At 43.2% G+C, this 134,498-nt stretch overlaps 2 protein-coding genes, 1 long non-coding RNA gene and 1 pseudogene across 4 annotated transcripts in view; all 4 read left to right on the forward strand.

Moving 5' to 3' along the window:
- LOC122706324 overlaps nucleotides 1-3,921 on the forward strand; it is an 11,725-nt gene extending 7,804 nt beyond the window's left edge. The window contains exon 2 of the long non-coding RNA XR_006344373.1: nucleotides 2,977-3,921. This is a non-coding gene — a long non-coding RNA (uncharacterized LOC122706324). The remainder of the gene's footprint in view (nucleotides 1-2,976) is intronic.
- A 10,839-nt stretch (nucleotides 3,922-14,760) lies between these two features.
- On the forward strand, nucleotides 14,761-15,785 carry LOC122706323 (40S ribosomal protein S2-like). Its single transcript, XM_043921467.1, has one exon. It carries the CDS (start codon nucleotides 14,885-14,887, stop codon nucleotides 15,368-15,370), a length of 486 nt encoding a protein of 161 aa, XP_043777402.1. The 5' UTR covers nucleotides 14,761-14,884; the 3' UTR covers nucleotides 15,371-15,785.
- Nucleotides 15,786-16,447: 662 nt separating this feature from the next.
- Nucleotides 16,448-108,716, forward strand: LOC122706321. Its single transcript, XM_043921466.1, has 9 exons — nucleotides 16,448-16,501; nucleotides 20,378-20,992; nucleotides 26,955-27,065; nucleotides 49,958-50,027; nucleotides 50,356-50,450; nucleotides 51,228-51,307; nucleotides 51,444-51,561; nucleotides 103,485-103,644; nucleotides 106,852-108,716. Exons 2-9 carry the CDS (start codon nucleotides 20,405-20,407, stop codon nucleotides 107,037-107,039), a joined length of 1,410 nt encoding a protein of 469 aa, XP_043777401.1. The 5' UTR covers nucleotides 16,448-16,501; nucleotides 20,378-20,404; the 3' UTR covers nucleotides 107,040-108,716.
- On the forward strand, nucleotides 105,077-105,835 carry LOC122706322 (annotated as a pseudogene). The gene has a single exon (XR_006344372.1). The product of XR_006344372.1 is annotated as a translationally-controlled tumor protein-like (transcript).
- Nucleotides 108,717-134,498: the final 25,782 nt, after the last annotated feature.

Below are 134,498 nucleotides of genomic sequence, written 5' to 3' on the forward strand. Positions count from 1 at the left end.
GTATGGGGGTAGGGGCCAAATGTGTGGCAGTGGGATAATGTGGTTTGGGCAGGTCAGAGCCAGAGATGGTGGGTCCTGACTGTCAGGGGCTTGAGCAGCCTTGGAGATGTGGGGGTGTCTTGGTGTGTTTGGGGTAGAACAGGTGGGGTGACACACTGCCCAGTGACATCTAGGAAGTGTTTCTCAACACCACTTACTAAAGGAGACTTGTCTTTTCCTCATTGTGTATTCTTGCCTCCTTTGTTGAAGATTCAGTCAGTCAGTTCAGTCGCTCAGTTGAGTCCGACTCTTTGCGACCCCATGAACCGCAGCACGCCAGGCCTCCCTGTCCATCACAAACTCCCGGAGTCTACCCAAACCCATGTCCATCGAGTTGGTGATGCCATCTAACCATCTCATCCTCTGTCGTCCCCTCCCCTTCTGCCCTCACTCTTTCCCAGCATCAGGGTCTTTTCCAATGAAACAGCTCTTCGCATCAGGTGGCCAAGGTATTGGAGTTTCAGCTTCAGCATCAGTCCTTCCAATGAACACCCAGGACTGATCTCCTTTAGGATGGACTGGTTGGATCTCCTTGCAGTCCAAGGGACTCTCAAGAGTCTTCTCCAACACCACAGTTCAAAAGCATCAATTCTTCGGCACTCAGCTTTCTTTATAGTCCAATTCTCATATCCATACATGACCACTGAAAAAACCATAGCCTTAGCTAGACGGACCTTTGTTGACAAAGTAATGTCTCTGCTTTTTAATATGCTGTCTAGGTTGGTCATAACTTTCCTTCCAAGGAGTAAGCGTCTTTTAATTTCATGGCTGCAGTCACCATCTGCAGTGATTTTGGAGCCCAGAAAAATAAAGTCAGCCATTGTTTCCACTGTTTCGTGATCTATTTCCCATGAGGTGATGGGACCAGATGCCATTATCTTAGTTTTCTGAATGTTGAGCTTTAAGCCAACTTTTTCACTCTCCTCTTTCACTTTCATCAAGAGGCTCTTTAGTTCTTCACTTTCTGCCATAAGGGTGGTGTCACCTGCATATCTGAGGTTATTGATATTTCTCCAGGCAATCTTGATTCCAGCTTGTGCTTCCTCCAGCCCAGCGTTTCTCATGATGTATTCTGCATATAAGTTAAATAAGCAGGGTGATGATATACAGCCTTGATGTACTCCTTTTCCTATTTGGAACCAGTCTGTTGTTCCATGTCCACTTATAACTGTTGCTTCAGGTTTCTCAAGAGGCAGGTCAGGTGGTCTGGTATTCCCATCTTAAAAGAGAAGAATTGTAGTCATTTTCTGGCCACTGTTGATATCATGAGATGAGATCCTCTCACCTTATAAATGAATAATGCCTGCTCTGAACTTGACCATAAATATAAGATCTCCTCTATTACTCAAGTTCAGTTAGAGCAACAAACAAAATTTCAACCAAGGAATAAAACCTCCCATGGTTATGGGAAGGATTTATATAGTTAACATCAGGCTATGGTAATTTACATTTTAAAGCCTCCTCTATACTGGGAACAATTAAATCATACTAAGGATAATCAGTCTGGTAATACTAGAAAACAGGCTAGGTGCCTTATGGACAATGCCAATATATATAGTTTCCCTAAGAAATAGGGATTGGTATAGAACAAATTAAGTCAGATGACTTTGATATATACTGGGCTACACCTAATGGAAGTTCTTAAGTTCTTATTTATGGCCTTACTATTAACTGCTAGCTATTTTGTTTAACATTGTTTTGTATATTGCCTGTTTCATAACATGTTGTCCCTTACATTACCAAGTATGTGACTGAGTCGCTGATAAAATGATAGTATACAGCCCCATATAAGGTCAGTAATTGCAACAGTGTAAATCTAGATATGGGAAAAAAGAACAAAAGGGAATGTTTTCCTGGACCATAAGAGATTCAGAGGCACAGGTAGTCCAGAGAATTTTGGATACTGTTTTATAGCCTAGTCCAGTGACAGCACATTTAGTGGCTATCAACAAAATCTTCATAAGACTTGGGAATGAGTATTCCTATCACCATGGGACAAAATGGTCATGTAATGCCCTCAAACCATGGTCAGCTTCATGATCCTGAAGGGGCTCAGCCAGTTGGCACTTGCCATCTATCTCTACAGAAATTAAATCATGGCCACTGAAGCTGCTGACCTTCAACACCCCCTGAAAGGAATTCAGGGTGGAAATTAGAAATGACACACTCTGTGCTCTGGAAAAATTGGCAGAAGAGGCCTTCAGATAGTTAAACACTTTCAGGAGGAGATTTTTGTAAGCCCTGAGTTTTGCATCTTCTTGTACCTAGAGAAACATTAACATCATTGGCAGTGACAGTAGCTTTGGCTATTTAAGGAAAAATTATAGGTAAAGTCAACATAGAGTAGCTGTGAAACTGACTAGGTGACACTATGGTGTGATTTCAGATGAGTCCTTGTATTGTTAACAACTCGAATTTTCTGAGCTGTGTTGGACTTAGGATACTGTCAGCTATTCGAAAAATAAAAGCAGCAGATAACTACAGCCTTACTTTTTAAAGGTCTCTTAACTCTTACATGTTTAGACCAAGAAATTGCTCTGGACCGTATGTTGCATAGAAAAAAAATGCATGTGTAATGATCAATAGCCACTTTAAAGGTTAAGACCTACTTAAATAAACCTAGACAACCGGCTACCTGGCTACAAGTCTCCTTGAAGTGTTAAATCTAAATTAGGATTCAGGCTTAATTTTTTCTATTTTGTCTGTTAACTTGAGGTTGTCATTCCTCCAACTACTTCTGAGTCCAAATGGCTCCATTCCTTTGGACATGATGACCCAAGCACTGACTGTGCCTGGACCACAATCAAAATTGTCATCAAACAAGACTTGGTTCTTACTCCTGCTTTAATCCCTAGCTGCAGTAACACTTCCCCTGGGGTTTTTTTTTTTTTGTTTTCTTTTCCTTTTCTAAATACCTGTTTTGTTTTGTCTCTCCAGATGACACAGATTCACATCAAGATACAGATGATGTGCAAAGAAAACCCATGCCCCCAAAGAGATTACAGTCACTTCTCCAAACAGATCCAGCGGGAATAACCACAAAAGTCACTAAAACCACATTAAGGGGTCACCTGGGACCCCTTAATAGAACAGGACGATAGCTCCATGACTCCAACTAGGTAGGGTCTATGAGTCCCGTGTCAGCATTAAAGAAGTTACAGAAGACTGACCATCTGTCCCTCATCACCCCGATAAAGATTTCTTGGGGTTCACATCTCAAGGAAAATTTGAAGTAGGAGATAGACGGTCCCTGGGCTGAATAGCTGGTGATTTTCAAACGGAGCAAAACTGAAGTTTGTCCTCAGCCAGACAAAAATGACGTATTTCCCTTCCTCCATTGTTAGGAGGGAATAAACTGACGGGGGAGTTGTTGCAGTGAAAAGGAAAAAAGAGGAATGGGTTTTTCTTTTTCACTTCTCTGAGACCAAAGAAGATAAAGAAGAACAGTGAGCAGGCCTGAACATTCCTAGTTTATTTTACTTTAACTGCTCCTGATTCCGAATGTCTGTAACTAAGTTTGCTTTTCTGCCTCCGAACTCTGCAGGAGCTACACTTGACTTGACTCCATGCTAAGTACATCCTCTGTCTGTATCTGATGTTTACAACAGCCTTCCCCTTGTAGTTACATGTCAGAAAGAAGGCCTCAGAGCCACCAAACTGCCAGATGCAGTTACTGGGTTACTGATGTCAGTTTATGACTGTCTTTGAAATGATGCAAGAGGAAGAAATCAAAATCCTATCACCTTTGTTTCCTTATCACTGACTCCTGACTGCTTCTGACTGTGAGCACCTGCTTTAGGGACACAGTTCTTGAGCCAGGAGCATACTGTGTTCCCCTCTCCACTACCTGAGAATAAAAGCCACTGTTCTATTTCTTTCAAATTCTGCCTTTCTAGTTTTCATTCGGCTTCGGTGGGCAGAGAAGGCCAAAGTGTTGGCCAGCAACAGAAAGAAGTAAGTCAAGAGAAAGACAAATACTGTATTACTTACAGGTGGAAGCTGTATATTCATACAGATGAACTAACTTACAAAACAGGCTCAAATGTAGGAAACCAGTTTATGATTATAAGAAAATGTTAGTGGGGAGGCATCAATTTAGAGTTTGAAATTGACATACATACACACTAATTCATATCAAATAGATGATCAAAAACAGCCTAAAGAATAGCCCTGGGAACTCTACTGAACACACTGTAATCACCTATATGGGGGAAAAAAACCCGAACAAGAATAGATGTATTACTGAATCAAGTTTCTGTACACCTAAAACTGACACAACATCAGAAATCAACTCTACTCCAATATAAAGTAACAAATTACAAGAAGAAAAAAGGGGCATGAAGAAATGCTGCCACCTTGTGGGCACTTTCCAAAACAACTTAAGCCTGTGCTGATGGCCCACTTAATACAGGGCCTTCCGGGCTGTGGTAAAAAACACCTGTGCCAGAAATATCCTAAGCAGGGTCAGCGGAAAAGAATTCGAAGGCAGGTGGTCAAGGAGTCAATGTCAAGAGGTACATTTAGCTCACACCATTTTAAAAACATCACATGAAAAGATGTCGAGGTTGTTAAATATTAGAGAAATGCAACTCACGATTGCAACAAGGTATCACTTCACATGGGTCAGAATGGCCACTGGAAAACTACAAACAATAAATGTTGGAGAGGGGAAGAAGAAAAGGGAACCCTCCTACACTGATGCTGGAAATGGAAATTGGGAACAGCTACTGTGGAGGACTTCCCTGCTAACTCAGTTGGTAAAGAATCTACCTGCAATGTGAGAGACTTGGGTTCGATCCCTGGTTTGGGACGATTCCCTGGAGAAGGGAAAGGCTAACCCAGTCTAGTATTCTGCCTGGAGAATTTCCATGGACTGTTTAGTCCATAGGGTCACAAAGAGTTGGACACGATTGAGTGACTTTCAACTCACTGTGGAGGATAGTGTGCAGGTTCTTTCTAGGAGGAAAACGAGAATGAAATTAGAATACTTCATAACACCATAACACAAAAATATACTCCAAATAGATTAAAGATCTAAATGGAAAAATGGATACCATGAAGCTTGAAAACAAGCAGAACATGCTTTGACAAAAATAGCAAATTCTGAATTCAATAAACTTGGGACCCAATTAACCTTAAAACCGTTTGCACAGAAAGGTAATGAAAGACAAAGACAACCCTAATGGGAAAAAACACTTGCAAACAAAGATACCCACAGGGAATTCATCTCCAAAACACATGAACAGCTAGTGCAGGTCGATATTTTTTTTCTTTAACCCAATTTAAAAAATGAGTCAAAGATTTTTCTGAAGAAGGCATAAGAGGCCATGAAACATGAAAAGATACCCTGCAACACTAATTCTTAGAGGAAGGTAAGTCAAAAGTACAATGAAGTGTCATCTCACACCGGTCAGAATGGCCATCTCAAAAAATCTACAACAATAAATGCTGGAAATGGTGTGAAGAGAAGTGGATCCTACACTATTGGTGGAAGTTTACATCCACTAGGGAGAACAATACCAAGGTTTTTTGAAAAACTAAACACGAAGTACCATGTGACCCAGCAATCTCACACCTGGGCATAGATTCAGAGAAAACCAAAATTTTAAGACACCCGCACCCCAACAATCATGGCAGCACCATGTACACTAGCTAAGACACGGAAGCAACCTAACAGTAGAAGGACTGATGAGTGGATAAAGAAAATGGGGTACATATACACAATATAGTATTACTCAGCCATGAATAAAATGAAAGTATGCCGTTTCCAGCCACAGAAAAGTATTAAAGAGATGATACTAAGTGAAGTAAGAGAGGGAGAGGCAAGTATCATGATGTCACTGCTAGATGGAATCTAAAAATAGATCATATAAATGAACTTTACTAAACAGAAACAGGCTCACAGACTTAGGAAAAATGATGGGGGAGCAGGGAGAAATTAGCTGGTTCTGATTAACATACACACTACCATTTATAAAAATATAATGAAAAGGACCCACTGTATAGCACAGGGCATCCTGTGCAGCCCTCTGTAATAAACTAAATGGCAAAAGAACCTGAAAAGACCACCTAAACGTTCATATTTAAGTAAACACTTTCTAGATGACTAGTTAGGTAAAGAATCGCCTGCCAATGCAGAAGATGCAGGAGACTCAGGCTTGATCTTGGGTCAGGAAGATCCCCTGGAGGAGGGAATGGCAACCCACTTCAGTATTCTTGCCTGAAGAAACCTGCAGACAGATGGACCTGGTAGGCTACAGTCCATGGGGTCACAAAGAGTTGTATATGATTGAAGTGTCTTAGCATGCACACATGCATAGGAGCAGAGCACCCCAGCCGGTCCTGGGACTGTGTGGACGCAGTGGATGGCCAGGTCAGCACCACAGGACACCTCATCCCTTGGTGTCCAGGCAGCTCCTGGCACAAGGTAATCATGCCCATGACCCAGCACACCAGGTGCCCGTGAGTTCCTCTTCAAGGCTCAGCCCCCAGGGATTAGAGTCAGGACGCAATGAGAGGGCAGGAGTGGCCAGTGTTCACAGCCCTTGGGCAGGTGGGCTGGTGGACGCCGAGGGGAGTGAAAGGGAAGCAGGGAGGGACCTAGGAAGGGGCAGGTTGGGGATCTGGTGATGATGAGCAAGGGCAGGTAGCAGCAGGGGTCGAGGGCTGGTGACAGAGCGGGGACAAGGGGGGCCCAAAACAGAGACAGATCCTGACTTGTCTTCCCACTCACTCCGGCGCCCCCTGGGAGCCCCCACCTCTCTGAACCTCAGTCTCCCCTCCTTCCTGTCTGTGAAATGGGCATGACGGCAGTGTGCATCCAACAGGGATGTTTATGCAGAAAGAGGAAGCAGTTGATCAACAGCCAAGTGCTGTTCAGCTCCTCCTGGCTGAGCCTGTAGGAGAGCAAGCTCCGGTGCGCACAGGTCACACCTGCGTGTGCCAGGTGCTGGCCTCGAGGCCGTCTGAGCCTGTGCCCCGTGTGCCCGGCCAAGGGGACAGCTGGGTCCTGCCTGCAGGGGTGTCAGGAGCGGTGTGGTCAACACGGGGGACCTGGGCTGGGATCTGTCTGTCTGGTACATTCTGTCTCCTTCCCCAGCTGCATGGGCTGGGGTCTGAGGCTGTGTCCAGATGGTCAAGCTCAGGTGCACTGCCTTCCGCAGAATGGCAGCCCCTCCAGGCAACTCTGCCATGGCTGGACTCACATGTCACACAGTGGCTTTGTTGCCTGGCTCTGCCCACTGCTGGCTAGATGGATGGAGTGTTGTGGCCCCGGGAGGGCTGCTCCCCAGAGGGCATTGCGCTAGCTCCTGGAGCTACACCGTCCTGGATCCCACACATAAATCTCAGTAAAACTTAGCTGCTCTTCTGAAGCCACATAGGATGTGGAGTTGTGTTTTTTTCTTTTTTCCATTTTATTGATGTGCAGTTGACTTAAATGCCGTGTTAATTTCTGCTGTATAGCAGAGTACCTCAGTTATACACATGTATACATTCTCTTCATGCTTTTTCCATTATGGTTTATCACAGGATGTTGAATGTAGTTCCCTGTGCTATGCAGGTCTTGGTTATTGAGAATAGTGCTGTTATGACCAGGTATATGTCCAGGAGTGGGGCTGCTGGATCGTACGGCAATGGAGTTAGTTAAGATGAAACCAGAACCTTCCTTAGGATCCTAAACTTTCTCAGATCACAGCACCCTTCATGTTGCCTTAATTTCACATAGTCTCCAGGACAAAAGAAATACCTAACAGCTCTGCTTATTAAATAGTTAGGCTGAGTGATTTAGTATTTGTCCTAAAAACTTTGAAGCTGATTGCAAAGTAACATTGAAACAAATTTTAGTTCATCCTCACTCACAGTTGCTCACTAGTGAAGGAGAGTCTTGTTAGAAGTGTTTGGGTACCACCCTCATTTCCTGGTCAGTGTTGACTTTTGTGTGGGACTCACTTATTGGAAAAAATTTTCAGTGCTTTGTATTTATTTATTTCTCTTTTATTTTTAAAATTTTGAAAGTATGATAACACATTTACAGAAGACTTGGAAAATACAGAACAAAGTTATATATAGTTCCACTGTATATTACAATTTTTAAGTAGCTAAATTAAGATTTTTAGCTGGAGTTTCAATATCAAACTCTCAATAATTAATAGAGTAAACATACAGAGCAGAAGGATATAATAGACCTGAAAAGCACTATGAACCAAGTCAACATAATTTTTTTTTGCACTTTGTTTTATGTCCCTGGATATGTTCCAGTGTTCCTAGTTTATAGCCTGTGGGAACTGGAATAAAATTTGTATCCCACTGATGTGTGAAAATTGTATAAATCAGGTCTATTTAGTGCTTTTTTTAAGAAACTGTGGTAAAATACAACATGAAATTGACTCTTTTCACCGTTTTTAAGTGTTCAGTTCTGTGGCATTAAGTACATTCATGTTGTTTGCAGCCATCACCACCATCCATGTTCAGAATTCTTTAATCTTGTGAAACTGAGACTTTCTCCCCATTAAATATTAACTCCCCTAATCAGCTCTGTTGCCCAGATAGGCCTGGAAATGGTGGCCTCGCCATCAGCAGAAAGATACCCAGCCTCCTGACGGTGGGTTTGAAGTTCAATTTTCTGCTAAAGGAAACTAGGACTCCTCAGACAAATGGTAGATTCTGGGTCAAGAATAGGACCTGTACAAGCTGTACCTGGAACATTTTGTCAGAGCAGAGGAACCTTCAGACCCACTGGAATGGTATTAAAAGGACCTGGGACTTGAAGAGACCAAAGATGGGACACTTTAAACATCAACAAGAGGAAAAACTGCAGCAGATTGAAATGCATCTAAGAAGTTTAAATCTGGAGTTCATTTTTTAAAAAAGTTGAAGTATAGATCATTTACAATGTTGTGTTAGTTTCAGGTGTATAGCACTGTGATTCAGTAATACAAGTATCTATTTTGTTTCAGATTCTTTTCCATTATAGGTTAACAGAATATTGAGTAGAGTTCCCTGTGCTATACAGGAGGGCCTTGCTGATTATCCATTTTGTATATAGTAGTGTGTATATGGTAATTCCAGACTCCTAATTTATCCCTCTTCCCTCTCCCCTTTAGTAAGCATAAGCTTGTTTTCTAGTTTTCTATGTATGTGAGTCTATTTCTGTTTTGTAAATAAGTTTGTAACCTTTTTTAGATTCCACATATAAGTCATGTGTTCGTGCATGCTATGTTGCTTCAGTTCTGTCTCACTCTCTGTAACCCTACGGACAATGGCCCACCAGGCTCCTGTGTTCATGGGATTCTCCAGGCAAGAATATTAGAAAAATGTGAAAAGTGAAAGTTGCTCAGTTGTGTTCCGCTCTTTGCAACCCCATGGACTGTAGCCTGCCAAGCTCCTCTGTCCATGGTATTCTCCAGGCCAGAATAGTGGAGTGGGTTGCCATTCCCTTCTCCAGGGGATCTTCCCAACCCAGGGATTGAACCCAGGTTTCCTGCATTGCAGGTGGATTGGAGTGGGCTGCTATTTCCTTGTCCAGAGAATCTTCCTGACTCAGGGATCAAACCCTTGTCTCTTATGTCTCCTACATTGGCAGGCAGGTTATTTACCACTAGCGCTACCTGGGAAGTCGTGTATAAGTGATATCATATGGTACTTGTCTTTCTCTGACTGTCTGACTTAACTTCACTTAGTACGATCATCTCTAGGTCCATCCATGTGGCTGCAAGTGGCATTAGTTCATTCTTTTTATGGCTGAGTAATACTCCGTTGTGTATATGTACCACATCTTTTTCACCTATTTCTCTGTTGATGGACATTTACGTTGCTTCTTTGTTCTGGCTTTTGTAACTAGTGCTACAGTGAACACTGGGGTGTATGTATCTTTTCGAATTAGAGTTCTCTGTAACTTCTGAATGATACTGAGGAAAAAAAACAACCTAATTGGTCACCTTTGGAGAATGATTTTTTTGAACTTTGGTAAATAACAGAAAAGACTGAATTGTTTGTCTTGCTTCCCTGTACGAGCTGCAGCACTGGGCAGCCTGGTGGCAGGTGAAGGGGTTTCTGTGTTCAGAAGGGGTCCAGCATGTGGATGCATGAATGGACACCCTGGGTGGCAGTGCTGATGCCAGGGGATGTAGCAGAGAGTGGTGTCTGGAGCTCCTGCTTCTTGAGGGAGGAAGAGCACCACGTTGCCAGGAAAGTCGTTTGCCTCCAGATTCTAATCTGAACCCGACTCAGCCTCCATTTCCCACCACCAGTCTGTTGGAGTGCAGAGGTCAGGGGGTGGTGTTCCCAGCTGTAGGGACAGTCATCAAAGTCTCAATCAAGGGAAATGCCCTCCCAACAAATGATTCGGTGTCTGCAGTGAATTAATTGCAAGGGTAAATAGAGAAGTAGAAGCCGATGGATTGAAATTGATGTGATCAGTGTTGAGGGCTGGATGATCAGTGGGAAATGGTTAAGGAGAGGTGAGGCGGTGATGACTGCACAGTCAAGGTGGTCAGGGTGCACACGGTGGGGTCTTGGTATCTGAGCAGCACTGGGGAGGCCTCAGGTGGCTGGCAAGGTCTATCTCTTTACCTGGCTGGGGTTGCCAGGGTGTTTAATAGTCATGTATCAGGACTCCTAGGTGGTGCTAGTGGTAAAGAACCTGTCTGCCAGGGCAGGAGACATAATGAGACTTGAGTTCAGTCCTTGGGTTGGGAAGATACTTTAGAGAAGGGCATGGCAACCCACTCCATCCCCTGGACAGAGGAGCCTGGTGGGCTATGTTCTATGGGGTCGCAAAGGAGTCGGACACAACTGAAGTGACATAGCATAGTAGGCTAAACTATTTGCCTTATGCTGTTGGTTTTTTTTGTTTTTTTTTTTTTTTGCTTGAGGGTTATTTTGACAAAAAAAAAAAGGTTCAGAAAGTCTTGAGGGTGAGCAGTCAGCTGATCCTAGGGGTGTAAGCTTCTCCCCTTCCTGTGACAGTAGTCGCTGCCTCTCTTATTTTCTCAGAACTTTTATTGTAAATTTACCCATAAATATACTTGTGTCTTTGGTTCTGTGCTTTCTAAAGGGTATTGGAGTTTGTTTTTTTGTGTATGTGACTTTTATTCTGTTTTCTTTCCTGTAAGGAACTGTGTTAGGTAAGGTCCTCTGAGAAGCATACCCAAGGCAGGATTAAATATGTGTGGATGTTTTTGAGGGAGCAACCTGCAAGGAAACTGGGGAGGGGGAGTGTCAGAAGTGAGGGACTGGATGGGAGGAGGTGCCGGGAGCCATTATGGGAGATCCCACCCATGACGAGGTCATGAAGAAAATACCTGACACCCAAGGCCGTTCAGGATCCCATCCATGACGAGGTCATGAAGAAAAAACCTGACATGCACGGCCGTTCAGGATACAAGGGACCCTCCAGGTTGGCCTCGGCCTCTACCCCACCCTGTATCCTCCCACCTTTTCTGCTGTTGTTCTTATTTGCCCTGCTGCAGATTCTTGTGTTGCCTGCCGAGAGCTCTCCTGCTCCTCTTTCATTGAATAAAGACCAACTTAAAACCCTAATTAATAAATCTCCTAGACGCTGGTACCCTATGAAGGGGCCAGGGATGAAAGAAATGCTTCAATTTAAACCCTTTTGCTGGCATTCTGGCTTGTTTGATAAATGTGTGCTCCCATTGCAAGAAATTAGCTGGTGACTTATAGGTAGGTAACTTTTAGACTAAGAGCCTGTTTTGTGCTATATCTGCTGTTTTTGCAATCCTTTGCATTTCTGTTCCGTAATAATGTAATCCTATCTAGTTCCCATAGAGATGATGCATAATAGAAAGAAAATAGATTAACGACAAAAAAGACAGGGTCGGTTACTGAAGTTGCTTAAAGTTATACCAGGTGCAAGCCATAAATTGTCAACAGGCCTGAAGGCCAAAAGATATTATACATACAGATTAACCATAAAAAAGGCCTTAATAGGCACAGAGCCCTTCGGGGGGGGTGAGGAAGCCCTGTTAGAAAACACAAAAAATATTATTTTGAAAGTGGTTATTGGATCAACGTTTGATTGCTGTTAATGTGCTGAGGTTATGCAGTGGAAACTATTGTTTATATAGTTAAAGATGTAGAAAAATAAGAGTTTAGCCCTAGAGTAAAAACAATAAGATAATTGTTAATTTTAACCAGGAGTGCTAAACAGGGGCTGCCTCACCAGAGCCGCAGAGTCTTTGTGTGCTAAACTTTTTAGATAAATTTAGCTGAGAACTTCTGCAAAAAGACTGACTTTTGTGTTAACAGGATTGTATTTCTATTATGTTGCAACCTGCTGTATCATGAGATTGCCACTTTTCTGTTTTCTGCTAAGCTCAAGGCCAAAGGATAATGTACAAAAAATCTATGGAAAAAGACTCTCATAAACAAAAAAATATACAGAAAACACCTGGTTTCATGAAAGACAAGCTGATGTAATGCTAAACTAAGTCTGTGTGCTTATCTCCCCCTTAGAAATGTATCAACTTAGGGTATAAAGGCAATGGTGAAAAATAAAACGCTGCCAGACTCTGCTGCACATCCCGGTCTGGTCTCTCTCTTTCTCTCTCTCTCTCTGTCTCTCACTCGCCGATGCCATTCATCCTGAGGATACCCCTGGATCCTGCTGGGGCAAGGACCCCGGCATGGAGGTGTCAGTTGCAGCCCAAGGAAGGCAGAGGCTGAGATGGTTAGATGGCATCACCAACTCAATGGACACGAGTCTGAGCAAACTCTGGGACATAGTGAAGGATAGGGAAGTCTGGCATGCTGCAGTCCATGGAGTTGCAAAGAGTTGGACACGGCTGAGCGACTGAACAATAACAATAAGGAAGGCAGAGCTGCCTGAATGTGCCCACGCAGGGCCCATGGGCATACAGCAATATGGATGGACCTAGAGATTATCATACTAAGTAAGTCAGACAGAAAGACATATACCGTATGATATCACTTATATGTGAAATCTTAAATGTGATACAAATGAACTTACCTATAATACAGAAGTGGACTTACATCCAGAGAACTGAGTTGTGGTGGCCAAGGAAGGTGGAGGGAGAAGGGTTGGGAGTTTGGGGTTAGCAGATGTAAACTATAATATCTAGGATGGATAAACAACAAGGTCCTACAGTATAGCCCAGGGAACTCTATTCAATATCCTGTGATAAAGTATGATGGAAAAGAATATGGAAAAATATATAGAGACCTTAAATCACTTTACTGTGCAGCAGAAACTAATACAACATTGTAAATCAAGTATATTTCAATTATATATATAAGCAGAGACCCTCAACATGTTTGCCTACAGCCCCCACCACAGAGATGGTGAACACTCTCCTGGCCCCATACCTCCTGGGCCTTTTCTGAGGACTGGACCTCACATTGAAAAAAAAAAAAAGTTTTATAAGGGTCCTGGTTAAAGTCCTGGAGGGCAGTGAAAAGTGTGGAGCATATCCTTACATTAACACCAAGACACTATTTATTACACAAAAATAAGACACAGTTCGTATGTTTAATAGGGGAAGAGTCAGATGACATTTATTCGGACAGGAAACATTATATAGCCATTAAATAATACTTAATAGAGGGTTTCTACTGCATTCTCTTTCTTCATTTTTCACTTTAAATGTTTCTCAAGACATCCCTGGCAATCCAGTGGTTAAGACAGTGCTGCCAATGCAAGGGGCCTGAGTTCAATCCTTGGTCAAGGAACTAAGATCCCATCGTGGTGTGGCTGAAAGATTAAAAAAAAAATTACCAGTTATATTTGCTGTTTATAATCTATTTGTAGATTAGGATTAAAATGGATTTAATCCATTTTTAAAGCTGTGTGAATTTTTCTAAACAGGAACAACTATTTGCAATATGGGTTTTCATTAAACCAATTATAACTTTTATTATTAGCAGTTGAGAAGCACATGTTCATATAGCAATGTAAAAATATATTAATGAGTATTTGGTAAATTCCAACAGGCTTTTCCCATGAGCATAATTTTGTGTTGTACAATTTACATTACATCTATAATTTTGGATAACATGCATTGATTAACAATAAAGTGACAAAAGCTCAAAAAAAAAAAAAAAAGTTTCTCCACTCCTTGTATATAGTAGGGAAAAAAAGCGTTCATGGGATTTAAGCCGGTGTGGGTTGCTCTCCTGTTCACTCTTGTTCAAGCCCAGCAGTCAGGACCATCATTTCCAGTTTCCCAGGACGGAAAGGCCATCCATCTGTTCATTAATTATAATGCTCAGGGCCTGACAGTAAATGGAAGTCTGAATTGAAACAAGGACCTCCTGTCTTCATCTTTAATAGGAGACTTTCTCTTAGACCACAAGTGTGCCATAGGTTAATTCTGCAGACCTTCAACAACGGGACCTCCACCCCGGGCAGCCAGCCTGGGTCCTTCCATTTGTATCCACCGAGGAAAGAATGCAACATCAAGCACTGGAAAAGCCGACAACAGCACTGTATTTAATGGGGGAAAACTTTCCTTTTAATTTTGGCTGTGACAGCTCTTTGTTGCAGCTTGTGGGCTTTCTCTAGTTGTGGGGCACGGTCTTAGTTGCCCCTTGGCATGTGGGATCTTATTAATAGTTCCCCAACCAGGAATTGAACCCTAGTCCCCTGCATTAGAAAGTGGGTTCTTTTTTGTATATAATTTTATTTAGTTATTTATTTATTTATGGTTGCATTGCATCTTCATTGCTGCACGGACTTTTCTCTAGTTGTAGTGAGCAGGGGCTACTCTCCAGTACAGTGTGAGGGCTTCTTATTGCAAGTGCTTCTCTTGTTGCGGAGCACTGGCTCTAAGACATGCAAGCTTCAGCTTCTTCTTCGTGAAAACAGCAAATGGCGGATGACGCCGGTGCTGCGAGAGGGCCCGGAAGCCCCGGAGGCCCCAGGGTCCCCGGAATAGGAAGCCGCGGAGGCTTCCGCGTAGGCTTTGGCAGTGGCGTCCACCGCCGGGGTCGGGGCTGGGGCAGAGGCCGCGGAGCTCGTGGAGGCAAGGCCGAGGACAAGGAGTGGCTCCCGGTTGCCAAGCTGGGCCGCCTGGTCAAGGACATAAAGATCAAGTCCCTGGAGGAGATCTACCTTTTCTCTCTGCCCATCAAGGAGTCTGAGATTATTGACTTTTTCCTGGGAGCATCCCTCAAGGATGAGGTTATGCCCGTGCAAAAGCAGATCCGTGCTGGCCAGCGGACCAGGTTCAAGGCATTTGTTGCCATCGGGGATTACAATGGACATGTCGGTCTGGGTGTCAGGTGCTCCAAGGAAGTAGCCAATGCCATCCGTGGGGCCATCATCCTGGCCAAGCTGTCCGTCGTCCCCTTGTGAAGAGGCTACTGGGGGAACAAGATCGGCAAGCCCCACACGGTTCCTTGCAAGGTGACTGGCTGCTGCGGCTTCGTGTTGGGGCGCCTCATCCCTGCCCCCAGTGGCACTGGCATCGTCTCCGCCCCTGTGCCCAAGAAGCTGCTGCTGATGGCCGGCATCGAAGACTGCTACACTTCTGCTAGGGGCTGCACCGCCACCCTGGGCAACTTTGCCAAGGCCACTTTTGATGCCATTTCCAAGACCTACAGTTACCTCATCTCTGACCTCTGGAAAGAGACGGTGTTCACCAAGTCTCCATATCAGGAATTCACTGACCATCTTGTGAAGACCCACACCAGAGTCTCTGTGCAGAGGACGCAGGCCCCAGCTGTAGCCACCACATAATTTTATAAAGAGAATAATAAAGTGAATGAAATAAAGTGAATTTTATAAAGAGAATAATAAAGTGAAAGAAAAAAAAAGACATGCAAGCTTCAGTAGTTGCAGTTCCTGGACTTCGTTGTTCCGAAGCAGGTGGGATCTTCCCAGATCAGTAGTCAAACCTATGTCTCCTGCATTGTGCAGTTGGATTCTTTACCACTGAACCACCAGGGAAGTCTGTAATGGGGAAAACTTGAAAAAAAAAAAAAAAAAGGTTCATTCACAGAGGCCAGCCAAGCCCTATTGGATCCTGAGGCCCAAAGAAACAAATTAGTAATAATCAAGCTTGTCTTTAACATTTTAATATCTTGTTCACCATGGATGTTTTTGCATTAATTTTTAGTTTTTTTGTAAAGTCTTGTGTTAAAATTGTATCTGTTTTGATTCCTGAGTTTTTTGACACCCTCTTAAATCTTGTGCCTGAGGTGAGGGTCATGCCTACCTTACCATGGACCAGCCCTGGTTAAAAAATAAAGGCATTTTCCTTAATAGATATTTGTTTTTTTCTTTCTGACTCACTTCACTCTATGTGGGGTGCTCAGTCGTTTCAGTAATGTCTGACTCTGTGTCTCTGTAGACTGCAGCCAGCCAGGCTCTTCTGTCCATGGGATTATCCAGGCAAGAATACTGGAGTGGGTTACTATGCGTTCCTCCAGGGATCTTCCTGACCCAGGAATCGAACACCCATCTGTATGTCTCCTGCATTGGGAGGTGAGTTCTTTACCACTAGCACCACCTGGGAAGCCTGTATGACAGTCCCGTGCTCTGTGGTGACCTAAATGGAAAGGAAATTAAAAAAAGGGGGGTATATGTATACGTGTAGCTGATTCACTTTGCTGTACAGCAGATACTAACAACAATGGGAAGCAACTACAATGAAATTTTTAAAAGTAAAGGTATTTTCATTACAACTGGGAAAAAGTCAGGGATCCCCCAGTAACTCCATCATGTAACTGAAAGGTCAGGGCAGCCACATGGAATGCTGGAAAAGAGAAATGGTCAACTATAAGTATTAGAATTTCAAAATGGGCTTTTAGGGCTTCCCTGGTGATCCAGTGGTAAAGAATCTGCCTGCTATTGCAGGAGATAGGGGTTTGTTCCCTGACCCAGGAATATCCCACATGCTGTGGAGCAACTAAGCCCATGTTCTTCAATTATTGAGCCTGTGCTCTAGAGCCTGAAAGTCAAAACTAATGAGCCCACATGCCTCAACTAGTGAAGCCCGTGCACCCTAGAGTCCGTGCTCCCCAACAAGTAAAGCCACTGCAGTGCAGTGAGAAGCCCATGCACTACAACTAGAGAATAGCCCCTACGCGTCATAACTAGAGAAAAGCCCTTGCAGTAAGACACAGCACAGTCAAAAATAAACAAATAAAAAGACTGATACAAGATCAGAGTTTTTTTTTTTTTAATGTACCAGCAAGAGGTATATAAGAGAAAAATCTGTTCCCCATAGCTACAAAAACATATGTCTTAGAATAAGCTTCCTGTGTCTACAGCTATGTAGAAACCCACAGTGTGGTTGACATTTAAGGCTTGAATAAACAGGGAGACTTATCTTGAGTGAAAAGACCTGATGTCGTGTATATAAAATGCCGTCACTGTTGGGCAGTATGAAGTAGGGCGTGAGATGATTTTTCAGCAGACTGGCTGTAGTGACTTGGCCACTTGGATTTCTTAGTTGAGACAGGAGAAGGAAGGAGCCTCTGTTTTTTAAATGTGGACAGAGGTGGGCTGTTCTCAGCCAGATCTCTTTGTTTCAGGGGACAACGTGCACGCCACCGGGGTGGGGGGGGGCAGGAAGTATTCACTCAGAAGTTCCCTGGCCTGTGAGCTGTGCCACCGCCCCAGTTGCCAGGAATGCAAACTCCCCACGAGAGGGAGTGGACATGTCCCCTTGGAGTGGGCAGGTCTGGCCACCATCTGTAACTTTGATTCGTTTTGTATATTACACAAATACATTTGTTTAATATAGATATGTATTTTCATAAATGAGTATAGTATTTTATAACCTGTGTATTTTACTTATTGTATTTTTCATGAAATGGTTGTAATATTTTTAATGACTGTAATATTCATCAAGCTATTTTGTTGTAATGTACAAGTTGCCTGTTATTGGACATTAAATAATTTTGCTTCTCCTTATTTTAAACAATGTAATGGTGAGATGGACATCCTTTTTAGGCTACATCTTTGTGCATATACATGATTGTTTATCTAGTGTACATTCCTAGATTTGGAATTGCCAGACCAGAGGGCATACATCTTTTGAAAGGTTTTTAATCCCCATTTGCAAATTACTTTCCAGAAAGGTTATGCTTTTTAAAAATTATGGCCATTTTCATTTTTGTCCTCTGTCATCTCTTTATTGAACTGTAATTGCTTTATGGTGTGTTAGTTTCTGCTGTGTGGCAAAGTGAACATGGGAAGTCTGCTGTAAAGTGATGCTCCGTACTCTTGGCGCATCCTCATGGTCACCTGTGTTCTAGGAAACACTGGACACCTTGCCTCTCCCTGGGAGCAGGTCTCTGAAATATTCCCATCAGTTTCAGGTTTGGGGATGGGGTGACTGAGGAGGATGCCCAGACCCTGCACGGTCCATTCTCAGTGACAGTTTTCCTACTGTGGGACCATGTCTGGTGTGTGAGCTGCTCTGGAGAAGCACTGTGGATCTGCCAGCTTCTAGCGACGCTGTAGAGACAAGACCACACCTGAGCTGCTCACATTCCCTAGAGGACGGGAAGGGGGTTTTCACTGACCTCCCTTCCCCCAGCCCCCCATCCCCCACTGTCTCCCCAAGGGGCTGAAAGAGAAATCCTGTGAGTCTCATGCCTGCTCAGAATTGTCCCGGGACTCTATGGTTTGTGGGATGAAATGTAGGGTTCTGGATGGTGGGGTTCAGGACCTCCCTGGTTGGGCCCATGGGATCTTTGCAGTGCCCTGCAGTACCATGACCCCTGAAGTGGCAGCCACATCCTTTGCACCCTCCTGGGTCCCCTATTCTGGTGGCCCACAGTGCTGTCCTCCCTCTGGTGCCCCCCCATCCTGGGCCCCCGCCACATCGAGCCTGTGAGGCTGGGGCTCACATCCAGTGTCTGTGTGGCACTCAGCCTGGACGGTTCCTGGCAAATCCCATCAGTGGTGTTGTTTGGAGCGAAGAGGAAGCAGAGGTTTGTGTGTGCTGGGAGTCTGAGGGGAGCGGTAGGGAGACTGGAGATGGGCTTCAGGGGCAGCAGATTAGACTTGGAAGGGCAGGACACCTCCTCCCTGGCTTCATCATGTTTTTGGAATGAAGCCTTCTCTTTCTTTTTGAGAGCAAATAACCTGATCTTATGACCATTGCCTCTGTCACCTGGGCTCCTCCACCTAGGAACCATCTTCATGAAGTCATTAGTGAGATGGGCAGCAAGCACATGAAAAGATGCTTAGCATCACTGATCATGAGGGAAATGAAAATCTTAACTATAGTAGGGTACCATCTCACACTGGCCAGAGAGCCCATTGTTAGACAGTCTACAAATAATAAATGCTGGAGAGAGTGTGGTGAAAAGGGAACCCTCCTACACTGGTGCTGGGAATGTCAATTGGTGCAGCCACTATGGAGAACAGTATGGAGATTCCTTAAAATACTAAAAATAGATCTATTATCTCCAAGTATTAAATATTTGAAAGAAAAATTTCCAAAAAATTAAAAATAAAATAAAAATAAAAATAGAGCTATTATATGATCCAGCAACCCCACTCCTGGGCTTATGTTCAAAAAAGACACATGCACCCTATTCAGTACAACACTATTTACAGTAGCCAAAATGTAAAAGCAACCTCAGTGTCTCTCCACAGATGAATGGATAAAGATGATGTGGTACACATATGCTATGGAATATTACTCAGCCATAAAAAATGAAAGAATGCCATTTGCACCAATATGGATGGACCTAGAGATGATCATATTAAGTGAAGTAAATAAAGACAAATGTCATCTAATATCATCATATCTAAAAATGACATAAATGAACTTATTTACAAAACAGAAACAGGTTCACAGACATAGAAAATGAACTATGGTTACCAAAGGGGAAAGGGTGGGGAGAGGAATAAATAGGGAGTTTGGAATTAACAGATACAGATACACACTACTTTATGTAAACTAGACAATCAACGAAGACCTATGGTACAGGATGGGGAAATATATTCAATACCTTGTAATAATAAGATGGAAAAGGGTCTGAAAATGAATATAGATATATATACATACACACACACGGATGTATATAACTGAAACACTCTGCTGTATACCAGAAACTAACACAGCATGGTTAGTTAACTGTATGTCAAACAAATAAGAGAGAATTCCTGAATGAGCAGGGAGTTGGGGGGAAGCAGCAGGTGTCCTGGGGAGTCGCCAGGGTCCACTTTTCCTCCTCCAGCCCTGGTGCCCTCCTGTCTCTTTGGCAGGGCTTGCAATGATCCTGACACCGGAGTCAGCTGAGGTGGGGTGTCCTTTCATCTGAACGAACACAAGTTACATCTCCTGGGCGTGCTCCTTGGGCCAGGTTCTGACTCTCCTGTCATCCTTCCTCCCTGCAGTGGCTGCCTCCTGGTGACGATGGCCATATGAGCCTCACCATGGCCCACTGGAAGCATCAGAGTGCAAGGAGCAGCCTGTTGGACCACAGGGTGAGGCCAGGCCCGGAGCCCGAGAGCAACTGGCCCTGGAGCAGTACGTGCCCACTGGACTGGAGCTGGCGGCCCTGCAGCCCGAGAGCCCATTGCCTGCCCAGAAGGGCGCCCCCGATGGGTACTTCAGCTCAAACTAGAGTAAACAACACCTCGGAGGAGGAGGAATATGATGAGGGGATGCCCAAAGAGGAGGAGGGCATCACCTATTACATCCGCTACTGCCCTGAGGACAACAGCTACCAGCAGGGCACGGACTGCAGCAGGCTACCTGGCCCACCTGGAGATGCCACCTGGAGATGGATGAGTGCCAGGAAGCAGTGGAGGAGTGGACGGAGCCAGGGCCCGGCAACTCCCTGGAGGTCTGCCTGCTTGTCAAGGCTGATCTGTGGCCCCAGCAGACACAAGAGCAGGCCCAAATTGCTGAACCTTCCTCCTGAGGCCAAGCACTTCGCCGATGCCCAGAGGAGCTTCAAGACCAAGACCAGGACCCCGGAGGAGAGGCCCATGTGGCCCCAAGAGGAGGTAAGATTCTGGCTGACCCTGGGGAAGTGGAGGGAGGGGCTGAGAGCAAAGGTATCTGTGTAGCCTGCAGGTCAAAACTTGAGCCAGCTCTCCACGTATTCAGTTATGCATGGACTTCCTGGCCACTCCTGTTCACCCGTTGGATGCTTGTAGTAAATGCTGAGGCAATCTTGTTGAGGCTGATTGGCAGCCAGGGCTCCCGGCAGACACCCAGCCCCCAGCAGAGCTTGGTTCCTTCCCCTGCTTGCTCTGGATCTGCTCGGGTAGGGGTGGTTCCTGAGACTTGTCCCTCCCCAGGTGGTCTCAGTCAGTCACAGGGATCGGTACTGCTGGCACGTGCAGACGGCTGCAGCCAGTGGCTGGGGCCGCCCAGCAGCAAGGGGCGGCGACTGAGTGCATTTCACAGGGGCGGTTGAATCTGATGACACCTCTGAAAGCTTGAGGGCCTTGGTGTGATTGGCAGTTCGCTGTAAATAACCATTTTGCAAATAATTATTTGGAAATTTGACAGTCTTGGAGAAGAAATGCATGCTAATGAGGCCAGTAGATTTAAGCGTAAGTGTACTTTCTCTTAATTATAGCAAAGTGTGTATTGTAATAAAACACTTTTGAAAAGCTGCTTTTCAAAAAAAAACTTACATGTGTATAAAAAGAAGATATGATTATTATATGCATGTGAAGGAACTTCTATTTGACTAATTCTATGGACAAATGAGAATGAACTGTTTTCATATTTTTTTTTTTTACTGGGGTATAGTTGCTTTACTATGTTGTCTCTGCTGAACAACAAAGTGAATCTGCTGTACGTATACATATATCCCCCTCAATCTTGGACCTCCCATCCCGCCATCCCACCCCTCTAGGTCATCACAGAGCACGGAGCTGAGTTCTCTGTGCTATAATACAGCGCCTTCCCACTAGCTATCTGTTTTACACAGGGCAGCATATGTACCTCAGTGCTACTCTCTAGGGTATCATATGTACCTCAATGCTACTCTCTCAATTTGTCCCACCTTCCCCTTCCCACTGTGTCCACATGGCTGTTCTCTACGTCTGTGTCTCTATTCCTGCCCTGCAAATAGGTTCATCTCTACCATTTTTCTAGATGCCATACATATGCGTTAATACACAATATTTATTTTTCTCTTTCTGACTTCACTCTGTATGACAGACTGTAAGTCCATCCACATCTCTATAAATGACACAATTTCATCACTTTTTATGGCTGAGTAATATTCCATTTCATATATGTGCTTTCATGTTTTTTAAAGCCTTCATGAATATTATTTTTTCCCCAGAAGAGTTCATAAATTTGAGCAGTTTAGATCGTGAAAGCTTGTGTTTGGGCAGCAAGTCCTATTGACTTACTGTTAGATTTCTGGAAGTTCCCTTTGATGCCTTTTGGTTTTTTTAAAGTTTGTTAAGCATAAATTGACTTCATTTTTGGGGTGTTCCTGTGATTCAAGGTAGTTCTGTGTGCACTGGGGGCTTTGGGCTGTAAAGAAACTGCTGTTGTATTAGCGGGTGTGGGATCCCCCTCCCCCGCCCCCCACCATGAGGGTGGTGGCTCCGGAGTTTCTGAACGTAACTTGCATTCCTTCAGAGCTCACTCTCCCACCAACACCACTCCTGATCTCCTGGCCTGGCTGCATCTGCAAGCCCTCCATGTGGCCCAAGAAAGTTGCCCTTGTCACATGCTAGGCCCTGGGGTGCAGAGATGAAAGCGACTTGAGCTTACATGGAGAACCTTGTTCTAGAGGAGAGACTCCCTGTCCATCTGGGTGGGGCTGGGCGCTTAGTGGAGGCCCCACCCAGCCCACAAGTCCCAGGCAGGCTTCCTGGGGACAGGTTACCTTGTGGGTGATAAGCGGGGAGGCCTGGGACTTTGAGGGGGTCTTTGGGGAATCCACCAATCAGGCGGGCTGAACACAGAGGTCGTGGGTGTCCTCAGTGTGCAGCGGGGTCTAGGGTTGTGACAGGGCCAGGAGAACAGGTGGAAGTGAAGGACCTGGCTTGAAGATAGTGACGAGAGAGGGACAGAGCTGGGCCATAGGGGATTGGGAGCCTCGAGGGGGCTGAGGGGCAGGACATCAGGAAGGCCCTGAGCATCTCAGGTGGATGGTCAGGGCAGAGGCTCCTGAAGGGGAGCACCAGGGGGTGAGTGGGCAGCATCTATAAGAACAGGTGCCAGGGAAGAGGGCGCCTGCCGTGTGTGGAGCTGGAATTGCACTGCTTTGACTTGGACAGCACGGATGTGTCAGCGGTGTGTGTCCAGGGCAGATTTCAGGGAACAGAGAGGTAGGTGGGGGACTGGGGCAGGGTGCCGGCCCTCATGCATCTTCCATCCCTGAACACCGTCAGCATCCCCTACATGTTCCAGGAACTTGAGACACATCCCAGGGGATCGGTTATTCACATGACATTCCCCAGGAGGTGCAGGGCTCCATAGGAGAATATATAGCAACAGCTTCTGTTCAGGGAGGAAGACCACATTGCCGAGCATGAGATTCAGAGATGGAACAGCATGGCGGAGGCAGTCATGGGGTTTGCACCCCAAAGCACTCAGATCACGGTCAGTGCTAATCAGTTACTAAGAAAGACATGGGCATGTGGTGATAGGAAGCTAACCAAGAATAGCTTCCAGCCCTGCGTTACAGCATGCCACGGACAGTTTAGAAAGGCTGAGAAGGGGATATGGCACGGGAGGGCGCCCCAGGAGATGAGGGTGGACTCCAGACCCTGCCAGGACCACTGTCAGCCTTCACAGGAGAAAAGCTGGTCTCTCCACCGGAGACCAAGCCCAGGCCCAGACTGCTGGAGTGAACAGATGCTTGGATTTGGGCTTGCCAGGTTCCTCTGGTTGGTTCCAGCAGCAAACAGATGGTCCTCTTCAGGATTGGTGACTGAGCTGGCCGTGCGCTGTCCTTGGTGCTGACGCACCACAGAGTCTACCCCTCTGCTGGCCACTTGCTCTGTGCTGGGTGCAGCCGGGCTGGATTGATCAGAGAGCCTGAGCTAGACTTTGGATGAGGGGCTATGGCTCAGGACAGTGCTGGGGCACCAGGTCAGCTTGGCGGGATGTTGCTGTTGGGGGCATTGCCTATTTACCCTCCTCTCCATCAGCCACTTGCAGACGGCCTCAGATTCTGCCTCCATTGCCCATTTTGACCTCTGGTGCAGCCCTGCCCTTCCTCTGACCCCTCCCACTTAGACTTTGGGTCTCATGCTTCCCTTCAAAGCAGCCCTTGGTGCCAGCTGGGAGGCCCGTGTCCCCAACCTTGACTCCTGGAGCCTCTGGGTCTCTGACTGTGAATGGTTATGCTCTCTTGAAGACTCACCCACCCCAGTGTCTTCCTCAGAAGGGCTCAGACCCAGACCACCCCCACCAGAGCCAGGTCTCTGGTGCTTCTGGGGTTCTCTGGCCACTTCAGCTGCTTCTTCCTCCTGTGTGTGTCTGTCAGCTCAGTTGTGTCCAACTTTAAGACACCATGGGCCCCATGGACTGTAGTCCAGGCTCCTTTGTCCATGGGATTCTCTAAGCAAGAATACTGGAGTGGGTTGCCATGCCCTCCTCCAGGGGATCTTCCCCACCTAAGGATTGAACGCTCGTCTCTTATGTCTCTTGCTTTGGCAGGTGGGTTCTTTATCTTTAGCACCATCTGAGAAGGCCACTTATTTGAACAAATTTATTCAAATGAGTGTATTTTTCTCACAGGTAAGTTGTCTTTGCCCTCAACAGTGGTCCCTGCTCCTGGTGTTTTGTGTCCAGCCTGTGCTACCAGATAGTGTTCTACTCTCAGGGCTCCATGAAGGACAGGTTTGGGGGGTCCCTGCCGCATTAGCATGTTTCAGTTCACACATTTCACTCGCCTCTCCCCACCCAGTGATGGCTGGTAGGAGTTCCAGTGGGTGGTGCCGAAAACTCCCACTGGAGTTACTTAATGAGAGGTGTGTCCCGGCTATCTGTGTTGGCTGTGAAAGTCAAAGGTAACCCTGGCCGGCCTTTTATTTTGAGGTGTGCGTGGCTGCTGTGCCGTGGGGAGGGCACAAAGGGTTGAATAGCATCTTCCTCTAAGATGCCAGGACCCCACATCCACGTGGGCCTCTGACCATGCTCATTTTGGACACTGTGTCGCCTGCTGTTAAGACCCCACCCCGGCCGTGAGATGAAGACGCAAGCACCAGATGGGTTCTCCCAAGGAGAATCAGCAGAAGCCGCACACTGCCTCTCTGGAAACAACCCTGGATGTTTATCATGAAATGCGGTTGCATGGTGATGAGAGGTCCAAGGGATTAGAGGAAATGTTGCTCCAGAGGGAAGGGTCCAGGCTGTGGAAGCTTTGGGAGAAGCTGCCCTTCGACGTGGCCCTGAGACCTTGTGTTGCCCGTGGTCACTGTGTGCTGTGGCCCCATGCTTAGGTGTTGGGGTGGGGGTAGGATGGTATGAGGCACTGATGTCCAGCCAACCTGGGTTCCCCTGACCAAGCCCAAACTGCGTCCCCCAGAAGGGGGATCTCTTCCATTTCTCAGAGGCACCCAACACAAGGCAGGCGGCAGCCCTGGAGGTACTGTTTCTCCACTGTGTATCTGGCACCTTGATGACAGTCTGTTACCCTACTTGATGGTCCTCTTCCTGCCAGAAAAATTAGGTTCTAGTCCAAGCGGTAACATTCGTGGAAGGAGTTCTTAGTTCTTAGCTCTTTCAGACTGCTAAACCAAAGTATCATAAACCAGGGGACTTAAAACAGCATGCATTTATTTCTGTCAGGTCTGGAGGCTGTTAAGTCCAAGGTCAAGGTGCAAGCAGATTAGGTGTCTGGTGAGAACCACTTTCCTTAACAGCCATCTTCCTTTTAAAAAAATAATATCTTAAAAATAATGTTATTTATTTATAAGTAAGTATAAGTATAATGTATATGTATGTAACAAACACCCTCTTCCAACAACACAAGAGATGACTCTACACATTGACATCACTAGATGGTCAGTCTCAAAGTCAGATTGATTATATTCTTTGTAGTCAAAGATGGAGAAACTCAAAACAGACAGCAAAAATAAGACTGGGAGCTGACTGTGGCTCAGATCATGAACTTCTTATTGCAAAATTCAGGCTTAAATTGAAGAATGTAGGGAAAACCACTGGGCCATTCAGATATAACCAAAATCAAATCCCCTATGATCATACAATGGAAGTGACAAATAGATTCAAGGGATTAGATTGGATAGCAGGTGAGGTTGCTGCTGTGATCTCCTTCCAGTCGACTCTCTCCTCCAAAGAGAACAGAGCTGCCCCTCGTCTTTCAGCCCAGCTCTCCTGTTTCCTCAGCACCTCAGCGGGACAAGAAAGACAGAGTCTACCAGAACCAAGGTAGTGTGTTCACCTCTAGCATGAACTTCCAAACTAGCAAAAAATCACACAGAACCAGAGTGAAAACAGGAGGGGGCCTGACTTCTCAGGGACAACTGGGAGAAAAGATGGACCCTACTCTCCTTTCTAGGGTCCCAGCAGGTCCCAGGGACCTGGCTTGTTTACACATTGGGGGCCTGCTGACCACAGCCATGGTGTCCTGACCAAGGGGACGTGTGACCCCAGGTGGGTGGTCTGGGAACTGTGTGAGGCTCACTCCATTTTCGTGGGCCAGGATCATGGGAGACCACACACACACACAACTAAGAAAAAGGGATGAATACATGAGAACTTCACTTGTGTTTAGTTATTAATGCTTTACTGTATTCATTTTCTACAGGCCTGTGCCTGCTTGCCTCTTTATCCCTGTAAGTTTCACCTTCCCTGGGGCTCCTGGAGACTCCTCGGGTGGCTACCTGGTAATTATTCCAATTTTCCAGGACAAGCATTGTGGGAAGGGAGGCAGGTTCACCTGGTGAATTGATTGCAGGGCACATGGATCAGACAAACGGCCAATGGGCAGCAGGTGAGGTTGCTGCTGTGATCTCCTTCCAGTCGACCGTCCCTCCTCAGCAGAGACCAGACCTGCCCACGTCTCCCAGCCCTCTTGCATGTTTTTGCAACACCTCAGTGGAACAAGAAAGGACCGAGCCTGCCAGAACTAAGGTAGTGTGTTCAACATTATCATGACAGCCATAAAAACAGTTAATATCACACAGAACCAAAGGGAGAAGAGGACTTCTATGGGACAGTGTTGGGGGAAGAGAATGACCCTACAGTTCTTTCTATCATCCCAGGGGGTTACAGGAAAGCATCCGTTTCCACCTTAGGGGCCCAACCAACAGAGACCTGGTTTCCTAACCAAGGGTCATGGGACCCCAGGTGCAGAGTCTGGGGATTGTGTGGGTCTCACCCCATCTGCCTAAGTCAGGATCCTGTGTACACAGAGACAATGTATCTATTTGCCTGCCGTGTGTCCTGTCCCCGTGGAGATTCCCAACATCTGAACTGAAGGTGTTGCCCTGTTTAAACCGTGGTCCTTTTTGTTCTCTTCACCTTGTCACATTCACATGAGGTCAGGCACCTTTGGGTGGGTTGCTGCTCTGTGTTCTGCTGAGTGAAAATCTTTGGTGGTGTCATATTAATATCATAGCATATCACATGCTAATTCATAGGGTCACGGCTGTCTGGTTTCCCTTAGACTGAGCTCAGGTAACTTAATTTGTAATTGAATTATTGTTTTATCTTGGAATAGAGTTGATTTCTGATATTTTGTTTTAGGTATACCTGAACTTGATTCAGTTATACATAGACATCTATTCTTTTTCTGTTTTTTTTTCCCTCATACAGGTTATTACAGTTTGCTCAGGAGAGTTCCCTGTTCTATTCAGTAGGTCCTTTTTCATTATCAACTTGATATATATTAGTGTGTATATTTTCATCCCAAACTCTTAATTTATCCCTCCCTTCTAACTTTCTTACAATAATCAGAATTTGGTTTTCTCAGGCTGTTTCTGCTTTGTATATTAGTTCAGTGGTATGAATTTATAGATTCCACCTGTACGTGGTACCTTACGATATTTGTCTTTTTCTCTCTGACTTACCTCACTTGGTATGAAAATTTCTCAGTCCATCCATGGGGCTGCCAATATCATTATTTCGTTCTCTTTAATGACTGAGTAGTATTCCAGTGTATAGATATGCCACATGCTGCTGCTGCTGCTAAGTCACTTCAGTCGTGTCTGACCCTGTGCGACCCCATAGACGGCAGCCCACCAGGCTCCGCCGTCCTTGGAATTCTCCAGGCAAGAACACTGGAGTGGGTTGCCATTTCCTTCTCCAATGCATTAAAGTGAAAAGTGAAAGTGAAGTCTCAGTCATGTCCGACTCTTAGCGACCCCATGGACTTCAGCCCACCAGGCTCCTCCATCCATGGGATTTTCCAGGCAAGAGTACTGGAGTGGATTGCCATTGCCTTCTCCGAGATATGCCACATAGTCTTCATTTTTCTGTCAGTGGACATTTTGGTGGGTTCTATGTCTTGGCTGTTGTAAATAGTGCTAGCCTGAAAATTGGGGTGCACATGTCATTTTGAATGATCAGTTTCTCTAAATCTAAACCTGGGAGTGGATTGCAGGATCATATGATACCTGTATGCTTAGTGTTCAAAGAAACTCCATGCTGTTTTCAGTAGTGGCTTCACCAGTTACATTCCCACCAGGATTGTGGGAGGATTCCCTTTTCTGTACATTCTCTGCGGTATTTATTCTTTGTAGAGCTTTTCAATGATGGCAATTGTGACCAGTGTGAGGTGATACCTCATTGTAGTTTTGATTCACATGGATTTAATAATTACTGATGTGGAGTATCTTCCCATGTGCTTTTGTTATTTTACACCTGTGAGTACAATTTATCACTTGAATCTACTTTCTTGAAAGTTGGCCCAGTTAGGAATTCTTTTCCGATGATTTACCCTGTGACATTTCTTGAGGGCAGATGTCATTTACAGCCCTGTCAGACTTTGGGCTATTTAGCATGTTTTTTATGGTATTATTTTAATCTGAACCAGCTAATTGCTCTCTGCCCCCTTCAACTTTCTTCTTTGGTAATCATAAGTTTCTTTTTTAAGTCTCTGAGGCTGATTCTCTTGTAAAAAGTTCATTTGTATCCTTTTTTAGAATTCACCAGAAATGATATACTATGATACCTGTCTTTCCCTGTCTCACTTCACTTAGTATGATCATCTCTAGTTTCTTCCCTGTAACTGGAAATGGCATTATCTCATCCCTATTTATGAGTAATATTGCATTGTGTGTGTATATATATATCACATCTTCTGTATCCATTCATCTGTTCTTGTACACTTAAGTTGCTTCCCTGTCTTTGCAGTTGTACCTAGTGCTGCTGTGATTGTTGGGATGCAGGTTTATTTTACAATTTTGGTTTTCTGTGGATCTGTGCCTAGGTATGGAATTGCTGGGTCACTTGGTACTTCTGTGTTTAGTTTTTTAAAGAAGCTCCATAATGTTCTTCCTAGTGGATGTACCCATTTACATTCCCACCCATGGTGGGAGGGTTTTCTTCTCTCAACACTTTCTTCAGAATTTATTGTTGTAGATTTTTTTGAGATGCTCATTCTGATTGATGTGATATCTCATTGGACAATTGACTTCCCTTTCTCTAAGAACGAGTGATTTTAGAATCTTTTCCTCTACTTTATGGCCATCTCTGTGCCTTCTGTGGAGTAAAGTGCATTTAGATCTTTGGCCAATTTTTTTATTGGATTGCTTTTTGATACTGAGTTTTACAAGTTGTTTGTATGTGTGGAGATAAATTCCCTGTGGCTATCTTTGTTTGCATGATTTTTTTCCATTCTTGGTTGTCTTTTTTTCCCCACTGATGGTGTCCTTTGTTGTGCAAATGCTTTTAATGTCTATTAGGTCCCATTTGTTTATTTTTGTTTTCTCTGTCCTGATTCTTAGAGGTGGATCAAAAAAGATCTCACTGCATTTTGTGTCAAAGTGTGTTCTGCTTTTTTCCCTCAAGAGTTCCATTGTATCTGTTCTTTTTATTTAGACATTTAATCTATTTGCAGTTTATTTTTGTGTATGGTGTTACTGAGTAGTCTAATTTCATTCTCATATTCATTGCTAAGGAATCTGTCTGTGTCCTCCACAGTGGCTGCTCCCAGTTTCCATCCCCAACATCATTGTAGGAGGGTTCCCTTTGCTCTATACCCTCTCCAGTATTTATTGTTTGTAGAGTTTCTGCCTATGGCCATTGTGACTGGTGTAAGGGGATACCTTGTTGAAGTTTTGATTTGCATTTCTCTCATATTTTGTGATGTTGACATCTTTGCATATGAATTTTTTTTTAAAAACAGTGTGAGTTAAACTTACTAACTGGCTTCTTGAATGACTTCCCTGTTTCAATATTTTTCCGATGACCTCCCCTAGGAAATTTCTTAAGGGCAGGTGTTTTTTTCCTTAAGCCCCTCAGGGCTTGTGAATGTTAAGTGCCCGGGAGCATTGGTTTCAAAGTTGTTGTTATGGGAAATGGCCACAAGGTGGCAGCATATCTTTATGCCCAACTCTGGTTACTGAGGGAACCAGCTGCTGCTGCTGCTAAGTTCTTTCAGTCGTGTCCAACTCTGCGACCCTATAGACGGCAGCCCACCAGGCTCCCCCGTCCCTGGGATTCTCCAGGCAAGAACACTGGAGTGGGTTGCCATTTCTTTCTCCAGTGTATGAAAGTGAAGAGTGAAAGCGAAGTGTGAAAGTGAAGTCGCTCAGTCTTGTCCGACTCAGCGACCCCATGGACTGCAGCCCACCAGGCTCCTCCATCCATGGGATTTTCCAGGCAAGAGGACTGGAGTGGGTTGCCATCGCCTTCTCCCGAAGAAACCAGAGCCTCGGGTAAAGTCCTGTTCCTGGATTGTCAGAGTGGAAAGTGCCAGAAGAAGCACTTAAGGCTTGTGTCCCATTCCTTCTTCACCCCTGTCCCCTGGACAAATCCCAATTCCTGCAACACCACTCTAGGAAGGGTGCTTTCAGCCATAGGTGGGGCAACCCTAAGGAAGGAGGCTGAAGGTGGGAACCCCAACACCAGGAGACATGGAGCCCATGGGGCTTTTCAAAGCTCTTCCAGCCCAGAGGCTGCACATCCTCTGGGTGCAGTAGGCGTAGGTTCACTGCAGGAAGATCCACCTGGATCTGGAGGTGTGGGTTGCAGCAGAGGGGAGCAGGCTCACAGGTCCACGGGGCAGGGCTCATTGGCTGGCACACCCTCCCCAGCTCCGTCAGCCCCATGACAGTCCATCCTTGGGAACCAAGCCTGCCCAGGCTCCAGGGATGTGACATCAGCACAGGTCACCAAGACCTGAGGGGAATAGAGTTGACATTCACTCTTTGTAATTTGTATTTTGTATTGGTATATAGGTGACTTACAGTGTTGTAGGGTGTGTTTGTTTTTGTTTTAGGTGGACAGCAACATGATTCACTTATGCATAGACGTGTACATGTGCTTTTTTGGTTTCTTTTCCCATTTAGTTTATTATGCAGTATTGATTAGGGGTCCTCGTTGTTCATTTATAAAGAGTAGTGTGTATATGTTCATCTCCACCTGCTCATTTCTCATCGCCCACCACCTTTCCCTTTTGGTAACCATATGGTGCTTTGCTATGCATGGGGCTATTTCTGTTTGGTAAAGAAGTTCATTTGTATCCCTTGTTAGACTTCACCACTAAGTGATATCATATGATACTTGTCTTTCTTTGTCTCACTCCACTTACTGTGATGTCTCCACTTCCTTATTGCTGGATGTGGTATGATGTCATCCTTTTACGACTGAGTAGTAATGCACTGTGTGCATGTACCCCATATTGTTTACCCATTCATCTGTCCTCATCCACTTCGGTTGCTTCCATGTCTTGGATATTGTACATAGTGCTGCCATGAACGTTGGGGAGCACCTGTCTTTAAAATTATGGTTTTCTCTGCATCTATGCCCAGTAATGGGATTGCTGGTCCTATGGTGCTTCTCTGTTTAGTTTTTAATGAACCTTTGTCCTGTTCTCCTTTGTGATTTACTGACTTTCATTCCCACCAACAGGGAGGAGGGTTATTTTTTTCTCCATACCCTCTCCAGCATTTATTGTAGATTTTTTGATGCTGACCATTCTGACCTGTGTGAGGCGATACCACATTGTACAATGTGGTATCTAATACTTACAGATGCTGAGCATCTTTTCAGGTCCTTCATGGCCACCTCTATGTCTTCTTTGGAGAAATGTCCATTTAAATCTTGTGCCCCTATTTGATTGGGTTGTTTCTTTGTTATTGATCTTTTCTGAGCTTTCCCTGTTGGTGGTAGCTTATTAGTTCCATGTTTTTTACCAGGACCTCCTGTCATAAAACACCTCATGCAATAGTTACTATGGTGCCTGGCCAGGGTGGGTGGTTTCAGTCAGTGTGCTTCCCCTAACAAAAGTATTGGAACTTCAGCTTCAATATCAGTCCTTCCAATGAAATTTCAGGGTTGATTTCCTTTAGGATTGAGTGGTTTGATCTCCTTGCTGTCTGGGGACTTTCAAGAGTCTTTTTCCAGCACCACAGTTTGAAGGCCTCAATTCTTTGGCACTCAGCCTTCTTCATGGTCCAACTCTCACATCCATACCTGACTACTAGGAAAACAATAGCTTTGACTATATGGACCTTTGTTGACAAAGTAATGTCTCTGCTTTTTAATACGCTATGTAGGTTCGTCACTGATTTTCTTCCAAGGAGCAAGAAATTTTATGGCTGCAGTCACTGTCCGCAGTGATTTTGGAGCCCAAGAAAATAAAGTCTATCACTGTTTCCATTGTTTCCCCATCTATTTGCCATGAAGTGATGGGACCGGATGCCATGATCTTAGTTTTTTCAGTGCTGAGTTTTAAGCCAGCTTTTGTGTTCTCTTCTTTCCCCTTCATCAAGAGGCTCTTTAGTTCCTCTTCACTTTCTGCCATTAGGGTGGTGTCATCGGCATATCTGAGGTTGTTGATTTTCTCCTGGCAGCCTTTTTTTTTTTTTTTTTTAACTGAAGGATAATTGCTTTACAGAATTTTGTGGTTTTCTGTCAAACATCAACAAGAATCAGCCATAGGTACACCCATGTTCCCTCCCTCCTCAACCTCCCTTCCATCTCCCTCTCCATCCCACCCCTCTAGATTGTCACAGAGCCCCTGTTTGAGTTCCCTGAGTCAGTGGGAATACAGCAATTCCCATTGGCTATCTATTTTACATATGGTATTGTCAGTTTCCATGTTACTCTCTCCATATGTCTCACCCTCTTCCTCCTCCCCTACCCCATGTCCATAGATCTGTTCTCTATGTCTGTTTCTCCATTGCTTCCCTGAAAATAAATTCATCAGTACCATCTTTTTAGATTCCATATATATGCATCAGTATACGATATTTATGTTTCTCTTTGTGACTTACTTCACTCTACATAATAGGCTCTACGTTCATCTACCTCATTAGAACTGACTCAAATTCGTTCCTTTTTATGGCTGAGTAGTAGTCCATTATATATATATATATATATATATATACCACAGCTTCTTTATCCATTCATTTGTCAATGGACATGTAGGTTGCTTCCATGTTCTAACTATTGTAAATAGTGCTGCAGTGAACACTAGGGTACATGTGTCTTTTTCAATTTTGGTTTCCTCAGGGTATATGCCTAGGAGTGGAATTGCTGAGTCATATGGTGATTATATTCCTAGCTTTTTAAGGAATCGCCATACTGTCTTCCATAGTGGCTATATCAATTTACATTCCCACCAGTAGTGCAAGAGTGTTCCCTTTCCTCCACACCCTCTCCAGCATTTATTGTTTGTAGACTTTTTGATGATGGTCTTTCTGACTGGTATGAGGTGATATCTCATTGAAGTTTTGATTTGCATTTCTCAAATAATGAGTGATGTTGAGCATCGTTTCATGTGTTTGTTAGCCATCAGTATGTCTTCTTCGGAGAAATGTCTCTTTAGGTCTTTTCCCTGCTTTTTGATTGGGTTATTTGTTTTTCTGGTATTGAATTGTATGAGCTGCTTATGTAATTTGGAATTTAATTCTTTATCAGTTGTTTCATTTGCTATTATTTTCTCCCATTCTGAGAGTTGTCTTTTCCTTTGTTTGTAGTTTCCTTTGCTGTGCAAAAGCTTTTAAGTTTAATTAGGTCCCACTTGTTTATTCTTGTTTTTATTTCCATTACTCTAGGAGGTGGGTCATAGAAGATCTTGCTTTGATTTATGTCATTGAGTGTTCTGCCTATGTTTTCCTCTAAGAGTTTTATAGTTTCTGGTCTTACATTTAGGTCTTTAATCCATTTTGAGTTTATCTTTGTGTATGGCGTTAAGAAGTGTTCTAATTTCATTCTTTTGCACGTAGCTGTCCGGTTTTCCCAGCCCCACTATTGAAGAGGCTGTCTTTGCCCCATTGTGTATTCTTGCCTCCTTTGTCAAAAATAAGGTACTCATAAGTGAATGGGTTTATCTGTAGATTCTCTGTCTTGTTCCATTGGTCTATATTTCTGTTTTTGTCCCAGCAATCTTGATTTCAGCTTGTGCTTTATCCAGTCTGGCATTTCACATGATGTACTCTGCATATAAGTTAAATAAGCAGGGTGACAATATACAGCTGACATAATCCTTTCCCAATTTCGAACCAGTCTGTTGTTTCATGTCTGGTTCTAACTGTTGGAGGCAGGTAAGGTGGTCTGGTATTCCCATCACTTTAAGAATTTTCCACAGTTTGTTGTGATCTACACAGTCAAAAGCTTTACCATAGTCAATAAAGCAGAAGTAGATGGTTTTATGGGATTCTCTTGCCTATCCTGTGATCCACTGGATGTTGTCAATTTGATCTGTGGTTCCTCTGCCTTTTCTAAATCCAGCTTGTACATCGGGAAGTTCTTGGTTCAGGTATCATTAAAGCCTAGCTTGAAGGATTTTGAGCATTACCTTGCTAGCATGTGAAGCGAGTGCAATTGTGTGGTAGTTTGAATATTCTTTGGCATTGCCATTCTTTGGGACTGGAATGAAAACTGACCTTTTCCAGTCCTGTGGCCACTGCTGAGTTTTCCAAATTTGCTGGCATATTGAGTGAAGCACTTTCACAACATTTTTTTAGGATTTGAAATAGCTTATCTGGAATTCCGTCACCTCCACTAGCTTTGTTCATATTGATGCTTCCTAAGGCGCCACTTGACTTTCCACTCCACAATATCTGGCTCTAGGTGAGTGATCACACCATCATGGTTATCTGGGTCATTGAGACCATCTTTGTATAGTTCTTCTGTGTATTCTTGCCACTTCTCCTTAATATTGTCTGCCTCTGTTAGGTCCATAACATTTCTGTCCTTTATTGTGTCCATCATTGCATGAAATATTCCCTTGGTATCTCTGATTTTCTTGCAGAGATCTCGTCTTTCCTATTGTTTTCCTCTATTTCTTAAACATTGTTTACTTAAGAAGGCTTAGTCCTTGAGGGTTATTTATTACACTGACAGATTTCTATGTATATGTTAGAGATAAGTATTTCTGTGTACTTGTGTTGAAAGAAAGGAAGGGAGGCAAGAGATAATCCTTGTGGATTACCTAATATAGATGCAGATTTCTGTGAGCATGTTAGAAGTACAGATTTCAGAGCATATCCGGAAGGGAGGAAGGAGGTAATGATCTTGGATTATCTATTACAGATAGAGATTTCTCTGTACATGTTAGAGATACAAATTTCTGTGTATATTTGAAGGAAGGAAGGAAAGAAAGATAATTCTTCTGAATTATCTATTACAGATCCAGATTTCTGTGTCTATGTTAGCTCTGATATCATAATTCATCCTTGTTCTTTCACTTTTTCTTGGAAACTTCTGTTTGTGTTTGAATTCTCAGAGTCACTTTTTGTGTTGTAAATTTATTCCTTCGTACCTTTTTTTTTGTTTTTTAATTTTGTCTACAAGGGACAGCATATGCTATTTTCTTTCTCTGCCTGGATGACTTCACTTAGTCTGTAATACTCCAAGGTCCATCCTTGTGACTTTTAGTGGCATAATTCATAATTTCAGTAGCTTTTTTTCATGGCTGAATGAAAGTCCATTGTATATATGTACCACATCTTCTTTAACCTTCAGTGTGACAAAAGACATCTTGCTGGTTCTGTGTCTTAGCTCTTGTAACTAGTGCTGCAGTGAACGCTGAGGTGCACGTGTCTTTTTGAATCATGGTTTTCTTGGATGTAGGCCCAGATGGGGGTATGTCATATTCTAGGCTTAGTTTTTTGAAGATTTTTTTCTGGCATGTGAAGGCTGTACTTTCTAGGGCTTTGGCAATCTCCATTCCCACTGGCTATATCAGTAAGTTCCATCACTATCTGGCTCTCTCCCACATTTATTGTTTGCAGACTTGTGACGACGGCCATTCTGATAGGTTGGATTTGATTTCTTGTTGTCATTTTGATTGACATTTCTCCTGTAATAATTAGGGATGCTGAGTATCTTGTCCTGTGGTCTTCTGGGTTGTTTTTTCTTTCCTAAGAGGGTGTGAGGCAAATTGACCTTTGAAATTGGCTTTTTGAAAGTTGATTGTGTTTGGAATTTATTTCTGCAATACCTGCTGCAGGACCTTTCCTGAGGGCAGCTGTCATTTACAGCCCCACAGGCCTTTTGAATCGGAGGTGCCCATAAGCACTGGTGGGCAAGTTGTAGTTCCAGGAAATGTCCACAAGGTGGCAGCACTTCCTCATGCCCAACTCTGGTTCCACCTGCAACTAGAGCCTCGGGAAAGATGGCTTCCTGGGCTGTGAATTAGAGTGAAATGTGAGCAAATACCCAAGGACTTGTGCCTCACTACTTATTACCCCTAAAATTCCACCCCTGCCCTCCAGACTCCTACCCTGGGGCCCTGCTCCCTGTTGAGCTGTCTAAGAGGCTGCACTCTCAAGAAGGAGGCTTGAACTGTGATACCAGTACCACAATACCTGAAGGCCGGGTTACTTTTCCAAGGTTCGAGGCTAGAGGGTCTACCCACCATCCTTTGGGTGCATTTGGGACTCTGGTCCCAGCCAGAGCAAAGTAGACAGTACAGGTTTAAGAGGGAGCTCAATGAAAGACACCCTGCCTAGCTCTCTCAACTGGACTCCAGGTCAGTCACTGAGGCTCCAGGAATGGGAGAGCGGCCTAAGTCACGGACGTCAGGGGGAATAAACCAGTCATTGAATTCTTTTTCCTTTTCTTTTCTTTAATCTCATGCCAGTGTTATGTTGGAGTATAGTTGATTTACAGTTTTTTGCTTGTCTCAGTATATTGCTTCCTGATTTAGTATGACATATACATACAGCATATCTCTGTTTTTTGGATTCTTTTACCACACAGTAATTGCAGAAGGTCTAGTAGAGTTCACTGTGCTGAACATCAGGGCTTTGTGAAGTATCTATTAGAGATACAGATTTCTGTGTATATGTTAAAGATACAGATTTTGGTATATATGTTAGACATACAGATTTTTGTTTACATGAGTAGGAAGGAAGCAAGGAAGAAGATAATCCTTGCAGATTATCTATTACAGATGTAGATTTCTGTGTACATGTTAGTGATATATATTTCTGTGTATTTTTCAGAGATTCCGAGATTTCTGTATTTGTGGGAGGAAAGTTAAAAAAAAGGTGAGAGTATTAGTCACTCAGTCATGTCTGACTCTCTGCCACTCCGTGGACTGTAGCTCACCAAGGCTCCTCTGTCCATGGAATTCTCCAGGCAAGAATACTGGAGTAGGTAGACATTTCCTTCTCTGGGTATCTTCCTGACCCAGGGATTGAACCCAGGTCCCCTGCATTGCAGGCAGATTCTTCACTGTTTGAGCCACCAGGGAAACCCATTTGTGGGAGGAAGGGGCAAAGAAAGAAGAAAGGAGGGAATCCTTTTGGATTATCTACTTTAGATACTGATTGCTGTGTATATGTTAGTCCCGTCCTCCTAATTCATCCTTGCTCTTTCAACTTTTTTGGAACCCTCTGTGTTTGAATTCTCAGAGTCTTTTTATGTTCCTCTATTTCTCCTTTTAATTTTGCCTGGAATTCACAGCATATGCTATTTTCTTACTCTGTCTGCCTGACTCTAATTAGTTATGATCCTCCAAGGTCCATCCTTGTGGTGACCAATGGAATAATTTCATAATTTCAGTGGCAGTTTTTCAAGGCTGAGTAATGGTCCATTGTCTATGTGTACCACCTCTTCTTTAAGCTTTAATGTGTCAGTAGACATTTTCCTGGATCTGTGTTTTGGCTACTGTAAGTAGTGCTGCAGTGAACATTGGGGTATATGTGTGTTTTGGAATGAAGGTTTTTCTCAGGATACAGGCCCACATGTGGGAATGTCAGATCCGAGGCTTAGCTGTCTAGAAAGGTTTTTTTTCCCTGTCTTGAGGAGGCTGTCCTTTCTAGTGGCTGTTGTCGATGTCCATTCCCTTTTACTGTGTAGGGGGGTTCTCTCTCCTCCTGACTCCAGCATTATTTTTTGTGACATGAGAATGGCCATTCTGAGTGGTGGGATTTGAATTTTCATTGTCATTTTGATCTGCATCCTCCTGTAATGATTAGGAGTCTTGAGCATCTTATCCTGTTGCAGGGTGGGAGTTTTTTGCTTGTCTGTTTCCCTTTCTTTTCTTTAAAGATATCAGGAAAATTTACCTTTTGCAATTGGCTTCTTGAAAACTGTTTGTGTTTGGAATTTATTTCTGCAGTACCAGCCCCAGATCCTTTCCTGAGGGTAGCTTTCATTAACAGCCCCACAGACCTTGTGAATTGGAGGTATGAGTAAGCACTGCTGGTTAACTTGTAGCTTCATGCTCAACTCTGGTTTCTTGAGAAACCAGAGCCTTAGTGAATGCCTGCTTCCTGGGCTGTGAATTGGAGTGGAATGTGCCTGAGTCAACACCCAAGGGCTTGTGTCCCACTACTTCTTCCTCCAAAAGCTTCACTCTTCACTTCTCCACTCATCCCTGCCTTGCCCACAGAACCCTGCTGAGGTGCCTAGGAGGCGGCACTGTCTGGAAAGAGGATTGATTTGGGGACTAGGTTACTTTTCAAGCTCAAGGCCAGAGGGTCGGGCAACCATCCTTTGGTTGAGCTAGGATGTCTGGGCGCAGCCAGAGCAAACCAGACAGTATGGGTTAAAGAGGGAACTCAATGAAGGACACCATGCCCAGCTGTTCAGTCCCACTCCAGGCCAGTCACAGGATCCAAGGCTGCTCAGACTCCAGGGGTGGGATAGCAGCCCGTCAGGGAGGTGGGAGGAGATTAACTAGGCTTTGATTTTCTTTAATCTAACGGCGATGCTATACGGGAATATGGTTGATCTGCCATTTGGTGCTTGTCATCAGTATTACAGTATACAGCCGCCTGATTCAAAATGACATATATTAACATCCTCTAGGAAGATCCGCTGGAGAAGGTTGGCAATCCACTCCAGTATTCTTGCTTGGAAAATCCCATGGACAGAGGAGCCTGGTGGGCTACAGTCCATGGGGTTGCAAAGAGTCAGACATGACTGAAGCGACTTAGCATGTATAAACATACTGTTCTTTTCTGGGTTGTTTTGCCCTAGAGGTTATTGCAGACTTTCAAATAAAGTTCCCTGTGCTGAACCGTAAAGGATGCCATAAAAAAGGCTGAACGCCGAAGAGTTGATGCTTTTGAACTGTGGTGCTGGAGAAGACTCTTGAGTGTCCCTTGGGCTGCAGGGAGATCAAACTAGTCAATCAATCCTAGTGGAAATCTGCCTGGAGCCGTTATGGGGGGTCCTGCCCGTGACGAGGTCATGAAGAAAATACTGGGCAGGCAAGGCCGTCGGGGACCCCATCCATGACGAGCTCACGAGGGAAAAACCTGACAGGCAAGGCCATCTAGGATAAGGGACCCTCCAGGTTGGCCTCGGCCTCTACCCCACCGTGTATCCTCCCCCCTTTTTCTGCTGTTGTTCTTGTTTGCCCTGTTACAGATTCTTGTGTTGCCCACCGAGAGCTCTCCTGCTCCTCTTTCACTGAATGAGGACCAACTTAAAACCCTAATTAATAAATCTTCTGGACGCTGGTACCCTATGAAGGGGCCAGAGATGAAGGAAATGCTTCAATTCAAACCCTTTTGCTGGCATTCTGGCTTGTTTGATAAATATGTGCTCTTATTGCAAGAAATGCTCATGATTGTTCGAAACATCCTAAGCACAGTATGCTAACAAAAACTATTAAGCATAGGTCCCTCCGCGGGGTGAGAAAAGCTCCACAAATATGATACCCACAAATGTGCCTAACAGAAAATACTTTAGATAGAGATTAGCTGGCGACTTCTTGCAGGTGGTTAACTTTTAGACTAAGAGCCTGTTTTGTGCCATATCTGCTGTTTTTGTAGTCCTTCACATTTCTGTTCTGTAAAAAATGTAATCCTATCTAGTTCCCATAGAGATGACGCTTATTAGAAAGAAAATAGATTAATTATAAGAAAAACAGGGTCGGCTACTGAAGTTGCTTAAGTCATACCAGGTGCAAGCCATAAAATGTTAGCAGGCCTGAAGGCCAAATGATAAGAAAGACTCTTGTGAATGAAAAAGTATGTGGGTGACATCCAGTTTCTGTTGAAGGTCAAGTTGCTGTGATGTTTTGAGATGCCCTGTGTGTAAGCAATATGCACTTCCCCCAAAAGATGTTGCTAAGGGTATAAAGGAGCTGTGCAAAAATAAACTTCAGACTTAGCCCCGAGCTTTGTCTCACTCTCTCTCTCATTCACTGACGCCGTTCATCCTGAGGGTTCCCCTGGATCCTGCTGGGGCTGGACCCCGGCAGAAATCAGTCCTGAATATTCATTTGAAGGACTGATGCTGAAGCTGAAACTCCAATACATTGGCCACCTGATGCAAAGAACTGACTCATTTGAAAAGACCCTGATGCTGGGAGAGATTGAAGGCAGGAGGAGAAGGGAACAACAGAGAACAAGATGGTTGGATGGCATCACTGACTCAGTGGACATGACTTTGAACAAGCTCCAGGAGTTAGTGATGGACAGGGAGGTCTGGGGTGCTGCAGTCCACGGGGTCACAGAGTCAAACATGACTGAGTGACTGAATTGAATTCCCTGTGCTGAACATTGGGTGTCTGTGCAGTATCTCTTAGATATACAGACTTCTGTGTAAATGTGGAAGAATGAAGAAAGGAGATAATCCTTGTGGACTATATATTACAGATACAGCTTTTTGGGTATATGTTAGTGTTAAGTGTTAGTCGCTCAGTTGTGTCTGATTCTTTGTGAACCCGTGGACTGTAGCCCACCAGGCTTTTCTGCCCATGGAATTCTCCTAACAGGAATACTGGAGTAAGTTGCCATTATCTTCTTGAGCTCCTAATTCATCCCTGGGTTTTCTTTTTTTCTTTTTCCCCTTTGGAATTCTTTGTGTTTCAATTCTCAGACTCTCTTTTTGTGTTGTAAATTACTTCCCTTTATTTCTTTTTTAAATTTTGCCTAAAGGGACATCTTCTGCTAGTTTCTTCCTCTGTTGCTGACTTCACTTAGTGTATGATCCTCCAAAGTCCATCCTTCTGGGGAATATTGGCAGAATTTCATAATTTAAGTGGCGGTTTTTCATGTCAGAGTAAAGCCCATTGTATATGTGTATATATATGTACCACATTCCTTTAAGATTTAATCTGTTGAGGGACATGTTCTTGGATCTGTGTCTTGGTTATTGTAAATAGCACTGCAGTGAACGCTGGGGTGCATGGGTCATTTTGAATGATGGTTTTTCATAATACAGGCCCAGGCATGGGTATTGAAATTTTAGGCTTAGCTCTATTGAAATTTTCTTTCTGGCCTGTGGAGGCTGTCATTTCTAGGGGCTGTTGTCAATGTCCATTCCCATGGAATATGAAGGAGGGTTCGCTCATCTCCAGGGTCTCTCTCATATTTATTGTTTGCTGATAGTCAGGATGGCCATTCTATCCGATGGGAATTGACTTCTTGTTTTGATTGGCATCTTCCTGTAATAAGTAGGGATGCAGAGTATCATGTCCTTGGGCTGATTGGGTCTTTTTTTCTGAGGAAAATTTACCTGTTACAATTGGCTTCTTGAAGTCAGTTGTGTTAGGAATTGATTTCTGCAATACCCACTGCATGACCTTTCCTGAGGGCAGCTGTCACCAGCAAACACTGGTGGGCAAGTATAGTTCCAAGAAATGTCCACAAGGGGGCAGCACTTCTTCATGCCCAACTCTGGTTCCGCTTACACCCAGAGTCTTAGGGAAAGTCGACTTCCTGGCTGTGAATTAGAGTGGATGGTGCCTGAGAAAACATCCAAATGCTTGAGTCTCACTACTTCTTCCCCCTGAAGCTTTGCCCCTCCCCTCCAGACTCATGCCTACCTGGGGCACCGCTCCCTGCTGAGGTGCCTAGGAGGCTGCACCCTCAGAAGGAGGCTTCAGTTGGGGACCCAGTGCCAGGGCCCTGAATACTTGGTGACTTTACCCTGGTCCTTGAGCCCAGAGGGTCAAGCCACCATCGTTGGGGTGCCAGGGAAAACCAGACAGTACAGGTTTATGAGGAGTCGCTATGAAGGGCACCCTGCTGGGCTGTCTTGACCCCACCCCAGTGCAGTCCTGGAACTCTAGTCTACTCAGAGTCCAGGGATGGGATAGCAGTGCAAGTCAGCGAGGTCAGAGGGGATATAATAGGCATTACTTTTCTTTCTTTTTATTTTCTTTAATCTCACACCAATGCTATATTGTAGTCAATTTGCAGTTTTGTGATTCTCAGTGTACAGTCAGCTGATTCAGTTATGACATATATATATATACACACAGCATATCTGTTCTTTTGATCAATTCTTTTGCCATAGAAGCTATTGAACAGAGTAGAATTCTCTGTGCTGAAAACCAGGTCCTTGTGGAATATCTATTAGAGATACAGATTTTTTGTATATGTGGAAGAATATAATCCTTCTGGATTACCTATTACAGATACAGATTTCTGTGTATAAGGTAGTAGCAACCTCCTAATATGTACCTGGCAGTTTCCTTTGAAATTGTTTGTGTTTGATCTTAGAGTCTCTTTTTATGTTGTAAATTACTTCCTCTGTATCTCTTTTTTTTCAATTTTGCCCTCAAAGGACATCATCTGCTATTTTCTTCCTCTGTTGCTGACTTCACTTAGTGTATTTTCCTCCAAGGTCCATCCTTGTGGGAACCATTGGCATCATTTCATAATTTCAGTGGCGATATTTGAAATCTGAGTAATAGCTCCTTGTATATAGGTACCACATTTCTTTAAGATTTTATCTGCCAAGTAGACCTTTTCTTGGGTTTGTCTTGGCAATTGGAAGTTCAACTCCAGCGAAGTTTGGGGTGGTTGTGTCATTTTGAATGATGGTGTTTTGTAATGTAGGCCCAGGTGTGGGTATTAGAATCCTAGCTTTACCTCTCTTGACTGTTTTGTTCTGCCATGTGCCGGCTATCCCTTCAAGGGGCTGTTGCCAATGTCTGTTCACAGGGAACTTAAAGGGGGACTCCATTATCTCCTGGCTCTCTCCTCCATGTAATGTTTGCAGATTGTTAGGATGGCCATTCTGTCAAATGGGATTTGATTTCTTGTTATTGTTTTGATCGGCATCATTCCTATGATAATTCAGGATGCTGAGCATCTTGTCCTGTGGCCGTTTGGGTTATTTCTCTCTTTTTTTTTATTTCCTTAAAGGGTATGAGGAAAATTGACCTTTGAAATTGGTTTCATGAAAGCCGGCTGTGTTTGGAATTTATCTCTAATACCTGCCACAGGACTTTCCCGAGGGCAGCTGTCATTAACTGCCCCACAGGCCTTTTGAATTGAAGGTGCCAGTCAGCACTGGTGGGCAAGTTGTTCTTACAGGAAATGTCCACAAGGTGGCGGCACTTCTTCACCAACTGGTTCCACCTGTAACTAGAGCCTTAAGGAAAGTCGGCTTCCTGGGCTCTGAATTAGAGTGGAATGTGCCTGAGCAAACACTCAAAGGCTTGTATCTCACCACTTCTTTCCCACTGAAGCTTCTCCTCCTCTCTACCTTCATGCCTATCTGGGGCACCGCTCCCTGCTGAGGTGCCTAGGGGGCTGCACTCTCAGGAAGAAGGCTTTAGCTGGGGACTCCAGCGCCAAGGCCCTGGATTCTCGGTGACTTTACCCTTGCCCTCGAGCCCACAGTCAGGCCACCATCGTTTGGGTGCACTAGGGATTCTGGTCCCAGCCAGAAAAAAACAGAGAGTACAGGATTGAGACAGATCTCAATGAAGGGGACCCTGCCTGGCTGTCTCGACCCCACCCCAGTCCAGCCCTGGGATTCAAGCCTAATCACGTTCCCATGTCAAATAGCATCCCAAGTCCAGCAGGTCAGAGGGAATACACTAGACATTAGTTTCTTTTCTTTAATCTCATGCCGACGCTGCGCTGAAGTCTAGTCCATCTGCAGTTTTGTGCTTGTCCTCAGTGTGTTGCTGGCCAAAAGCTTTGGCCTCTCTGCCCACTGAAGCCGAATGAAAAATACGGAGTTTGCAGGAAATAGAAAGGTGGCTTTAATTCTCATCTGGCAAAGAGCGGAACACAGTAGTCTTAAGCCTCAAGAACTGTGCCCCTGCTCCACGAGGAGTCTAGGGGCGTATATAAGGTGAGGAACAAAGGTGGCAGGATCTTGATTTCTTCCTCGTGCATTGTTTTGTCAACTATGAAATATAGTCACAACCTGAGAATAGAGAGTTATTTTATTTGGTGGGAATGTTTAGGACTTCAAACCTGGGGGAGAGCATCTCAGTAGCTCTGAGAAAACTGCTCCAAGGAGGCAGAGGGTAAGTCAGGCTATATACAAAGTTTGCAACACAGGGAGCAGGCAGTCTGCACATCAAAGATCAGGTATCAAGTTAAGGAATTTAACATTCTGTGTATGGGAAGATGCAAGCCTCTGGGCTCACTGAATTCATTCGTTTCATATGCACCTCAGCTATCTGAGGCCAGCCCTATTTCCTTGTTCACCTTGCTTCTTGGATTCCCCCAGCTCTTCAGTAATCACCATGGGGAGGTGGCAGCATCCCCTGGATCACAATTTGGGGAGTCCTCATTCACATTTGGAGGCCAGAAATCACTGATGGTGGTGACATTTCTTGTTCATTAATATGGCAGGAGATATTTTCATTTAACAATTTTGAAGACAGTCACAGGCTGGAGTCAGTAACTCAGTCATTGAGTCTGGCCGTTCAGTGGCTCTGTGGCCTTCTTTCTGACGTGTAACAAAAGGGCAAGGGTGTTGTAAACAGATAGGGGGTGTATTTAGCATAGAGTCTAAAGAAAAATGTGAATTGTAGCTCCTGCAGAGTTAGGCTGCAGAAAAGCAAACTTAGCTACTGAGATGCAGAGTTAGGAGCAGTTAAAAGTAAAAAAAAGTAGGAATGTTCAGGCCTGCTCACTGTTATCTTTATCTTCTTTGTTCTCAGGAAAGGGAAAGAGAAAAACTCATTCCTCCTTTCACTGCAACAAGTATACAACAGACTGATTCAGTTATGACTTTATCATACAGCATATTTGTACTTTTTATTTATTCTTTTGCCATAGAGATTATTGAACAAGGTAAAATTCTTTGTGGTGAACATCAGGTCCCTGTGGAGGAACTATTAGAGATACAAATGTTTTTATATGTGCAAGGAATGAAGGAAGGAGATATTCCTTGTGGATTATCTATTATAGTGACAGGTATTTATTTATATGTTAGATATAAGTATTTCTGTGTATATGTAAATGGAAGGAAGGCAAGAGATAATCCTCATGGATTAGCTAATACAGATACAGATTTCTGCGGGTATGTAAGAGATACAGATTTCAGTGCATAGGTGGAAAGAAGGAAGGAGATAATCCTAGTGGATTATCTATTACAGATACAGATTTCTGGGTTTACATTAGTTCAGTTCAGTCGCTCAGTCGTGTCTGACTCTTTGCGACCCCATGAACCGCAGCATGCCAGGCCTCCCTGTCCATCACCAACTCCTGAAGTCCACCCAAACCCATGTTGATCGGTGATGCCATCCAACCATCTCATCCTCTGTCATCCCCTTCTCCTCCTGCCCTCAATCTTTCCCAGCATCAGGGTCTTTTCCAATGAGTCAGCTCTTCGCATCAGGTGGCCAAAGTATTGGAGTTTCAGCTTCAACATCAGTACTTCCAATGAACCCCCAGGACTGATCTCCTTTTGGATGGACTGGTTGGATCTCCTTTTAAGAGTCTTCTCCAACACCACAGTTCAAAAGCATCAATTCTGTGCTCAGCTTTCTTTATAGTCCAACTGTCACATCCATACATGACCACTGGAAAAACCATAGCCTTGACTAGACGGAACTTTGTTGGCAAAGTAATGTCTCTGCTTTTTAATATGCTGTCTAGGTTGGTTATAACTTTCCTTCCAAGGAGTAAGCGTCTTTTAATTTCATGGCTGCAATAACCATCTGCAGTGATTTTGGAGCCCAGAAAAATAAAGTCTGATACTGTTTCCACTGTTTCCCCATCTATTTGCCATGAAGTGATGGGACCGGATGCCATGATCTTAGTTTTCTGAATGTTGAGCTTTAAGCCAACATTTTCACTCTCCTCTTTCACTTTCATCAAGAGGCTGTTTAGTTCTTCTTCACTGTCTGCCATAAGTGAAAGGTTGTTGCTGAATCACACAAAGACGCCGGCATTCTCGGCCTCCGGAGAAGAATTCAATCCGGGGCCAGAGACGAGGCTGGATCGCTCAGAGCTTTTGTGTAACAAAGTTTTATTAAAGTATAAAGGAGATAGAGAAAGCTTCTGACATAGACATCAGAAGGGGGTAGAAAGAGTACCCCCTTGCTAGTCTTAGCACTGGAATTATATACTCTCAAATTAGTTATTACAGTGAATCAAAAGAATGTCTAGAGGTTGTAAAGACCTCACCAGACCTACTCCCATGATTTATATTTTGAGATAACAGAATTAGCCAGAAGGTTTTCTCAGAGACTGTCCTCAAGCAGGATACAGTGTTGTTATATAATCCTAAGGAATGTAGAGGGGGGGGGAAACGTTTGTCCTTTCTTCCTCCTTGAGAATTCCAAACCCCTCTCTCCATGGGGACCCCTAGACTTCTTATCAACCTGCCTAGGAACTGACTCTCTCATTCCCCCCTTTTCTTTTAGGAGAATTATGTTGCCAAGGGAAAGGGGCGTCATTTTCATTCCATAACTACTTCCTGCTGTTTAGGGGCATGGTCCCTAAATTGTTATGGCAACATATTCTCCTAACCCTCATATTGATGTCTCTGATCCAGGGGCCCCATGTAATAATAGTTGGAGGAGGCTGTGGCACTCATAGGAGCTTGGACAACCATTTGTAACTTAAAAGACTTCATGCGACTAGGAACAAATCCAATTACACAGTTACAGGGAGCAAACAGCAAAAATAGAACAATCAGAATTATTGTAATTAAGATAGTCTTCCACCCTGGGGAACTAGTTAACGTCTGCCAGGGTGAGGCAATTGAGGCTTCAGGAGTATCCATAGCCCCAATCATCTTGGTCATGTGTTTAGTAAAATGAGTAACTTTAGTGCTCATATCAGGTATATAAGTACAGCATTGGGTATGAATAATGGCACAAGTTCCTCCTTGCGCGGCTGTCAGAATATCTAAAGCTAATCTATTTTGTAAAACCACCTTTCTAATTTGTGCTTGTTCATCATTAAGATCTGAAATAGCTTTTTGAGAATCTTGTAATGCCTGTTGAGTAAAATTAGTCAAAGCATCCACTCGTAGCATAACATCTGTAGTTCCCAAAGAGGGAACAAACACTGCAGCCAAATAATCATACCAGTGAAATACAGACCTTGCCCACCGAGTTTTAAGGTGGGGTAAATTAGCAGGCTTCTCTGGAAGCTCTGAAAATATAAAGCCGTGAGTAAAGGCTAGACCTGGGGTGCATCTCCCTATCCAACCAGGGGGAAGCCAAGCCCATAGGTAAGAGCCACATATCCAGTAAGTCCCGTTTGGAGCAAGCCAGCGTGACTGAGATATCCAGTCCCAATCAGTGCCTGGCCAGACAAAGGGAGGACCTGAATTGGGGTTGGAAAACACAGGAATGATTGATTACATTGCATATTTCCTGAGGCAAAAGTCCCAAGTGTTTCCAATCACTATAATTAAGTTGTTGGTTTACTTTTGGGGATGGCTTGGTTTGTTCCCAGCACATAGGGGCAGTAGATATTAGATGTCCTTTTTCAGGAGTTAGCCATATAACCTCATCCCATATTTGATAAGCATCAGATAAAAAACTATCAGATCTAGACCTATTTGTCTTATGTGTAGCAAAATAGTCATTAAACCAAGACAATGTATAATCAAAATTAAAAGTCATGTTATGTCCATAAAGTACAAAGTGTTCACCAGTCCATTTTAGGGTTGTTAGATGTCATCAGTTTAAGAAGAGGCATCACATGCAATTGTTGAAGGTATTTGCAGACTTGGAGAAAGTCCTTTCCTTGAAGTGGAGCTGTCTCCCATGGGAAGCTTTCCACTGATGAAGAAGGGAGTGCTCCACAGACCCAGCAGTTAGACCGATTGTGGAATGCAGCGTAGGAGTGAGCCCAGGACAGGAAGGCATTGTCTTGAGGATCAAATGGCAGACTCAGGATCTTTGGAGTAAGCAGAAGTAGACTCACATAGATTATCAGGCCCATCTGAAGTGTACAAAGTCAGAGCATAGAAAGTAAAGACATAAAATGACGTCACTTAGTTCTGGTCAGGGTGCAACCTCTTAACTCGAGTGTGATGTACCCACGAATCAATTCCTGGTACTTTGACAGCTGTGGGAGAAGAAAGAATAACCTGGTAAGGGCCTTCCCAGAGGGGCTTGAGGGATGGGCCCCCAGACCCCAGTGTTTTTATGAGGACCTTGGTTCCTGGCTCAAATAGAGGCTTGCTTGACTCAGAGGCTGGGTCAAGAGTCATCTCCCGGAGTTCTATTAATGCCTGTTGAAAATCTGAGAGCTGAGTTACATAATTAGTTAATTCCAAGGCTTCAGGGTCTATAACAATGTCGGTGTGTGAGAAAGGCCTTCCATAAATACATTCAAAGGGGGACAGTCCCTCCTTTTTTGTGGCAGTTCGAGCCCTCATTAAAGCTATGGGTAGGACTTTAATCCAATTGTCCTGCATCTCTTGAGTTAACTTGCACAGATGTCTTTTGATAATGTCATTAGCTTTTTCAACCTTTCCTGAGGATTGGGGTCTCCAGGAACAGTGTAAGTGATACTCTATTCCTCGAGCTTTAGACACCCCCTGAGTTACAGCAGCTTTAAAGGCGGAGCCATTGTCACTCTGAAGGCTCCGTGGCAGCCCAAACCTGGGGATATTAAAATCTTTATTCACTACGACAGGGGAAAGCCTCAATCCATCCAGTAAAAGTATCTACCCAAACTTGTAAGCAAGAATAGTTTGAAATGATGGCTTGCTTCTACCTAGAAAATCTGAACCAAAAGGAACAATAGAAACCTCAAAGATCAGGGTGCACAAAGATCAAGATTTTAAGAATATTTTAGGTTTGCAAATAATAGTCAATATGCTTGCAATTTCAACAATATGTTTTTATACTGATAAAGAATGTATTTTTCCAAGATATTTCCAGTGTGATCACCTCCTTCTCAGAGAAGGAAATGGCAACCCACTCCAGTATTCTTGCCTAGAGAATCCCGTGGATGGAGGAACCTGACGGGTTGCTGTCCGCGGGGTTGTACAGAGTCGGACATGACTGAAGCGACTTAGCATGCGTGCATGCATTGGAGAAGGAAATGGCAACCCACTCCAGTATTGTTGCCTGGAGAATCCCAGGGACGGAGGAGGCTGGTGGGCTGCCATCTGTGGGGTCACACAGAGTCAGACACGACTGAAGCTACTTAGCAGCAGCAGCACCTCCTGCTGAAAGCCTGGGGTGCTGGATTCAGGCCACTTCCTGTCTGTATTCACAGGACACTGGGCTGCACTCTGAGAAGTTCTGGATCTCCCCTGGACCTGACCATCATGTGGCCACAGAAATTGGTAACGTTTTGCCTGTTGAAATGTTTAATGACACAGATTCTTTCAGTTTCCTGATGTGTGTGAAGTGTGGAGCCCAGTGATGATTTCTTTTTCAAGAAATCTACATTCTTGCTCCCATAGGAAGGTGAGCCCCCATCCAACGATGAGAGACCCTGCATGTGTGTGACCTGAGCCTCCTGGGAGGCCAGCCCTAAGTTTGAACCTGACCAAGTTCTGTCTACATGGTAGATTTAGACCTCTCCAAGTCTTGTCCACACTGATGTTTAGACAAGACCGTGTGCTTTCTGCAATGAGAACATTTAAACTGATCTTGTACTCTGTGCACTAGGACATGGAGACCTGGGTAGAGACCCGGCATGGCCTCTGTCCTGGAAAACTCCATGCCTGCATCTGAATGTCAGGGCTCAGGAGTCTGGAGCTGAGGTGGGCTTCTCTGGGTAATCGTGCTGTTCTCTGAGTGGGGTTTCATGTTCTTCCCAGGGGTCAGTGTTGTGGTAGGGTTCGTAGTCTTTCTCCCTGCCAGGTTCACCTTCCCTGGGGCTCCTTGAGACTCCTCATGTGGGCTAACTAGTAATTATTCCAATGTTCCAGCACATTTAGGTTTAATAGGGAGGCAGGTTCACCTGGTGAATTGATTCCAGGGCACAGGGATTGGGCAAAAAGTCAATGGGCAGCAGGTGAGGTTGCTGCTGTGGTCTCCTTCCAGTTGACTCTCTCCTCCAAAGAGAACAGAGCTGCCCCTCGTCTTTTAGCCCAGCTCTACTATTTTCTCAACACCTCGGCGTGACAAGAAAGACAGAGCCTGCCAGAACCGAGGTAGTGTGTTCAACTCTAGCAATAGCTTTCAAACCAGCAAAAATTACACAGAACCAAAGTGAAAACAGGAAGGGCCTGACTTCTCAGGGACAATTGTGGGGAGAGGAGAAGGTCCCTACACTTCTTTCTAGGGTCTCGGAGGCCCCAGGGACCAGGCTTGTTTACACATAGGGGGCCCACTGACCACAGCCATGGTGTCCTGACTGCGGGGACATGTGACCCCAGGTGGGTAGTTTGGGGACTGCGTGAGTTTCACCCCATCTCCATGGGTCAGGATCACATGTGTGGGGAGACCATACGTACAAAGCTAAGAAAAAGGGAAGAATACGTGAGAGCTTCACTTGTGTTTGGGAATTAATGCTTTATGGTATTCACTTTATATAGGCATGTTGCCTGTTTTCTTCTTTACCCCCGCGAGGTTCACCCTCCCTGGGGCTCCTGGAGGTTCCTCAGGTGTCTACCTGGTAATTACTCCAATTCACCAGCACGAACATGGCGGGAAGGGAGGCAGGTTCACCTGGTGAATTGATTGCAGGGCACACGGACCAGGTGAAAAGCCAATGGGCAACAAGTGAAGTTGCTACTGTGATCTCCTTCCAGTCGACCGCCCCTCCTCAGCAGAGACCAGACCTGCGCCTCATCTCCTAGGCCTGCGCCTGGTGTGTGTTTTGTCAACACCTCAGTGGAACAAGAAAGGACCGAGCCTGCAAGAACCAAGGTAGTGTGTTCAACATTATCATGACAGCTCTAAAAACAGTTACAACCACACAGAACCAAAGGGAGAAGAGGAGGACTTCTCTGGGAAAATTGTGGGGAGAGAAGACTGACCCTACACTGCTGTCTACCATCACAGAAGTTTACAGAAACTCACTCGTTTCACTTTAAGGGCCCAACCAGCAGAGACATGGTGCCCTAACCAAGGGTCATGCGACCCCAGGTACAGGGTCTGGGGATTGTGTGGGTCTCACCCCATCCACATGGGTCAGGATCCTGTACCTGGAGACCCCATGTCTGCTCTTTACCTGAAGCGTGTTTTGTCCCCTCGGAGATTCCCAACATCTGAATTGAGGGATTGTTGCCCTGATTAACCTGTGGTCCTTTTTCTTCTCTTCACCTTGTCTCATTCACATGAGGTCAGGCACCTTTGGGTGGGTTGCTGCTCTATGTTTTGCTGAGTGAAAACCTTTGGTGGTGTCATATTAATATCATAGCAGATCCCTTGTCTAATCGTAGGGGTCACGACTGCCTGGTGTCCCCTACACTGAGTTCAGATAATTTAATTTGTCATTTAACTGTCATTTTTTATTGAAGCATAGTTGATTTCTGTTGTTTTGTTTGTTTAGGTGTATATGAACTTGATTCAGTTATACCTAGATGTGTATCTATTCTTTTTCTGCTTTTTTCCTCATATTACAATTTTTCCAGTGCAGTTTCCTGTTCTATTCAGAAAACTTGATATATTATCAACTTGATATATATTAGTGCATGTATTTTCATCCCAAACTATTAATTTATCCCTCTCTTCTTTTGATAATTGGATTCGGTTTTCTCAGGCTGTGAGTCTGTTTGGTACATTAGTTCACTGGTATGAATTTATAGATTCCACCTGTACATATCACATATTTTCTCTCTACTTACCTCACATAGAATTATAATTTCTTGGCTCATCCATGCTGCTGCCAATATCATTATTTCATTTTGTTTTATGACTGAGTAGTATTCCAGTGTATAGATGTACCTTGTAGCCTTCACATTTCTGTCACTGGACATTTTGGTGGATTCTATGTCTTGGCTATTGTAAATAGTGTTGCCCTGAAAAGCAAGGTGCATGTGTCATTTTGAATGATGATTTTTTTTTTCTGGACCTGAGTCCAGGAATGGGATTTCAGGATCATATGATACCTCTCTGTTTAGTGTTTCAAGGAACGTCCATGCTGTTTTCCATAGTGGCTTCACCATTTAATTTACATTCCTACCAAGATTGTAGGATTCCTTTTTCTGTACATTCTCTACAGTATTTATTCTTTGTAGATCTTTTCAATGATGGCCATTGTGACTAATGTAAGGCAATACCTTATTGAAGTTTTGATTGGCATTGATTTAATAATTATTGATGTGGAGTAACTTTCCATGTGCTTTTATTATTTTACACCTTGTGAGTACAGTTTACCTCTTGAAACTGGCTTCTAGAAACTTGACCCTGTTTGGAATTCTTTTGTGATGATTTACCTCAGGACATTTCTTGAGTGCAGGTGTCATTTAAAGTCCTGTTGGACCTTTGACTATTAAGAGCCCTTCAGCACGTGTTTTATGGCTTCCCTGTTGGATCAGCGGTAAGGAATCCACCTGCAATGCAAGAGACTTGAGGAGACACAGTTTCGATCCCTGGGTTGGGAAGATCCCCTAGAGAAGGAAACGGCAACCCACTCCAGTCTTCTTCCCTGGGAAATCCCATGGACAGAGGAGCCTGGCAGGCTACAGTCCATGGGGTGCAAAGAGTTGGACACAGTTGAGTGACTAAACAAAACAGCAGCTGTTTTAATGTGTATATATCGATCTGAACCCTCTAATTACTCCCTGCCCCCTGACATTTCTTTTTGGTAAACATCAAGTTTCTTTTCTAAGTCTGTGAACATGTTTCTCTTTTGAAATGAAGTTCATTTGTGTCCATTTTAGATTCCACCAGAAGTGATGCTTGTCTCCCTGTCTCACTTTCTTCACTTAGTGTAATCACCTCTGCTTTCTTCCCTGTAAGTGGAAATGTCATTGTTTCATCCTTTTTTATTTCTGAGCAATATTGCATTGTGTACATGTACCCCATCTTCTGTATCCATTCATCTGTCTTTGTACACTTAAGTTGCTTCTGTGTCTTTGCTATTGGACCTAGGGCTGCCATGACCTTTGGGGTGCAGGTGTCTTTTCATATTTTGGTTTTCTCTGGATCTACACCTAGGTATGGTATTGCTGGATCACTTGGTACTTCTATTTTTAGTTTTCTAAGAACCTCCATAATGTTCTCCCTTGTGGGTGAAAGGTAATGCCAAGAATGCTCAAACTACTGCACAATTGCGCTCATCTCACACACTAGTAAAGTAATGCCCAAAATTCTGCAAGCCAGGCTTTAGCAATATGTGAACCGTGAACTTCAGATGTTCAAGCTGGTTTTAGAAAAGGCAGAGGAACCAGAGATCAAAATGCCAACATCTGCTGGATCATCGAAAAAGCAAAAGAGTTCCAGAAAAAATCTATTTCTGTTTTATTGACTATGCCAAAACCTTTGACTGTGTGGATCACAATAAACTGTGGAAAATTCTGAAAGAGATGGGAATACCAGACCACCTGACCTGCCTTTTGAGAAACCTGTATGCAGGTCAGGAACCAATAGTTAGAACTGGACATGGAACAACAGACTGGTTCCAAATAGGAAAAGGAGTACGTCAAGGCTGTATATTGTCACCCTGCTTATTTAACTTATATGCAGAGAACATCATGAGAAATGCTGGGCTGGAGGAAGCACAAGCTGGAATCAAGATTGCTGAGAGAAAGATCAATAACCTCAGATATATAGATGACACTACCCTTATGGCAGACAATGAAGAACTAAAGAGCTTCTTGATGAAAGTGAAAGAGGGGGGTGAAAAATTTGGCTTAAAACTCAACATTCAGAAAACTAAGATCATGGCATCTGGTCCCATCACTTCATGGCAAATAGATGGGGAAACAGTGTCAGACTTTATTTTTTGGGGCTCCAAAATCACTACAGATGGTGACTGCAGCCGTGAAATTAAAAGACACTTCCTCCTTGGAAGGAAAGTTATGACCAACCTAGACAGCATACTATAAAGCAGAGACATTACTTTGCCAACAAAGGTTTGTCTAGTTAAAGCTATGGTTTTTCCAGTAGTCATGCATGGATGTGAGAGTTGGACTATAAAGAAAGGTGAGCACAGAAGAATTGATGCTTTTGAGCTGTGGTCTTGGAGAAGACTCTTGAGAGTCCCTTGAACTGCAAGGAGATCCAACCAGTCCATCCTAAAGGAGATCAGTCCTGGGTGTTCATTTGAAGGACTGATGCTGAAGCTGAAACTCCTATACTTTGGCCACCTGATGCAAAGAGCTGACTCCTTGGAAAAGACCCTGATGCTGGGAGAGATTGAGGGCAGGAGGAGAAGGGGATGACAGAGGATGAGATGGTTGGATGGCATCACTGACTCAATGGAGATGAGTTTGAGTAGACTCTGGGAGTTGGTGATGGACAGGGAGGCCTGGCGTGCTGTGGTACATCAGGTTGTGAAGAGTTGGACACGACTTGAGCGACTGAACTGAATTTATATTGATGTGAGGTGATACCTCATTGTATATTTGATTTGCATTTCTCTAAGAACTCGTGGTACTAGAGAAGACTCTTGAGAGTCCCTTCGACTGGAAGGAGATCCAACCAGTCAATTCTCAAGGAAATCAGTCCTGAATATTCATTGAAAGGACTGACGCTGAAGCTGAAACTCCAATACTTTGGCCACCTGATGCAAAGAACTGACTCCTTGGAAAAGACCCTGATGCTGGGAAAGATTGAAGGCGGGAGGAAAAGGGGATGACAGAGGATGAGATGGTTGGATGGCATTACCAACTCAATGGACATGAGTCTGAGTAAGCTCTGGGAGTTTGTGATAGACAGGGAAGCTGGCATGCTTCAGTCCATGGGGTTGCAAAGAGTCAGACACGACTGAACTGAAGAACTCATGAGATTGAGCACATTTTTATGTGCTTTATAGCCATATCTATGCCTTCTTTGGAGAAATGTGCATGTAGATCTTTGTCTGATTTTTTTATTGAATTGTTTGTTTTCTGATATTGTGCTGTACAAATTGTTTGTATGTGTTGGAGATAAATTCCCTGTGAGTATCTTCATTTGCAAGAATTTTTTTCATTCTGAGGGTTGTCTTTTTTTTTTTCACTTGTGATTTCCCTTTCTGTGCAATTGCTTTTAATGTTTGTTAGGTACCATTTGTTTATTTTTGTTTTATTTTTCGTGATTCTAAGAGGTGGATCACAAATGCTGCATTTTATGTCAAAGTATGTTCTGTTTTTTTCTTCAGTAGTTTCATAAAATCTGTCCTTTTATTTAGATCTTTAATCTATTTGCAGTTAAGTTTGTGTATGGTTTCAGGGACTAGTCTAATTTCATTCTCATTTTCATGCTAAGGAACCTGCCCCGTGTCCTCCACAGTGGCTGCTCCCAATTTCCATTCCCAGCATCAGTGTAGGAGGGTTCCCTGTGCTCTATACTCGCTCCAGCATTTATTGTTTGTAGAATTTCTGCCTGTGGCCATTATCATCAATGTGAGGTGATACCTTATTGAAGTTTTGATTTGCATTTCTCTCATATTTAATGATGTTGACATATTTTCATGTGTGTTTTTTTTTAAACAGTGTGAGTTAAACTTACTTATTCAAGTTAGCTTCTTGAATGAATATTCAAAATGTTTTCCCTGGTTTGAATATTTTTCCGATGATCTCCCTTAGGACATTTCTTGAGGGCAGGTGTTCTTTACTTACAGCTCTGCCGGCCTTGGGGATATTAAGTCCCCATGAGCAATGGTTTCAAAGTTGTTGTTATGGGAAATGGCCACAAGGTGGCAGCATGTCTTTATGCCCAACTCTGGTTACTGAGGGAACGAGAGCCTTGGGGAAAGGCCTGTTCCTGGATTGTCAGGGTGGAAAGTGCCAGAAGAAGCACTTAAAGCTTGTGTCCCATTCCTTCTTCCTTCCTTACCCCTGTCCTGTGGACACATCCCCTTTCCTGCAACACCACTCTGGGGAGAGTGCTTTCATCCGTAGATGGGAGGACCCTAAGGAAGGAGGCTGAAGGTGGGGACCCCACCACCAGGAGACATGGCACCCACGGGGTTTTTCAAAGCTCTTTCAGCCCAGAGGCTCCACATCCTTTGGGTGCAGTAGCCGTAGTTTTACTGCAGGAGGACCTCCTGGATCTGGAGGTTGTGGGCCCGGGCAGAGGGGAGCAGGCTCACAGGTCCATGGGGCAGGGCTCAATGGCTGGCACACCCTCCCCAGCTCTGTCAGCCCCATGGCAGTCCATCCTTGGGAAACAAGCCTGCCCAGGCTTCAGGGACGTGACAGCAGCCCGGGTCACTATGGCCTTAATGGAATCGAGTCAGCAGCTTTTGTTGTTTATTCTGTTTTCATCCTGTCATTTGAACTCTCTGTTTTCATTCAAAGTTCGTCTCATTTTTTCTCATGGTGTATGTATTTTTGATATTGAGTGGCAGGGGCTGTGTGTATATTTTGGAGATGAATTCCTTGTGGGTATATCCATTTGCAAATATTTTTTCCTATGCTGAGTGTTTCATTTTTTATTTCCTTTGGTATTCAAATGCTTTTAAATTTAATCCCTTTTTCTGGTTTGTAGTTTATTTTTCATTATTCTAAGATATGGATGCACAAGGAATTTGTTGTAATATATGTCAAATCATATCCTGTTTATATTTTCCTCAAGAATTTTATAGTGTCTGTCCTTACTTTTCGGAGAAGGCAGTGGCACCCCATTCCAGTACTCTTGCCTGGAAAATCCCATGGATGGAGGAGCCTGGTAGGCTGCAGTCCATGGGGTTGCTAAGAGTTGGACACAACTGAGCGACTTCCCTTTCACTTTTCACTTTCATGCATTGGAGAAGGAAATGGCAACCCACTCCAGTATTCTTGCCTGGAGAATCCCAGGGACGGAGGAGCCTGGTGGGCTGCCGTCTATGGGGTTGCACAGAGTCGGACATGACTGAAGCGACTTAGCAGCAGCAGCAGTCCTTACTTTTAGATATACTATTTGGCGTTTATTTTTGAGTATAGTGTCAGGGAGTATTCTAAGTTCATTCTCATTTTCATGGCTGAAGAAACCTTCAGAGTGTCCTTCACAGTGGCTATTACCAAATTACATCCCAAGCATCAATGGAGAAGGATTCCCTTTGTCTCTACACCCCCTTCAGCACTTGTTGATTGGAGAGTGTTAGACAAGGGCCATTCCTCCTGGTGTGATGTGATACCTCACCACAGTTTACATTTGCATTTCTCTATTATTTAGTGATGTTTCCATCTTTTCAGGTGGTTTTTTTTTTAATTTTTTTCATTTATTTTTATTAGTTGGAGGCTAATTACTTTATAATATTGTAGTGATTTTTGCCATACATTAACATGAATCAGCCATGGATTTATATGTGTTCCCCATCCCGATCCCCCCTCCCACCTCCCTCCCCATCCCATCCCTCTGGGTCTTCCCAGTGCACCAGCCCTGAGCACTTGTCTCATGCATCCAACCTGGGCTGGTGATCTGTTTCACCCTTGATTGTATACTTGTTTCAATGCTATTCTCTCAGAACATCCCACCCTCGCCTTCTCCCACAGAGTCCAAAAGTCTGTTCTGTACATCTGTGTCTCTTTTTCTGTTTTGCATATAGGGTTATTGTTACCATCTTTTTAAGTTCCATATATATGCGTTAGTATACTGTATTGGTGTTTATCTTTCTGGCTTACTTCACTCTGGATAGTGGGCTCCAGTTTCATCCATCTCATTAGAACTGATTCAAATGAATTCTTTTTAATGGCTGAGTAATATTCCATGGTGTATATGTACCATAGCTTCCTTATCCATTCATCTGCTGGTGGGCATCTAGGTTGCTTCCATGTCCTGGCTATTATAAGCAGTGCTGCGATGAACATTGGGGTGCACGTGTCTCTTTCAGATCTAGTTTCCTCGGTATGTATGCCCAGGAGTGGGATTGCTGGGTCATATGGCAGTTCTATTTCCAGTTTTTTAAGGAATCTCCACACTGTTCTCCATAGCGGCTGTACTAGTTTGCATTCCCACCAACAGTGTAAGAGGGTTCCCTTTTCTCCACACCCTCTTCAGCATTTATTGCTTGTAGACTTTTGGATAGCAGCCATCCTGACTGGCATGTAATGGTACCTCGTTGTGGTTTTGATTTGCATTTCTCTGATAATGAGTGATATTGAGCATCTTTTCATGTGTTTGTTAGCCATCTGTATGTCTTCTTTGGAGAAATGTCTGTTTAGTTCTTTAGCCCATTTTTTGATTGGGTCATTTATTTTTCTGGAATTGAGCTGCAGGAGTTGCTTGTATATTTTTGAGATTAATCCTTTGTCTGTTGCTTTGTTTGCTATTATTTTCTCCCATTCTGAGAGCTGTCTTTTCACCTTGCTTATAGTTTCCTTTGTTGTGCAAAAGCTTTTAAGTTTAATTAGGTTCCATTTGTTTATTTTTGCTTTTATTTCCAATATTCTGGGAGGTGGGTCATAGAGGATCCTTCTGTGATTTATGTCAGAGAGTGTTTTGCCAATGTTTTCCTCTAGGAGTTTTATAGTTTCTGGTCTTACATTTAGATCTTTAATCCATTTTGAGTTTATTTTTGTGTATGGTGTTAGAGAGTGTTCTAGTTTCATTCTTTTACAAGTGGTTGACCAGTTTTCCCAGCATCACTTGTTAAAGAGGTTGTCTTTTTTCCATTGTATATCCTTGCCTCCTTTGTCGAAGATAAGGTGTCCGTAGGTACGTAGATTTATCTCTGGGCTTTCTACTCTGTTCCATTGATCTATATTTCTGTCTTTGTGCCAGTACCATACTGTCTTGATGACTGTGACTTTGTAGTAGAGCCTGAAGTCAGGCTGGTTGATTCCTCCAGTTCCATTCTTCTTTCTCAAGATTGCTTTGGCTTCACGTGATTTTTTTTAAAGGGTGTGAATTAAACATACCTCTTGAAATTGTCCACTTAAATGCCTGCTTTGTTTTGAGTTCTTTTTGATGACAACCCCTAGGACATTTCTCCAGAGCAGGTGTTTTTACTTACATCCCCCCCATCCTTGTGAATATTAAATGCCCAGCAGCTCTGCTTTTCGTGGCTTTGTACAGATAAAGGTCACAGGGGAAGAGCATGACTTCATGACTCACTTTTCTTTTCCCCCTCTTATTTCCTTGTTATTTTATGTTGGAATAAAGTTGATTTGTATTGTAGTGTTTGTTTCAGTTGTAGAGGAATGTGATTCAGTTATATGTAGATGTTCATTTATTCTCTTTCGGGTTCTTTTTTGTATATAGGTGACTACAGTGTGTACATAAACTTCCCTATGCTATTCAGTAGTTACTCTTTGATCATATACTTGATATATATTAACAGTATATGGTAAATCAAGACTCTTAATTTCTCCCACCTGTATCTGGAGACTGTCGCTCATGCAGAGGTCAAAAGAGACTTCTTGTCCATGGTGGTAGCACACTGCCAGCGCATTTTCCCAGCTCCTCGAGACTCACTACACTCCAGACATGGGACCAAAGCCAGTCAGGCTCCAGGGGTGTGGCGCCAGCCCAGGTCACTATGGCCTGAGGGGAATAGTCAGCATGTTTTCCCCCTGCTTTTATTCTATAATTTGAACTGCTTTTATCCTGTAATTTTCCTGTAATTTGAATTACAACTTTGTGAGTTGTTTTTTTTTTTTTTTTTTTTTTTTTGCAGTCTACTGCAACTTGATTCACTTCCACATGGTTGTATACATGTATTTTTTTGGGGGATTGTTTTCTATATAGGTCATTACAGAGTATTTGTAAGTTTTCTTGTGTTACACAGTGGGTCCTAGTGAGTTATTTTATAAATAGTAGTGTGCATTTGTTAGTCTGAAGCAGCTCGTTTCTCCCTGCCCCACATCTTACTTTCTTGGTGACTGAAAGTTTATTTTCTAAGTCTGTGAGGCTATGTCTCTTTGGGAAAGACATTTATTTTTATGCATTTTTAATTACACCTTGAAGTGACATCATATACTTGTCTGTCCCTGTCTGCCTTACTTGGAATGATCATCTCTACATTCTTTCCTGTGGTTAGACTTGGATTATTTCCTACTTTCTTATGTTTGAGTAATATTGCATTGTGTATACATACTTGATCGTCTGTATCCATTCATCTGTAATTTCTACAGTTAACTTGCTTCCCTGACTTGGTTATTGTACCTAGTGAGGCCAAGAGGGAAGGGGGACCCACATCTTTTAAATTTTTTTTTCTCCAGATATATGCCCTATCATGGGATTTCTGGATCTAAAAGTGTTTCTATGTTATTTTTAAAATGAACCTCTATAGTCTTCTCCCTACCAGATGTATCTATGTACATTGCAATCAACAGTGCAGGAGGGTTCCCTTCTCTCCATAACCTCTCAAGCATTTATTTTTTAAGATGGCTTTTCTGACAAATGTGAACACAATCCTCATTAGAGGGTTGATTTCCGTTTCTCTAGTATTAGTGATGCTGAGTATCTTTTCATGTGCCAAATTGCAGTCTGTTGGCATTCCTCAGAGAAATATCCATTTTTATATTTGGCCCCCTTTTTTTTGTGGGGGAGGTGTATGTTTAACAGTGAGTTGCACAAGCTTCTTGCATGGTTTGGAGATGAATTCCTTGTAGGCATCTCATTGTAAATGTTTTTTTTTTCCTATTCTGAGTGTTATCCTTGTCTTTTGTTTAGGGTTTTCCTTGCTATGCAAATCCTTTTAAGGTTAGTTTAGCCTGGTTTCTGATTTGTAGTTTATTTTTCTTTATTCTAAAAATGTGTGTCCACAAAGAACTTGCTGCATTTTATGTCAAATTATGTCCTGTTTATACTTTTCTCAAGGATTTCATAGTATCCATCCTTATATTTAGATATTTATACTATTTGGAGTCTATTTTTGTGTACAGTGATAGGGAGTATTCTAACCTCATTCTTCTCTCCATGGCTGAAGGAACCTCCACAGTGTCCTTCATAGTGGTTGTTTCCAATTTACATCCCAAGCATCCGTGGAAGCGGGTTCCGTTGTCTGCACACCCTCTCCAGCATTTATTGTTTGTAGTGTGTTGGGCAATGGCCATTCTTCCCAGTGTGGTGTGATACCTCATTGTAGTTTAGAATTGCATTTCCCTAATGTCTAGTGATGTTGTGATTTTCTCATGTGATTTTTTTTTAAGGGTGTGAATTAAATTTACCTCTTGAAGCTGGGTTCTTGAAAGTCTTCCTAATTTTGAATTCTTTTTCAATGGCCACTCTTAGGACGTTGCTGGAGGGCAGGTGTTTTTTACTTACAGCCCCTGAATCGTTGTGAATATTAAATACCCAGCAGCACAGCTCTTCATGGTGGTGGTACAGAAAATGGCCACAAGGCAGCAGCACTTCTCCATGCTACAATTGCCCCCCCCTTTTTTTTTTAATTTGTAATTCCTCCTGAGAAATATGTATGTAGGTCAGGAAGCAACAGTTAGAACTGGACATGGAACAACAGACTGGTTCCAAATAGGAAAAGGTGTACATCAAGGCTGTATACTGTCACCCTGCTTATTTAACTTATGTGCAGAATACATCTTGAAAAACGCTGGGCTGGATGAAGCACAAGCTGGAATCAAGATTATTGAGGGAAATATCAATAACCTCAGATATGCAGGTGACAAAACCCTTACAGCAGAAAGTGAAGAAGAACTAAAGAGCCTCTTGATGAAAGTGAAAGAGGAGAGTGAAAAAGTTGGCTTAAAGCTTAACATTCAGAAAACTAAGATCATGGCATCCGGTCCCATCACTTCATGGCAAATAGATGGGGAAACAGTGGAAACAGTCTCAGACTTTATTTTCCTGGGCTCCAAAATCACTGCAGATGGTGACTGCAGCCATGAAACTAAAAGACACTTACTTCTTGGAAGAAAAGATACAACCAACCTAGACAGCATTTTAAAAAGCAGAGACAGTACTTTGTCAACAAAGGTCCATCTAGTCAAGGCTATCATTTATCCAGTAGTTATGTATGGATGTGAGAGTTGGACTATAAAGAAAGCTGAGCACCAAAGAATTGATGCTTTTGAACTGTGGTGCTGGAGAAGATTCTTGAGAGTCCTTTGGACTACAAGGAAATCCAATGAGTCAATCCTCAAGGAAATCAGTCCTGAATATTCATTGGAAGGACTGATGTTGAAGCTAAACTCCAATACTTTGGCCACCTGATGCGAAGAACTGACTTATTTGAAAAGACCGTAATGCTGGGAAAGATTGAAGGCGGGAGGAGAAGGGGATGACAGAAGATGAGATGGTTGGATGGCATCACCGACCCAATGGACATGAGTGAGTAAACTCCGGGAGTTGGTGATGGACAGGGAGGCCTGGCGAGCTGCAGTCCATGGGGTTGCAGAGTCGGATAGGACTGAGCTGAACTGAGTTTCCTTGTAACTTTATACCAGAACATCGTTGATTTCTGATGTCTTTGTTTCAGGTGTACTGGAACTTGATTCAGTCATACATAGATGTTTCTCTCTTCGCTTTCAGGTCTTTTTCAGGAACTTGATTCAGTCATACATAGATGTTCTTCTGTTCTCTTTCAGGTCTTTTTCTGCACATAGGTGATTACAGTATGTTCAGTAACCTTCCTTCTGCTTCTCAGTAGTTACTTCTGGATCACCTGCTTGATATGTATTAATGCATATATGTTAACTCCAAACTCTTGATTTCTCCTGCCTGTATCTGGAGGTTGGAGGCTCTCCAGAAGGGAAGAGATACTCCAGGTCCATTTTGGAGGTACACTGCCTGCCACAAGCTACCAGCTCTCTCAGCCCCAGCACACTCCATCCTTGGGACACAAGCCAATCTGGCTCCATGGATGTGACACCAGCCCAGGTCACTATTGCCTGGAGGGAACACAGTTAGCACTTTCTTCCCCATTTTTTTTTTCTTTCTGTTTTTAATCTATAATTTGAACTAGAGTATAAAGGTGAATTAAAATCTTGTTTTCTTTTTCTTTTCAATGTGCTGCAACTGGTTCATTTCCACATAGATGTAAACATATTTTCAGGGGGGTTCTTTTCTATATAGGTGATTACATAGTGTTGTGTAAGATTCCTTGTGTTACACGGTGGGTCCTGGTGTCTTACTTTAGAAATAGTTATGTGCATATGTTAGTTTGAAGCAGCTCATTTCTCCCTGCTCCACATCTTACTTTCTTGGTGACTGGAAGTTTCCCTTCTAAGTCTTTGAGGCTGTGTCTCTTTTTGAAAGACGTTCATTTGTATCCATTTTCAGATTATACCTAGAAGTGATATCATGTGATACTTGTATCTCACTGTCTCCCTTCCTTCACTTGGAATGACCATGTCTACTTTCTTTTCTGTGGCTGGACTTTGCATTATATCCTACTTTGTATGGTTGAGGTATGTTGCATTGTGTCTATGTACCCCACCTTCTGTATCCATTTATGTGTGCTTCTATAATTAGCTTGCTTCCTTGTCTTGGCTGTTATCTTTGACTACAAAGACCTCGGTTGGCAAAGTGATGTCTCTGCTTTTTATAACACTGTCTAGGTTGGTCATACCTTTCCTCACAAGGAGCAAGTGTAGTCCGCCAGGCTCCTCTGTCCATGGAATTCTCCAGATAAGAATACTAGAGTGGGTAGCCATTCCATTCTCCAGTAGATCTTCCCAACCCAGAGGTCAAATCCGGGTCTATATTTCTGTATTTCATGTATGAACATATAGGTGCATATTTCATATATGAAAGTAGAATTTTCTGTATTTCATATATGAACATATATAGGTGCATAATTCATGTATGAAATAGATTTTATGTATCTCACATATGAAAATATAGGTGTGTATTTCAGTATGAAAACTGAATTTTCTATATTTCATTTAGGAAATATAGGTGCATATGTCACATATGAAAATGGGATTTTCTATATTTTATGAAAATATAGGTATTTACATTTGTAGCGTTAACTCATTTGCTATTCTTTAAGCAAAAGAATAATAAGTTTACTATAATTTATAATTATACTAAGTCTTACAACTTGGGCTTGGTAAATTGTGAGTTTTGCCTGGATTTCTAGTGCAACAGTTCTCAAACTTCAGTTTGCTTCAGTGCTTCAGAATCACCTGGAGGGCTTATGAACTCAAACTGTCAGATGGCAGGCAATTCCAGAGCTTCTGTTTTAGTAGATTTGCAAATACCAGTCCCGGGACCAGAATGAAAATCATTGTGCCTTTTGCGTAATTCTTTTAAAGACTTAAAGTGAGTCTTCTAAATCAATTATACTGCCTTACATCTTAATACATACGAAAGTCTTAATTTGAAACTAGAGGATTGCTAAATGACTTCTATTTATATGGCATTGTGAACTGAAATCAATATGTAGGCATCAAAAATAACATTAAATAAAGTGTTTTGTCAGAGAACACTGAAAAAAGCAACTTTGAAAAAACCATTTTTATTCTGTAGTTAGATTAATTGGCTTGACTTTAATTAGTTCCTTGTGAAGCAATCTGATTTCGGTGTTGACCATCTGGTGATGTCCATGTGTAAAGTCTTCTCTTGTGTTGTTGGAAGAGGGTATTTGTTATGACCAGTGCATTCTCTTGGCAAAACTCTATTAGCCTTTGCCCTGCTTCATTCCGTACTCCATGGCCAAATTTGCCTGTTACTCCAGGTGTTTCCTGATTTCCTACTTTTGCATTCCAGTCCCTTATAATGAAAAGGACATCTTTTTTGGGTATTAGTTCTAAAAGGTCTTGTAGGTCTTCATAGAACCATTCAACTTCAGCTTCTTCAGCGTTACTGGTTGGAGCATAGGCTTGGATTACCGTGATATTAATTGGTTTGCTTTGGAAATAAACAGAGATCATTCTGTCATTTTTGAGATTGCATCCAAGTACTGCATTTTAGACTCTTTTGTTGACCATGATGGCTACTCCACTTCTTCTAAGGGATTCCTGCCCACAGTAGTAGATATAATGGTCATCGGAGTTAAATTCACCCACTCCAGTCCATTTTAGTTCACTGATTCCTAGAATGTCGACATTCACTCTTGCCATCTCCTGTTTGACCACTTCCAATTTGCCTTGATTCATGGACCTAACATTCCAGGTTCCTATGCAATATTGCTCTTTACAGCATCAGACCTTGCTTCTATCACCAGTCCCATCCACAACTGGGTGTTGATTTTGCTTTGGCTCCATCTCTTCATTCTTTCTGGAGTTATTTCTCCACTGATCTCCAGTAGCATATTGGGCACCTAACGACCTGGGGAGTTCCTCTTTCAGTGTCCTATCATTTTGCCTTTTCATACTGTTCATGGGGTTCTCAAGGCAAGAATACTGAAGTGGTTTGCCATTCCTTTCTCCAGTGGACCACATTGTGTCAGACCTCTCCACTATGACCCGTCTGTCTTGGGTGGCCCCACATGGCATGGCTTAGTTTCATTGAGTTAGACAAGGCTGTGGTCCTGTGATCAGATCGGCTAGTTTTCTGTGATTATGGTTTTAGTGTGTCTGCCCTCTGATGCCCTCTTGCAACACCTACCATTTTACTTGGGTTTCTCTTACCTTGACTGTAGGGTATCTCTTCATGGCTGCGCCAGCAAAGAGCAGCTGCTGCTCCTCACCTTGGATGAGGAGTATTTCCTCACGGCCGCCCGACCTGACCTTGAACGTGGAGTAGCTCTTCTCGGCACTCCTGCACCCACGCAGCCGCTGCTCCTTGGAGGTGGGGTTGCTCCTCTCGGCCGCTGCCCCTATCTTCTCAGCACCGAAATCAGATTGATTATATTCTTTGCAGCCAAAGATGGAGAAGCTCTATACAGTCAGCAAAAACAAGACCGGGAGCTGACTGCGGCTCAGATCATGAACTCCTTATTGCCAAATTCAGACTTAAGTTGAAGAAAGTAGGAAAAACCACTAGACCATTCAGGTATGACCTAAATCAAATCCCTTATGATTATACAGTGGAAGTGAGAAATAGATTTAAGGGACTAGATCTGAAAAACAGAGTGCCTGATGTACTGTGGATGGAGGTTTGTGACATGGTACAGGAGACAGGGATTAAGACCATCCCCATGGAAAAGAAAGGCAAAAAAGCAAAATGGTTGTCTGAGGAGGCCTTACAAATAACTGTGAAAGGAAGAGAAGCGAAAAGCAAAGGAGAAAAGGAAAGATATTCCCATTTGAATGCAGAGTTCCAAAGAATAGCAAGGAGAGATAAGAAATCCTTTCTAAGCGATCAGTGCAAAGAAACAGAGAAAAACAACAGAATGGGAAAGACGAGATCTCTTCAAGAAAATTAGAGATACGAAGGGAACATTTCATGCAAAGATGGGTTCGATAAAGGACAGAAATGGTATGGACCTAACAGAAGCAAAAGCTATTAAGAAGAGGTGGCAAGAATACACAGAAGAACTGTACAAAAAAAAGATATTCACGACCCAGATAATCATGATGGTGTGATCACTCACCTAGAACCAGACATCCTGGAATGTGAAGTCAAGTGAGCCTTAGAAAGCAGCACTATGAACAAAGCTAGTGGAGGTGATGGAATTCCAGTTGAGCTATTTCAAATCCTGAAAGATGATGCTGTGAAAGTGCTGCACTCAATATGCCAGCAAATTTGGAAAACTCAGCAGTGGCCACAGGACTGGAAAAGGTCAGTTTTCATTCCAATCCCTAAGAAAGGCAATCCCAAAGAATGCTCAAACTACTGCACAATTGCACTCATCTCACACGCTAGTAAAGTAATGCTCAAAATTCTCCAAGCCAGGCTTCAGCAATACGTGAACTGTGAACTTCCAGATGTTCAAGCTGGTTTTAGGAAAGGCAAAGGAACCAGAGATCAAATTGCCAGTATCTGCTGGATCATCGACAAAGCAAGAGAGTTCCAGAAAAACATCTATTTCTGTTTTATTGACTATGCCAAAGCCTTTGACTGTGTGGATCACAATAAACTGTGGAAAATTCTGGAAGAGATGGGAATACCAGACTACCTGACCTGCCTCTTGAGAAACCTGTATGCAGGTCAGGAAGCAACAGTTAGAACTGGACATGGAACAACAGACTGGTTCCAAATAGGAAAAGGAGTACGTCAAGGCTGTATATTGTCACCCTGCTTATTTAACTTATATGCAGAGTACATCATGAGAAACGCTGGGCTGGAGGAAAGCACAAGGTGGAATCAAGATTGCTGGGAGAAATGACACAAGCCTTATGGCAGAAAGTGAAGAGGAACTAAAAAGCCTCTTGATGAAAGTGAAAGAGGAGAGTGAAAAAGTTGGCTTAAAGCTCAACACTCAGAAAACTAAGATCATGGCATCCGGTCCCATCACTTCATGGCAAATAGATGGGGAAACAGTGTCAGACTTTATTTTTTTGGGCTCCAAAATCACTGCAGATGGTGATTGCAGCCATGAAATTAAAACACACTTACTCCTTGGAAGGAAAGTTATGACCAACCTAGATAGCATATTTAAAAGCAGAGACATTACTTTGCCAACAAAGGTCCGTCTAGTCAAGGCTATGGTTTTTCCAGTAGTCATGTATGGATGTGACAGTGGACTGTGAAGAAAGCTGAGCGCCAAAGAATTGATGCTTTTGAACTGTGGTGTTGGAGAAGACTCTTGAGAGTCCCTTGGACTGCAAGGAGATCCAACCAGTCCATCCTGAAGGAGATCAGTCCTGGCTGTTCATTGGAAGGACAGATGCTGAAGCTAAAACTCCAATACTTTGGCCACTTCATGCGAAGAGTTGACTTATTGGAAAAAACCCTGATGCTGGGAGGGATTGGGGGCAGGAGTAGAAGGGGACAACAGAAGATGAGATGGTTGGATGGCATCACCGATTGGATGGACATGGGTTTGGGTGGACTCTGGGAGTTGGTGATGGACAGGGAGGCCTGGCATGCTGCAATTCATGGGGTCGCAAAGAGTCGGACACGACTGAGCGACTGAACTGAACTGTGAAGCAAATTTTAAGAGACTAAAAGGACTTTATATAATTATTTAAAATATCATTAACTTCTTGATGGATGGAATCTTCTATTTTAAAAAATACCCCAGTTTTATTTTCCTAACTTTTTTTTTTTTAATTATTTTATGTGTTTGTAGCTGACCACCAACTATATTTTTAAACTGAAGTACAATTGATTTTTATTCCTATATTTGTTTTGGGTGTACAACATAGTGATTCATTATTTTTATGGAATGTACTCTATTTAAAGGTATCAGAAAATAATGGCTTTATTACACTGTGCTGTAAACTATGTTTTAGTAGCTTATATATTTTACAGATAGTAATGTGTATCACTTATTCCCCTGTCCCTGTCTTGTCCCTGCCACCTCTCTCTCTACACTAGTAACCATTAGGTCTCTATATCAGTGAGTTGGTTTCTGTTTCATAGATAAATTCATTTGCATCATATATTAGATTCCACATATAAGTGAAATCATATGATATTTGTCATTGTCTTTCTGGCCTACTTCACTTGGTAGAATAATCTCTAGGTTTATGTTGCTGAAAATGGAATTATATTAATATTTTCTATATTTCATATATGAAATTATATGTGCACATTTCACCTCTGAAAAGGGAATTTTCTATATTTCATATATGAAAATAGAGGACCATATATATGAAAATGGTAGAATTTTCTGTATTTCATATATGACAGTAGATGCACATATTGAAAGAGCTGCAAATTTCATCTATGACAGTGGTAGAGTTTCCTTACTTCATATATGAAAATAGAGCGACTGAACAAAGTCCTGTCCACACTGATTATGTTTAGACGAGACCGTGCACTTTCTGCGATGAGACCATTTAGACCTGACTTGTACTCTGTGCACTAGGACATGGAGACCCGGGTAGAGACCTGGCCTGGCCTCGTCCTGGAAAACTCTGTGCCTGCGTCTGAACATCAGTGCTCAGATGTCTGGGGTCTGGGGCTGAGGTGGGCTTCTCTGGGTAACCGTGCTCTCCTCTGAGTGGGGTTCCATGGCCCTCCCGGGGGTCAGTGCTGTGGTAGGGCTCCTAGTCTGTCCCCTGCCAGGTTCACCTTCCTGGGGCTCCTGGTGACCCCTCAGGTGGCTACCTGGTAATTACTCCAATTTTCCAGCACATTCAGGTTGAGTAGGGAGGCAGGTTCACCTGGTGAATTGATTCCAGGGCACAGGGATCCTGCAAAAAGTCAATGGGCAGCAGGTGAGGTTGCTGCTGTGGTCTCCTTCTAGTCGACTCTCTCCTCCAAAGAGAACAGAGCTGCCCCTCGTCTTTCAGCCCGGCTCTCCGTTGTTTCTTAGCACCTCAGCGGGACAGAGCCTGCCAGAACCAAGGTAGTGTGTTCACCTCTTGCATGAACTTTCAAACCAGCAAAACAGTCACACAGAACCAAAGGGAAAAGAGGAGGACTTCTCTAAGACAAGTCTGGGGAGAGGAGACAGACCCTCCACTTCTTTCTACCATCCTGGGAGATTACAGGAACCCACTCGTTTCCACCTTAGGGCCCCAACCAGCAGAGACCTGGTGTCCTAACCAAGGGTCCTGCAACCCCAGGTGCAGGATCTAGGGAGGTGGTGTCAATTTGAAGAGTGTGGAAGCGTGTTCCCAGGTACAGGGTCTGGGGATTGTGCGGGTCTCACCCCATCCACGTGGGTCAGGATCCTGTGTACACAGAGACCACATGTCTGCTCTTTACCTGCAGTGTGTCCTGTCCCCTCGGAGATTCCCAATGTCTGAATTGAGGGTGTTGCCCTGATTAACCTGTGGTCCTTTATCTTCTCTTCACCTGTCACCTTAACATGAGCTCAGGCACCTTTGAGTGGGTTGCTGCTCTGTGTTTTGCTGAGTGAAAACCTTTGGAGGTGTTATATTAATATCATAGCATATCACATATATAATTCATAGGGTCACGGCTGTCGTTTCCCCTAGACCAAGCTCAGGTAATTTAGTTTGTTATTGAATTGTTATTTTATATTGGAGTAGAGTTGATTTCCAGTGTTTATTTTTAGGTGTACATGAACTCAATTCAGTTATACATGCATGTACATATATTCTTTTTCTGTTTTTTTCTCATATAGGCTATTACAGTTTGTTCAAGAGAGTTTCCTGTTCTAGTCAGTAGGTTCCTTTTTCACTATCAACTTGGTATATATTCATGTGTATGTTTTCATCCTAAATTCTTAATTTATCCTTCCTTTCTAACTTTCTTTTGATAATCAGAATTTGGTTTTCTCAGGCTGTCTCTGTTTCGTGCATTAGTTCATTGGTATGAATTTATAGATCCCACCTGTATGTGATATCTTAAGATATTTGTCTTTTTGTCTCTGACTTACCTCACATAGAATTATAATTTCTTGGTTCATCCATGCTGCTGCCAATATGATTATTTCATTCTGTTTTGTGGCTGAGTAGTATTTTAGTGTACAAATGTATAATGCAGTCTTCATATTTGTGTCAGTGGACATTTTGGTGGGTTTTATGTCTTGGCTATTGTAAATAGTGCTGCCCTGAAAATCGAGGTGCACCTGTCACTTTGAATGATGATTTTCTTTGGATCGAAGCCCAGGAATGGGATTGCAGGATCATATGATACCTCTATGTTTAACGTTTCAAGGAACCTCCATGCTGTTTTCCATCATGGCTTCACCAGTTACAGTCCCACCAAGACTGTAGGAAGATTACATTTTCTATATGTTCTCTACAGTATTTATTCTTTGCAGATATTTTCGATGATGGCCATTGTGACTAGTGTAAGGTGATAGCTTATTGAAGTTTTGATTGGCATTGATTTAATAATTATTGATGTGGAGTATCTTCCCATATGCTTTTATTATTTTACACCTTGTGAATACAATTTACCTCTTGAAACTGGCTTCTTGAAACTTGGCCCTGTATGGAATTCTTTTGCAATGATTTTCCCCAGGACATTTCTTGACGGCAGGTGTCATATTAAAGCCATGTTGGACTTGTGACTATTAAGAGCCCTTCAGCACCTGTTTTATGGCTTCCCTGCTAACTCAGTCCACCTGCAATGCAGGAGACTTGCAGGAGACACGGATTTGATCCCTGGGCCAGGAAGATCCCCTGGTACAGGAAATAGCAACCCACTCCAATATTCTTGCCTGGGAAATCCCATGGACAGAGAAGCCTGGCAGGCCTCCATGGGGTCACACAGAGTCAGACATGATTGAGTGACTAAACAACAATAGCACCTGTTTTAATGTGTATATATTGATCTGAACGAGCTAATTACTCCCTGCCCCTCCACATTTCTTTTTTGGTAACCATAAGTTTCTTTTTAAAGTCTGAATCTGTTTCTCTTTTGTAAAGAAGTTCATTTGCATCCTTTTTTTGGTCCTTTTTTTATTGTGCGAAAATATACAGAAGATGAAATTTAATGTTTTAAAATATACAGTTCAGTAGTATTACAGACATTCACTTTGTTGTACCACCATCACCACCATTCATGTCCAGAACTTTGCCTTCTCAAACTGAAACTCTCAACCTATTAGACAATAACTTCCCATTCCCTCCTTCCTCATCCTTGGCAATAACCATTCTACTTTCTGTCTCTCTGAATCTGACTACTCTTGGTATCTCATATACATGGAATCCTACAGCATTTGTCCTTTGCCCCAGGATTATTTCATATAGCTTAGTGTCTTCAAGATTCACTTATGTTGTAGCATGTTTCAGAATTTTTTTTAAAGGCTGAATAATGTTCCGTTGTACATATAGATCTAGAGCTTTGTAGTTTTCCCTCACAGATATCTTGTACATATTTTGTTAGATTTATACCTAAATATTTGTTTCCTTTTTTCTTTCTTGGTGCTAATGTAAATGGTATTGGGTTTTTAATGTTATTTGTTTCCTTCTTTTTGTTTCTAGGTTTTTAATTGTAATTGTTGATTACTGATCTATAAGAAAGCTATTAGCCAGCCATTGCACCCTCAATTTGATGCTACACTTCCCCTCCCTAACCATCCTTGACTTACGGCAGCACCAACTCCATAACCAAGAGCATCACTTCCTCCCCAAGAAGCCCCAGGCTTCCACACATCTGCAGGGAAGCAGATGGGCACTCTGGGTCTGAAGCATTCTCTCTTGAGCAAGGTCCATGCTGGAATGTGCAGAAACAGGTGAACTCCCACCCAGTAATGAGAGAGGGAAGTTTAGGGGTCCTCACCTAACATGCTCAGCTACTCAGTTGTGTCCAATTCTTTGCGACCCCATGGACTATAGCCCACAGACTCCTCTGTCCATGGGATTTTTCAGGCAAGAATACTAGAGTGGGTTGCCATTTCCTTCTCCTGCATCCATTTTAAAATTACACCTAGGAGTGATATCATATGATACTTGTCTGTACCTGTCTCCCTTCCTTCACTTGGAATGATCACCTTGACTTTGTTTTCTGTGGCTGGACTTGGAATTATTTCCTATTTCTTTATGGTTGAGAAATATTGCATTGTGTATATATACCCTATCGTGTATACATTTATCTGTAATTTCATCAGTTAGCTTGCTACCCAGATGTGGCTATTGTACCTTGTGGAGCTGAGATTCCTGGGGTTCCCATATCTTTAAAAATTTTTTTTTCTCCATATTTATGCCTAGATGTGGGATTGCTGGGTCCTGAAGTACTTCTGTGATATTTTTTAAATGAACCTCCATGTGTTCTCCCTACTGGATGAACCTTTGTACATTGCAGTCAACGGTGCAGGAGGGTTCCCTTGTCTCCATACCCCCTCTAGCATTTATTCCTTTTAAAATAATTTTATTTATTCATTTATCTGTGGTTGCGCTGAGTCTTGGTTGCTGAGCGCAGGCTCTCTCTATCTGCAGCAAGCGGGGGCTGCTCTCTAGTTCCACAGTGCAGCTTCTCCTGTGGTGGCTTCTGGTTGCAGAAAGTGGGCTTTAGAGTGTCAGGCTTCAATAGTTGCATCACAAGGGCTCAACAGTTGTAGTTCAACGGCTTCTAGAGCACAGGCTCAACAGTTTTGGCCCATTGGCTTCGTAGTTTCACGTGTGTGGAATCGTCCCAGACCAGGGATCAAACCCGCGTCTCCTGCATTTGCAGGCTGATTCCACTATACCACCAGGGAAATCCTAGCATTTATTCTTTAAGATGTTTTGAAATGGCCATTCTGACCAATATGAGTGCTTAGCTCATTGGACTTTTGTGTCTTTCTGATAATTAGTGATGCTGAGCATCTTTTCATGTGCTTAACTGCAATCTGTAGGCCTTCCTTGGAGAAATACCAATTTCAGTCTTGGTTCACTTTGTTCTTGGGTTGTATTTATTTTTGTTATTGAGTTGCATGAGCTGCTTGTATATTTTGGAGATGAATTCCCTGTGGGTGTCTTCATTGCAAATCTTTCTTCCTGTTCTGAGGGTTGTGCTTGTCTCATGGTTAGGGTTTCCTTTGGTAGACAAATGGTTTTAAGGTTAATGAGGGTTTATTTTTCATTATTCTGAGAGATAGATCCACAGCAAACTTGGCTGTATTTTATGTCAAATCATGTCCTGTTTATATTTTTCTCAAGAATTTCATAGTATCCATCATTACCTTTAGACATTTATACTATTTGGAGTTTATTTTGTGTTTGGCCTTAGGAAGTTTTCTAATTCCATTCTCATTGTCATGTCTGAAGGAACTCTCACTGTGTCCTCCATAGTGGCTGTTACCAGTTTCCATCCCAAACATCAGTGGAGAAGGGTTCCCTTGTCTGCACATCCTCTCCAGCACTTATTGTTTGTAGAATGCTTGGCAATGGCCATTCTGACCAGTGTGATGTGATGCCTTGCTGTAGTTTAGATTTGCATTTCTCTAATGTTTAGTGATGTTGACATCATTTCATGTGGTTTTTTTTTTTAAGGGTGTAAGTTAAGCTTACATCTTGAAATTGGCTTCTTTAATGCCTGCCTTGTTTTGAGTTCTTTGTTCATGACTACCCCTAGGACATTTCTTGAGAACATGTGTTTTATTTATTTTTTTACAGCCCTTACTTAGATCCTTGTGAATATTAAATGTCCAGTAGCACAGCTCTTCATGGTGTTATTACAGAAAATGGCCACAAGGGAGCAGCACTGTTTCATGTCCAACTCTGGTTCTTCAGGCAAACTGAGCCTTTGGGAAAGCTGGCTTCCTGGGCTGAGAATTAGACTGGAACTCGCCTGAGCAAACACTCAGTGCCTTGTGTCTCACTACTTCCCCGTAAGGCTTCACCCCTCCCTTTCAGACTCATCCCAGCCTGGGGCACTGCTGCCTGCTGAAACGCCTATGAGGCTGCACTCTCAGAAAAGAGGCTTCAGCTAGAGACCCCAGCACCAGAGGACCTGGAGGCCAGGTGACTTTTCAAAAGTTCTTGTGGTCAGAGGCTCAGGCTACCATTCTTTCGATGCACTAGGGTCCATTGTCCAAGCCAGGGAAAACCAGATAGTACAGGTTTAAGGGAGGGCTCAAAATTAAGGATACCTGGCCCTACTGTCTCAAATCCTCTCCAGTCCAGTCATGGGCCCCAAGTCTGCTCAGGTTCCAGGTATGGCAAACAGCACATGTCTGGGAGATCAGAGGGAATAAAATAGGTATCACTCTTTTCTGTTCTTTAATCTCATGCTGATACAATGTAGCCCTATATTTGATTTGCAGTTTTGTTCTTATTGTCAATATACAGGCTCCTTATTCTGTTATGCCATATACATACAGCATATCTGTTCTTTTTTCAATTATTTGCCAGAGAGGTTATTAAACAAGGTCCAGTAAACTCCCTGTGCTGAACATTATGTCCTTCTGAAGTATCTATTCTGACTCTATCGGACCCCAAGGACTGAAGCCCACTGGGATCCTCTTTCCATGAATTCTCCAGGCAAGAACAGGCCTCTAGGTAGGCACTCAGCTCGTTGCATCTATGAGGCCTCTAAGCAGAGGCTCAGCTCATGTGTGACCATGAGGCCTTAAGGCAGACTTTCAGCTCCTTGTGTCTATGACTCCTCCAGGCAGACGCTCAGCTCATGTCTCTCTAGAGGCCTTAAGGCTGATGCTCAGCTCATGTGTGACTAAGTGGCCTCAGAGCAAATACTTACCTAGTGTTTGACTGTCAGGCTTCTAAGCAGATGCTCAGCTCATGTCTATGGCCTCAAGGCTCTCGCTCAGCTTGTGTGTGTCTACGAGGCATCTAGTCAGAAGCTCAGCTCACTGTGTCTATGAGACCTCTAGGCAGACACTCAGCTCATATTTATGTAGAGGCCTCAAGCCTCTTGCTCAGATCATTTGTGTGTATGAGGCCTCTAAGCAGATCCTCACCTTGTGTTTGACTATAAGGCTTGTATGAAGACATTCAGTTCGTGTCTATCTTGAGGGCTCAAGACAGATGCTCCTCTTGTGTGTGTCTGTGAGGCTTCTAGGTGGACGCTCAGCTCCTGTCTGTCTAGAGGCTTCAAGGCTCTTGCTCAACTTGTGTGAGACTGTGGACATCTAGAAAGACTCTCAGCTCTTGTCTACATCTTGTCCTGTGGCTGTTTGGGTTCTTTTTCTCTCTTTTCTTTTTTTCTTTCCTTAAAGGGTATGAGGAAAATTGACCTCTGAAACTGGCTTCTTGAAAGTCAGTTGTGTTTGGAATTCATTTCTGCAATACCTGTGGCAGGACCTTTCCTGAGGGCAGCTGCCATTCACTGCCCCACAGGCCTTTTGAATTGGAGGTGCAGTCTACGGCCATACCACCCTGAACGCGCCCAATCTTGTCTGAATTGGAGGTGCCAGGCAGCCCTGGTGGGCAAGTTGTAGTTACAGGAAATGTCCACAAGGCGGCAGCATCTCTTCATGCCCAACTCTGATTCCACCTGCAACCAGCGCCTTAGGGAAAGTTGGCTTCCTGGGCTGTGAATTAGGGTGGAATGGATACACCCAAGGGCTTGTATCTCAGGACTCCTTCCCCCATGAAGCTTCACCCCTCCCTCCCCTCCAGCCTCATGCCTGCCTGGGGCACTGCTCTCTGATGAGGTGCCTAGGAGGCTGCACTCTCAGGAAGGAGTCTTGAGCTGGGGACCCCAGCACCAGGAGACCTGGGGTCTGGGTGATTTTCCATATTCCTCCAAGTCAGTGGGTCCTGATATTAGGATTTGTGTTCACTAGGGATTCTGGCCCCAGCCAGGGCAAACCAGACAGTACAGGTTTAAGAGGGCTATCACGATGGGCACCCTGCTCAGCAGTCTTGACCCACCCCAATCCAGCCCTGGAACTCAAGCCTACTCAGGTTCCAGGATTCGGATAGCATCCTAAGTCAAGCCAGTCATAGGGAACAAGCAAGGCATTACTTTTCCTTCCTTTAATTTCATGCCAATGCTATGTTGATATCTAGTTGGTTTGCACCTTTGTCCTTGTCCACAGGGTACAATGGACTGATTCAGCTATGACATATACAAATAGGCTTTAGTATTTTTGTTGATTCTTTTGCCATTGAGATTATTGAACAAGGTCGAGGAAAGTTCACTGTGCTGAATATCAGATCCCTATGGGACATTTATTAGAGGTATAGTTTTCTTGTACATAAGCAAGAAGCAAAGGCGATAATCCTTGTGGATTATCTATTACAGCTACAGATTTCATTGTATATGTTGGAGAGAAATATTTCTCCATAGATGTGTCTGGAACAAAGGAAGGAAGTATGGAAGGCAAAAGATAATCCTTATGGATTAGTTAATAGGCATACATATGTCTGTGGGTATGTCAGAGACATCAGAGAAGGAAAAGGCAACCCACTCCAGTATTCTTGCCTGGGAAATGTCATGGGCAGAGGACCCTGGTGGGCTATAGTCCATGGGGTTTGCAAAGTGTTGTACATGACTTAGAGGCCAAAAAACAATGACAGAGATACACATTTCAGTACATATGTAGAAGGAAGGAGAAAATCCTTGTGGATTTCTATTACAGATACAGATTTCTGTGTATAGTGTAGTAACAACCTCCTAATTCATCCCTGGCACTTTGCTTTCTTTTTGGAATTCGTTGTGTTTGGATCTCAGAGTTTCTTTTTATGTTGTAAATTACTTCCTCTGTATCTCGCTCTTTTCTTCTTTCAGTTTTGCCCTCAAGGTGATAGGTTGTTGCTAAGCCGTGAAAGACACCAGGATTCTTGGCCTCTGGAGGACAGTAATTCAATCTGGGGCCAGTGAGGAGGCTTGATCACTCAGAGCTTTTGTGTAGCAGAGTTTTATTGAAGTATGAAAAGGGACAGAGAAAGCTTCTCACATAGACATCAGAAGAGGGATGGAGAGTGCCCCAATCCCTAGTCTTAGCAAAGAATTATATACTTTTTAATTAGTCATTACAATAAATCAAAAGAATGTCTCAAGGTTGTAAAGATCTAACTAGACTCACTCCCATAATATACATTTGGCTTCACTTGTGGCTCAGCTGGTAAAGAATCCGCCTGCAATGAGGGAGACCTATGTTTGATCCCTGGGTTGGGAAGATCCCCTGGAGAAGGGAAAGGCTACCCACTCCAGTATTCTGGCCTGAAGAATTCCATGGACTTGTATAGTCCATGGGGTTGCAAAGAGTCAGACATGACTGAGCAACTTTCACTTCGGGGTTGCAAAGAGTTGGACACGACTGAGCAACTTTCACCTTCTTCAAGATAACAGGATTAGTCAGAAGGTTTTCAGGAAGGAGAAATATATCCTCAAGCAGGATACATTATTGTTATATAATCCTTACTAAGGAATGTAGGAAAAAAGTTTGTCCTTTCTTCCTCCTTGAGAACCCCAGATCCCTTTCTCCTCCTCGGGGACCCTGGACTTCTTATCAACCTGCCTGGGAATTGACTTTCTCAAAGGAACATCATCTGCTGTTTTCCTCTGTTGCTGACTTCACTTACTGTACTTTCCTCCGAGGGCCATCCTTGTGGGGACCATTGGCATAATTTCATTATTTCAGTGGCAATATTTCAAGTCTGAGTAATAGCCCCTTCTATATATGCACCACATTTAAACTGTCAGTGGGCCTTTTCTTAGGGCTGTGTCTTGGCAGTACCACTGCAGTGAAGGTTGGGGTTCATGTGTCATTTTGAATGACGGCTTTTTGTAATGTAGGCCCAGGTGTGGGTATTAGAATCCTAGGTTTAGCTCTCTTGACTCTTTTGGTTCTGGCCTGTGCAGGCTGTCCCTTCAAGGGGCTGTTGCCAATGTCTGTTCCCAGGGAACATGATGGGGGTGAGGTCCATCATCTCCCAGGACTCTCCTTCATGTACTGTTTGCAGACAGTTAAGATGGCCATTCTGACAGGATTTCATTTCTTGTCTTTTCAATCAGCATCACTCCTGTAATAATTCAGGATGCTGAGCATCTTGTCCTGTGGTGGTCTGGGTTCTTTTTTTCTTTCCTTAAAGGATGTGAGAAAATTGACCTTTGAAATTGGCTTCTTGAAAGTCAGTGGTGTTTGGAATTCATTTCTGCAGTACCTGCCGCAGGTCCTTTGTGAGGGTAGCTGTCATTAACTGCCCCACAGGCTTTTTTGAATTGGAGGTGCCAGTCAGTTGTTGTTACAGAAATTGTCCACAAGGCGGCAGCACCTCCTCATACCCAGCTCTGGTTCTACCTGCAACCAGAGCCTGGGCTGTGAACTGTTGAGTGGAATGTGAATGAGGAAACACCCAAGGGCTGTGTCTCACTACTACTACTCCCCTGAAGCTTCACCCCTTCCTCCCCTCTAGCCTCATGCCTGCCTGGGGCACCGCTCCCTGATGAGGTGCCTAGGAGGCTGCACTCTCAGGAAGAGGCTTCAGCTGGGGACCCCAGCACCAGGAGACCTGGGGTCTGGGTGATTTTCCATGTTCCTCCAAGTCAGAGGGTCAGGCCATTAAGATTGGGGTTCACTAGGGATTCTGGCCCCAGCCAGGGCAAACCAGACTATAGGTTTAAGAGGGCTCCTATGAAGGACACCCTGCTTGGCTGTCTTGACCCCACCCCAATCCAGCCCTGAAACTCAAGCCTATCAGGTTCCAGGATATGGATAGGATCCCAAGTCAAGCAGTTGAAGGGAATACATTAGGGATTACTATTCTTTCCTTTAATTTCATGGCAATTCTATGTTGAAATCTAGTCAATCTGCAGTTCTGTCCTTGTCCACAAAGTACAATTGGCTGATTCAGCTGTGGCATACGCATACAGGCTTTAATACTCTTTATTGATTCTTTTGCCATTGAGGTTATTGAACAAGGTCAAGTAAAGTTCTCTGCTGAACCTCAGATCCCTACGGGACATTTATTAGAGATACAATTTCTTTGTACATGAAGGAACGAGGGAAGGAGATAATCCTTGTGGATTATCTATTACAGCTACAGATTTCATTGTATATGTTCAAGACAAATATTTTTCTGTGTATGTGCATGGAAGGGAGGAAAGATGGAAGGAAGGTGGAAGATACTCCTTGTGTACTAGCTAATACTGATACATATTTCAGTGTGTATGTTCAGATCCTGGAGAAGGAAATGGCAGCTCAGTCCAGTACACTTTCCTGGGAAATGCAATGGGTGGAAGAGCCTGCCAGGCTACAGTCCATGGGGTTCACAGTGTTGTACACAACTTAGCAACCAAACAACAATGTTAGAGATATACATTTCAGTGCATATGGGGAAGGAAGGAAGGAGATAATCCTTGTGGATTATCTATTACAGATTTCTGTGTATAGGTTAGTAACAACCTCCTAATTCATCCCTGGCACTTTTTTTTTAAATTCTTTGTATCTCAGAGTCACTTTTTCTGTTGTAAATTACTTCCTCTTTTTTTCAATTTCACCCTCAAGGGACATCACCCACTATTTTTTTCCTTTGTTGCTTACTTCACTTAGTGTATTTTCCTCCAAGGTCCATCTTTGTTCGGACCATTGGCATAATTTCATTATTTCCATGGTGATATTTGAAGTCTGAGTAATAGCACCTTGAATATACGTACCATATTTCTTTCAGATTTAATCTGTCAGTTGACCTTTTCTTTGTTCTGTGTCTTGGCAGTTGGAAGTACCACTGCAGTGAAGGTTGGGTACATATTGTCATTTTGGATGATGGTTTTACATAATATAGGTCCAGGTGTGGGTATCAGAGTCCTAGTGCTCTTGATGTTTTTTTGTTATGACCTGTGCAGGCTGTTCCTTCAAGCAACTGCTGCCAATGTCTGTTTGCTGGGAACATGAGGGAGAATTCCGTCATCTCCTGGCTCTCCTCCATGTACTGTTGGCAGACAGTTATGATGGCCGTTTGGTTAGACGGGATTTGATTTCTTATTGTCATTTTGATCAGCATCTGTCCTGTAATAATTTGGGACACTAGAATCTTGTCCTTGGCCATTTGGGTTCTCTTTTTCTATTTTTTTTTCCTTAAAGGGTGTGAGGAAAATTGACCTTTGAAATTGGCTTCTTGAAAGTTGATTGTGTTTGGAATTCATTTCTGTAGTATGTGTGGCAGAACCTTTCCTGAGGGCTGCTGTGACAGGATATGACCTCTAGGGGACAGTACTTCATCTTTCATGGGTCTAGGAGGCCTCTAGGCAGATGCTCAGCTCCTGTGTGTCTTTGAGGTCTCAAACAGATGCTGAGCTTGTGTATATCTAAACACCTCTAGGCTGATGCTTAGGTCGTGTGTGACTAGAAGATCTCTAGACGGATGCTCAGCTCGTTTGTGTCTATGAGGCCTCTGGCTATGCACTCAGCTTGTGTGTGTATAAGAGGCCTCTGGCTATGCACTCAGCTTGTGTGTGTCTAAGAGGCCTCCAAGCAGATGCTCAGCTTCTCTGTGTCTATGGGGCTGCTAGGCAGTCGCTCAGCTCACATGTTTATGAGGTCTCTGGTCAGACACTCATCTCCTGTGTGTCGGGCTGCTAGGCAGTCGCTCCCTGATAGCTCAGTTGGCAAAGAATCCACCTGCAATGCGGGAGACCTGGGCTCAATCCCTGGGTTGGGAAGATCCCTTGAAGAAAGGAAAGGCTACCCACTCCAGTATTCTGGCCTAGAGAATTCCATGGACTGTATAGTACATGGGGTCGCAAAGAGTTGGACACGACTGAGCGAATTTCACTTTCACTTTACACTTTCAGGCAGATGCTCAGCTCCTGTGTGTCTAAGAGGACTCTAGGCAGAGACTCAGCTCCCGTGTGTCTTTGAGGCCTCTAACAGATGATCAGTTCAGTCGCTCAGTCGTGTCCGGCTCTTTGCGACCCCATGAATTGCAGCATGCCAGGCCTCCCTGTCCACCACCAACTCCTGGAGTTTACTCAAACTCATGCCCATCGAGTCAGTGATGCCATCCAGCCATCTCATCCTCTGTCGTCCCCTTCTCCCCTGCCCCCAATCCCTCCCAGCATCAAGGTCTTTTCCAGTGAGTCAACTCTTCGCATGAGGTGGCCAAAGTACTGGAGTTTTAGCTTCAGCATCAGTCCTTCCAATGAACAGCCAGGACTGATCTCCTTCAGGATGGACTGGTTGGATCTCCTTGCAGTCCAAGGGACTTGCAAGAGTCTTCTCCAACACCACAGCTCAAAAGCATCAATTTTTCGGCGACCAGCTTTCTTCACAGTCCAATTCTCACATCCATACATGACCACTGGAAAAACCATAGCCTTGACCAGACGGACCTTTGTTGGCAAAGTAATGTCTCTGCTTTTAAATATGCTATCTAGGTTGGTCATAACTTTCCTTCCAAGGAGTAAGTGTCTTTTAATTTCATGGCTGCAATCACCATCTGCAGTGATTTTGGAGCCCAAAAAAATAAAGTCTGACACTGTTTCCACTCTCTCCCCATCTATTTCCCATGAGGTGATGGGACCAGATGCCATGATCTTAGTTTTCTGAATGTTAAGCTTTAAGCCAACTTTTTCACTCTCCTCTTTCACTTTCATCAAGAGGCTTTTTAGTTCCTCTTCACTCTCTGCCATAAGGGTGGTGTCATCTGCATATCTGAGGTTATTGATATTTCTCCCGGCAATCTTGATTCCAGCTTGTGCTTCTTCCAGCCCAGCGTTTCTCATGATGTACTCTGCATAGAAGTTAAATAAGCAGGGTGACAATATACAGCCTTGACATACTCCTTTTCCTATTTGGAACCAGTCTGTTGTTCCATGTCCAGTTCTAATTGTTGCTTCCTGATCTGCATACAGGTTTCTCAAGAGGCAGGTCAGGTGGTCTGGTATTCCCATCTCTTTCAGAATTTTCCACAGTTTATTGTGACCCACATAGTCAAAGGCTTTGGCATAGTCTATAAAGCAGAAATAGATGTTTTTCTGGAACTCTCTTGCTTTGTTGATGATCCAGCGGATATTGGCAATTTGATCTCTGGTTCCTCTGCCTTTTCTAAAACCAGCTTGAACATCTGGAAGTTCACGGTTCACATATTGCTGAAGCCTGGCTTGGAGAATTTTGAGCATTACTTTACTAGCGTGTGAGATGAGTGCAATTGTGCGGTAGTTTGAGCATTCTTTGGGACTGCCTTTCTTAGGGATTAGAATGAAAACTGACCTTTTCCAGTCCTGTGGCCACTGCTGAGTTTTCCAAATTTGCTGGCATATTGAGTGCAGCACTTTCATAGCATCATCTTTCAGGATTTGAAATAGCTCAACTGGAATTCCATCACCTCCACTAGCTTTGTTCGTAGTGATGCTTTCTAAGGCTCACTTGACTTCACATTCCAGGATGTCTGGCTCTAGGTGAGTGATCACACCATCGTGATTATCTGGGTCGTGAAGATCTGTTTTTGTACAGTTCTTCTGTGTATTCTTGTCACCTCTTTTTTTTTTTTTTTCAATTTCTCCTTTATGTTTTTTTTCCAGTGGGTTTTGTCATACATTGATATGAATCAGCCATAGATTTACACGTATTCCCCATCCCGATCCCACCTCCCACCTCCCTCTTCACCCGATTCCTCTGGGTCTTCCCAGTGCACCAGCCCCGAGCACTTGTCTCATGCATCCCACCTGGGCTGGTGATCTGTTTCACCATAGATAATATACATGCTGTTCTTTCGAAACATCCCACCCTCACCTTCTCCCACAGAGTTCAAAAGTCTGTTCTGTACTTCTGTGTCTCTTTTTCTGTTTTGCATGTAGGGTTATCGTTACCATCTTTCTAAATTCCATATATATGTGTTAGTATGCTGTAATGTTCTTTATCTTTCTGGCTTACTTCACTCTGTATAATGGGCTCCAGTTTCATCCATCTCATTAGGACTGATTCAAATGAATTCTTTTTAACGGCTGAGTAATATTCCATGGTGTATATGTACCACAGCTTCCTTATCCATTCACCTGCTGATGGGCATCTAGGTTGCTTCCATGTCCTTTGCCACCTCTTCTTAATATCTTCTGCTTCTGTTAGGTCCACACCATTTCTGTCCTTTATTGTGCCCATCTTTGCATGAAATGTTCCCTTGGTATCTCTAATTTTCTTGAAGAGATCTCTAGTCTTTCCCATTCTATTGTTTTCCTCTATTTCTTTCACTGATTGCTGAGGAAGGCTTTCTTATCTCTCCTGGCTATTCTTTGGAACTCTGCATTCAAATGGGAATCTTTCCTTTTCTCCTTTGCTTTTCGCTTCTTTTCTTTTCACAGCTATTTGTAAGGCCTCCTCAGACAACCATTTTGCCTTTTAGCATTTCTTTTCCATGGGGATGGTCTTAATTCCTGTCTTCTGTACAATGTCATGAACCTCCATCCATAGTTCATCAGGCTCTCTATCAGATCTAGTCCCTTAAATCTATTTCTCACTTTCACTGTATAGTCATAGGGATTTGATTTAGGTCATACCTCAATGGTCTAGTGGTTTTCCTTACTTTCTTCAGTTTAAGTCTGAATTTGGCAATAAGGAGTTCATGATCTGAGCCACAGTCAGCTCCCGGTCTTGTTTTTGCTGACTATATAGATGCTAAGCTTGTGTATGTCTAAACACCTCTAGGCAGACGCTCAGCTCATGTGTGTATATTGGGCCTCTGGAGAGATGCTCGGCTTGTGTGGAGATGAGGCCTCTAGGCAGATGCTCAGCTCGTGGGTGACTATGAAGCCAGATTGTTTAATTCTGAGCCTTTCAAGGACTTTGTTCTTCTGATCTTAACATATCTATTTTCCCACTTTTATCAGCTGTATAACACCAAACACAGAAGACCCAAACAGATTTCAACAAAAGCGGCACAAACAGATTTCAGCATTGATGCATCCAGATGAACTGATTCCCAGATTGAGTAAATCAATTTACTCTATAAAGCAAATGAACTAATTCTTACTAGGCTACTCACCCCCACAAGAGTTACTTCCCAAATGAACCCATTCCAACTAGACCAGTTCCCAAATCAGGTAAATAAATTTACCCTGTGAAGTGAAGTCAAAGTTGCTCAGTTGCGTCCGACTCTTTGCAACCCCCTTGGAATTCTCCAGGCCAGAATATTGGAGTGGGTAGCCTTTCCCTTCTTCAGGGGATCTTTCTAACCCAGGGATCAAACCCAGGTCTCCAACATTGCAGGAGGATTCTTTACCAGCTGAGCCACAAGGGAAGCCCATTTACCCTACAATTTACCCTACAATTGCAAGTAGGGTGGGCATGCCCCACGAGGACTACTTCCCAATGAACTGGTTCAGGATAGAGTCCAACAACACCTCCTCTCTGCAAATGGGTACCCAACAAAATTTGCTTATCCCATAAAGGAAAAGCCCAGATTGAGGGAAAAATATGTTCCCATGTGCTCACCAGAGTGACTTACCCTCCCAAAATCAAGCCTGTTGGCTTTTAACACAAAAGGACACACAAAACATCATACTGGCTGAACCAGCTATCGAATTGCATATACTTACCCTACAAATCAAATTGAGTCCCTGGACTCTAGAAGTTTTTCAGTTCCTTGTCTCAACTGCCAAGTGCTGGGGGTAGCTGGTGCCACTTCAGGGAATCTTGAAGGAAAGAACTTCAGGACAACAAATGGTCCCAGCAGCTGCTAGGCTCTTGCCCCAATATTCCCTGATCAGGGCCGGCTAGCCACAAGCACCAAGGCTCCTGGCTGGCTAAGCCAAATTGTTCCTGAGTCCAAGCTCGTTCTGCTCACCGCATGATAGGCCAATGAATCCAAGAGATGAGGTGTTGAGGCAAGGAAGGGACTTTAATTGGGGAGCCAGCAGATAGAAAGGATGGCAGGCTAGTGCCTCAAATTAACCATCTTCTGGGGTCTGGATGCCAGGTTGTTTTATAGACCAGAGAGAAAGAAGCAATGAGTAACTAAAGTCAAAAGGCAGAAGGAGAGGGAGATGCAGTGGGGAAGTAAAGTGAGAAGGTCTTCGGTCTTGCAAAAGGGAATGAAAAGCCTTCAGAAGGGGTGTGCTAATCTCTTCTATTTCCAGGTGGGCAAGGACAAAGTATCTCTCCCTGAGCTGAACAAAGACAATTTAGTTTATAGTCAAGCAGGGGGGTAGGGACCTCTAGGCAAGCCATTGAGTATGATTATAATAATTAAAGAATGAAAAGCAAGTAAAAAAAAACAGTTTTCAATATGGAGTCAGAATTGACTTTCTCCCTGCAACAAAATAAAGGAACCCATTTTCATGTTCCCTGGGAACAGACATGGGCAACAACCCCTTGAAGGGATAGCCTCCACAGGCAAGAAGAAAAAATTTCAAGACAGCTAAACCTAGGATTCTAATACCCACACCTGGGCCTATATTACGAAAATGGTCATTCAAAATGAAAAATGCACCCCAGCGTTCACTGCAGTGGTACCTCCAATCGCCAAGACACAGACCCAAGATAAGAGCCAATGACAGATAAAATCTTAAATGTGGTACATATATAAAATGGGCTATTTTTATATTATTATAATAATATATATTATTAAAATGGACTTGAAAAACCAACACTGAAATTATGAAATTAGGCCAACGGTCCCCACAGGGATGGACCTTGGTGGAAAGTATTCTAAGAGAAATCAGCAACAAGGGAAGAAAATAGCAGATGTCGTGGAAGGAGAAATTGAAAAAAAAGACAGAGGAAGCGTTTACAACATAGACACTCTGAGATGCAAACACAAACCCAGAATTCCAAAGAGGGGGGAATAAAAAGGGAAAGAGCCAGGGGTGGATTAGGAGGTCAGTACTAAGGTATACATGGAAATCTGTGTAATAGATAATCCACAAGGATTATCTCCTCCTCCCATCCTTCCCTCCATTCTTCCTTTCACACAGGCACTGAAATCTGTATATCCAACATATATCCAGAAATCTGCTACTGTATGAGCTAATCCACAAGGCTTATCTCTGGCCTTCCTTCCTTGATTTCTTCCTTCCTTGCACATATACACAGAAGTATTTATCTCTAACATAGACATAGAAATCTGTCGCTGGAATATATAATCTACAAGGACTATTTCCTTCCTTGGTTCCTTGCACATGTACAAACAATCTGTATCTCTAATAGTCCACAGGGACCTGATGATCGGAATAGAGAACTTTACCGGACCTTGTTCAATAAACTCCATGGGAAAAATCAAAACAAAAACAACTACACATATGCAGAATGTATCTGTCATAACTGAATCAGTTCATTGTACACTGAGGACAAGCACAAAACTGTAAATCGGCTAGACTTCAACAGAGCATCGGCAGGAGACTAAGGAAAAGAAAAGAAAAAAAGAGTAATGCCTACGCTATTCCCTCTGACCTCCGAGACTTGGGCTCTTATCCCATCCCTGAACCTTAGGAAACTTGAGTCCAAGGGCTGGCCTATGGTGGGGTCAAGATGGCCCGGCAGGGTGCCCTTCATAGAGACGCCTCTTAAACCTGTACTGTCTGTCTTTTTCTGGCTGAGACCAGAATCCCTAGTGCACCCCAACGATGGTGGCCTGACCCTCTGGCCTCGAGGATACAGAGTAAAGTCACCAAGTGTCCAGGGTCTGGGCACTGGGGACGCCGGCTGAAGCCTCCTCCCTGAGAGTGCAGCCTCCCCGGCACCTCAGCAGGGAGCAGTGCTGAGTAGGCATGAGTCTGGAGGGGAGGGGTGAAGCTTTAGGGGGAAGAAGCAGTGAGACGCAAACCCTTGGGTGTTTGCTCAGTCACATTCCGCTCTAATTCACGGCCCAGGAAGCCTACTCCCCTAAGGTTCTGGGTGCAGGTGGAACCAAACATGGGCGTGAAGAAGTGCTGCCACCTTGTGGACATTCCTGTAACCACAACGTGACCCTGGTTCTATCTGCACTTTGAGTTCACAAGGTCTCTGGTGCCCTTAGCAACGGCTGCCCTCAAGAAAGGTCTTTCAGCAGGTTTTGCAGAAATAAATTCCAAAGCCAACAAGCTTTCAATAGCAACAGGTAAATTCTCCTCATACCCTTTAAGGGGGAAAAAAAAAATCCAATCAGCCAGAAGACAAGATGCTCAGCAACCCTAATTATGACAGGAAGAATGGCAATCCAATTGACAACAAGAAATCAAATCCCATCTGACAGAACGACCATCCTGACTGTCTGCAAACAGTAAATAGTGGAGAGAGCAGGGAGATGATGGAAACCCCCGACAAGTGCCATGGGAATGGACATTGGCAACAGCCCCTAGAAAAGACAGCCTCTTCAGGCCAGAACTAAAAATTTCAAGAGAACTAAGCCTAGGAATTTAAAATCCACATTTGGGCCTTTGTTACGAAAAACCACCACTGAGAATGATTCGTGCACCCCAACGTTCACTGCAGTGGGACCTCCAAATGCCAAGAGACAGACATGAGAATAGGTTCATCCCCAGATGAAATCTTAAAGAAATGTGGTATATTAATGGGCTATTACTCAGACTTGAAAAACCACCACTGAAATTATGAAATCAGGCCAATGATCCCCACAGGATGCTCTTTGGAGCATCATACACTAAGCGAAGCCAGCAATGGACGAAGAAAATGGCAGATGATGTCCCTCCAAGGCAAAATAATGAAGAGGTACAGGGGGAGTAATGTACAACACAAAAAGAGTCTGACATTATAACACAAAGGATTCCTCCCTGCCAAAAATAAATAAATAACAGGAAACTACCAGGGATGAATTAAGAAGTTGCTACTAACCATACACAGAAATCTGTACTTGCAATAGATAAACCACAAAGATTATCTCCTTCCTTCCTTCCTTCATGTATGCACTAAAATCTCTAACATGCTTGTTGTTGTTTGGTCGCTAGTCATGTCTGACACTTTGTGATCCCATGGACTGTAGCCCACCAGGCTCCTCTGACCATGGGATTTCCCAGGAAAGACTACTGGAGTGGGTTGCCATTTCCTTCTCCAGTATATCTCTAACACCCACAGAAATATGTATCTCTATTAGCTAACCCACAAGGATTCTCCTCTGCCTGCCTACCTGCCTCCTCTCCCTCATGCACGTATATAGAACCCAGGAAGCTGACTCCCCTAAGGTTCTGGTTGCAGGTGGAACCAGAGTTGGGCATGAAGAAGTGCTGCCCTGGGGAAAATGGAATCTTCCTACACTGCTGGAGAGAAACCACATCCTAAAAATAAGGTAAAATTCAAATTGGATTTAATTATGACAGTATGTGGTTACATGGAGTATGAACCAAGAGACTAAATATGATAGACAATATGTGAGAACAAATTTGATATCTAGGATGTGAGAGTAAGGTTTCTTGTCAGATCTGCAGCTCATATGCACATACTTCATGTATCTTTTCAAATTATAGCTTTGTCTGGATGTATGGCTAGAAGTGGGATTGCTGGATCATATAGTAACTCTGTTTTTAGTTTTTTTGAGGAACCGCCATACTGTTTTCTACAGTGACTACACCAATTTACATTCCCACCAACAGAGTAGGAGGGTTCCCTTTTCTCCACATCCTCTGCAACACTTGTTATTTGGAGATTTTTAAATGATGGCCTTTCTGACCATTTTGAGGTGGTACCTCATTGAAGTTTTGATTTGAATTTCTCAAATAATTAACAATGAGGAGCATTATAGGATGATTCTTTAATTTTCAGATGTAAAATAAATTAGGTTTGACATCTCAACTTGACAGTTTTCTTACAGATAAGAAATTATTAAATATTTAATTATTTCCTTTCTAGTCTAATGATAGGGACACGCAACATCATGTTACTCAAGGTGTTGTGCTCAATTTTGCATCTTTTAGCTGTTTTAAAGATGTGCACTGCTCCCTTCAAAGGGAAGGCTTAGTTTTGATGGGACCAAGTTCCATCATCCAATAAAAGCTGTTCCTTGAGCAAATACAGTTTACTACCAAGGGGGCACATGGTGAGACCACCATGTCTACTGACCCTTCCCACATCTCAGGCCTCAGTGTGACCATTCCATTTGAGGTTTAACAGTTTGCCCTGGTGATACAGCTTGACCTCTTTCTGTATGACTAGCTGAGTTGTTAATGACTTTTTATGATTCTACTGGGGCTTCCCAGGTGGCACTAGTGGTAAAGAACTGCCTGCCAATGCAGGAGACATAAAGACGCTGGTTCAGTCCCTGGGTCAGGAAGATCCCTTGGAGGAGGGCATGGCAACCCACTCTAGTATTCTTGCCTGGAGAATTCCATGGACAGAAGAGACTGGTGGTCTATGGTTCATAGAGTCACAAAGAGTTGGACATGATTAAAGTGACTTAGCACACAGACACGCACACCCTCAGGAAAGGTCCTGCAGCAGATACTGGAGAAATAAATTGCAAACACAACCAACTTTCAAGAAGCCAATGGCAAAAAGTAAATTTTCCTCATTCCCTTAAAAATAAAAAACCCCAAACTGCCACAGGATAATATGCTCTGTATTCCTAATATTACAGGAGAAATGCCAATCAAAATGACAATAAGAAATCAAATCTAACCTATCAGAATGGCCATCCTCACAAGTCTGAAACAATACATGCAGGAGAGAGCTGGGTAGTGACGGAACCTACTTGACACAGTCAGTGGGAATGGAGATTGCCAACAGCCCTAGAAAGTACAGCCTCCGCATGCTAGAAAAAGATCTTCAGAAAAACTAAGCCTAGAATCTGACATACCCTCATGTGAGCTTATATGGAAAATACCACCATTCAAAAAGACACATGCACCCCAACATTCACTGCAGCCCTACTTACAACAGCAAAACACAGACCCAGAAAAATGTGCACTGACAGACTGAAGCTAAAGAGGACGCAGCACATGCACACATGGACCATGAGACACCGCCGCTGAAATCATGGAACTGCGCCCCCGGGTGCCACAGGGCTGGACCCTGAAGAATCTTACACCAACCAAGTCAGCCAGTCAAGGAAGACAATAGTATCCTGTCTCCCTTCTGTGCTAAATGAAAAAAGAGATGCAAAGAAACTAATTTACAACACAAAAAGAGACTCTGAGAACTCAAACAGAAAGTGCCTCCCCCCCAAAAGAAAAGTGAAGGGCCAGGGATGAATTAGAAACTCAGGACAAACATATACACAGGAATATGTATCTTTAATAGATAATCCACAAGAAGTATCTCCTACCTTCCCTCCTCTGTTCCTTCCTTCCACATATACAAAGAAATCTATCTCTAACATATACAGAAATCTGTATCTGTAATAGAAAATCAACAAGGATTATTTCCTTCCTTCCTCATATGCACATAAACCAGTATCTTCAATAGATAATCCACAAGGACTATCTCCTTCCTTGCTCCTCCCTCCCACATAAACACAAAATCTGCATCTCTAACATATACACAGAAATCTATATCTATTAATAGACAGTTTGCAAGGATTATCTCCTTCCTTCATTCTTTCCACATTTACACAGAAATTTGTATATCTATCAGATACTCCACAAACACCTGATGTTCAGCACAAGGAACTTTGCTTGAAATTCTGTAATAATGTCTAGGGCAAAACAATCCAAAAAAGAGCAGATATACTGAATATAATCGTATGTCATAACAGAATCACGTGGTTGTATACTGATGACAAGCAAAAAATGACAAATCAACTATATTCCCACATAGCATTGGCATTAGATTAAAGGAAAGGAAGTCAAACCCTAGGTAATTTCCTTCCACCTCCCTGACAGGCTGCTATCCCATCCCTGGAGTCCGAGCAGCCTTGGAACCCAGGACTGCCCTGAAGTGTCAAACAGCTGGGCAGGGTGTCCTTAACTGAGTACTCTCTGGTTTGCTCTGACTGGGACCAGAGTCCCTAGTACAACAAAAGGATGGTTGACCATCTGGCCTCAAACCCTGGAAAAGTAATCTAGATTTCAGGTCTATTGGTGCTGGGGTCCCCAAACCAAGCCTCCTTCCTGAGAGTTCAGTCTCCTAGGCAGCTACCTCAGCAGGGAGCGATGCCCCAGGTAAGCATGAGTCTGGAGGGGAGGGGTGAAGCTTCAGGGGGAAGAAGTAGTAAGACACAGGCCCTCGGGTGTTTGCTCAGACACATTCCACTCTTAATTCACTGTCCAGGAAGCCGTCTTTCCCTAAGACTCTGGTCGCACACGGAACCAGAATTGGACATGAAGAAGTACTGCCGCCTTGTGGACATTTTCTATAACTACAACTCGACCACAGGTGCTTACTGGCATCTCCAATTCACAAGGCGCAAGGGGCTGTTAATGATAGCTGCCGCCAGAAAAGGCCCTACCTGTAGGGCCTGTAGATATTGCAGACATAAATTCCAAACACAACTGACTTTCAAGAATCCAATTGTGACAGGTAAATTTTCCTCATACCCTTTAAGGAAAAAAAAAAAAAAGGAAAAAACACCAAATGGTCATGGGACAAGATATTCAACATCCCTATTTATTACAGGAGGAGTACCAATCAAAATGACAACAAGCAATCAAATTCCATCTGAGAGAATGGTATCCTAACTGTATGCAAATGGTAAATGGGGGAGAGAGCTGAGAGATGATGGAATCCCACTTCACACTCCAGGGGAATGAATGGATATTGGCAACAGGCTCTACAAAGGACAGCCTCCATAGGCAACAATGAAAAATTTCAAGAGAGCTAAGCCTAGGATTTTAATACCCACACCTGGGCCTATATTATAAAAATCCATCATTCAAATGACACATGCACCCCAATGTTCACTGCAGTGCTACTTCCAATAGCCAAGACACAGACCAAAGAAACGTTCCATCGACAGATTAAATCTTGAAGAAATACTGTACATATATACAATGGGCTATTACTCAGACTCGAAAAACCCCATGAAATTATCCCAATGGTTCCCGTGAGGAGGAACCTTGGAGAATTATAAACTAAGCAGAATCAGCAACAGAGGAAGAAAATAGCAGATGATGTCCCTTCTAGGTAAAATTTTAAAGAGATCCACAGGAAGTATTTTACAATATAAAAGGAGACTCTGAGATTCAAACAAAGAATTAAAAAAAAAAAAAGGAAAGAGCCAGGGATGAATCAGGAGGTCAGTACTAACATATAGACAGAAATCTGTAGTTGTAATAGATAATCTGGAAAAATTATCTCCTTCCTTCTTTCCTTCTACATAAGCACTAAACACTGTATCTCTAACATACCCACAGAAATATGTATCTGTATTAGGTAATCTACAAGGTTTATGTCCAGCCTCTTTCCTTCCTACCATACACATATATGCAGGAACATTTATCTCTAACATACATAGAAATCTGTAGCTACAATGGATAATCCACAAGGATGTTCCTTCCTGGTTCCTTGCACATGTATAAAACAATCTGTATCTCTAATAGATATTTCACAGGGAACTGATGTTCAGCACAGAGAACTTTACTCAACCTTGTTCAATAACCTCTACAGCAAAAGAATCCAAAAAAGTACAATTATGCTCTATGTATATGTCATAACTGAATCAGTCCATTGGACACTGGGGACAAGCACAAAAAGGCAAATCAGCTATACTTCAAAATAGCATCGGCATGAGAGTAAAGAAAAATACAAGAATGAAAAGTAAAGCCTAGTTTATGCCCACTGACCTTCATAATTTGGGATAGTATCCGATCCCTGGAACATGGGTAGTGGTGAGTCCCATGGCTGGACTGGGAACAGCAGAGTGCCCTTCATGAGACACCTCTTAAACCTGTTTTGCCTGGTTTTCCTTGGCTGTGACCAGAATTCAGAGTGCACCCAAAAGATGGTGGCTCGACAATCAGGCCTGGGGACCAAGATGAAGTCACCAAGCATTCAGGTCCCCTGGTGCTGGCGTCCCCAGCTGAAGCCTCCTTCCTGAGTGTGCAGCCTCCTAGGCCCCTCCGCAGGGAGCGGTGCCCCAGCTTGGCATGAGTCTGGAGGGGGTTGGAGCTTTGGAGGAAGAAATAGTGAGACTTAAACCCTTGGGTATTTGCTCAGGCACAGTCCACTCTAATTCAGAGCCCAGGAAGCCAACTTTCCCCAAGGCTCTGGTTGCATGTCGAATCACAGTTGAGCATGAATAAGTGCTGCCTCCTGTGGACAGTTCCTGTAACTACATGTTGACCATGATTGCTTCCTAGCACCTCCAACTCAAAAAAGACTTGCGGGGCCTCAGGAAAAGTCCTGTGGCCAGTATTGTAGAAATAAATTCCAAACACAACCGACTGGAAAGAAGCCAATTGGAACAGATAAAATTTTTCTCACACCCTTCAAAAAAAAATGTAAAATAAAAGACCCCAAATGGCCCAGGACAAGACAATCATTCTCTGATTACCATAGGAATCCTAATCAAAACGACAAGTAATCAAATACCCTCTGACAGACTAGCCACCCTGACTGTATGCAAACAGTAAATGGGGGAGAAAGCTGGGAAATAATGGAACCTCCTACATGCTCCATGGGAATGGATATTGGCAACAGCCCCTAGAAAGGTCAGCCTCCACAGCCGACAACAAAAAATTTCAATAGAGCTAAGTCTAGGATTTGAATACCCACACTTGAGCCTATATTACAAAAAAAACCCACCATTCAAATGACACATGCACCCCAACGTTCACTGCAGTGCTACTTCCAACAGCCAAGACACAGACCAAAGAAACGTTCCATTGAAAAATTAAATCTTAAAGAGATGTGGTTCATACATACCCTAGGCTTTTACTCAGACATGAAAAACTGCCATGAAATTATGCCACTGGTCCAAACAAGGATGGATGTTAGAAGATCATATATGTAGTGTAGTCAGCAACATAGAAAAAACATAACAGATGATGCCCCTTCTCCACAAAAAGAAGACATATAGGGGAAGTAATTTACTACACAGGAGACCCTAACTTTCAAACACAAAAGCTTTTGGAAAAAAAAAAAAAAAGGAAAGGAATGGGTCAGATATGAATTAGGAGGTCGGTATTAGTGTATAGACAGAAATCAGTATCTGTAATACATAATCCACAAGAGTTCTCTCTTTCCTTCCTTCCTTCCACATATGCACTGAAATCTGTATCTCTAACCTACGTTCAGAAATCTTTACTAGGTAATTCACAAGGATTATCTCCTGTCTTCCTCCTTCCTTCTTTCCTTCCATGCACATATACAAAGAAATCTTTATCTCTAACATACATATAGAAATCTGTAGCAGTAATAGATAATCCAAAAGGACTATCTCTTTCCTTCATTTCTTGCACATGTACAAAATATCTGTATCTCTAATAATTAGATACTCCACAAGGATTTGATTTTCAGCACTGAGAAACTTACTCCACCTTGTTCAATAACCTCTATAGCAAAAAAATTTTAAGTACAAAGATGCTACATGTATATGTCATAACTGAATCAGTCCATTGTACACTGAGGACAAGCACAAAATTGCAAATCAACTATACTTCAGTATACCATCAGCTTGAGATTAAAGGAAAGAAGAGTAATACCTAGTTTATTCCCTCCAACCTCCCTTACTTGGGATGCTCTCTGATCTGTGGAACCTGAGTAGGCTTGAGTCCCAGGGCTGGACTAGGGTGGGGCTGACACAACCAGGCGGGGTGCCCTTCATTGAGACCTCTCTTAAACCTGTACTGTTGAGTTTTCTCTGGCTGGGACCAGAATCCCTAGTGTGCCTCAACGATGGTGGCCCGACCCTCTGACCTCGAGGACCAGGCTAAAGTCACCAAGTATCCAGGGCCCTGGCGCTGGGACCCCCAGCTGAGGGCTCCTTCCTGAGAGTGCAGCCTCCTAGGCACCTCAGCAGGGAGCGGTGCCCCAGGTAGGCATGAGTCTGGAGGGGAGGGGTGAAGCTTTGGGGGGAAGAAGTAGTGATATTTAAGCCCTCAGGTGTTTGCTCAGGCACATTCCAGTCTAATTCACGGCCCAGGAAGCCAACTATTCCTAAGGCTGTGGTTGCTTCAACCAGAGTTGTGGTCATTTCCTATAACTGCAACTTGACCACGGGTGATTACTGGAATCTCCACTCCAATTTACAAGGCCTGTGGGGCTGTTAATGACAACTGCCCTCAGGAAAGGTCCTGCAGTGAATTTGGCAGATATAAATTCCAGAAACAGCCAACTTTCAAGAAGCCAACTGCAACAGGTAAATTTTCCTCACACCTTTTAAGGGAAAAAAAAGAAAAACTCAAAAGGCCACAGGACAAGATGCTCAGCATTCCTAATTATTACAGGAGGAATGCCAATCAAAATGATAATAAGAAATCATATTCCATCTGACAGAATGGCTATCCTGTCTGCAAACAGTTAATGGGGGGAGAAAGCAGGGAGATGATGGAATACCCCTACAGGCTCTATGGGAATAGACATTAGAAAAAGCCCCTTGAAGGGACAGGCTCCACAGGCCAGAACAAAAAACTTCAAGAGAGCTAAACCTAAGATTTTAATACCCAAACCTGGCCTATATTATGAAGAAACATCATTCAAAATGACACACATATGTACCTCAACCTTCACTGCAGTGCTACTTCCAATACTGAAGACACAGATCCAAGAAGTCCATTGACAGGTTAAATCTTCAAGAAATGTGGTACATATATACAACGGGCTATTACTCAGACACAAAAAACCACCCCTGAAATTATAAAATTATGCCAATTTTTCCCACAAGGATGGACCTTCAAGGATCATACGCTAACTGAAGTCAGCAACAGTGAAAAAATAGCAGATGATGTCCTTTCAAGGAAAAATAGAGACACAGGGGAAGCAAATTACAGCACGAAAAGAGACTCTGAGATTCAAACACACATGTACGTCTGATTTAGATAACCCACAAGGATTAACTCCTTCCTTCTTTCCTCAGCCTTCCTTTCATGCACATATTCACAGAAATATTTTTCTCCAATATACAAAGAAATCTGTAGCTGTAATAGATATTCTACAAGTTCAGCACAGAGAATTTTACTCAAGCTTGTTCAATAGTATATGTCAAAATAATAAAAAAGAGTACAAATATGCTGTATGTATATTTCATAACTTAATCAGTTGGCTGTACACTGAGAAGCACAAAACTGCAAGTCAGCTATACTTCAAAAGAGCATTGGCATGAGATTAAAGAAAAGAAAGGGAAAGAAAAGTAATGGCTATGTTATTCCCTCCAGCCTCCCTGACTTGGGCTGCTCTCCCATTCCTGGAGCCTGAGCAGGCTTGGGTCTCATGTCTGGACTGGGCTGGGGTCCAGGCAGCCGGGTCATGACAAGCAAAATTTTAATAGAGATGGGGAACCCTATGATTTTCACCTCATGAGGTACAACAACCAAGATAGGGAAGCAAGCTAATTATGGAAACACATGAATGCAAACAGAGGATGGGGCACATGTACACAATGCAATATTTCCAACCATGATAAGAAATAATGCCAAGTACAGCTTCAGGAATGAAAGTAGAGAGAATCATCCCAAGTGAAGTAAGGGAGACAAGGACAGACAAGTATCCTATTGTTAGGTAGGTAGAATAGGAAACAGGAGTCCAGAATGGTGGTGGCTAAAAGACAAGGAAGGGAAAAGCCCATGAAAATAGAACAAAGGAAGGTCCGAGGACCGGAGTGAGGACCTCAGGTGGGACAAACAGCACTCCTGGCTAGTCCAATTTACATAGGGCAGGCCCAGGGGGAGGAAAAAACATAAAAAGAGGAGCCAAAGGGCCCGGGCTCTCTCTTCTTTTTGCATCTTTGGGTCGGCATGCCCTCATGCCTCAAGGATGTATTTTCCTGTCATTTTCTAAATAAAAGTGAGCTGTTTAACACAGAACTGTAACACTGATCTGTCCAAGAGCTGAAACACGGTCTGTCTGAGAGCTGTGTCCTGTCGAGGGCTTTAACTTCCATCGCTTCAAATTTTTGTTGAGACGAGACAGAACTGAGGAGATTACACTCCCCTGACACTGTGATATCACTTCTAGGTATAAATTAAAGTTGGATGCAAATGAGCCCATTGCCTGAGACACAGCCTTATAGACTTAGAAAGGAAACTTCCGGTCACCAAGATACAAAGATGTGGGGCATGGAGTATCACACTACTGTTGATAAAATAAGTGACCAGGACCCACTGTGTAACACAAGGAAACTTACTCCATGCTCTGTAATAACCTATAAAGAAAAAAGCCCCAACAAATCACATATACATGTATGTAGAAATGAAACAAGTTGTAGTAGAAGGAAAAGGAAAAAACAAAACACCCAGAAGATTGTAATTCACTGCATACTCCAGTTCAAATGATGGGATACTCCAGTTCAAATGATGGGATGAAAACAACAAAAAAAGACATCCTGACTCTGTTCTTCTCGGGACATACTGAGCTGGGGGGTGTCACATCCCTGGAGCCGGACTAGTCTGGTTCCCAAGGCTGGAGTGTCCTGGTGCAAGGAAGCTGGGAGTACGTAGCTGGCAGTGTGCCTCCTAAAAGGACCTGGCTGGGGGCTATCTGGAGAGCCCGCAACCTCCGGATACATTCGGGATAAATTAAGAGACTGGAATTAACATATACACATTAATATACATCAAGTAGTTGATAAAAAGTACCTACTGAATAGCATACAGAAGTTTATTGAACACACTGTAATCACCCATATGTGGAACAGAACGCTAGACTGAATAGACAAATGTCTATGTATAACTTTAAACAGAGTTCTTCTACACCTGAAACATACACGATATCTGAAATCCACTCTATTCCAATAGGAAATAACAAGGAAATTTTGGCGGGGGCGGTGGGGGGGGAGTGTGGCATGAGGTAGTGCTGCCTCGTGGGGCCATTTCTGTAGGAACACTATGGAGAGTTGTGCTGCTGGGCATTCAGTATTCACAAGGATCCAGGAGGGTAATAAAAAACAGCTGCCCTAAGGAAAGGTCCCAGGGGTTATCATCGAAAAAGAAATCAAAACAAGGCAGGCATTAAAGAAGTCAATTTTAAGACGTAAATTTAACTCACACCCTTTAGAAGAAAATCTTAATGAAATGATGTCAACATTGCTAAACATTAGAGAAAAGCAAATCTAAACTATGCCAAGGTATCACATCACACCAGTCAGAATGACCACTGTCAAAATCTGTACAAACAATAAGTGCTGGAGAGGGTGTGGAGATAAAAGGAACACTCCTCCACCCATGCTTGGGATGGAAATTGGTAACAGTCTTTATGAAGGACTCTGTGAGGGTTCCTTCAACCATGAGGAGAATGAAATTAGAAAACTCCTTCTTAACACTATACACAAAATAAACCCCAAATAGTATAAGTACCTAAATGCAAATATGAAATTATTGAGAAAAAATATAAACAGGACATGATTTTACAGGCAGCAAATTCTTTGTGGATCCACCTCTTAAAATAATGGAAAATAAACCACAAAGCAGAAAATAGGACCAAATTAACCATAAAACATTTGTGTACCAAAGGTAACCCTAAATGAAGGAGAAGGACAACGCTCAAACTAGGAAGAAATATTTGCAAAGAAAGATACTCACAAAGGACAATAACAGCTGCCCTCAGGAAATGTCCTATGGCTGGCACTAGAGAAATAAATTCCAAACACAGCCAACTTTCAGGAAAGCCAATGCCTGAAGCTAAATTGTCCTCACACCCTTTAAGGAAAAAAAAAAAAAAGAAAACACAAACTCAAACCTCCCCCACCAAACAAGATGCTCAGCATTCCTAATTGCTGCAGAAATGCCAATCAAAAAGACCATGGGAAATCAAATCCCACCACTCACAATGGCCAACGTCACAAATCTGCAACAATAAATATGGGATGGAGTCGGGGGGAGAAAAAAATCGCCCTAAACTCTCAGTGGGAATATACATCGGCAGCAGCCAGTATCATGCCAGTCTCTGAATGCCTGAAACAAAACCATCAAGTCCTGCTAAGCTGAGGATCCGACATCGCCCCACTTTCACCTGTATCCTGAGAAAGCCATCGATCAAAAGGCACAAGCACCGCAACACACCTCCAGAACTGAAGCAGGAATTCATAGGGCCTGGACTCCACCTCAGGCCTGTTCCTGCTGATCATGCCCGGCCACCGCTCCAGTGGACTCTGAGCTCTCCTTAGTGCCTGTGGGAACGACAACAGAAGGATGAGACCCCCTCCGGACAGGGGAATCCTGAAGATCACATCCAGGTTACTCCTCGCCTGAGAGGAAACATACTCGAATCACCCCTGCCTCCGGACAGTATCTATCGGAATGTTACCACAGGCTTATCGGTTATTAACTGGTTGGAATGTAACCGCGAGCTTATTAACTGTTTGAACACACAACACATGAATGATGGGGTTACTGTGGTTGTATTTACCCTTCCTTTGTTTATGTAAGTCTCAAGGAATTTGGGGTGGTGGGTTCGGACACGTACACATGGGGTATAAAAGATTTTCATAAATGCTGGTCAGGGTCCTTGGCTAAGAGGAGACTCTGCCTTGGGCCCACCGGTGTAATAAACTGCACTCCACTCTCTGCATTGTCCTTCTGAGTGAGTTTGTTTCCCGGAACGCTATAACATTTGGTGCATGGGCCGGGAAACTCACTTTGAGGAGACAGGTCTCATTTGAGGCCACCCCGAGGCTTTGTAGCTTGAATCTCCTAGAGGGAGGTTGACGGCTGTGCCAGGGATAAAGAAAGGGAACTTAGGGTTTAAGAAATCCAGTTAGGAGGTGTGTCCACGCCATCTTAGGGAACGTGCCGAGCTGTCGCCACAGGGTTTCAGAAAGAGGATATTGATTTCCGCGCGCTTGTACTCTGCCCTCCCCCAGGAGGTACCCATCTGCTGTGTGACCCATCATCTCCCCTGCCAGTGGAGGCAGGTAGATTGGCTTCTCGGGAAGGCCCCGGGGCGTGGGAATCCAGAGGTAAGAAAATGGGAGGAACCGGATCTAAGGCCACTGTATTGGAGAATATGATTAAGAATTTTAAGAAAGGAGTCGATGGAGACTATGGGAAGAAAATGACGCCCAGCCGCCTCGGTAACCTTTGTGAAGTCGAATGGCCTTCGATGGGAGTTGACTGGCCACCAGAGGGAACTATGGACTTAAATCTCATAAAGGCAGTCTATGCTATAGTTACAGGAAGGCCCAGACACCCCGACCAGTTCCTGTACATAGACTCTTGGCTGGAAATAGCCCAAGATCTCCCCAAATGGGCCCGTTTTTATGCTCATGGTGGGGAAGGAAAAATCTTGATGGCCCAAAAGGTAACCAAGGATGAGGAGGAAATTTTACAGGACCCTGAAGGAGATGAGCTTCCCCCACTGCCGTATTGGATGATGGTTCCACCAGCTAGTAACGCCGCGGCCACCGGAGGCCCAACTGGAGGAACCATCCCGAGACGGGTAAGCCTCCCGGACTCCTCAGCGGTCCCGACAGCTCCACAGGTTGTAGAGCCGCCCCCCCGGCAGGCTCCAGCCTCAACTGGAGGGACAATGAGCCCACCGGACTCTACCACCCCGGATGCTGCCACCACGTTCCCTAGACTCTACCCTCCACTCCCGGTAGGTACTCCCGGACACGGGGAAGGAACCACTGGAATTAAACAAAGGCTCTGCTCTGCCAAAGAGCCAGAGGAAAGAATACTCTTGCAGATGCCCCTCAGAGAAGTTCAGCAACCCCCAATGATAGGGGAGGATGGTAATCATCACCAAGCTCCTGTAACCTATTACTATCAGCCCTTTTCATCAACCGATATTACTGAACTGGCAAAAACACACCCCCTCTTACTCGGTGGAACCCCAGGGCATGACTAGATTAATGGAGACTATTTTTCACACTCATTGACCAACCTGGGATGATATAATGCAATTAGTAGCATCTCTCTTCAGAAGAGAGATATAGGATCAACACTGAGGTAAGGAAATAGTTACAGGAGATGGTTCCTGAGGGTACTGCTAACCCAGAGAGGTGGATAGAGTAAGACTTCCCCGCTGACAGACCTAATTGGGACTACAATACAGAGGAAGGAAAAATCCAATTAGATAGATACTGGACAGCGATTATACAAGGACTTAAAAGGGGAGCCCAGAGGCCGATGGACATGTCTAAACTGGCCGGAATGGTTCAGAAGGGAAACGAGTCACCTTTCGAATTTTATGAGAGACTTTGTGAGGCCTACAGACTCTATACACCCATAGATTCAGAAGCTACGGGCTCCCAGATTGTTATCAATTGGGCATTTATCTCGCAAGCACTTCCTGACAAAAAAAGAAAGCTTCAAAAGACCGAGGGAGTTCTATCCATGTCTAGTTCTCAGCTGATTGAAATAGCAGATAAGGTGTTCCAGAATAGGGACACAGAAATAGAAAAGAAATAGGAGAAAAGGTATAAAGACGAGCAGAGGAGAACAGATGAGAGGTTTGCAATGTTGGCTGCTGTGCTTGGAAATTCTTCCAAAGACTTTTCCACTGCCAAAGCAAAGAAACCCCCCCTAGCTTCGAGGTCAGGACAGCCCTCCAACTGGTCCCAACGGAGGCCACGGATCCATTACAGCCAAATCAATGCGCCCAATGCCGTGGGTTCGGTCATTGGAAGAATGAGTGCCCAAAAGGAAGCAGGGAGGATAAACCCCTCCTGGTTGCAGAACTCACTAACATAGAGACTGAATAGGGATGCTGGGGCTCAAAGACATCAGGTCCCCGAGAGCCCATGGTAATTTTAAAAATTGGGGACCAAGACATTCACTTTATGGTGGACACTGGGGAAGAATGGTCCGTGGTAATTAAACCCGTGGCGCCACTGTCTAAAAGGGCCACTGCCATAACTGGGGTTTCGGGAGAAGAAATGGTTAAGTCGTTTTGCCAGCCCAGGAAATGTCAGATGGGGGGTCACCAAGTGACTCATGAGTTCCTCTATATCCCTGAGTGCCCAGCACCCCTGCTGGGGAGAGACTTACTCTCCAAACTGGGAGCACAAGTGACTTTCTCTCCTGAAGAAAGGCTCACTTTTTGGGTGGGCACAACTACCGACTTACTCTCCCTCTCTGTGCCCCCTCAAGATGAATGGAGGCTACATGAGCCCCCTGGAGATAAACAAGACCAGACAACAGAGTTGGAGAGAAGGCTAACTCAGCTGTTCCCTGAGGTCTGGGCCGAAGATAACCCCCTGGGCTAGCTAGACACCAAGCCCCTGTGATAATAGAATTCAAACCTGGCGCCACCCCGGTGAGAAAGCATCAATACGCAATACCCACAGAAGCCTGAATCGGGATTCTGCCTCACATCAGCAGGCTAAAACAGGCAGGCATCCTGGTGGAATGTCAATCAGCCTGGAACACACCAATCTTGCCGGTAAAGAAGGAAGGAGGATAAGTCTATAGGCCTGTACAGGATCTCAGATTGGTCAGTCAGGCCACTGTAACTCCGCACTAAACTGTCCCAAACCCCTATACCTTGCTTAGCCTCCTCCCACCTAAGACAAGGATCTATACTTGCTTGGACCTCAAAGATGCCTTTTTCTGTATATGCCTAGCACCTGCATCACAACCCATCTTCGCCTTTGAATGGGAGGACCCCATCGGAGGCAATAAACAGCATTTCACTTGGACTCGCCTCCAGCAAGGATTCAAAAGCGCACCAACCATCTTTGGAGAAGCCTTGGCCTCAGACCTGGAACCTTTCCAGCCTGAAAGGTAAGGATGTTGGCTCCTGCAATATGTGGACGACCTGTTGCTTGCTGCTGAGACCTGGGAGGAATGCTGGGAAGGGACCCAAGCGCTCCTCCAATTGCTGGCAGAGGCGGGATACCGAGTGTCGAGGAAAAAGGCACAAATCTGCAAGGAGGAGGTAAGGTATTTGGGGTTTGTCTTAAGGGAAGGCACAAGGTTACTAGACCAATCTAGAAAGGAAGTAATTCTGAGGCTCCTCACGCCTAAGACTCGGCGGCAAGTCAGGGAGTTCCTAGGGGCCACTGGATTCTGCAGGATTTGGATTCCAAGGTATTCTCAAATAGCCCAGCCCCTATTTGAGCTCCTGACAGGGCCTGAAGAAAATTCAGTAAGTTGGTCTGAGAAACAGCAGGAAGGCTTTGAGGAGCTAAGACTAGCAATCACCTCCGCTCCCGCCTTGGGATTGCCAGACCTCACCAAACCATTCACCTTATATGTGACCGAGAAAGATAAAACAGCCATGGGGGTTTTGACTCAGACCTTGGGAACGAGGGACAGGCCAGTAGTTTACCTTTCAAAGCAACTTGATAACGTTGCCACCACCGGTTGGCCTGGCTCTCTGCGGGCGGTGGCCGCGGCCGCCTTACTGGTACGTGAAGCCACAAAGCTGACTTTTGGCCAGGACCTGATCGTAAAAGTCCCACATGAAGTCAACTCCCTCCTTCTAGGAGACCCCCACAAATGGCTGTCAAGTTCCCGGATTATTCAATACCAGGGACTGCTATGTGAAAACCCCAACCTCCGTATCGAGCTTTGCCAGGGTTTAAACCTAGCAACGCTTCTCCCAAAGGGAGAAGGTGGGCCTACCCACGATTGCAAGGAAGTCTTAGAGGAGGTCTATGCTAGCCGTCCAGACCTCTGAGACAGGCCAATTTCAAATCCTGACTGGACTCTGTATACTGATGGCACCAGTCTGATGAAGCTAGGACAGCAACTGTCAAGCTATGCTGTAGTTACAGAGGACTGTTATCGAGGCCGGCTCCTTACCACAGCACTGGGCAGCCCAAGAAGCAGAGTTATGCGCCTTAGTCCAGGCACTGCAGTTGTCAAATGGTAAGAGAGTGAATGTCTACACCAACTCCCCGTATGCTTTCGCTACACTCCATGTACATGGGGCGCTATACCGGGAGAGAGGCCTTCTAACAGCCAATGGAAAGGACATTAAGAATAAGGAGGAGATCCTGACCCTGCTAGACACTGTCTGGAGCCCCACGGAGGTAGCAGTCATGCACTGCCATGGGCACCAGAAGGAAGACACCCCACAGACTCAAGGAAATAGGCTGGCTGATGAGACCACCAGACGAGCAGCCAAGGACAGAAAGGAATCCGGGGGAATCTCCATGGGAACATTTGTCCTAGCTCCGGGCTCCTGCTAAGCCAGTGCCGCTGTCGCCTCCCTCCAGCCGCCATCATGATGGTCTACCGGGACCTCATTAGCCATGACGAGATGTTCCCCAACATCTATAAGATCCGGGAGGTCGCGGACGGGCTGTGTCTGGAGGTGGAGGGGAAGATGGTCAGTAGGACAGAGGGTAACATCGATGACTCGCTCACTGGTGGAAATGCCTCCGCTGAAGGCCCCGAGGGCGAAGGTACCGAAAGCACATAATCACTAGTGTCGATGTCGTCATGAACCATCACTTGCAGGAAACCAGCTTCACAAAAGAAGCCTACAAGAAAGACATCAAAGATTACATGAAGTCAATCAAAGGGAAACTTGAAGAACAGAGACCAGAAGAGTAAAACCTTTTATGACAGGGGCTGCAGAACAAATCAAGCACATCCTTGCTAATTTCAAAAACTATCAGTTCTTTATTGGTGAAAACATGAATCCGGATGGCATGGTTGCTCTGCTGGACTACCGTGAGGATGGTGTAACCCCATATATGATTTTCTTTAAGGATGGTTTAGAGATGGAAAAATGTTAACAAAGTTGGCAGTTACTTTGGATCAATCACCTGTCGTCATAACTGGCTGGCCACTGCTTTTCATCCACACAACACCAGGACTTAGACAGATGGGACTGACATCATCTCGAGCTCTTCATTTGTTTTGAACGTTGATTTATTTGGAGTGGAGGCATTGTTTTTGAGAAAATGTGTCATGTAGGTTGTCTAAAAATAAAACACGTTTAAACTCATTGGAAAAAAAAAAACAAAAACCAACTAACTGAAGCGGAGGGAGCCACCAAAACAGAGAAGGGATGGTGGGAACTGCCAGGTGGTAAGCTACTAGTGCCTGAAAAGATGGCCCCCATCTGGTGAGCCAAGCTCATTGTATGACTCATCTAGGACATGACAAATGGGAGGAATTGATCCGAAGGTATTTTCTGGTTCCTCGCCTCTCCTCTCTGTGTAGAACGGAATCCCAAAATTGTAACGCCTGCTTCTCAGATTAACGCCGCTCCAGGGTGCAGACCAAACCCCCCAGGCATCCAATTAAAAGGTACCCTTCCTTTTGAACATCTGGAAGTGGACTTCGCTGAGATGAAACCATATCGCCATTTTCCTTACCTGTTGGTCTTGGTATGTACATTCTCGGGATGGGTGGAGGACTTCCCCACCCGAACTGAAAGAGCATCAGAAGTGGCTCGGAGCCTGCTTAGGGAGATAGTTCCTCGATTTGGATTCCCCACCAGCATAGGATCAGATAACGGCCCAGTCTTCATATCAGATCTGATACAACAAGTAAGTAAAGCCTTACTTGAATATAAAATGGAAGTTACACACTGCCTACTGGCCTCAGAGCTCTGGAATGGTAGAATGAACTAACCAGACACTAAAGGAGACACTTTCTAAATGGATTATAGAGACTGACTGTTCCTGGGTGGATTTACTTCCCATGGCCTTGCTCAAACTCAGGATGACCCCACGGTCCCATGGCTACTCTCCCTACGAAATTGTATATGGGAGGCCTCCTCCTATAATAAGACAGGTAACAACTGATGTACTTCAGGTAAGAGGAGACAGGATATCACAGCAGATGGAACAACTAGGTAAGGTAATTAATCAAGTAACTAAGTTTGTGCAAGAAAGAATACCGTTCCCCTTGGGGGAGCAAATGCATGAGTTTATACCAGGGGACCAGGTATGGGTGAAAGACTGGAAACGTGACTCACTAGCCCCTCGATGGAAAGGTCCTTATACTGTGTTTTAACCACCCCTACTGCAGTTAAAGTTGCAGACATTGCCCCTTGGATCCATCACACCAGAGCGAAGAAGGCATACCACGCTGACCCAGAAGATGCTGACTGGACCATCCAGAAGGACCCCACCGGCCCACGGGAAACCAAGATCATTCTGAAGAGGAAGAAGAAAACGAGGTCCCAGACAAGCCCTCCATGGGATGGAGCTGGGTAGACTCCTGCTACTCGGCCTCACCAACACAATTCTGAACCTGACCACTGTTCCCGCACAGGACAACGTCTTCATCTCGTGGACACATTCTTACATGAACTTCCACAACTTCTCCAGTTGTTGCGTATGTGGGGCTATGCCCCTGTCAGTAATGGATGGACTCCCCTGGTGGGTATTGCCACTTTGTTATGGAGACTTTATACCACTGAGCTCCTTCTTGGAACAACAGAAAGGAACTTTCCTTTCTCTCACCAATCATAACCTTTCTTTGCTCTCCTGGTATAAGAAAAAGCCATCAATGGGCTGGGGACATAGGGTTACAGTTAACATGAACACTAGTCTTACAGAGGTAACAAGAGCTTATACCTCATATATGAAAAATAAAATGGAGAAGGGCTCTCTTACAAAAGGGGGACAGGCCTCCTGGTACCTTGAGCAATACTACCAGTCTGGGATGAATATTTCTGGATGACTCCTGAGAAAGGACAGTTGATTGCACCCGCTACTATTTGCTGGGAACAAAAAGAAGACAAAGTTGGATTTGGAGGCCGCCCCCTAGACTCAAAAGAATTAAAATATATGGGTTATTTGTCCCCTGAACAACATAAACAAATCTTGGAAGTTACCTATCACCCCAATTGGTCTGTTCAGTGGCCTGGTTCCGACTGGAAACATAATCCCGAATCTGTTGGGTAGCCCCCAACAGGACCCAGTGGCTCTGTGGGCTTAACTTATGGCCATGGTTACTAGTTGGCTGGGTAGGGAGTTGCACACTAGGATTTGCTTTTGTTAAGCCTAGCCTACACCAGCCTCCAGTAAACCTGCCCTATCTGCATGCAAGATGGACATGATCCATGTTCCAATATGACTATCTTGCTGCCTTATTTGTACCCTCTATAGGGACAACAGATATCATGGTTAAGGTAGAGGCCTTAATTAATTTCACTAAACAAGCCCTCTTAGACAGTACAAAAGCCATTCAAGCCTTGAGCGAAGAACAAATTCAGATGAGGAAGGCAATAATTCAAAATAAGATGGCATTAGACATACTCACAGCAGCCCAAGGGGGGACTTGCACCATAATTAAAGTCAAATGTTGTGTATACATCCCTGACCTGTCTGGAAATGTATCTACTGCCTTGGAGGATATGCAAAATCAAGTGGAAGCCATGTCTAATTAAAATATTCCCTTTTGGACTTCAGTCCTGTCCTGGGTAAAGGGAGACTGGTGGGAAACTATTGTAACTGTTGTTATAGTAATCTTAATCATACTGCTTTGTGGGCCCTGCTTCCTACAATGCCTTGTGAATTTTGTAACCCAGAAGTTGATACCATTCTCTCATGTGGGTGGCTGGAGGACTAAGGTACAATATATCTCAACGAATGATGCTTGTTACAGAAACTAAGAGTATCAAGAGCAGGGAATGAATAAGGAATTCATAGGGCCTGGACTCCATCTGAGGCCTGTTCATGCTGATCATGCTCGGCCACCTCTCCAATGGACTCTGAACTCTGCGCTTAGTGCCCATGGACACTATAACAGAAGGATAAGAATCCCCCCTCCGGACAGGGGAACCTTGAAGATCTATCTAGGTTACTCATCGCCTAAGAGGAAACATACCCTAATCACCCCTGCCTCCGGACAGGTCATAAATTTTTTCCATATCTATCAGAATGTAACCACAGGCTTATTGATTATTAGTGGGTTGGAATGTAACCACAGGCTTATTGATTATTAACTGTTTAGAATGTAACCACGGGTTTATTGATTATTAACTGTTTGAACACATAACACATGAATGATGGGGTTATTGTGGTTGTATTTACCCTTCCTTTGTTTATGTAAGTCTCAAGGAATTTGGGGTGGTGAGTTCGGACACGTACATAAGGGGTATAAAAGATTTTCACAAATGCTGGTCGGGGTCCTTGGCTAAGAGGAGACTCTGCCTTGGGCCCACCGGTGTAATAAACTGCATTCCACAATTTGCATTGTCCTTCTGAGTGAGTTTGTTTCCCGGAATGTGTGGCTATAACAGCATGACTTCCAGTAGCCGAGACACACAACCACCAAAATCTCCAACAAGAAGTTAAAGCTTAAACAAGAAGTGTACATATATACAGCAGACTATTTCTCACTTATTAAAAATCACCACTGAAATTAGGGAATTAGGACACTGGGAGCCACAGGCATAGACCTTGAAGGATCATACACTAACGGGGATCAGGCAGAGGTACATTCCAGGCAAAATAAAAATAGACATGCAAGTCAACAAATTTACAACCCAAAAAGAGACTCTGAGGATTCAAAATCAAACATAGGGTTCCAGAAAAAAAAAAAAAAATAACTGAAGGGTTGTGAATGAAATCGGAGGTCTGTACCTACACAGACAGCAAAGGTATATCTGCAGTAGGTAATCCACAAGGATGATCCTCTTCCTTCCTTCTTCCTTCCACCTATACACAGAAATATGTATTTTGAACCTTTATACAGAAATCTCTTTCTTGAAGAGATATAACACAAAAATTAACTATCTTCCTTCTTTGTATCCACAGAAAAGTATATCTGAGATAGATAATTTCAAAGGCCCCTATGCTCAGCACTCTGCTCATTATTCTATGGCAAAAACCCAAACAACCATAGACATACCCCATAGAAATGTGATACCTGAATCCCATGATGTATACTGACAACAGTCACAACATTGCAAATCGACAATGCTGTGCTGTAGCATCGACAAGATGTTAAAGAAAGGTAAGTAAATCAGTGCCTTTTCTGTGATCTCCAACCTCCCTGACATGGGATGCTATCCCATCCCTGGAGGCTGAGGAGGTTTGGGTCCCACTTCGGCTCTGGGGGTGGTTGACACAGCCTGGCACAGTGCCCTGTGTTGAACCCTATTAAAATGTCTACTGTCTCCTATATTCTGGCTGGGGTCAGGGTTGTGTGTGGCATCAAGGCCTCAAGCAATTGCAGGCAAGCCTCAGCAAGCCTAGTCCTTGCATGATGCTGGGGTTCCAGCTCAAGGCTCGTTCCTGACAGTGCAGCCTCCTAGCAGCCAAGCACCCTCAGCAGTGTGCTGTGGACCCTGAAGGGATGAGCCTGGACTGGGTGTCTGTGTGATGCTTTAGAGGGGAAAAGTCCTGAGACTCAAGCCCTTTCCTGTTTGCTCAGGCACATTCCACTTTATTTCACTGCCCAGGAAACCAACTTTCCCTAAGGCTCTGGTTACTCAGGAACCAAATGGAGGCCTGAATAGTGCTGTCTTCTTGTAGATGATTTCAGTAACTACTATTTTATCTCCAGAGTTCACTGGCACCTCAGTTCACAAGGATGCTGCTGCTGCTGCTAAGTCGCTTCATTCATGTCCAACTCTGTGCGACCCCATAGACGGCAGCCCACCAGGCTCCCCCGTCCCTGGGATTCTCCAGGCAGGAACACTGGAGTGGGTTGCCATTTCCTTCTCCAATGCATGAAAGTAAAAAGTGAAAGTGAAGTTGCTCAGTTGTGTCTGACTCTTAGCAACCCCATGGACTGCAGCCTACCAGGCTCCTCCGTCCATGGGATTTTCCAGGCAAGAGTACTGGAGTGGGGTGCCATTGCCTTATCCATCACAGGGACTGGGGTTATGTTAATGACAGATGCTCTGAGAAAATGTCCTGGGGCAGTACTGGAAAAATAATTTCTAAACACACCCAACTTTCAGGAACCCAATTGTCAGAGGCAAATTGTCCTGACACCTGTTAAGAAAAAAAAAAAAAACAAACCTCCACAGCAGGACAAGGTGCTAAGGATCCCTAATGGCTGAAGGAATGTCAGTCAAAACGACAATGGTAAATCAAATGTCACAATCACGATCACCACAAATCTACAAGCAATAAATTCGGGAGAGAGCCTGGAGGAAAAGGAATGCCCCTAAGGTGTCTGTGGATAAGTAAGATGGCAACAGCCTGGAAAATAGACAGTCTCGAACGCCTGGAAAGAACTCTCCAAAGAGGTTAAGTATAGGATCTGACATTCCCATACCTGGGCCTAGATCCTGAGAGAACCACTGATCAAAAGGCACATGCAACCTAAGGAACACTGCAGTACTGCTTCCAGTAACCAAGACACACAACCATCAAAATCTCCAACCAGAGGTTAAAGCTTAAACATGATGTGGTATGTATATCTGGTAGACTATTTCTCATTTATCAAAAACAGACACTGAAATTAGGGAATTAGGACACTGGGAGCCACAAGGATGGATCTGGAAGGACCATACACAAAGGGAAGTCAGTCAGGCAGAAGAAAACTATGGCATATGAGGTATGTGCCAAGAAAAACAAATATAAACATACGAGGCAACATACTTACAATTCAAAAAGAGACTCAGAATCCAAAGTCAAGCACAGTGTTCAAGAAAAAAACAAGTGAAGGGCCTTGAATGAATTAGAAGTTCCGTACCTACACAGAAAAGAAATGTGTGTCTGTAACAGATAATCCATGAGGATTATCCTCGTCCTTCCTTCATTCTACATATACACAGAAATCTTTCTCTAAGATATATACCTCAAAAATTAACTATCTTCCTTCTTTGTATACACAAAAAAGTGTATCTGGGATACATAATCCACGAGGACCTGATGCTCAGCACTCTGCTTGACATTCCACAGCAAAAATCAAAAAAGAATAGAGATTCCACATGATGATTAAATACCTAATCAGGAGCTGTATACTGACAAAAATCACAACACTTCAAATTGACTATACTGCAAGGTAGCATCCGAAAATGTTAAAGAAAGAGAAAGAATAGCAGTTCCTACTCTATGACTCCCCAGCCTCCCTGACTTGGGATGGTATCCCATCCCTGGAGGCTGAGCAGGCTTGAGTCCCACTGCTGAATCAGGGTGGGGTCGATACAGCCTGGCAGGGAACCCTTCACTGAACCCTTTTGAAAGGTCTACTGTGTGCTCTGTCTGGCTAGGACAAGAGTCCACGTGGCATCTAGGCCCCGAGGAATTTCAAGGCAAAATTCAGCTAGCCTTAACCTCCCCTGGTGCTGGGATCCCAGCCCAAGCTTCCTTCCTGAGTGCAGCCTCCTAGCACCCAAGCACCCTCAGCAGTGTACTGTGGACCCTGCAGGGATTAGTCTGGACACAGTGTTTATGTGATGCTTTAGGGGGGGAAAGTAGTAAGACTCAAGCCCTTTCCTGTTTGCTCAGGCACATTCCACTCCATCTCACAGCCCAGGAAGCAAACTTGCCCTAAGGCTCTTGTTGCCCCCAGGAACCAAGGTGGGTCTGAAAAGTGCTGCCCCCTTGTGGACATTTTCTGGAACTACAACTTGATCACCCTTGCTCACAGGCACCTCAATTCCCAAGGCCTGGGGTTCTGTGAATGACAGCCACCCTCAGGAAACGTCCTGCAGCGGCACCAGAGAAATAAATTCCAAACACAGCTGACTTTCAGGAAGCTGAACCAAAGCTAAATTGTCCTCACACCCTTTAAGGGGAAAAAAAAAATGAAAAAGACCATATAAACTCAAACCTCCCCCACCATACAAGATGCTCAGCATTCCTAATTGCTGCAGAAATGCCAATCGAAAAGACGATGGGAAATTAAATCCTACCACTCCCAATGGCCAACAATTAATATGGGATGAAGTCTGGGGGACAAAGAATTGCCCTAAGCTCTCGGTGGGAATATACATCAGCAGCAGCCAGTATCATAGCCAGTCTCCGAATGCCTGAAAAAAAAACAATCAAGTCCTACAAAGCTGAGGATCTGACATTCCCTCACTTTGGCCTATATCCTGAGAAAACCATTGATCAAAAGGCACAAGAAAAAAAAAAAAAAAAAAGGCACAAGCACCCCAGCAAACCTCCAGCATGACTTCCAGTAGTCGAGACAAACAACCACAAAATCTCTAGCCAGAAGTTAAAGCTTAAACAAGAAGTGTACATATATACAGCAGACTATTTCTCACTCATTAAAAATCACCACAGAAATTAGGGAATTGGGACACTGGGAGCCACATGATGGACCTTGAAGGATCATACACTAAGGGGAGTCAGTCAGGCAGAGGAAGACCGTGGTATATGAGGTACATTCCAGGCAAAACAAATACAAACATACGAGGCAACATATTTACAATCCAAAAAGAGACTCTGAGAATCCAAAGTGTTCAAGAAAAAAACAGTAAGTAAAGGGCCTTGAATGAATTAGGAGTTCTGTACCTACACAGACAAGAGATGTTGTCTGTAATAGATAATCCATGAGGATTATCCTCATCCTTCCTTCATTCTTCATGTACACAGGAATCTGTATCTCCAACCTATACACAGAAATCTCTAAGAGACATACCTCAAAAATTAAGTGTCTTCCTTCTTTGTATACACAAAAAAAGTGTATCTGGGATACATAATCCACAAGGACCTGATGCTCAGCACTCTGCTTGACATTCTGTGGCAAAAATAAAAAAAGAATAGAGATACCACATGATAATTAAATATCTGACCAGTGAGCTGTATACTGACAAAAAACGCAACACTTCAAATTGACTATACTGCAAGGTAGTGTCTGGAAAATGTTAAAGCAAAGGAAAGAACTGCAGTTTCTACTCTATAATCCCCAACCTCCCTGACTTGGGATGGTATCCCATCCCTGGAGGCTGAGCAGGCTTCTGTCTGACTCCTGGACTGGTGTGTGGCAGAGCCTGGAATGTGGAATGACAACTGCCCTGAAGAAATGTCCAGGGACAGATAACTGGAGAAAAATTTGAAACACAGCTGACTTTCAGGAAACCAACTGCCAAAGGTAAATTGTGATCAGACCCTTTAAGGCAAAAAAAACACAAACAAAACAAATGCAAATCTCCACCACAGGACATGATGCTAATATTCCCTAAATGCTGGAGGAATGTCAATCAAAATGACAATGAAAAATCAAATTTCACCATTCACAATGGCCATCATCACAAGTCTACAAAAAATAAATTCGGGAGAGAGCCTGGAGGAAAAAGAATCATCATAAGCTGTTGGTGGGAAGATATAATGGCATCAGCCAGTATAATGCACAGTCTTTGAATGACTGAAAAAAAACTATCAAGGGAACTAAGCCTAGGATTTGAGAAAAGCCTATATCCTGAGAAAACCATGTGGTTATGTTAAACACTGCACTTCAATTTTAAAACATATACTTGATGTATAGCTACAAACACAATAAATCAAGAAGAAAAAACTAGCAAAATGAGAGGTGCCTTTCGTATCCCCAATAAAGGTAGAAGAGCACCCTAAAAAAAAAAAAAACTAGCAAAATGAAAATGGGCTATTTCTTACAATAGAAGATCTGATTGAGAAGGTTCCTTGCATGAGATTATTTAAAAAAACAGAAACTAGATTTACTGCTTTAATCTATATTTCAAAAAGAACTAATTAGTCAAATAAGGCCAATTAATCTACCAACAGGATAACAACAAGATAAATATGGACAAGAAAGCAGGTGAAGACATTTTACCAGACACATTTTATGACATTGTGATAATTAAAACCACTAAAAAATACTGAAAAATTTTGATGATTTTCTTTAAAGAATGAATCAAAAGGAGTTTACTCTGAAGATGTAATTTCCATATTTTATATGTGCCAATATTTCCCTGCATGAAATATGGAAAATTTCATATTTCATGCAGGAAAATTTCATACTTCATACAGGAAAATCTATGCCCATAATTTCCTCTGTGAAATATGGCAAATTTCATATTCCATGCAGGAAAATCTCTGCCCATAATTTCCTGTATGAAATATGGAAAATTCTGATTGAAATTATACTATTTTCAGGAAAATGAATCTACACATTCTCATACTAAGGCAAGGTTGCCAGAAACACACAGAAAACGGCCATAAGAAATCACTTTTGTGTAGAATCTAAAATATGAGACAAATGAACCTACCTATGAAACAGAGATGGAGAAGGAAATGGCAACCTACTCCAGTACTCTTGCCTGGAAAATTCCATGGATGGAGGAGGCTGGTGGGCTACAGTCCATGGGTCGCAAAGAGTTGGACACGACTGAGTGACTAACACACACACACATCATGAAACAGACAAATCCAGGAGCTAGTGGTTGCCATGGGATTTGGTTTTAGGTGTTCCCAGACTGGGGTAGAGGCTAAGAGATAAAAACACTATCTGAAATGTAAGAAAAATAATAGGATATAGCATGCAGCAGAGAGAAATATAGCCATGATTTTATAATATCTTTAAGTGGAGAATATTCCATTAAAATACTGAATCACTATGTTGTATCTCATACTTCAGTGGAAAAAGAAATAGTGGATTGAAAAATAGTGGATTGAAACACTACAAACACAAAAAATAATTAAGAATGAAGGTTAGCAAAATAAAAATGGGAAAATTTTATGAATAGAAATTCCCATCAAGAAATTAATTTGGATGAGATTATTAAAAATGTCCATTGGTTCATCCACTAGAATAAACAACATGGAGGATCTTGAAAAAATGAAACACAAAAGTGCCTTAGGAAACAGCAATCACATGCCTGGGCCTAGAGTCAGGGAGAAGCAACATTTTCAAAGACAAGGGTACCCATGCCATCCCTGCCAGACCGGTTCCCATAGCAAGGACACTGCTGCAACCTAAATGTTCAAGGACACAGAAATGAATATAGAAAATGGGATATATACACACAATGGTATATTAATCAGCCAGAAGGAAGAATGAAACAATGCCATGTTCAGGCACAAGGAAGAAAGTAGAGATGATCATAGCAAGGAAAGTAAGAGAGACAGGGAGCGACAAATATAAAACAGATGATCTCAACAAACATCCTAGTGGTGGTCCTCGGAAAAGAATTCAAAACAGGGCCGAGTTATAAGAAGCCAATCTTGAGAGTTAAGTTGAATTCACCCTTGAAAACAAATCACCTGAAAAGAGGTCAATATCACTATTAAAAATGCAAACTGAAACCCCAGGAAGGTATCACCTCACAGAAGGCAGAATGGCATTGTCAGAAACTCAGCAAACAATAACTGCTGATGAAGGTGTGGAGAAAAGGGAATATTCCTCCCCTGATGCCAGAAATATAAACTGGTAACAGACAGTGTGAAGGGTAGAGCGAGGGTTATTAAAATAAAAAAATGAGAATTAGGTTAGAATACTTTTCACTACACATGAAATTAATTTCAAATAATAGAGATCTAAAGTTCAGGAAAGATTCTGAGAGTCTTAAGGAAAACATAGGCAGGACACGTGATGATAAAAATTGCAACGTCTTTTTTAATCCATCTCACAGAGCAATGAAAAGGAAACCAAAAATAGGAAAACGTGACCTACTTCAATTTAAAAGCTGGTGCCCAGCAAAAGCAATCCAGAATGGAAAGAAATATGTGCAAACCAAGATACCCACAAGGAATTCATCTCCAAAACCAATAAACAGCTCATAATTTTGTAATATTTAAATAGAGTTTAGGGCTTCCCAGGTAGTGTTAGTGGTAAAGAACCCACCTGCCAATGCAGGAGATGTAAGAGATGTGGGTTCGATCCCTGGGTCAGGACAATCCCATTGAGGAGGGCACTGCAATCCACTTCAGTATTTCTGCCTGCAGAATCCCATGGACAGAGGAGCCTGGTGGGCTACAGACCATAGCGTCACAAAGAGACAGACAGGACTGAACGACTAAACAATAGCATATGTGTACACATGTTTCCAGGCACACACGCACGCACAAATGGAGTTTATTCCATAAAAATATTGAATCATTATGTTGTAACTGCAAACAAATAGAGTTATGTTAATCAACTGATTTCAATTAAAAAAAATACTTGATGGATAGCTACAAACACAAAAGAAAATCAAGAAGAAAAAAGTAGCAAAATGAAAGTGGGACATTCTTAACAATAGAAGATCCAATCAAGAAATTAATTTGAATGAGATTACTAAAAATGACAGAAGCTAGATTGACCCTTTTAACTGTTGCTTCAGAAAGAACTAATTATTCAAAGAAATCCAATTAATTTACCAACAAAACAAATTTACCAACAAACAAACTTTTACCAAGCCCATGTTGTGATAATTAGCACCATTATAAGATATAAATTTTTGGGGGCTATTTTCTTTAGAGAATGATTCAAAAGGAGTGCATTCTAAAAATGTATCTCTCATATTTTTATATGTGCCCAGATTTTCTTGTAGGAAATATGGAAAACTCCAAATTCCATGCAGGAATAGCTCCATCCATGTTTTTCTGTATGAAACATGGCAATTTTAATATTTCCTGTAGGAAAATCTGCAACCATATTTCCTGTATGAAATATGGAAAAATTCTAATCGAAATAATGCTATTTTGAGGAAAATGAAACTATGTATTCTCATACTAAGCCAAATTTCTCAGAAAGACACAGGCAACTACCATATGAAATAATATTTATGTTGGATCTAAATTATGACACAGATGAACTTACCTATGAAACAGAAAGAGACTCACAAATATAGAAACTAATTGACGCCTGTGGGGATTTGTCTATGGGAGTTGCCAGACTGGGATAGAGGTTAAGAGATAAAAACACTATAGATAATGTAAGTAAACTAATAGCATATAGTATGCAGCAGAGGAAAATATAGCTATGACTTTGCAATATATTTAAATGGAGTATATTCCATTAACATACTGAATCACTTGTAACCCAAAGCAAATATAGTAGTATCAATCAACTGTAGTTCAATTTGAAAAGAAATAATGGATGGATAGCTTCAAACACAAAACATATTCAAGAAGAAACATTAGCAAAATTCAAATGGGAAAGTTTTAAAAATAAAGATCCCATCTAGAAATTAATCTGGAGATTATTAAAAATGTCCATGGTTCATCCACTAGAAAAAAACAACATGGAGGTTTCTTAAAACTAAAAATAGAAGTGCGCTTGGAAACAGCAGTCATGTGCCCGGACATACAGTCAGGGAGAAGCGACCTTTTCAAAGACAAGGGTATCCATGCCATCCCTGCTGGACTGGTTTCCATAGCAAAGACACTGCTGCAACCTAAGTGTGTAAGGACACAGAAATGAATAAAGAAAATGGGATAAACATACAATGCTATATGACTCCACCATAAAAAGCAATGGCATCTTCAGGCACAGGGAAGAAGGTAGAGATGATCATAGCAGCTGAAGAGAGACAGTGTATTACATTACAAATGTAATATGATATCACTTCTAGGTGGAATCTAACAATGGATACGTTTGAGCTGCTTGAGCAAAAATACGCAGTTAATAGACTTAGAGAAAAGAACTTGTTGTTAGCAGAGAAGAAACGTATTGGGCCCATAGAAAAGAGCTATTTGAACTAACACACGCATACTACTATTTAGAAAATAAATCACAAGGACCCACTGGGTAACAAAAGGAATGATACTTCACTCTGTGTAATAACATATACAGGAATAGAATCCAAAATGCAACATGTGCACATCTATGTATGAATAAATCAAGTTGCTATAAATTAAAAAAAACGCCCACTGAATTGTAATTCACCTATATGCTCAAGTTCAAATAACTGGATAAACAGAATAAATATAGAAACATGAAGACACTGTTCCTCTCATCCCGTGATTACCTTGGCTGGTATCACATCTCTGGAGATTGGGCAGGCTTGGGGGCTCACGACTGGATTGTTGTGGGGCTCAGGGTCCTGGGAGGATGTGGCAGCAGGGTGACCCCACAATGTTCCTGGAGTGCCTCTTGCCCTCTGCAGGAGTTCTCAGTCTCTAGATACAGGTGAAGTAAATTAAGAGATTTGAATTAACATAGACACACTTATATGTGTCAAACAGATGACTGGGAAAACGACCTACTGAATAGCAGATGAAGTTTACTGAACAATGTAATCACCTAGGCTAAATCTAGGATCTCACGTTCTCACACTTGGGCCTATATGCTGAGCAAACCATCAGTCAAAAGGCACATGAACCCCATCGAACACTGCAGGACTACTTCCAATAGCCAAGACATAAAACCAGCAAAATCTCCACTGAGATTAAAGCTTGAGCAAGAAGTCATACATATAACCGCCACTGAAATTAGGGAATTATGACACTGGTAGCCACAGGGATGGATCATGCACCAAGGGAAGTCAGTCAGGCAAAGGAAGATGATGGAATATGAGATACCTTCCAGGAAAAATAAAAATAGACATAGAAGGCAACAAATTTACAACCCAAAGAGGGACTCTGAGAATTCAAAATCAAACAAAGGGTTCCAGAAACAAAAAGAATTGAAGGGTCTGGAATGAATTAGGAGGTAGGTACCTACATAGACAAGAAATCTGTATCTGTAACAGATAACCCACAAGGATTATCCTCTTTATTCCTACTTTCCTTCCTTCCACATATACACAGATCTGTGTCTCTAACCTATACAAAGAAATTGTTATCTCTAACAGAGAATTCACAAAAATAATCTACTGCCTTCCTTCTTTGTATCACAGAAGTGTATCTGAGATAGATATTCCACAAGGACCTGACGCTCAGCACTTTGCTTGAACTTCTATGGCAAAGGTAAAAAAAAAAATAGAGATACTCCACAGATACATAAGACTGAATCAGGCAGCTGTACACTGACAACAGTTACAACACTGCAAATCAAGTATTCTGCAAAGTAGCACAGGCAAAAGGTTAAAGCAAAGGAAAGAAAAGGAGTGCTTGCTCTCTTATCTACCTCCCTGACTTGGGATGCAATCCCACCCCTGGAGGCTGAGCAGGCTGGGGTCCCACTCCCAGACTGGGGTGGGGTTGACACAGCCTGGCATGGCGCCCTTTGTTGAACCATTTTTAAAGGCCCACTGTCTGCTACGTTCTGGCTGGGTCCCATATGGCATGAAGGCCTCCAGGAATTTGAAGGCAAGGTTCAGCTAACCTCGACCTTTCCTGGCATTGGGGTTCCCAGCTCAAGCCTCCTTCCTGAGAGGGCAGCCTCCTAGGCACCTAAGCACCCTCAGCAGTGTGCTCTGGACCTGGAAGGCATTAGTCTGGACAGGATGCTTGTGTGAGGCTTTAGGGGGAAAGTAGTGAGTCTCAAGCCCTTTTCTGCTTGCTCAGGCACACTCCCCTCTATTTCACAGCCCAGGAAGCCAACTGACCCTAAGGATCTGGTTGCCCCAGGTACCGATGTTGGGCAGGCAAAAGTGCTGCCGTCTTGTGGACATTTTCTGTAACTACAACTTGATCATGGGCACACACAGGCACCTCAATTCACAAGGGTTGTGGTTCTGTTAATGATAGCTGCCCTCAGGAAATGCCATGGGGCAGGTATTGGCTGTCCCATACCAGCTAACTGTCAGGAAGCCAACTGCGAAAGGTAAATTGTCCTCACACCCTTTAAAGAAAAAACAACAAAAGACAAAACAAAATCAAACCTTCACTGCAAGACAAGATGCTTAGAATCCCTAATGGCTGCAGGAATGCCAATCAAAACGACAATGGGAAATCAGATCCCACCACTCACAAAGTCCACTGTCAAAATTTGACAAACTATAAATACAGGAGACAGCATGGAAGGAAAAGAATCGCCTAAGCTGTAGGTGGAAATATAAGCTGACTACAACCAGTATGTGGACAGTCTCTGAATGTTCACAAAAAACTATCAAGAGGGCTAAGGTGGAAAAAGTGATGCTATCATGAAAGGTGTGTGTGACTCTTTAAGAGGAAAAAGCAGTGAGACACAAGCCCTTCAGTGGTTGCTCAGGCACATTCCACTCTGTTTCACAGCCTGAGAAGCCGACTTTCCCAAAGCCTCTGCTTGCCCCAGGAACCAGAGGTGGGCATCAAAAAGTGCTGCCGCCTGGTGGACATTTCCTGTAACTACAACTGACCACCAGTGCTTACCCGCTCTTCTAATTCACAAGGGCAGGGGGACTGTTCTTGATGGCTGCCCTCAGGAAACGTCCTGTGTTGGGTACTGCAAGATAAATTCCAAACACAAACGACTTTCAGGAAGCCAGCTGCCACAGGTCTATTTTCCTCATACCCTCAAAGGGTAAAAAACCCAGCAAATCCATACCTCCACCTAGGACAGGATGCTCAGCATCCCTAATCATTACAGGAGGAATGCCAATGAAAATGACAAAGAAAAATCAAATCCCACCAGTCAGAATTGCCATACTCACGTCTACAAACAATAAATGCAAGAGTGAGTTTGGAGTAAGGGGGAAACTCCTACACTGTCAGTGGGAACGTACATTGGCAACAAACACAATAAAGGACAATGTTGGCATGCCTGAATAAAAGCCATCAAGACACTAGCTTGACACTAGCTTGATCCTAGGATCTGACATTATCAGAGCTGGGCTTATAGAAACATAGAAAATTCTACTTTCATATATGAAATATACAACTTTATTTTCAGCTATGATATATAGAAAATTCTATTTTCATATATGAAATTTGCACCTATCTTTTCATTTATGAAATATAAAATTGTTTTGCATATGAAATATGAACCTATATTTTCACCTATGATATAGGAAATTCTCTATTCATATATGAAATATGCACCTATATGTATATCTGTGAAATACAGAAAATTCTCTTTTCACACATTAAATATATACATATATTTTGCTGTGTGAAATGTGAAAAATGCTTTCATATATGAAAAATGCATCTATATTTTCATCTATGAAATACAAAAAATTCTATTTCTATGTATAACATACACCTATATTTTCATGTGAGAAATATGGAAAATTTCTATGTTCATATATGAAACATGCACCCATAGTGTCATATATGAAGTATAAAAAATCTTATTTTTCTATGAAATATACACCCAAAGCTTCATATATGAAACATCAAAAATTATGTTTTCACATATGAAATATGTACCGATGTTTTCATACATGACATAAAGTTCTATTTTCATCCTTGAAATATGCACTGATGATTTATACATGAAATACAAAAAATTCTATTTTCAAATGTGAAATATGCACCCATGTTTTCACATATGAAATATGGAAAATTCCATTTTCATCCATGAAATATACACCCATGTTTTCATATATAAAATTTTGAAAATTCCATTTTCATCCATGAAATATGCACCCATCTTTTTATACATGAAAAGTCATGCATACTTTGGTATAAGAAATACAGAAAATTCTATTTTCATACATGAAATATGCACACATTTTTCATATATGAAATATAGAAAATTGAATTTTCATTCATTAAATTTTCACCTATGTGTTCATATAGGATATATTGTTGTTTAGTCGCCCAGTCATGTCTGACCCTTTGTGACCCTATGGACTGCAGCACACTAGATTTCCCTGTACTTCACCTTCTCCTGGAGCTTGCTCAAACTCGTGTCCATTGAGTCGGTGATGCCATCCAACCATCTCATCCTCTGTATGAATATTAGATGCCATCCAACCATCTCATTCTCTATATGAATATTAGCTGCCATCCGACCCTCTCATTCTCTCTATGAATATCAGCTGCCATCCGATCCTCTCATTCTATGAATATTAGCTGCCATCCGACCATCTCATTCTCTCTATGAATATTAGCTGCATCCGACAATCTCGTCCTCAGATATGAAACATTCACCTGACGTGGGCTTCCATCCCATTCTTGGAGCCTCAGCAGGCTGTTTTCACGGCTGGACTGTGGTGGGGTTGAATCGACCAGGCTGGTAAGTCTTCACTAAGGCCCCTCTTAACTCTGTACTTTCTGGTTTGATGTGGCAGGGACCACAGTCCCCAGGGCATACAATCGATGGTGTCCTGACACTTTGGCCTCAATGACCTTGGAAAAGTCACATAGTTTCCACATCTTCTGGTGCTGGGGTCCCCAGGTCAAGCCTTCTTCCTGAGAGTGCAGCCTCCTAGGCATCTCATCAGGGTGCTGTGGTCAGGTTGGGATTAGTCTGCAGGAAAGGGGTGAAGCTTTAGGGGGAAGGAATATTGAGACTAAGCCCTTGGGTGTTCAGGTACATTCCACTCTAATTCACAGCCTAGGAAGCCAACACTTCCTTCGGCTCTGGTTGCCTGAGTAATCATTTGGGTGTGGAAAAGTGCTGCCGCCTTGTGGACATTTTCTGTAACTACAACTTGTCCACCTGCCCTTACCATTACCTCGGATTCACCAGACCTCCCGGGCTGTTAACTGACAGCTGCCTTCAGGAAAGGTCCTGGGGTGAGTATTGCAGAAAAATTACAAACCCGATTGACTTTCAAAAAAGTCAACTACAACTGGTAAATTTTCCTCACAACGATGAAGGAGAAAAAAAAAAAGAAAAAAACTTACTGCCACAGGACAAGATGCTGAGCATCCCTAATTATTACAGGAAAAATGACAACCAAAATGACAATGAGAAACCAAATCTCACCAGATTGGCCACCCTCACAAGTCTACAAACAATACACGTGAGCTAAGCCTACCATCCGACATTCTCATACATCGGCCTATATCCCAAGAAAACCATCTTTCAAGAGGCCACGTGCACCCCAATGTTCACTTCAGCACTAGCTAAAATAGCCTGAACACAGACCCAGGGAAATGTCCACCTTCAGATTAAAGTTTAGAAAGAATGATGTGGTACATACAGAAAATGAACTATTACTGAGCCATGAAGAACTACTACTGAAATCATTAAATTATGCCACTGGTAGCCACAGGGATAGATCTTGGAAGATCATACACTAAGTCAAGTCAGCCAAACAGAGGAAGACTATGATGTCCCTTCTAGGCAAAATAAAAAAGAGATACAAAGGAATTCAATTACAACATAAAAAGAGACTCTGAGAATTCAACACAAACAAAAAATTCCAATAAATAAATAAGTAAATAAATAAAACCAAAGGGCCAGGGATGAATTAGGAAGTCAGGATTAACATAAACACAGAAATGTGTATCTGTAGTAGATAACCCACAAGGATTATCCCCTTCCACAGAAATCTATATCTTCCTTCCACAGAAATCTGTATCTCTACCATATTCACAGAACTCTGTATACATAACAGATACTCCACAAGGACATGGTATTCAGCATAGGGAACTTTGCTCCACCTTCTGCAATAACTTCTACAGCAGATGAATCCAAAAAGAATGCATGAGCTTTATGTACATGTCATAACTCAATCAGGTGGCTGGATACCACCAACAGGCACAGCACTGCACATAACAACTATTCTACAGCATACCATAGGCATGAAATTTAAAAAAAAGAATAAAAAAAAGAAAAATCTTGTTTAGTTTATTCCTGCCGACTTCCTGACCCCAGCTGCTATCCCACTGCTGCAGCCTGAGCAGGCTTCGGTCCAAAGGCTGCACTGGGGTGGGGTTGAAACCACCAGACAGGGTGCCCTTAATTGAGCCCCCTCTTAAACTTGTATATTCTGGCTTGCTCTGACATGGATCATAGTCCCTAGTGCACCCAAGGATGTGACAATCATAGGGCCTCAAGAACCTGGAAATGCCACCTAGCTTTTAGTTCTCCTGGTGCTGGGGTCCAGAGCTTAAGCCTCCTTCTTGAGAGTTCAGCCTCCTAGCACCTTAGCAGGGATGTCCCCGGCTGGGATGAGTCTGGAGGAAAGGGGTAAAGCTGTAGAGGGAACAACTAGTGAGACACAAGCCCTTGGGAGTTTGCTCAGGCACATTCCACTCCAGTTCACAGCCTAGGAAGCCAAGTCTTCCTTAGGTTCTGGTTGCTCCAAGAACCAGAGTTGTGAATGAAAACTGCTGCCACCGTGTGGACATTTTCTGTAACTACAACTTGACCACCTGTGCTTACCCACTAGGCTACTCTGAACGTGGGATTCTCCAGGCAAGAATACTGGAGTGGGTTGCCATTCCTTTCTCCAGGGAATCTTCCCGACCCAGGGACTGAACCCGGGTCTCCTGCATTGCAGGCAGATTCTTTACCATCTGAGTCAGCAGGGAAGCCCAACCTGTGCTTACTGATACCTCCAGTTCACAAGACCTTGGGGGCTATCAGTGACAGTTGCCCTCAGGAAAGGTCCTAGGGAGAATATTCCAGAAATAAATTGGAAGCACAACCCATTATCAAAAAGCTAAGTCCAATAGGTATAGTTTCCTCACAATGATAAAGAGGAAAAACAATAAAAAAACATACTTCACAGGACAAGATGCTCAGCATCCCTAATTATTACAGGAGGAATGCCAATCAAAATGACAATGAGAAATCAAATCCCATCAGTCAGAATGATCACCCTAACAAAAGATGAATATTATGTATTAATATAACTGAGCTGAGTTCCTGTACACCTGAAACACATACAAATCACTAGTACAGCCCAATATACACAACAAAAATCTCAACAAAAAATTGCCCAAAGATCTAAACGCACATTTCTCCAGAGAGGTCATAGAGATGGCCATGAAGCACATCAAAAGATGCTCAGCATCACTAGTTCTTAGAGAAAGACAAATCAAATGTTCAACAAGGTGTCACCCAACAATGAACAGGATGGCCATATCAAAAAGCCTACAGCAATAAATTCTGCAGAGGGTGTGAAGAGAAGGAAACTCTCCTACACTGTTGGTAGGAATATAAAATGGTACACCCACTAGGGAATACATTATGGAGGGTCTTAGAAAATTAAACATAGAAGTACCAAGCAATGCAGCAATTTCATATCTAGGATTAGATGCAGAGAAAACCAAAATTTAAAAACACACTTGCACCCCAAAGATCATGGCAGCACTAGGGACAAAAGCCAAGACAAGGAAGCAACTTAAGTATACTAGGACAGATGAAAGGATACAGGAAATGGGGTACATACACCCAGTGCAGTATTACTCAGACATATATAAGGATGAAACAATGCCGTTTGCACTTACGGGGAAGAAACCAGAGATGATCATACTAAGCGAAGTGAGTGAGACAGGGGAAGACAGATATCATAGAATATCTCTTCTGGTGGAATCTAAAAATGGATACAAATAAACTTCATTACAAAAGAGAAACAGATTCACAGACTCAGGAAAGAAAGTTATGGTTGCCAAAAGGGAAAGGGGGGGGCAGGGAGTAATTAGCTGGTTCAGATCAGTATATAAACCTTAAAATAGGCGCTGTGGTTGTTTAGTCGTTCGGTTGTGTCCAACTCTTTGTGACCCCATGGTCTGCAGCCTATCAGGCTACTCTGTCCACGGGATTTCCCAGGCAAAAGAATATTGGAATGGGTTGCCATTTCCTTCCCCAGGGGATCTTCCTGACCTAGGGATTGAACCAATGTGTCTTGCAAGTCTCCTGCTTTGCAGGCTCATTCTTTACCACTGAGCCACCTGGGAAGCCATAAAACAGGTGCTGAAGGGCTCTTAATAGTCACAAGTCTGACAGGGCTGTAAATGAAACCTGCCCTCAAGAAATGTCCTGGGGTAAGTTAGGAGAAAGGAATTCCAAACAGGGCCAAATTTCAAGAAGTCAGTTTCAAGAAGTAAATTGTACTCATAAGGCATAAAATAATTAAAGCACAAGGAAAGATACTCCACATCAGTAATTATTAAATCAATGCCAGTCAAGCTACAATAAGATATCACCTCACACTGGTCACAATGTCCACCCTTGAAAAGGTCTACAAAGAATAATACTGCAGAGGATGTACAGAAAAGGGAATCCTCCTACGGTCTCAGTAGCAATGTAAATGGTGAAGCCACTATGGAAAACAGCATGGAGGTTCTCTAAAAAACTAAACATAGATGTATCATATGATCTTGCAATCCCTTCCCAGGTTTAGATCTGGAGAAATTCATCATTTGAAATGACACGTGCACCCCAGTTTTCAAAGTAGCACCATTTACAACAGCCAAGACATAGAATCCACAAAATATCCAGTGACAGAAAAATGAAGACTATGTGGTACATCTATAAACTGGAATACTACTCAGTCATAAAACAGAAAAAATAATGATATTCGCAGCAGCATAGATGTACCAAGAAATTATCACACTAAGTAAGGTAAGTCAGGCAGAAAGACAAATATCCTAAGACATCACGGACAGGTGGGATCTATAAATTCATACCAATGAACTAATGAACAAAACAGAAACAGACTCATAGACTGAGAAAACCAAATTATGATTATCAAAACAAAGTTAGAAGGGAGAGATAAATTAAGAGTTTGGTGTGAAAATATACACACCAATATATATCAAGTTGATAATGAAAAAGGACCTATAGGATAGAACAGGGAACTCTACTGAAAAAAATGGTAATATCCTATGAGGCAAAATTGATAAAAGGATAGATATATGTCTATGTATAACATATACACCTAAGACAAACAAAACATCGGAAATCAACCCTGCTCCAATATAGAATACCAAATTGAATTACTTGAGCTCCATCTAGGGGACAGCAGACAGCAGTAACACCTGTGATAAGCTATGTGATATGCTGATATTAATATGACACCACCAAAGGTTTTCACTCAGCAGAACACAGAGTAGCAACCCACCCAAAGATGCCTGACCTCCTGTGAATGCCAAAGTTAAAGAGCAGAAAAACGACTACAGATTAATCAGGGCAACACCCTCAACTCAGACACTGAGAATCTCAGAGGAGACAAGACACGCTGCAGGTAAAGAGCAGATACGTGGTCTCTGTGTACACAGGATCCCGACCCACGTGGAAGGGGTGAGACCCGCACAATCCCCAGACTCTCCACCTGGGCCCACAACCCTTGGTTAGGACACCGTGTCTCTGCTGGTTGGGTCCCAGAGGTGGAAACGAATGGGTTCCTGTAACTGCTGGGATGGGAGAAATAAGTGTAGGGTCGGTCTCCTCTCCCCACACTTGCCCCAGAGAAGTCCTCCTTTTTTTTTTTTTACCCTTGGTTCTGCTGTGATATTAACTGTTTTTATAGCTGTCATGCTAATGTTGACCACACTACCTTGGGTCTGGCAGGCTCGGTCCTTTCTTGTTCCACTGAGGCGTAGAGAAAATACACCAGCGCAGGGCTGGGAGACGAGGCGCGGCTCTGCTCTCTGCTGAGGAGAGAGTCGACGGGAAGGAGAGCACGGCAGCAACCTCACCTGCTGCCCGTTGAGTTTTTGCCCGATCCCTATAATCCGCAATCTATTCACCAGGTGAACCTGCCTCCCTACTCAACCTGAATGTGCTGGAAAATTGGAGTAATTACCAGGTAGCCCACCTGAGGGGTCTCCAGGAGCCCCAGGGAGGTGAACCTGGCAGGGGACAGACTAGGAGCCCTACCGCAGCACTGACCCCGGGAGGGCCATGGAACCCCACTCAGAGGAGAGCACGGTTACCCAGAGAAGCCCACCTCAGCCCCAGACCCCAGACATCTGAGCACCCGCATTCAGACGCAGGCATGGAGTTTTCCAGAGGCCAGGCCAGGTCTCTACCCCGGTCTCCATGTCCTAGTGCACAGAGTACAAGGTCAGGTCTAAATGTTCTCATTGCAGAAAGCACACGTTTAAACATCTCGTCTTAACATCATCAATGTAGACAGGACTTAAAGAGGTCTAAATCTACCATGGAGACAGAACTTAGTCAGGTTAAAACTAGTCTAGGGCTGGTCTCCCAGGAGGCACAGGTCACACACATCCAGGGTCTCTCATTGTTGGACAGGGGGCTCACCCTTGTGTGGGAACTAGTATCTACATTTCTTGAAGAAGAAATCATCACTGGCCTCCACACTTCACCCACATCAGGAAACTGAAAGAATCTGTGTCATTAAACATTTCAACAGGTAAAACAACAATGTTAAAAATTTCTATGGCCACATGATGGTCAGGATCCAGGAGAGATGAGTGCAGCTCAGTGTCCTGTAAAGATAGACGGGAATCGGCCTGGTTCCTGCATCCCAGGTTTCCAGCAGGAGGTAATCAAACTGGAAACGTTCTGGAAAAGTTTATTCTTTATCAGAATTAAAATATATTGTTGTAATTGCAAGCATACTAGTTATTTGAAAACCTAAAATATTCTTAAAAGTTTGGCACCCTGATTTTGTAATTTCTGTTTGTTTCTTTGGTTCAGAATTTCTAGGTAGAAGCAAGCCATCACTTCAAACTACTTTCTTCTAATTCTGTTATTTGTTGCTAGATGAATGAAAGGTCACACTTGAAAAAAAAATATAAAATTCCTACAAGCAATTAGTAACTCAAAGAGCACATCAGCTACTGGGACTTTTTCTTCTAACAGTTTCATTTTTCTCCATGAAGAAAACAGAAAAAAGTAGGCCCCGTGATCATGAAGGAAACAGAAAAAATAGGCCCCGTGATTTTTTGCTTCTCTGTTCAAATTGAACTAGAATGAAATTAATATTCTTCTCAACAAGTAACAGTTTTTGAGGTCTGAAATGTCATACCAGGGAAACTGGACCTGGAGAAAAGGGAGTGCTCCTATGCTGCTGGAGGGAAACCACATCTGAAAAGTAAAACTAAAATTCAAATTGGATTTAATTATGACAGTATGTAGTTATATGGAGTATAAACCAAGAGTCTAAAAATAGTAGACAATATATGAACACAAATTTCTTATCTCAGAAGTGAGAGTAAGGTTTCTTGTCAGATCTGCAGCTGGTATGCACAAATTCTTTTAGAATACTGCTTCTGCCTTTTCAAATTATTGCTTTGTCTGGATGTATGGCTAGAAGTGGGATTGCTGGATCATATGCTAACTCTCTTTTTAGTTTTTTGAGGAACCGCCATACTGTTCTCTACAGTGACTACACCAATTTACATTCCCACCAACAGAGTAGGAGGGTTCCCTTTTCTCCACACCCTCAGCAACACTTGTTATTTGGAGATTTTTAAATGACGGCCTTTCTGACCAGTTTGAGGTAGTATCTCATTGAAGTTTTGATATGCATTTCTCTAAAAATTAATAATGAGGAGCATTATAGGATGATTCTTTAATTTTCAGATGTGTAAAATAAATTAGGTTTAACATCTCAACTTCACAATTTTTTCACAGATAAGGATTTATTAAATATTTAGTTATTCCCTTTCTTCTTAGTCTAACTATACGGGCATGCAATATCATGTTACTCAAGGTGATGCACTCAGTTTTGCATCTTTGAACCGTTTTAAAGATATGCACTGCTCCCTTCAAAGGGAAGGCTTGTGGTGGGACCAAGGTCCACTACCCAATAAAAGTTGTTCCTTGAGCCAATACAGTCATCACCAAGGGGGCACATGGTGAGACCACCATGTCAATGGATACTTCCCACATCTCAGGCTTCAGTCTGACCACTCCATTTGAAGTTTAACAGTTTACCCTGGTGATACAGCTTGACCTCTTTCTGTAGGACTAGGTGAATTGTTAATGACTTTTTACAATTCTACTGGGGCTTCCTAGGTGGCAAAAGTGGTAAAGAACTGCCTGCCAATGCAGGAGACATAAAGGTGCTCGTTCAATCCCTGGGTCAGGAAGATCCCCTGGAGGAGGGCATGATAACCCACTCCAGTATTCTTGCCTGGAGAATCCCATGGATAGAGGAGACTGGTGGGCTATGGTCCATAGGGTCGCAAAGAGTCTGACACAACACAAGTGACTTAGCATGCACTCATGCATACCCTCAGAAATGGTCCTGCAGCGGAAATTGCAGAAATAAATTTCAAACACAATCGACTGTCAAGACAATTGGAAAAGGTAAATTTTCCTCACATCCTTTAAGAAAACAAAAAACAAACAACACCCAAACTGCCACAGGACAATATGCTCATCATCCCAAATTGTTACAGGAGAAATGCCAATCAAAATGACAACAAGAAATCAAACCCAACCTATCAGAATGGCATCCTCACAAGCCTGCAACAATACATGCAGGAGAGAGTCAGGTAGTGAGGGAATCTACCCAACACAGCCAGTGGGAATGGAAATTACCAACAGCCCTAGAGGTATAGAGTCCACATGCTAGAAAAAGATCTTTAAAAAAAAAACAAACTAAGCCTAGATTCTGACATACCCACACCTGGGCTTATTTCTGAAAAACCATCATTCAGAAAGACTCATGCACCACAATATTCACTGCAGCACTACTTACAATAACAAAACACAGACCCAGGAAAATGTCCACTGAGAGATTAAAGCTTAAAGAAGATGCAGCACATGCATACAATGGACTATTACTCAGCCATGAAAAGCTGCCACTGAAATTATGAAACTATGCCCCTGGTTGCCACAGGGATGGATGATGAAGAAGGTCTGACTTACACTAACCAAATCAGTCAGTCAAGGGAAGACAATAGTACACTCTCTCTCTCTTCTATGCAAGATGATAAAAGAGATGCAAAGGAACTCATTAAAACACAAAAGGAGACTCTGAGAATTCAAACACAAAGTGTTCCCCACCCCTCCACAAAAAAAAGAAGGGCCAGGGATGAATTAGAAATTTGTGACTAACATATACACAGCTATATGTATCTGTAATAGATAACCCACAGGGAGTATCTCCTACCTTCATTCCTTTCTTCCATACATACAAAGAAATCTGTATCTGTAACATATACACAGAAATCTGTATCTTTAATAGAAAATCCACAAGGATTATCTCTTCTTTTCTGCCTTCCTTCCTTCCTCATATACACGTAAGTCAGTATCGTCAATAGATAATCCACAAGGACTATCTCCTTCCTTGTTTGTCCCTCCCACATAAACACAAAATCTGCATCTCTAACACATACACAGAATCTGTAATAGACAATTTGCAAAGATTATCTCCTTCCTTCATTCCATCCACATTTACACAGAAATCTGTATATCTAACAGATATGCCACAAATACCTGATGTTCAGCACAGGGAATTTTGCTTGAAATTCTGCAATAACATCTAGGGCAAAACAATCCAAAAAAAGAACAGATATGCTTTATATAATCATACATCATAACAGAATCAGGTGGTTGTATACTGACAAGCAAAAAAGACAAATCAACTATATTCCCATATAGCATTGGCATTAGATTAAAGAAAAGGAAAGAAAGTCAAAACCTAGTTAATTTCCTCCCACCTCGCTGACTCGGACTGCTATCCCATCCCTGGAGTCTGAGCAGCCTTCAAACCCATGACTGCCCTGTAGTGGGTCAAACAGCTGAGCAGGGTGTCCTTAACTGAGTACTGTCTGGTTTGCTCTGCTGGGACCAGAGTCCCTAGTTCAACCAAAGGATGGTCGCCTGACCGTCTGGCCTCGAACCCTGGAAAAGTAACCTAGACTCCAAGTCTATTGGTGCTGGGGATCCCAATTCAAGCGTCCTTCCTGAGAGTGCAGCCTCCTAGGCACCTCTGCCAGGTACTCTGGCCCAGGTATGGATGGGTCTGGAAGGGAGGTGTGGAGCTTTAGGGGGAAGAAGTAGTGAGACACAAACCCTTGGGGGTTTGCTCAGGCATATTCCACTCTAATTCACAGCACAGGAAGCTGCCTTTCCTTAAGGATCAGACCACCCAAGGAACCAGAATGGGGCATGAAAACGTGCTGCCACCTTGTGGACAGTCCCTATTACTACAAATTGAGCACTACTGCTTACTAGCACCTCCAATTTATAAGGCCTGTGGGGCTATTAATGACAGTTGCCCACTACAAAGGTCCTGGGGCGGGTATTGCAGAAATAAATTTCAAACACAACTGACTTTCAAGAAGCCAACTGTAACAGGTAAATTTTCCTCACACCCTTTAATGAAAAGAAAAAAAAAAAAAAAAACAAATGGCCACAGGACAAGATGCTTTACAAGATCCCTAAATATTACAGGAGGAATGCCAATCAAAATGACAACAAGAAATCACATCCTACCTGTCAGAATGCCCATCCTCACAAGTCTGAACATATTAAATGTGGGAGAGAGATGGGAGAAGAGGGAACTCCCTTAAGTGGTCGGTAGGAATGAACATTGACAACAGCCATAGAAAGGACAGCCTCCATAGGCCAGAAAATAAAATTTCAAGAGAGTTTAGCCCATGAGAGTTCAGCCATGACATACCCATACCTAGGCCTATATCCTGAGAAAACCATCATTCAAAAATTCACAAGTACCCCAGTGCTCACTGCAGCACTACTTACAATAGTCCAGATACAGAACCAGCAAGATGTCTTTTGAAAGATTAAAGGTTAGAGAAGATGCGGTATATATATACAATGGACTCTTATTCAGCCATGAAAAATGGCTGCTGAAATTATTAAATTATGCAACTATCATAATTTGGATGACTATAGACTAAGTGAAGTCAGCCAGACAGAGAAAAAAAATACCATATAATGCCACTTTTAGGAAAAATTTAAAAAAAGATACAAACGAACATATGTACAACACATTAAGTGACTCAATTCAAACACAATCAGAAGGCTCCAAGAAAAAGTGACAGTAAAAGAATTAGGAGGTCAATGCTAACATATACACAGAAATCTGTATTTGTAATAGATAATCCAGAAGGATTATCTCTTTCCTTCCTTCCAAATATACACAGAAATTTGTATCTCTAACATATACAGAGAAATCTCTATCTGTAATAGATAATTCAAAATAATTACCTCCTTCCTTCCACATATGCACAGTAATCTTTGTCTCTAACATATCCAGAGAAGTCAATATCTGTATTAGGTAATCCACAAGAATTATCTCCTGCCTTCCTTCCATCCTTCCTTCCATGCACATGTACACAAAAATACTTATCTCTAACATATACATAAAAATCTGTTGCTGTAATAGATAATCCACAAGGATTATCTCCCCTTCCTTCATTCCTTGCACATGAACAAAAAAAGCTTTAATATTCCACAAGCACCTGATGTTCAGCAGAGAACCTCAATTGACCTTGTTCAATAACCTCTATGGTGAAAGGATTTTTTAAAAATACAAATATGCTGTATATATATGTCATAACTGAATCAGTCCATTGTACACTTAGGACAAGCACAAAACTGCAAATCGAGTGTACTTCAGCATAGCATCAGCATGAGATTAAAGGAAAGAAAAGTAATGCCTGGTTTATTTGCTTTGACCACCGTGACTTGGGCTGCTACCCCATCACTGGACTCTGAGTAGGCTTGAGTCCCAGGGCTGGACTGGGGTGGGGTCAAGACAGCCTGGCAGAGTGCCCTTCATAGAGACTCCTCTTGAACCTGTACTGTCTGGTTTGATCCAACAGGGACCAGAATCGCTAGTGCACCCCAACGATGGTGGCCTAACCCTCTGGCCTTGAGGACCAGGGTAAAGTCACCAAGTATCCAGGGCCCTGGTGCTGGGGTCCCCAGCTGAAGCCTCTTTCCTGAGAGGGCAGACACCAGGGAGCCGTTCCCCAGATACTGATGAGTCTGGAGACGAGGGGTGAAGCTTTAGGAGGAAGAAGGAGTGAGATACAGGCCCTTGAGTGTTTGCTCAGGCACATTCCACTAATTCACCCAATGGGAAACCTACTTTCCCTAACGCTCTGGTTGCAGATGGAACCAGAGTTGGGCATGAAGAAGTACTGCCGCCTTGTGGACAT

This window comes from Cervus elaphus, chromosome 13 (assembly GCF_910594005.1).
Source record: "Cervus elaphus chromosome 13, mCerEla1.1, whole genome shotgun sequence".
In the NCBI taxonomy this organism is placed as follows: Eukaryota; Metazoa; Chordata; class Mammalia; order Artiodactyla; family Cervidae; genus Cervus; species Cervus elaphus.

What these genes read in the sequence shown, in the direction of transcription:
- LOC122706323 (XM_043921467.1), top strand. Translation starts at nt 14,885, where the DNA reads ATGGCGGATGACGCCGGTGCTGCGAGAGGGCCCGGAAGCCCCGGAGGC.
- LOC122706321 (XM_043921466.1), top strand. Translation starts at nt 20,405, where the DNA reads ATGAGCCTCACCATGGCCCACTGGAAGCATCAGAGTGCAAGGAGCAGC. An exon ending in CCGAGCCTGCCAGAACTAAG is followed by an intron (nt 27,066 to 49,957) that starts GTAGTGTGTTCA and finishes CTGTATTCACAG; the next exon opens with GACACTGGGCTGCACTCTGA. An exon ending in GTTCCTCAGGTGTCTACCTG is followed by an intron (nt 51,308 to 51,443) that starts GTAATTACTCCA and finishes ATCTCCTTCCAG; the next exon opens with TCGACCGCCCCTCCTCAGCA.